The sequence below is a fragment of the Tursiops truncatus genome, chromosome 16, assembly GCF_011762595.2.
Source record: "Tursiops truncatus isolate mTurTru1 chromosome 16, mTurTru1.mat.Y, whole genome shotgun sequence".
Lineage (NCBI taxonomy): Eukaryota > Metazoa > Chordata > Mammalia > Artiodactyla > Delphinidae > Tursiops > Tursiops truncatus.
The window spans coordinates 74,730,434-74,874,612 of NC_047049.1; the positions used below are offsets into that span (position 1 = coordinate 74,730,434).

General features: G+C 36.7%; 1 long non-coding RNA gene across 1 annotated transcript; it reads left to right on the forward strand.

Moving 5' to 3' along the window:
* The first annotated feature begins 19,724 nt into the window (after window positions 1–19,724).
* On the forward strand, window positions 19,725–103,342 carry LOC141276759 (uncharacterized). The gene is made up of 3 exons (XR_012326751.1): window positions 19,725–19,828; window positions 78,155–78,223; window positions 103,238–103,342. It is a non-coding gene; the product is annotated as an uncharacterized lncRNA (long non-coding RNA).
* Window positions 103,343–144,179: the final 40,837 nt, after the last annotated feature.

Here is a 144,179-nt window from a genome sequence, read left to right on the forward strand (position 1 = left end):
ATTTCATTTATTGTATTGTTCATCATTGTTTGTTTGCTCTTTATTTCTTCTAGATCCTTGTTAAATGTTTGTTGTATTTTCTCCATCCTATTTCCAGGATTTTGAATCGTCTATACTCTGAATTCTTTTCCAGGTAGACTGCCTATTTCCTCTTCATTTGTTTGGTCTGGTTGGTTTTTATCTTGCTCCTTCATCTGCTGTGTATTTCTCTGTCTTCTCATTTTGCTTATCTTACTGTGTTTGGGGTCTCCTTTCGCAGGCTGCAGGTTTGTAGTTCCCATTTCTTTTGTTGTCTGCCCCCAGTGGCTAAAGTTGGTTCAGTGGTTTGTGTAGGCTTCCTAATGGAGGGGACTGTTGTCTGTGTTCTGGTGGTTGAGTCTGGGTCTTGTCTTTCGGATGGGCAGGACCACGTTTGGTGTTTCGGAGTGTCTGTGACCTTATTATGATTTTAGGCAGCTTCTCTGCTAATGGGTGGGATTGTGTTCTTGTCTTGCTACTTGGTTGGCATAGGGTGTCCAGCACTGTAGCTTGCTGGTCGTTGAGTGGAGCTGGGTCTTAGTGTTGAGATGGAGATCTCTTGGAGAGCTTTTGCCATTTGCTATTACGTGGAGCCAGGAGGTCTCTGGTTGTCGTCCAGTGTCCTGAACTCTGCTCTCCCCTGTCAGAGTCTCAGACCTGACACCTGGCTGGAGCACCAAGACCCTGGCAGCCGCATGGCTCAGAAGAAAAGGGAGGAAAAAAAAAGAAAGAAACAAATAAAATAAATAAAGTTATTAAAATTAAAATTAAAATTAAAACAATAATAAGGTAATTAAAAGAAGAAAGAAAGAAGAGAGCAACCAAACCAAAGAACCAATCCACCAATGATAACAAGTGCTACAAACTATAGTAAAAATAAACCCCAAAATATGGACAGACAGAACCCTAGGACAAATGGTAAAAGCAAAGCTATATAGACAAAATTATACAATGAAGCATACACATACACACTGACTAAAAGAGAAAAAGGAAAAAGAAATATATATACATATATATAAAAAAAAGGAAGAGAGCAACCAAAGCAATAAACAAATCTACCAATGACAGTAAGCTCTGAATATTAAACTAAGATGAACATAAAACCAGAAACAAATTAGATGCAGAAAGTAATCCCCAAGTCTACAGGTGCTCCCAAAGTCCACCGCCTCAATTTTTGGATGATTCGTTGTCTATTCAGGTATTCCAGAGATGCAGGGTGCATCAGGTTGATTGTGGAGATTTAATCCGCTGCTCCTGAGGCTGCACAGAGAAATTCCCTTTCTCTTCTTTGTTCACACAGCTGCTGGGATTCAGCTTTGGAATGGCCTCACCTCTGCGTGTAGGTCGCCTCAGGGCATGTGTTCTTTGCTCAGACAGGATGGGGTTAAAGGAGCAGCTGCTTCGGGGGCTCTGGCTCACTCAGGCAGGGGGAGGGAGGGGTACGGAATGCGGGGTGAGCCTGCAGTGGCAGAGGCCAGCGTGACATTGTACCAGCCTGAGGTGTGCCGTGTGTTCTCCCGGGGAAGTTGTCCCGGGATCACAGGACCCTGGCAGTGGCGGGCTACACAGGCCCCCGGGAGTGGAGGTGTGGAGAGTGACCTGTGCTCGCACACAGGTTTCTTGGTGGCTGCAGCAGCAGCCTTAGTGTTTCATGCCCACCTCTGGTGTCTGCACTGATAGCCACAGCTTGCGCCCGTCTCTGGAGCTTGTTTAGGTGGTGTTCTGAATCCCTCTCCTTGCTCACCCCAATACAATGGTCTCTTGCCTCTTAGGCCGTTCCAGACTTTTTCCCAGACTCCCTCCCAGCTAGCCGTGGTGCACTAGCCCCCTTCAGGCTGTGTTCACACAGCCAACCCCAGTCCTCTCCCTGGAATCTGACCTCCAAAGCGAGAGCCTCAGCTCCCAGCCTCCGCCTGCCCCGGCGGGTGAGCAGACAAGCCTCTGGGGCTGGTGAGCACTGGTCGGCACCGATCCTCTGTGCAGGAATCTCTCCGCTTTGCCCTCTGAACTCCTGTTGCTGCGTTCTCCTCCGTGGCTCCAAAGCTTCCCCCTCTGCCCACCCCCTGTCTCCACCAGTGAAGGGGCTTCCTAGTGTGTGGAAACATTTCCTCCTTCACAGCTCCCTCTCAGAGGTGCAGGTCCCGTCCCTATTCTTCTGTCTGTGTTTTTTTCTTTTTTCTTTTGCCCTACCCAGGTACATGGGGAGTTTCTTGCCTTTTGGGAAGTCTGAGGTCTTCTGCCAGCATTCAGTAGGTGTTCTGTAGGAGTTATTCCACATGTAGGTGTATTTTTGATGTATTTGTGGGGAAAAAGGTGATCTCCATGTCTTACTTCTCCTTCATCATGAAGGTCCCCCCAGTTGTGTACTTTTGAATATAAATTTCTTTGTCCAGTCAGCACAGTTTCAGAAATATTGATCACCAAGTCAGAAGTGAATTTACAAAGCCCTTTGACATGTTTGATAGGAATAGTCAAATTATTCACAAAGCATCATTTTTTAATTAATTAATTAATTTTTGGCTGTGTTGGGTTTTCATTTCTGTGAGAGGGCTTTCTCTAGTTGTGGCAAGTGGGGGCCACTCTTCATCGTGATGTGCAGGCCTCTCACTGTCGCAGCCTCTCTTGTTGCGGAGCACAGGCTCCAGATGCGCAGGCTCAGTAGTTGTGGCTCACGGGCCTAGTTGCTCAGCGGCATGTGGGATCTTCCTAGACCAGGGCTCAAACCCGTGTCCCCTGCATTGGCAGACAGATTCTCAACCACTACGCCACCAGGGAAGCCCAAAGCATCATTTTTAATGTTGTTATTTTTGAGTAGTTCAGTACTTTCAGAAATATTAGACATAAGGAATCAAATAAAATATTGTTTACAAGTTTTTTTCTCTATGAAAATCACTGATCACAGCACTATTTTACTTTTGGTTCAAGTGAAAGTATGCTGAGCATTCTTACTTTTCCTAAAACATTTGAAGTCTGGTAGTTTATTTAGAAAATTATAGTTTCTTGATCATTTCTGGGAAATATAGGGTTACTGTTAACAGATTATAATATATCATAAATATTACATCCAATTCTAAAATTTTTAAGGTACACACGTTGTTCAATTGTAGTGTTACCAAAGCAAATAAATATTTGACACAATTGTGTATGTTTACTTTGAGGACAGGAGGAATTTTTGGAGGGTTAATGAGTGAGTATAATAGAAAAGAGCTTGTCTTTGTTGCTTTCACAATATTTGAAAGCCAGTATAGAACCAGTTTATCATAGTTACAGATCATCTTCAACAAAAAGGATTATCTCAAGAGGGATGGTTAGGGGAAAGCCAATGCAGAGCAGAAACTCAGATCTCTGATGATAATTCAGGAGCTCAGAAGTGGAAACCTGTGGGCCTACTGATAGGGTGTTGCCCATCTTCTGGTACATCTGAGACTGGTTCTGGAAGTGCTCGGTGTAAGAATCTAACTGGAACCAATCTCTCCTACTGGGACAAGCTCGCAGAACCAGATGGCAAATACGGAGGAGCAAGTCCTTTCTTCCCTCTCCTGTTTTCTAGTCTCCCACTGGTGCTCTACTGGCACTACCTATGAGAAGCACACCTGGCAAAGGTAGAAATATAGTTTGCAGATTATGACTCCCAGACTACAGAGCACAGTCAAAAGGTAATCAGGTAAATAGGCCTCCAATGTGAGGCAGATTTATATTAATCGGGCTAGGTGTTTGGCTGTGTTTAATGTTATCATAGCTATAGGTGCCAGAGATTTCAGTTTTTTCTGAGGTCCTTGTTTTTGTCTCTCCTGTTGGTTTTATGGATTCCACTTTGACTGCTCTGCAAAGGAAGTCTGTACCATGTATATAATTCATCTTTAGTTCACTGTTTCTGTGCTGGAGGTGTGCTGGTGGGCTGGCAGCTTGTGGGGGCTGTAGGTGGCAGTGTCCTATATCCTAATTAAGTCAGTCTTCAGTGGGACTGTGTCTCTGGGATGTGGCCTTCACAAGTGTTTTTTTCCCTTCTCCTAGAGTATAGCTTTTTCCTGATTTCTACTCCCTTCATTAATATACTACACTCTAGATACTTTCATCACAGCCCCTGTAACACTTTGAGTTATTTTCATATTGTTCATACCTGTCTGTCACTTCAAGTCTCAGCTATGTCTAATTCATCCTTTTACCCCCTTGAGTTTTCCAATATCAGTCAATAACATGTGCTCACTAAATATTTTTGAGTTGGGAAGCTAAAGAATGTATTATTTTAAATGTGTTGCATTACTTGACTTTAAAATTATTTAGTCACACTTACCTGAGATTTACTGAATTAATGTTTTCATTTTACTTGTTTTACATTCTGAATTTAATAAACATGCTGTGAAAATATCATCAATGAGAGAAAAACATATATTTCACCACTGTGAGGAAGAGAGATGTGACATTTCTTTAAAAAATTTCTCACTCAGCAGCTAAAAATAAAAGGGACATTTGTATGGTTATAGGAAAATAACAAAAGAAAGAAAAGCATGCTTGTCTGCAGTAATGATTTGTTGTTGCTAGAAGATTACATTTATTGATGTTTCTAAAAATAACTTTAGAAACATTTGGATCAATATTTGGATCATTCTATCAAAAATCTGATAACAGTGAGTTTTACTCTTTTCAGATATTTTCATTTGAATAGAGGTCATAATGTGCTAGAAGAAAAACACTCTTTTTATTCTTAACCTTGAAGCAGCATGTTTGTAAAATTTTCACTACAACTATTTTATTAGCAAGGCATTTATCTAAACTAGAATTTTAGGCAACCTCTTGAGGTGTCACAATGGTTAGAATAGTAAAGTCAGATTCAGTACAGATTTGATTGTCTCCAAGGCTTATCATGCTTCCAGAACAAATACATGCATCTTTAAAAGAGGATAAAGGAAAAAGAATCAAACAAAAGAAGAAGAAGAAGAAAAGATAGAAACAAAGTTGTGATATTAACCTTTCTGCAGAGATAATTAAATTCAAATATTCCTTTGCCTTTGATAGATCCAAAAGGCAATACTTTCAGATGAAAGGAAAGGACATTTGATCTCCTTTTCTAAGATATTAACTCAGTAGTCTTTAAATAAATTTCTGTCACTTACAGTTTTGGGATAAACTGTTTGGTCAGGAGAACATATTAATAGAAGAAATAGATGATCTCTTAGTGATGTTGCAGTGAATTAAAGAACAATCTGACTGTTCGTAATTTAGAAGAAAAAACAAGGTTAAGAGCAGGTGATCAGCAGTCACTCCTTTCTCTCTTGCTCTTTCCTTGTTGTCTTTCTTATCTCCCTTGCCTTGGAAATCCAGAGGTGCTTTATATGCAGTAGGTCACGTAGGGAAATGCCATGTTAGATTCATTTACTACCAGCAGAAATATTCTCCTTCCACATAAATATGTATTTAACCTTGGGCTTCCCTGGTGGCACAGTGGTTAAGAATCCGCCTGCCAATGCAGGGGACACGGGTTCGAGCCCTGGTCCGGGAAGATCCCACATACCGTGGAGCAATTAAGCTCGTGCACCACAGCTACTGAGCCTGCGTGCTAGAGCCCCCAAACCACAACTACTGAGCCCACGTGCCTGAAGCCCGTGCTCTGCAACAAGAGAAGCCACCACAATGAGAAGCCCATGCACCGCAATGAAGAGTGGCCCCCGCTCTCTACAACTTGAGAGAGCCCGCGAGCAGCAACAAAGACCCAACGCAGCCAAAAATAAATAAATAAATAAAATAATGAAAAAAACCCTAAGACAATGTGTTTTTTAAAAAAACTCTTATATGCTTACTGAAAATTTTCGGGAGGGGTTGGAAATATCTGGAAAGAAGGCAGTTTTACAGAGCTATGGTTGATTTTACTTGGCCACTAAAATGCAAAAATAGTGAGTTTCTCAAATGAGTAGTATTGCATATATAGGCAGAAGATAAAAATGGAAGAATATAAATTAGTTTCTTTTCCCCAATATGAGAGAGAGAAATATCCATAGAGGTGATGGTACTTAATGGTAATATATAGGAAAGGCGTATTTAATGTCAGCCTGCCAATATTTCAAAATAGAGAGTGACAAAAAATATTGATGATCACCACCATGTTTCAAAAGATTAATAATACATTTCATGAAATATATATGTTATTTCTTGTGCATTAAAATGCATCAGCAGTGTATAGTTATATAATCCATGTTAATAAAAAAAATTGACGTTCTTATGCCTTGAGCTATGCAGGCAAACTCTATCTTCTCCAAAGTTGTACGGACTGAAATTGCATTATGTTTAATTATCATTAGTAACAGGAATAGTAAAAACAATATCTAATTTCCTGAGTGGTTACACAGTTGACAAAGACAAAACCAAAACTGAATCTCATTCCAAAGCCTAGTCTTGTATTTATGTGGCATAATAATAATTAACATTTGCTCTGATGAACTTAAGCAATTTCAAGGCATTTAATAGCTTTAAAAATCGAAAGCGTATCAAATTACATACTGTAGGGTTTTAGTGTTAAATGAATTGTTCTTTATTTCATGTATTGTTAAATACTGATTATTTTTTCCATGCTTAATCACCTTTGATTTGTGGTAGAATTTCTAATTTTTACTACTTTTAAATGAATCATTCTGTAGTGTATTGTTATCATTTGGGTACATTTTTCTCATCTTAGCCTGTAATGGCAAAGACCTTAAGAGTCATTATTTTATTCTGCATATTGCCAAACATAGTGCCTTACAAAAACAAATCCTCAATATTTATTTTAAAACAATGAATGAAGAATGGACTATTGGAGTAGGAAGTTCCTGGTTAAGTTTGTAGCTTAGTAGTTTCAGTGTACCTCTTGTTTTAAATAATTATTTGAATTATCAATGTTTGTGAAAATTAAACGATTTGAGGTTTTCTTGTGAGTACCTTTATAATGATAAAATAAAAACAATAAGAAAGCATGATTTGTTTAAAAATTGGATGGTGTTTAATTGGTTTAAAGATATTCTTAATGGCAAATTTAAAAATAATATTGAAAACATATAATTATGGTTGCTATTTATAGCCATTCATTATGTACATTTTTTCTACCTAGGAATATTTAGATTTAATAAGATTAGACACACAAATAAATAAAAATTGTATTGATTGATTTTGGCATACTTGAAAATAATTGTCTGATAAGCCTTACATTTTAACATGAAAATAGGTATTAAAAGGAAAGTATAACATGTATGTAAAAAAGCAAAAAATCTAGTGATGCTGAAGAAGTAATGCAGCTTTTTGTTGTTGTTGTTGTTGTTGTTGTTGTTGTTTTTGCGGTACGCGGGCCTCTCACCATTGTGGCCTCTCCTGTTGCAGAGCACAGGCTCCGGACGCGCAGGCTCAGCGGCCATGGCTCAGAGGCCCAGCCGCTCCGCGGCATGTGGGATCTTCCCGGACCGGGGCACGAACCCGTGTCCCCCGCATTGGCAGGGGGACTCTCAACCACTGCGCCACCAGGGAAGCCCCCCATCCAATTTTTTGCACATGGCAGAATTTCATTATTTTTATAGCTGAGTAATATCCCATTATATGTTGGTATATATATACTATGTATATATATATATACCACATCTTCTTTATCCATTCATCTGTTGATGGATACTTGGATTGCTTACATTATTGGCTATTGTAAATAACACTGCTGTGAATATTGGAGTGCAAGATCTTCTTTTGTTTTTTCAAATTTTATTTATTTAGCTCATGCCTTGCAGCATGCGGGATTTTAGTTCCCTGACCAGGGATCAAACCTGTGTCCCCTGCATTGGGAGCACAGAGTCTTAACTACAGGATTGTCAGCTAAGTCCCAGGATCTTCTTATTTTTAGTTCTGAAGCAGCTACCAGAACTGCATCTTATTTTATATTTAACTCCATAAATATGGATTCATCTAAAAGTAAAGAAAATGCATCACCTTATTTTAAAAGCTGATTACTTCCTCTTGATTCTAAACTTAACTCAGATGAATCTGTTTTGGTCTATCCTGTTTTTTTCTCATTTTTCCATAAAATTCTATGTACTTTGCTTTTAACAGTCCTATCCTCAATTTGTTAACTTGCTTTCTGAGCACTTCTAAATTATCCAAATACCATTTTACATTTAAATTTAATGCGGAAATGGAGTTTGTAACAATTAACATTCAATTATAAATTTCTCATTCTTTCATGAAGAATTCAAATGTTTAAACATTCTCTTGAGATTCTCAACTCTTCTCAAAAGATAGTCAATGAGGCACTATTATAATCAATGCATAGTTGTGTTTATAAATGTATATATCCCATTCTACATGTTATACTCCCTTTTTTCACTTCATAAAATATCTCAGAGATGGAGACCTTGTACTGTTACTGCAAACACATCTTTTACCATAGGACCATAAAGAAGGACCAACATAGGAGATGAATTAATTAATTTATTTTGAATTGTTGTAACCATTTCAAATAATCTTTCCACCATGATTTAATTCCACAACCTTAAACAATGTTTTAGATCAGCTTGATAAATGGTTGCTGACAATCTATGTAAATCTTGAATAAAGTAAGAGATATTAGGAGACAAGTTGATAGGTGTCTAGAACTTCAAAATTAAGAAAATTTTGAAATTTTCTTACAACTGAAAATTGTTACTCCAATTCATAAGAAATATAATGATTTATTAGAAGTTTTATTCATGTATCTAGTTAAGTGAAGGTCCAAGGGTGCAGAATGTGTTCCTTAAGAATAAATACTCCAAAACATATTCAATTTTTAGTAATTGGACTTGGAAATCGTGGCTCCATTTTTAATGTAATGAATGCTGAATTTAGCTAGACCATTTGTTAGATTTCTCATTGGAAAAAATTCAAAGTATTGTTTCTCTTACAATGTGCTTAGCTAATTTAATAGACAGTTCCTATGAATAGGTTCTGTTCCTATGAATGTCTTTAGGATATTAATGAATAGATTGATATCAACATGAGGGCATCTAATAAAGAACTTTGTCTTTGACCTCATTCTCTTCAATGGCTTTTAATAAATTATTGATTAGACAGTCAGGGTAGGAAACATAGCAGTAAGTGGAATATTTCTCACGAAAGAAAAGAACAATGTAAAGGAGAAGAAATGTGCATGAAGGAGATCGCATAAGATCCTGGTCCACATAGCTTAGTATCCTTTAACCTTTTCAATTTCAGCATTTTTTTAACATCTTTATTGGAGTTTAATTGCTTTACAATGGTGTGTTAGTTTCTGCTTTATAACAAAGTGAATCAGCTATACATATACATATAGCACCATGTCTCCTCCCTCTTGCGGCTCCCTCCCTCCCACCCTCCCTATCCCACCCCTCTAGGTGGTCACAAACCACGTAGCTGATCTCCCTGTGCAGCTGCTTCCCACTAGCTATCTATTTTACATTTGGTAGTATTTGTAAGTCCATGTCACTCTCTCACTTCGTCCTAGCATGTTTTGAAGAAATTATTTTGTGGCTCTTTTCTTACTTTGATAACAGATTATCATGTCAGTTAAGTATTATTCAAAAGAAGCCTTCCTACCATAAAAGAGTCCCCATTTTCTTAAAAGTGTAGAGTGATGGCTTATAATGTTGTGTCATTCCTGTGGGCATTTTCCCCTAAATTTTATATACATTATTATACTTATTTTGAAATACAGAAATAGCAAAACTGAAGCACTCTTGGTTTAACCATCAGCAGCTGATAATGGATAACACTCTGTATGAAAGCTCAAAACCAATATTCACTGAACATTGGCCTCGCCAAAGGCCTAGCAATTACACATTACACTTCTAGATTTATATCAAGTAGGAAGCCTTGCAGAGTGTACTAAGATATACAGAACCACTCTGCATAAGTGCGAAAAACTTGAAAACTGTTCTCGTAACTGCAAAATATAACGAAAACAGCAAGATGTTGTGTAGTCATATGATTTAATATTATACAGCAAGGAAAATGTAATAACTAAAATTACATTTAACCAATATAGAAGAACCTTAGAGATGTATAATTCATGAAAGTAAAGTGCCAGAATATTTCACATAGTTAGATGGTTTTGTATAAAGTTAAAGCAAAAGTAAACAATATTTTTGGCACATACGTGCGTAAGTGATGAAACTACAAGCCATGGTATACAAATTACAAAAAATAAGTTAAAAAAAAAAAGTAATTCTATTAGGCCTATAAGAAAGAATAGTCAGGACAATTGTTTCAGTATTTGCAGATATATACGTAGAAGTGAGTTTCTCTTTTAACTCTAGAGGGCAGAACTAACATCAATGAGTAGGGATTATAGGAACTTAAATTTTTACTCAGTACAGTAGAATCTTCTAAAATGTAGAGCTTTCTGAAGAAGTAATGTACTGCCCATTTGAGCCTTGATTTTTCTGTCTCTGAATATGTTTAGGTAGAATTTGGATTGCCACTTATCTGAGACAATATAGAATTTTCACACCACGTTTGAGACTGAATTAGATACTTTCTAAGCATCAGCTGATATCTTTTCAAAAAATGAAATTTCAAGAATTTGATTACTTTTAAATTAAAAAACACTTCAGTTGTCAAAATACACTGCAATCTCAAAATTTTCCTTGTAACGTATAAAAATGATGTGAACTATTTACTCAAATTTACCTGAACCTGGAAAATAGTAAAATATGGCTAAACATTACACTTCTTTAGAAAAAAATTAAATGACCTTGAAATAAGAATTTTCTAAAATATTAGAAATAGAATTCTCAAAGACATTGAATAAGACTACTGATGGCAGATGCATTAGGTAAAAGTGGCAGGAGGCTGACTGCAGTAAAGTTTCTAATCCTTTTCACTGCGGTAGTTTTCTCTGCTGTGTTCTCGAGTAATCCTTGTTAACAATCAGATTGACAGAAATGAGTACCACGGTTCCAAATGCTCATCTGTCTCTCTCTCTTTCCAGGGTTCCACTTATCTCAGCACCAGGTATCCCTGCTCAGCCAGCCCCTGCAGGCCTTCTCCAGATTTTAATCAGGTATTGGCACTTGGCGCTTAGTGATTTGGCTTCAGAGGAACTTTCCGTGCAATGCTGGAGAGTTCATTTAACCTTGATCACAGTTTATCATCATGTTTTGTTGTTCGCTTAGTTTATCCCTGGGGAAAGAGTTGTTACTGATAACTCTATTCACAATCATCAATAGATTATACCAAACAAAAAATACATGTGGAGTGACACTAGCCATCCTCTGCAATTCCTAACCAAGTTCAGTGAAAACTCAGAAAAGACTGCACAACCTACCCTTGCATTTGTTCATAGCAATATCTGCAAACAAAAATAGGCTTTCTTGATGGCATAGATTATTAATATTAAAGGTTTTGATCCATATTTTCTTTCCATATTTAGATATATTTTTTGCACTGGGACAATTCCCTCATAAGAGTCTTATTTCAAAACAAAAAAAGTATATCTTAAACATGTAGTTTAAGGTAAAAAAATAATATTTCAGATTTTAAATGTTTAGTGTGCTTTTTTCTTTCATTCTTTTCAAAAAATGTTTAAAGGAGGATGGTTGAGGTATATATTAACAATTTAATCCTAATTAGTATATTTAGTTTGGAAGATCTTGGTTTCCATATAGAGCTAAGAATTATCCTGACTTTTAATGACCTTTCTCAAGGCTACAAAATCCATTTGATAAATACGATATGAAGGAGCTTTAAAATATGGTAACTGTATAAACCTCACATATTTCAAACTGAAATAATAAACTAGTACTGAAAAGCACATCCAAATTAGCAGCAATAGATCCGCAATGTATCCACAATGTCAGGTAACTAATATTAGAATGAGCATTAGGTTTCATTTTTATTTTTTGTGTCCCAGGACTTTATACAATTCCTGAAAGACTATTTTAATAATGAAGTAAATAAATTATAATTTATTCTGTCTAAGAAATGGAAAATACTAGAAATATTTAACAAATCAAACTAAGAAATAATTCCTAACTCATGTATAGTAGTAAATGTATTGATTAATAAAGTATCCTGTCTGTATATATATGTGTGCATGTGTGTGTGTATAAATGATATATATGATTGCATATATACATACATATTCTTTAATTTTATTACAAATTCAATAGTACTATGAGAAATTATAAATATTTTGGTTTATATAAACATTTATTAATAATAAAAATAGATTTATTTCAGTGCTTAAAATTAATTTAAATATTCTATAATACATTATTAAATATGCCCCATATTTTACAAAACTGTGAATATATAATTTTAAGAATTAGATACTTTTTAAATGAAGATATAATTTTATTATTTACAGTGATAGACTGATTATTTTTAAAATGTATTCTAAGATTTTAAAAACTAAGTAAATATAATCAGATCACCTATAATTTTAGACAATAATACATTTTTATTTAAGTCAAAAAGCAAAATTCATTGGGATTGACATATATACACTAATATGTATAAAATGGATAACTAGTAAGAACTTGCTGTATAAAAAAATAAATAAAACTAAATTTTAAAAAAAGCAAAATTCAGGGCAGAGCTAATTCCTTCTGTAATGAGGTAAGCTCAGTTTTAAAGGATTTTAATCCAACATTTAAGAATAATAAAATTTTGATTAAAAGTTATTAAAGTTTTTGCTACAATGACTCCAAAAGACAAATTCAGACTTCTAAAACTTACTTAAAAGAAAAATCTGACTTTCTTTCTTTTTTTTTTTTTTTGCGGTACGCGGGCCTCTCACTGCTGTGGCCTCTCCCGTTGCAGAGCACAGGCTCCGGATGCGCAGGCTCAGTGGCCATGGCTTACAGGCCTAGCCGCTCCTCAGCATGTGGGATCTTCCCGGACCGGGGCACGAACCCGTGTCCCCTGCATCGGCAGGTGGACTCTCAACCACTGCGCCACCAGGGAAGCCCTGAGTTACTTTCTTAATGCTTTAGAGTGTACTAGGAGAAAAATAATTATTTATTTTATAAAATTATAAAATAACAAAAATATTTCTGATTGATTATTATTTCCTTACTTTTGAAAGGCATATATACACATTAGGTAGTTGATTATTACTCATACAACCAGGACAGCATAAGCACATGATCAGTTTTTTTAAAGAGCAGGTACTGTTTTGAAACCTGGAGAGCAATGGAAGTAACTAGATAAAAAACAGTGGTAGAGATTGACTTTGAAGTTAAGGAGTACAGCCAGTTCTCCAAGATTAAAAAGAAAGAAGGGGAGTGTCTGTGGTTAACTTATATAGGAAATAAGGAAAATGGTGGAGGTTCATATTTTATAGCTTTCATTTTTTAAATAAACTTGACAACTATATTTCCGAAAGAGCATAATACATTTTTGTAGTCCACCAGGCCTAATCAGGAACATTTCCTTACTGCTCCTATCCATAGCCATTTATGGATAAATAGTGTGTGTATCATATAAGGGAAAAGGCAAGTGGTGGACAGGGAAGGGGGTAAATTAAAAGCTCACAAATAGCCCTCCACTTAAAAACAAACAAACAAAAAACGGAGCAAAGTGCAGGAAAAGATCCTCTCAATCACTTCCATTTCTTACCAGCAACAGAAAAAAGTAAATAAAATTTTACTTTGTTTTCATTTCCACAAACAAGAGATGAAAAAGAAAAAATGTGTTTTCTGAATTAAAAGTCTACAGGGTAGGTGACATCATAGAAAATAGCAGACTAGGTAGCTCCATGGGCCTATCCTTCCATAAAAAGATTAAAAAAATCCAGCAAACATTCTATGAATAAACTTTGTCAGAACTCTGGAAAGCAGTCAGAGGTTTACAGGAACCAAGATAGTGCTGAATCAACACAAAGGCAACTTCAGATAGTAGGGAAGCTTTGTGACCTTTGTGCTTGCTTCTACCCCAACCCCACCCCTGGCTCAGTGGTGATCTTGAGGATGGAGGCCTGTGTTCCTAGTATGGGATGCTGGTCACTGGTTCTGAAGGGAGAAGAGCCGACTTTACGTTCAATGAATTGTGTTTGTCTGTTCTACTATGTCTGGGGACACTACTTAAAAGGGTGATACAAGGAGCTTGTCTTTGTTTCAGCTAACTCAGAACCCATGAAAGTTGAAAAAGTGGTGAGAATTCCTTGAGAACAAAATAATAGGAAAAAACAGTATGTAGCCACCTGGGGCAAAATATTGCAGTTGAGGAAAATAAGAGCACTGAAAACCTGGGGGGAATGTTGGGGAGAAAGTGTCTGTGAAATTAAGGCACTCAAAAGCACTTGTGTATGCAGGGGGATTTAAAAAGCCACATGCATGCCCAAAGTAGTACACATGTTCAGAAAAGGCCAGAAAGACACTAAGTTTTCACCCATGGATGGCTGATCTATGGACTCAGTGAAAGTAAGAATTGAAAGCTAAGGCAGATTTGTAAATAGAAAATAGACTGGCTAAGTGTTGAAGTGGCCGAGCACAGAGCCAATTTTCAGGGACTATAGAGGTTTCTTTTTTCTTTTCCATATATCTATCTTCATCTTTTTTTGGCTCCTGGAATTGATGAAAATCTTTGTCAAAACTCTAGCTGACAAGCTAAGGAACCGAGAATTCAGAGGCCACACATGACACAGAATATAGACTTTACAAGAATAGTTTAGAAACAAACAGCCACAGAGCAAAGCAAGACACAAACAAACCCTGAGGAGGGGAAATAATCTGACTAGAGTTACTGCATTATAATATCCAAAAGCTCAAGTTTTCAACAAAACATTAGGAAGCATACAAAGAAACAAAAAATAAGGGCTATCAGAGAAAAAATAACTTAAATGTCCCTGTGGAAATACACATGGGATTTAAATCAACTATCTTATATATGTTCAAAGACTAACAGAAACCACGGACAAAGAGTTAAAGGAAACCAGGAGAATAATGTGTGAACAAATCGGGAATTTCAATAAAGAGATATTAAATATAAAAAGAAACTAAATAAAAAATCTGGGGCTGAACAAGTACAATAATTGAAGTGAAAAACTCACTAGAGGGTATCAAGAGCAGGTTTGCATAGGTAGAAGAAAAAATCTGTGAATTTGAAGATAGGTAAGTTGAAATTATTTACTCTGAAGAGCAGTAAGAAAAAAGAATGAAGTAAAATGAACCGAGCCTAAGAGACCTCTGTGACACCATCTAGCATAACAACATACACATAAAACGAATCTTAGAAGTAAAGGAGAGAGAGAAAAGCTCACAAAGATTTGAGAAATAATGGCAGAAAACTTCTCAAGTTTGATAAAAGACACAAATGTCTATATTCAAGCAGCTTACAACTTTCAAGAATAATAAATGCGAAGAGAACCATGCTGAGACATATTATAATCAAATTATCAAAAGACAGAGCCCCTCAAAAAATCTTGAAAGCGGCAAGAGAGAAGCAATTCATCAGTATAAGGGACCCTCAAAAGATTAAAGTCTGATTTCTGAACAGAAACTATAAGGGCCAGAAGGGAGTGTGATGATGTGCTTCAAGTGCTAAAGAAGAAAAAAAAAAATACAACTGTCAAGCAAGAATTCTACATCTGGCTATACTATCCTTTACAATGAGGGATCAATTAAGACATTCTCAGATAAACCAAGCTGAGGGAGTTTGTGACTAGCAGACCTGCCCAACAAGAAATGCTGCAGGGATTCCTTCGGTATGAAATAAAAGGACAAGAGACACTAATTTGAAGCCAGAAGAAGAAATAAGGAATTCTGGTACAGTTAACAACAAAAGGCAAAGATAAAGCCAGTATTATTGTGTTTTGGGCTTGTAAATTCTCTTTTTATTTCCTGTGTATCTCTGGAAGACGAAGAATGATTAAGTGGTAATTGTATGATCACTAGAAGGCAGGATCCTTTATGGGAAGAAGAGGAGCATCAGAATTATGGGAAGAACTACTTCTAAGTTCAGATTACTGGACCTTGATTCATGAGACTTCTTCACCTGATTTTGAGTGGAGCCTAAGAATTTGAAAACCTTTAGTTTTTGAAAGCTTATACGATTCTTTTGTGCAGATAGTTTCTCTTAGAGACGGCTTCATCAAGAATTAATTTTGATGGGAAAGTCTGGGCTTGGCTTTGTTTATGCCTTGCTCACAAGTTTAAAAAATGTCAATTCTATGTATTCTAGTTATTGAAATAAAAACTAATTGAGTGATTTTCATCCCAACATTCCACATTATTATGAGTGATAAAGAGATTTAGATAAAATTCTTTGAGCAAGCCAGAGGGATCTAATTCATAAATGAAAAAATATATATATATAAATCAAAGGAGAGAGATTTTCCTGCCCCCTTTATAGCGAAAAACACAAAAATGAAGATCTGTGTATCCATATAATTTCACAGCTTGATTTTATATTTTAGAAACCCACAGAAATGTATTGGAAGAAAAAAGAATTACAGGCATTGTTATTTAACACAGCGGAAGTGACTTGTTAGGAGTTCTTCTGAGATCAAGGAGTTGCTTACTACAAAGTACATTTTACTGTGCCTGCATTGTAAAATCTATTGAGCCAGACAAAAGCAAAGTGGTATGAATCACGCTGTCAAAATGAGGCAACTGTCAAAGCTGATAGGTTGAGCAGTTCTAGTAAATACTATTTGGACGTAATGGATCTAGTTAACTTTTTCTTTTCTATTATACTTAATAAGCGTAATAAAGGAAAAATTAGTGTCCCATATTTGTATTTGTATCTGTTTTTTATGTTAGATTTCAATTTACCCGTGAAGGTGATCCTTAAGGATATACTATATGAAAGTCATTATAAGAAATAGTTTCTGTTTAGCAAGCCTGCATACATGGAAATTATTTGAAAGGCCAGTGTATATATGGTACAGTTTTGGCTGACTAGAACTCATGTTACCTGGAAGAGACAAAGAAATTGTATTCACATAAGGAAAAACTGATCCTTTGAATATTATTTTTTGATTGACTTAGTCTCTTATCTACTACAGAACTCACTAACTGAACACAAATTATTGGTCAAGAACCAGCTTCCAACATATAGTTATTTAACTAAAGGTAAAAAGCAGCAATTCATAAATGATACTGATTGACTGGAAAAATAGATACTTTTTATAGAAAAAATTGTAGAAAATTTTAAAATAAGTTTAAAAAGTAGCACATACATATAAGTTAAATCCTGAATTGACTGATTTTTATTTCTAGATTTATTTTCATATTTAAATATACAGCATTCAGAACTTTTATATGCAGATTGCAAGAACCACCACAGATTTGTATTAGAACACTTTTGTCATTAATATACACAGTCCCATAACTTGGGTTTTAATGAGAAACATTTAAAATTACTTTGATGGTAATATGAAGATTCAGTGGCAAAATGAGCTCATTTTTCTAGGGGCAATATTGTCCTTATAATTTTATCACTTTTTATTCCCATATTCAATGAAAACATGTAGCATTGGAAGACAAGGCATTTTCACTACCACTCGGTACCGTGTGCTCTGGATCTATCTATAGAAAGGAGAAGCTTATTCTAAAAATACTTTCTGAAGATTAAAATAATTTTTCCTGTTTTCCTGTTCCAGTAGGGTTTGTGGATCACAATGATTCATGAATGGCTTTAAAGATTTCTAAAAACTTCCTGAAATTACATGTAGAAATGTTGTCTGAAAATGCTCTTTTGTTTGAGAGCTCCTGTTATCACATTTTCAAAGAGGTTGTGACTACTAAATACTGACAAAAACAATTGGCAAAAAAAAATCTGATCTAGATATTACAACAATACTATTCAATATCTCTCTGTAGTAGATATTTAGAAACAGGCATAACTGAATTCGTCACTCATACCACACACAAAAGAATTACTCCAAATGTATCAGAAATCTAAATCTAAATACTAAAGCCCTGCAAGTCTTGGAAGAAAATAAATGTAAAAATAATGTTGATTCTCTTATAACATAGCTATGATGGCAAGTATTTTAACTATGACTTAAAAATCTAGATGCAATAAAAAATTAAGTTCAACCACTTAGAAAGGAGGAAAATTTTTAGAATAGAAAGAAAAAATAATGTAAGCAAAACAAAAATCAAATGACAGATAGGAGAAACTATTTGCAGGTTTTATCATAAAAAGGATTAATATCTGGAAATACTAAGAATCTAAAAGCAGGATATAAAGGAACAGAAATCCAGTAAAAACAAAAATGGGAAAATATGAAGAAACAATTTACAAAAATATATAAATATGACACTTAAACCCGGGAAACTATTCTCACCTTAATTCCTAATAAGTAAAGCAAACAATACTACTATGTTATGATTTTTCACCTATTATTTTATCAAAAAAAATAAAATAAAAAACCCAGGTGAATACTCCCTGAGTATTTTTTGAGAAAATTTGGAAAGGAAGTTAACTTCTGACTTTGTATATGGCAATGTCTGTTTTGCCTGATTTGATTTGTTTTGCAATCATGTGTTCATAATTACATGCCCTGAGCAATCAATATATAGATCCTTTTGCATTCGGTATTGTTAATGTGATGTTTGATTCTAATAAGATTCCAACATATTGTTAGTATCCTATTCTTAGTCTTGTGAGGCCTTTACTATCCTCTTGTTTTCATTACCTCTCACACTGAAGTTTCAATTCAGTAATCTTTTCCTGTGAATTCAGAATAGTTACCACTCTGTTTTGTAGTGGGTAAGTGAAATTTCCAGCTTGAAATAGTATATGATAAAATGACAGTTGTGGAAGTCATTCTTTACTGTTACCATAAATATACTTGCTTTGTCCTTCTTTGCACCAGAAGCCAAAACGTGCTAAATAGTTATATTTGAAGAACTATGTGTTCAGGTTGTCAGACTTCAGGGTTTTTAGTATAAGTGGAATCAGAGTTCATTTTTACTTCAATACATATTTTATGTAAGCATTTGCATATGTTTTATACCAAATGTCTCGGTATAATTGATTAATGCTTTTTAAAAAATATTTATTTATTTATTTATGGCTGTGTTGGGTCTTCGTTGCTGCGCACGGGCTTTCTCCAGTTGGAGCGAGCAGGGGCTACTCTTTGTTGCAGTGCATGGGCTTCTAATTGCAGTGACTCCTCGTGTTGTGGAGCACAGGCTCTAGGTGCGTGGGCTTCAGTAGTTGTGGCTTGCGGGCTCTAGAGCACAGGCTCAGTAGTTGTGGCACATGGGCTTAGTTGCTCCACAGCATGTGGGATCTTCCAGGACCAGAGCTCAAACCCATGTCCCCTGCATTAGCAGGCGGATTCTTAACCACTGCACCACCGGGGAAGCCCTTGATTAATGCTTTTATATTCCTCATTGAAATTTTTGGAAGTTACATCAGGAATTAGTCCATGTCTGTCCTAAACTTTATTATTCTGTATCTTCTTTATATTCTAAATTATCCTGTGTGTTTTATCTGGCTTTAAGCTTATGCTTTAAATTTATGCTTTTAAGATGTTTGTGGAACAGAATAAACTACAAACCAAAAGTAGTGAATTATCAAACTGAAGACATGAAGAATTTTGATTAATTTATTTATGTCCATGTGTGACAAAGTGTTTTGAGAGCACAAAAATTCAAAATGCTTTTTCTAAATATTTGAGTGAAATTAATTTTCCCAGGAGAATATCCATATTCAATATTTATTCTCTGGTTTTCTGTACAGGGATGTAGTTCCAGGACCCTTCTTTTGAGAAGCAAGGAAGCGTATGAATCAGAGGGTGCATGACCCAAAAGCAATCCGGTTACCATGCACACCTTTGTCTGATATGGGGATCAGAGAGACATTTCTCTGCGGATCTGTCACAGGAAAAGTGGTATGTAACGTCAAAGCAACAAATAACTTAGGGATGTTTCTTTTACTGTCCCTCACTGTATGATGATGGCATTTCGCCAAAAGGCAATTCTGTAAATGCTGTTGTACTAGGAGGTGGTAAAATTACGTGGTCTAAGCTGCTAGTGCACTTATACTGTGGAATAATTTATGGGTAGCTATTAGAGCATTTAGAGATATGAGTCTGCTGCTTACCATTCAGAAATTTTCCCATAAATATTGTGTTCTCTCAACTGTGCTTTTCATAAATATTGAGCAATAGCAGATTTGAGGTTATATTCCCTGACAAGTAATTGGATTGCAACCATTCCATACTGATGATTCAGTACAGAGTGGCATTCATTGACAGTCAGCTAATCTGGGAAAAGAATGAAAATGACTTGTGAAAGCCAGGGTACTAGAGGGGGAAACAAACAAAAAACAAAAACAAACAAACAAAAAGCAAAAACAAACAAACAAAAAAACTTCCCTAATACTGTCCAGAGGTTGTCTAAGCAAATACAAAAGGGCAGGTATAAATTTCTTCCAGAAACAATTATAAAAGAAAGAGATCTATTTTCAGGATTTTAATGATTGTACCAAGGTCACAAGGAGCATAAAACATTTGCCCCTGTATAAAACTTATTTCATATTTCTTGTGCTGACATACTGTTTGGGAGTATAAACAGACTCTTTCACAAAAAATATATATAAGATTTATAACTTCTTTAATGTATTAGAAAATATGGCTATGCTGGATTCAAAATCCTTCATGACAGCATTTGTCTGGATCTGCACACAGGATGTCGAATCTAGATGGTACATGTTATTTCACCAGCCTTTAGAGATATTTGCTTTCATTGCCCCTATGAAAAACGTGGCTTAGTGAATACAAACCAGGAAAACTTTGTAATATTTTCTTTGATGTATAACATACATATAATAAATTGCACATATTATAAATCTACAGCCCAGTAATTTTTTACAAGGTAAACAAAGCCATACAACCATATAAAATATTTTCAATACCCAGAGGCTACTCTAATGCTCATCACAGTTAACTTGTCTGCAAACATAAACAATATTATGAACACTAAAGTCATAAAATAGTTATACTTGTTGAACTTTATATAAATTGGATTATAAAGCACATACTAAATATTATCATGCAGTAGACAAAGTATTACCTCATTCCTTTTCATTGATGTTTAGCATTTGATTTAATGAGTATACTAAAACGTATTTATCCATTTTACTGTTGATATACATTTTAATTGATTCCCGGTTTTGTCTCTAAACAATGAAGCCACTATAAACATTAATGTAAATGTCTGTTGATGAGTTATGGCCTCATTTGTGTTTGGTAGAGTCATAGAAGTGAATTTGATATTGTATATGTCAGGATTTATTTCTGAACTGTATTCTATTCCATTAGTCTAAATGTCTGTCTTGATGCCAGTACCACAATCTTTGGATTACTGTAGTTTTGTAGTAAGTTTTGAAATCAGTAAGTGTGAGTCCCCCAGCTCTGTTCTTCTTTTTCAGGATTGTTTAGGCCACTCAGGGTTCTGTAAGATTCCATATGAGTTTTATGATGAGTTTTCCTATATCTGCAAAAATATCATTGGGATTTTGATAGGGATTGAATTGAATCTATATATTGTTTTGGGTAGTATTGACATCTTAACAATATTAAGACTTCTAATCCCTGAACACTGGTTGTGTTTCTATTTATTTATGTCTTCTTCTATTTCTTTTAGCAATGTTTGTAGTTTTCAATCGTGCAAATCATTTACCTTGTAAGTTAATTCCTTAGTATATTTTTTCTTGTTGATGATATTGTAAATGGAATTGTTTTCTTAATTTACTTTTTGGTGTTCTCTCTCTTCAGTTTTCTGGAAAAGTTTAGGAAAGACTGATATTACTTCTTCTTGAAATGTTAGTAGAATTTACCATCAGGTCCAAGACTTTTTTTGTTGGGAAGTTTTTGATTATTGATTCAGTCACCTAACTAGTAATAGGTCTGTGCAGATTTTCTGTTTTTTCACACATTCATATTGGTTGGTTTTGTGTTTTTAGGAGTTTGTCTATTTCATCTGGGTTATCCAATTTATTGGCTTAGAGTGTTCACAGTACTCTTTTGTAATCCTTTTATTTCTGTAGCATCAGTAGCAAAATCCACAACTTGATTTCTGATTTTAGTAATTTGAATATTTTCTCCTTTCTTTTTAGTCCATTTAGCTAAAGGTATGTTACTTTTGTTGATCTTTTCAGAGAACCAACTTTTGGTTTTCTTCATTTTTCTCTATGATTTTTCTATTCTCTATTTTGTTTATACATATGCTAATCTTTATTATTTCCTTCTTTCTAAGGACTTTGGGTATAGTTTGTTATTCTTTTTTAATTCTTCAAGCTACAAAGTTAGGTTGTTGATTCGAGGTTTTAGTTTTTTTTTTTATTGTAATTGTTTAAACCTATAATTTCCCCCTTAGCACTGCTTACTCTCTGTCTGTAAGTTTTGGTATGTTATATTTTGATTTTCATTCATCTCTAAGTATTTTCTAATTTCCCTTTAATGTGATTGGACATGCGAACACACGTTCACAACTTTGAAAGTTTGCAACCTGAAGGTATGTAGGGGACTTACTGTATTATTTAGCTATTTTCTTTGTGGATACCATGGGGATTGTATTTAGTATCATAAAGTTATAACACTCTAATTTGCATTTATACCAACTTAACTTCAATAACATATGAAAGCTCTGCTCCTTTGACAGCTCCATCCCCACCCCTTTCAGTCTTGATGTCACAAAATTACATGTTTATAACTTGTTTCTCAAAAATATAAACTAATAATTTTAATGCATCAATCTCTTATATTATGTAGAAAATAAAATGAGAAGTTACAAACCAAAGTTATGAAAATACTTTTAGACTAATATATCATTTACTTTTTAATGTATTAGTCTCTCAATTCATGTAAAAAACAAAAAGTGGAGTTACATATCATTGTTACAATAATACTAGCTTTTATAATTTCCCATTTATTTACCTTTACTGAAATCTTTATTTCTTCATATGGCTTCAAGTTACTGTCTGGCGTCCTTTCATCCTGAAGGAGCTCCCTTAGCATTCTTGCAGGGCAGATCTAATCTTAGTGATCTCCCTCAGCTCTTGTTTACCTGGGAGTACCCTCACTTTTGAAGGACAGTTTTGCTGGATATAGGATTCATGGTTAATAGTTCTTTTCTTTTCTTTTAGCATTTTGAATATATATAATTCCACTTCCTGCTCTCCTACAAAGATTTTAATGAGAACCTATTGATAATCTTACTGATTGTATGGGATAATTCACTTCTCTCTTGCTCCTTCCAAAATTCTTTTTGTCCTTGTCTTTCAGCAGTTTCATTACCATGTGTCATTGTGGGTCTCTTTGAGTTCGTCCTACGTGGAGTTCATTAAGCTTCTTGGATGCTTATAGTCACATCTTTCTTCAAATATGGGAAGATTTCAGCCATTATTTTTTCAAATATTCTGTTTTTTCTCTCTTACATCCCAATCTGGGACTCCCACGACACATATGTTGGTTCACTTGATGGAGTCCTACAGGTCCCTTAGGCTCTATTCACTTTTGTTCAGTCTTTTTGTTTGCTGTTCCTCAGACCTGATAATTTTCATCATCTTGACTTCAAGTTCACTGATTCTTTTTTCTGCCTGCTCAAATATGACTTTGAATCCCTCTAGTGAATTTTTTTATATCAGTCATTACACTTTTCAGTTCCAAATTTCTTTTTGGTTCATTATGTTTTCTGTCTCTTTATTGATATTTCTGTCTGTTCATACATCATTTTCTTGACTTTCTCCTTGTTGTGCTTTAGTTCTTCAGCTGTCTTTAAGGTAGTTGTTTTAACATCTTTGTCTAGAAGATTCATGGTCAAGTATTTTTCAGGGACAATTTTTGTTGGTTTATTTTTTCTTCCTTTGAATGAACCATATTTTCCTGTTTCTTTGTATGCCTTGAATTTTTTTTGTTTAAAACTGAATATCTGAATTGAATAATGTGGTAAACCTGGAAATCAGATTCACCCCCTTCCTCAGAGTTTGTTGTCGGGTATTTTGTTTGTTTGCTTGTTTGTCTTATTGTTGTAGACTGTCTCGGTGCTGAAGAGTGGCCTTAAGTGTAAACTTAAGGTCTTCTCAGGTTTTTTCTGAGTCTGTGCTTTCCCATAGTCACGCACAGTGTCTTTCTAATTTCCTCTACTAATGCAGTCAGCTTTAAATATCTTGGTCTTTAATGTCTGGCTCCCAAAAGGGAAAAAGAGAAAAATGAAGATAGAGGAAATGTGCTGCCCCTTAAATCCCCTAGAAGTCACTTCAGTCAGAGGGGAAAGGGCTTGCAACAATGGGTGCAGGTGCAAAAACAATGGCTGTCCCCTCTTTGTCTGAATCTCGTGATCAGAAACAACAATCAGTCATCAGAGAGTCCTAGTATTTAAAGAACAGAGTTCTTTTTGCCCACCCTGGTTCCCACAAGGTGTGTGCAAGCTGCTCCAGGAACATGTACACATTTGCCTGGGATAGGAATTAAATAGCTGCTACTGTGTTAAGAGTTAAAATTGACCAAATTTAACTGTGACTCACTGTCCAAGTCTTCCCTTGGAAACTTCAATAAAATCCAGAGTTCTAAAATAGTTGCACCAGGCAGATTCTGTCAGTGCAATTGTTGTCTCAGTGGGAAGACAGATTTCTGATGCTTCCTACTCCATCTTCCTGGATTCCCTCAAATGATTTTTGTTTAATTTCTTTTTTTCTCCTCTCAGTTACTGAAAAAAATGTGCTAAAATCACCTATCTTAAGTCCACATTTATCTACTTCACTTTTTAGTGTTGTCATTTTCACCCTTCTTTCCTAGGCACGTAGAATGAGGAACTGATTGCCTTAATTCAGTCATGTATTGACTAAACTGTGGGTAAGCTTGCATGCCTGTTAGGGCTCTGTTTACTTCTAAGTAATTCCACTACTTGAGTTTAGTCAACTGAGAATGTCATCCAACTTGGAGACTGGGTATCCAGTAACACCAGTAATATCCAATAATACCCTATCAGCAGGGTATTACCTGCTGGTTTCAGGTCCAACAAGTAAAGACCTTAGAAGTCATCATACATATCCCTAGAACAAGTAAAAGTTGAACAAATTAATTATCAATGATTTTTCTTGAAATCAACAGAGAATTAAAGTAGCAAAGTAAACTACCACCTAAAATTCTAGAGAGTCAGGCAAATACACAGAACATAGACAATATCATCTAACCTTGATCAGAAGCCACTGGAGCAATAAACTGGTAAGAACACTTACATGATCATTTTGACAAATTCCTGTTGACCTTGTATGAAGGAAACTCTTGTAGTCTTAGGAGACCTCCACACTTCTGTGGTTTTTACCTCCAGGTAGAACATAATTTCTCACTGTAAAGAGCAGAGAGAAAAAAATCCCCTACTGGCTCTGGCAGGAGGAGGGAAAAGTGGAGTGTTATCATGAACAAAAGCCTACTCTCCATGGAGAAAACTTTACCAGAGCCTTGTCTCACATAGCGGAAAGGGCATTTACCCATCTCCAGTCCCCTTCAGGCTTCCTGACTCACACTTGTGAAGGTTATAACCTAGGGACATAGGACTTCAAAAGACTAAGACCCATATAGAAGATTATAGAATGCTTCACCTCCCACATACCTTAGCATCACAACCACAGATTTCTACCATAACAATACTGGATTACAGATAGAAGGAAGATTATGCCAGATGGAAATATTCATCTATACAAAGGATTGGAGAACATCAGAAATGATAACTACATACAAGATTTTTTTCTTTTCATTTAAATTTACTCTTTGTTTAAAAATAATAACCATGGAGTGTGCAATGAATAACATATATAAAAAATAAAACAAAAGGCAATAATAGTGCAGATATCTGGATGGGAGAAGAAAAGTAGTATTTAGGAAAATATTTTTAATGACTGGTTTAAAGTCTTTCACTCTCAATTCCAACATCTGTGCCAATTCTGACTCTGTTAAACTGATTATTTTTTCTCTTTATTCTTGATCTTATTTTCCTTCTTTCTTGTAGGCCTGGTAATCTTTTGCTGGACACCAGATACTGTAAATTTTACCTTGTCAGTGTCCTGGATGTTTTGTATTTCTAAAAATATTGAGCTTTTTTCTGGGATATAGTTAAGTTACTTGGAAACAGCTTGATTCTGATATTGGTTTTATGATTTGTTAGGTGAAACTAAAGCAGTGTCAGTCTAAAGGTAACTATTCTTGCCTACTGAGGTAAGACTCTTCTGTACAATCGTCCCCAATGTCTTGTACATCAAGAAGTTTTCCAGTCTGGCTAATGGGAGCACACACTGTTCCTGGTCCTGTCTTAGGATCAGGCACTGTCACCTCTTATTCTTTCAGGTCATTCTTTCCCAAGCCATTTACTAGCTAGATAAACTTTATTTCACCAACCTGGCTATTAGATTCTTAATCCTTACTATTTGGATAATAATATTAATGTTTTAGAATAGTTTTAATTAAATGATATAATACATAACAAGAAACTAATGTAAAACCTGCCACAGGAAAAACTAATAGATGGATATTTTTATTGTAACATTAGCCTAAGTCATGTGACAGCTGATTTTTACAACAATAAAAAAAGTACTATTAGGAGCCAAAAAGAAAAGGATTATTTGAAGGCTGAGAAAGTCACATAAAGTTTGTAGAACTGGAAAATATACTGAAGATAAAAGAAATAGTAAATCTAAAGGATAACCCTAAAAGAAAAGTCCAGAGATGAAGAGAAGGGAAGCAGCCTAAACAAGAAGGGGTTTAGTGATTTCAAGGAGTATATATTATATAGATCTTGATTCCTGAAAACACCGTCCTCACTGAAGCAATGACTATTTCTCTCTCATTATTCTGATTGGGGTTAGAGAAGTAATGAATGATGTTCTGTGATTTAAGCTATACACACACACACACACACACACACACACACACACACACACAGCCTTGCTAATATTACACATATAATTCCACTGGCTGCTAAGGAAAAAAATGTCTAACTGAAAGCTGCTCTATAAGTAGTAAGATATAACTATGCTAATGGCTATGGGACAGGGCATAAATCTACAGGTAATACCTATTCAGAGACATTTACCTAACGTTTGCTAGCTCTGGCTACTGTTCCTTTTGCTTATCAGCAAGAGGAATTATTTTCTCAGACAGTAGGGAAAATTCAGAGGTACTGTGCAAATAAATCATCATAGGGATATAAACGTTTTGGTAGACAACAAGTGTTGTTGACAATAGGGAGAAAAGGAAGCCATTGTCCACTGTTGGTGGGAATGTAAATTGGTGCAGCCACCATAGAAAACAGTATGGAGGTTCCTCAAAAAATTGAAAATAGAGCTACCTTATGATCCAGCAATTCCACTTATGGGTATTTAACTGAAGAAAACATTAATTTGAAAAGATATATGCACCTCTGTTTTCATTATAGCATTATTTATAATAGCCAAGATATGGAAACAACCTAAGTGTCAATGGATGGACGAATGGATAAAGAAGTGACACACACACACACACGCACACACACACATATATATATATATATATATACACACACACATACACACACACACACACACACAAAATGGAACACTATTCAGCTCTAAAAAGAATGAAATCTTGCCATTTGCGACAACATGGATGAGCCTTGAGTGTTATGCTAAATGGAATAATCAGACTGAGAAGACAAATACCATATGATTCCATTCGTATGTCAAATCTAAAAAACAAATGAACAAATAAAACTTATAGATACAGAGAACAGATTGGTGGTTGCCAAAAAGGAGGGTGGTTGAGGGGTGGGCAAAATGGGTGAAGAGGATTAAGAGGTATAAATTTCCAGACATAAAATAAATAAGTCATGTAAAGAGAAGTGAGAAATAATCTTTTTCTGTAATGTTTTACAGCAGTACTTTTGCTGTTTTTATTAAAAAAGCAATTGATCATATTCCAATAGTGCCAGAAGACTAACATAATTATTCTGAATTCTTCATACTGTATAGAAAAAGGGACTGTGTTTTTTTAATTTATTTTTGGCTACATTGGGTCTTCGTTGCTGCGCGTGGGCTTTCTCTAGTTGCGGCGAGCGGGGGCTACTCTTCGTTGTGTTGCGCAGGCTTCTCATTGCGGTGGCTTCTCGTTGCGGAGCACAGACTCTAGGCGCGCGGGCTTCAGTAGTTGTGGAACGTGGGCTCAGTAGTTGTGGCTCACGGGCTCCAGAGCTCAGGCTCAGTAGTTCTGGCACACGGGCTTAGTTGCTCTGAGGCATGTGGGATCTTCCTGGACCAGGGCTCGAACCCGTGTCCCCTGCATTGACAGGCGGATTCTTAGCCACTGCACCACCAGGGAAGTCCAGAACTGTGTTTTTTACACATTTTGGTGGATATGACAGACTTCATAGACTAAAAAGATGCAAAGTGCTCAGTGCTTATTTAGGGGATTTGTTAGGACAATGTTTATCTAAGTTATGAACTTTACCTTTGAAATGCTTGCTGCAAGAACGTTTGCCTCCAGAGACCATACCTTAACTTTTTCTGCATATTGGCAAGGACAGCAGTAACACTTGCAATAAAATATGTAGGTCATTTTAAGGAAGGTTATATCTAGAGAGTGAGTAGAGAAATATGAAAGAGGTTATAGAATATTGATATAAACAACAACCTCAAATGTCTTGAAAGAGCAATTCTGTAAAATTAGAGCTGTCAAATTAAATGAATTGTTCAACAAATGAAAAACAGTTGCATGTGAAACATGAACTAGCAAATAAATTTCACCAATACATTTGACAGTTTTAATAGAGCTATCAATTTACATTTGTGACATAATATTGTACAAAGTAAGTAAAGCAGACATGACCGTATATTTGATGCACGATATGAGAGAGAAAATTCTCTTTTCTATATAATTTCTCTGGGTATAATATTTATGTTTTCACATTTATTCTGGAATCATCAGAGTATATAGGATATTTTATTCATCTGAGGTTTCAAATATGTTTCTAATACATTTTGATTTGCAGGTAGATATTGATGGTTGGCATTTTTATAAGCAAGTCTCATTCATCTTTGCAAAGTATACCATTCTACTTTAAGAACTTTCTCAAGCACGTTTTTCCTTAGGATGGCAGAATGATAAAACTGAGTCAAGGGCTTCCCTGGTGGTGCAGTGGTTAAGAATCTGCCTGCTAGTGCAGGGGACATGGGTTCGAGCCCTGGGCTGGGAGGATCCCACATGCCGCGGAGCAAATAGGCCCGTGAGCCACAACTACTGAGCCTGCGCGTCTGGAGCCTGTGCTCCACAACAAGAGAGGCCGCTATAGTGAGAGGTCCGCGCACCACGATGAAGAGTGGCCCCCACTTGCCACAACTAGAGAAAGTCCTCGCACAGAAATGAAGACCCAACACAGCAAAAATAAATTAATTAATAAAACCTCCTACTCCCAACATTTAAAAAAAAAAAAAAAAACTGAGTCAAAACAGACATGTTAGGAGAGTGGCCTAAAACTTTTAATATACAAAATTAAATTAAAAGTCATAATTTGGTTTGGCCCAACCCTAAAAAAAAATTTATATATAACCCCAGTTTCTCCTCTCATAATACATATATTTTGCTTTTTCATAAGTGTACCTACTCTTTTTGAACAACTTTAGACTATGCAGAGTCATACCATCAGATCCTGCACTTAGAAATGTTGTTATCAATTATTCACTAAATGGATATTTAATTAAATATGCTACTTTTCAACGAGATTACAGTTTGGCTCCTATTAAATGCAAAACCCTATAGTAAAAGAACGTGGAAAACTAGTAAAGACACAGAAGGCGATGATAGGAGTATCATTATTTTGTAAAGACAAATCAAATTGTCAGAACTTTTTTGTTTTTTTATAATTTCTAACGACCAGTCCTAGTTCCCTGTGTTAGAGCCATATGTTAGTCAAATAAATTTCAGGTTATCCTCTATATCAGCAGTCCCCAACATTTTTGGCATCAGGGACTGATTTCGTGGAAGACAATTTTTCTACGGACGGGGGGTGGGGGATGGTTTTGGGATGATTCAAGCGCACCACTTTTATTGTGTACTTTATTTCTATTATTATTACGTTGTAATATATAATGAAATAACTATACAACTCATCATAATGCTGACAGGAGGTGGAGCTCAGGCAGTAATGCGAGCGATGGGGAGTGGCTGTAAATGCAGATGAAGCTTCACTCGCTCACCCGCCACTCACCTCCTGCTGTGTGGCCCAGTTCCCAACAGGCCACAGACCAGTATCGGTCCGTGGCCCAGGGGTTGGGGACCCCTGCTCTATATGATATCAAACAAAAAAAAAACCCTGCCTTTACTAAAATAAATAAGTTGACTTGTGTTACAGAGACAATTAGCTAAAGATCCAAAATGACAAAGAAATATAAAAGCAAAACTACAAGGTAAGGTGAGGGATAACAATCAGTGCTTTCAATCTAACTTTGATAGCTCACTCTATAACTTCCTTCATGCATTTTTACCACCTTTTCTCATTGCCTGTGCTAATAGTACAAAAATAGGGGAAACATACTTCCTATCATTGCTACTTTTGGCTTCTGTGATTCCTTCTTGATTTCTGACTGATCCAAGAGTGCAGCTACATCTCCCAAAAGACCTTTGAATCATAATGTTTTAAATATTTCTGATCATTAATAAACTTCTAAATCCCATCCTTCACACACACACACACACACACACACACACACACACACACACACACAAAACTGAGCCTTGCAAAGAAACTGTGGACTTGCTGGGTTAGGATACTGTTTGGTTTGGCACCTAATTTAATAGGGTCCCACTGGGATTAACTTTGTATAGGAAATACCTAATTTCTGCAAGAGAGAAATCAAAAGGAGGCAAAACAAAGCAAAGCTATTAACCTGGAGCCAACTTTCCAGCTTAATAACTGGTGTTATATACTTTTAGTTCAATCTAATAGTAAAGGTCTAAATACATAAATACATACATATGTGTATGTATATGTGCATGTACACATATATACATACTTTAATAAAAGGAATTTAGGTTTTCTACCCTTTGTCTCCCTGATTGAGAATGTGAGCTATCCCTCACAGCCTAAAGCAGAGTGGGAATAAATCAGTCACCAGACCATAAACTTAATCTCTTGGCAGCCAAATAGGAGCTAAGGGAATGAAGTGCATCCTTGCATAGAAACGTCTTCAAATGAGCAATGGACCAAAGCAATTCACACAGAGTGAATATAAATTTTCTTTTCCATTAGCATGTGAAGCTGTTTTTCCCACCACCCATACAAACCACAAATCTCGATTGATTTCTCACAATTGCCCATATGACATTTAATCCAGTTTTCTTACTACTGGGCAATTTGTCTAAAGACCTACATAGTAATAGTCATAAATTTCAGAACTCATTGTGGATTTTAAATTTAGCTTTGATATAAGATACATAACATTAGAAGACCAGCCTTCTTCTCTATTTCTTCTCTACTCTGAATACTAGACTTCTATTGATAAAATATGCATAGGTTAACCTTTTGTCAGGTAAGTCAGCTTTGTTTGACTCATTGCTTTACTTGACTAAATCATAGCTACGCTTTGCACATGTTGGTAGATGAATTCCTTCTATGATTCAATAGTTTGTTAAGCCTAACTGCAAAAATGTATTTGTATCCCCTCAAAATATCATGGTCATATTTAGCCCTTTCCTGTAGATTACTGGGATTTTAAAAAAATGAAGTATAGTCTAAATAAATAGAAAATAAAAATAAAACACCAAATACAGGAGAGGCAGCAACTTAAAAGAGAAGAAAATCATCAATATAGGTAGTAACTGAGGTATTTTTTAGGAATAAGGAAAGGACATATTCTTCATTAAATGAATAAAATAGTTGACTACTCATTAAGAAAGAAATACAGCAATAGTCCTAGCTCAAAATGTACCATATACATTTCAGAAAGATTAAATGTGTAAACACTAAGAAAATTTAAAAGCTCATTTTTATAATCTTACAGTAGTGAAATAATTAACTTTTTTAAGCCTTTGTGATTACTTACTTATGAGTTACTGAGAGAACGCTGGCATGCGGCTCGGGCGCCGTGAGGACATGTCTCAATCTATCTGGCTTTAGTTTCCTCCTCTGTAAAGTGAGATGTAGACTAATAATCCACAAGCCCCCTTCCAGGAGAGTGCCTGGCATAATTTATATAGAGTTTTCTAACCTGGCCTGACAAGTCTCACGGTCATTCCACTGCATTCTAAATATTTGTTCAAGGGAAATTAGTAATGCTAGACCATATTAAAGAGGACTGGATTAGATACCACCTCTGTCCAGTTTTTAATTGGATTGTTTAGGGTTTTTTTGTTTTGTTTGCTGTTGAGGTGTATGAATTCTTTATATATTTTGGATATTAACCCCTTATCAGATATAAGATTTGCAAATAATTTTCACAATCAGTAGGTTATTTTTAAATTTTTTGGTGATCTCCTTTGCTCTACACAAGCTTTGTAGTTTGATGTAGCCCTACTTGTTTATTTTTGCTTTTGTTGCCTTTGCTTTTGGAGTCAGATCCAAAAAATCATTGATAAGACCTATGTCAAGGAGCTCACTGCCTATTCTTTCTTCTAGGCATTTTATGTTTTAGGTCTTACATTCAAGTATTTAAACCATTTTGAGTTAATTTTTGTATATGGTGTAAGATAGTAGGTCTAGTTTCATTCTTTTGCATGTGTATGTGACACATGTATATTTTCTGGGGGAAAGAGTTTATAATACCCAACAGATTCTCATATTTTTATTGCAAGAAGAGATAGTCACAGCTTTAGAATTTTGAGGACATTTTGAAATTCTGAATTGTATGATATAACTACAGACTGTGGCATTGGAAGAGTAAGGTGGCAACACATTTTGCACAAACCTGTGTCTTAATTTGTGGCATTTGGAGGCTGTACTCTGAGTCAATATCAGCAAAACCAAATGTCGCTTCTATTACGCTTAATTTTGTGTCATTTTGACTGGCTAAGGGATACCCTGATAGCTAGTAAAACATTTCTGATGTGTGTATGAGGGTATTTCTGGAAAAGCTTAACATTTGAATCAGTAGACTAAGTAAAGAAGATTGCCCTCACCCATGCTTGTGGGCATTATCCAAACTGTTGAGAGTCCAAATAGAACAAAAAGGTGAAGAAGTATGAATTTTCTTTTTGGCATGAGCTGGGATATCCATCTCTTGTCTTGGATATTGGTGCTCCTGGTTTTTGAACCTTTAGACCAAGACCAGGACTTACATCATTGGCCCCCAGATTCTCAGATTATCAAGTCTTTGGACTCAAATTTATACCATTGGCTTCATTGGTTCTCCACCTTCAGACTTGGACTAAATTATACCATTAGCTTTCCAGGTTCTCTTGCTTCCAAACAGCAGATCATGTATACTGCTGCTTTTGGATGACAATTTTATATCTATTAAGTTTACCTGGTCTAATGTATAATTTAATAATTTCCTATTGATTTTCTGTCTGATGTGTCCATTGATGTAACTGGGGTGTTAAAGTCCCCTACTATTATCATTATCTCCATTTATGTTTGTTTGCATTTTCTTTATGTGTTGAGGTGGTCCTATGGTGGGTGCATGTATATTTACAACTGTTATGTCTTCTTTTTGGATTGATCTCTCTATAATTATGTATCGTCCTTCTTTGTCTCTTCTTAGAGGCATTGTTTTAAAGTATATTTTATTTGATATATGTATTGTTACCCAGCTTTCTTTTTGTTTCCATATGCATGGAATACTTTTTCCACCCCCTCACCTGAAGTGAGTTTCTTGTAGGCAGCATATATAAGGGTCCTGTTTTTGTATTCATTCAGCCACTCTGTGTCTTTTGATTGGAACATTTAGTCCATTTACATTTAAAGTAATTATTGATAGATATGTACTTATTGCCATTTTGTATTTTACTTTCTGGTTGTTTTTGCAGTTCTTTTTTGTTCCTTTTTTCTTCTTTTGCTCTCTTCCCTTGTGATTTGATGACTATCTTTAGTGTTATGTTTGGATTCCTTTCTCTTTTGTGTGTGTGTGTATCTATATAGATTTTTGGTTTTTGGTTACCATGAGGTAGGTTTATATACAGCATTCTATATACGTACATGATTATTTTAAGTTGATGACTTCTTAAGTTCGAACACATTTTAAAAACCCTGTGTTTTTATTCTCCCATCCACAGTTTTAATGTTTTTGAGATCATACTTCACATCTTTCTGTTTGTGTATTCCTTAACTACTTATTGTAGATATAGATGGTTTTACTACTTTTGTCAGTTAGTCATTCTATTGATACTAGCTTTATAAGTGGTTGATGCACTACCTTTACTGTATATTTGCCTTTACCAATGAGATTATTTTCCTTTCATAATTATCATATTTCTAATCGTGGTCCTTTCTTTCCCCCTTAAAGAAGTCCCTTTAATACTTCTTGTAAAGCTGGTTCATTGGTACTGAACTCTTTTACCCTTTGCTTATCTGTAAAACTCTTTATCTCTCCTTCAAATCTGAATGATAGCCTTGCCAGATAGAACTTTATTGGGTTTTGGTTCATTTCTTTCATTACTTTAGACATATGCCACTCCCTTCTGGCCTATAGAGTTTCTGCTGAAGAGTCAGCTGATAGCCTCATATGTAGTTAGGTACCTTTCCCTTACTGCTTTTAATATTATCTCTTTATATTTAATTTTTGCCATTTTAATTACAACGTGTCTTGGTCTGAGCCACTTTGGATTGATCTTGTTTGGGACTCCTTGTGCTTTCCGGACTTGGATGTCTGTTTCCTTTCCCAGCTTAGGGAAGTTTTCAGCTCTTATATCTTGAAATATGTTATCTGCCCCTTTCCCTCTCTCTTTTCATTTGGATCCCTATAATGCAAAGGTTAGTACATTTGATGGTGTCCCATAAGTCTCTTAAACTGTCCTCATTTTTTAAAATTCCTTTTTCTGTTCTGGTCGAGTGATTTCCATGACTTTGTCTTCCAGTTTTCTGATCCCATTCCTCTGTATCATCTAATCTAGTTTTGATTTCTTCTGGTGTGTTTTTTATATCAATTATTGTGTTCTGTAACTCTGGTTCTTTTTTGTATTTTTTAACTCTTTGTTAAGCTTCTCACTGTGTTCATACATTCTTATCTTGAGTTCGTTGAGCATCTTTTTTTGTGTGTGTGTGTGGTACACGGACCTCTCACTGTTGTGGCCTCTCCCGTTGTGGAGCACGGGCTCCGGACGCGTAGGCTCAGCAGCCATGGCTCATGGGCCCAGCCGCTCCGCGGCATGTGCCCCGGACCAGGGCACAAACCCACGTCCCCTGCGTCGGCAGGCGGACTCTCAACCACTGTGCCACCAGGGAAGCCCTGTTGAGCATCTTTAGGATCATTACCTTGAACTGTTTATTGGGTAGATTGCTTATCTCCATTTTGCTTAGCTCTCCTTGGTTCTTATCTTGTTCCTTCATTTAAAAAATATTACTTTGTCACCTCATTTTGCCTGATTCTCTGTTTTTATTTCTATATATTAGGTAAGTCAGTTACATTTCCTGACCTTGAAGAAGTGGCCTTATTTAGGAGATGACCTGTGGGGCCCAGCCAGCCGTACACTCCCCTCTGTTCACCAGATCTATATGCTTTAGGGGTGCCCCCTATGTGGGCTGTGTGGGCCCTTCTTTTATGGTGGGGAATGACTACTCTGGGTATGCTGGTAGGCATGGCTGGACCCTGGACAGGTTGGTTGCCAAGTTCTGCCTAGTGCCTAGGTTCCAGTGGCTGGGGCCAGGTTCTGACATGGCTGGCTGCATCAGCTGGGGAGTCCCAGCCCTGGAGCCAGCAACATTGTCCATGTTTTATTTTATGGTCGCATATTTAAAATGGAATACATCTTACTTAAGGAATAGACTTTACACTTTTATCTGCTTCTAGCCCTAGGATAGTTCATACACATAGTACATTTTCAGTAAATGGCTGTTTGGTTGCTTAATTGACATCTTATCAAAAGTTGTAGTTTTTCTCATTAATCCTGATGAGCTTTCAAATTGATTTTGCTGAGCAACAATACATCAGATTGTTTAATTCTTTTGTCCTACAAAAAAAGATCAATCAACTTGGAAAATTGAAGATTCAACTGTTCAAACATGAAATTATGAAATATTTCAAGAAGTGTTTGGAAATAGTTCAAAATTGAAAGGAACATTGTTAATACATTACTGGCCTCAAATCACTGAATATTTTCAATGCTATTATCTCCAGATTTGACCTAAAAGTTCCAATTTTATCTTGGTGCTTAATTGATTGTTTGAGTATTCAGATTACTAGCATAAACATATTTTAGAATTATTTGAACTTCGTATTACTAGCATAAACAAATTGCTTCTAGAGTAATATCATTAAAGTAATAATGCAAATGTGACTACTATCTGGTTAGCTGTACTTTTGTGACTGAAGGTGGTAATTAGTCATCAACAGGTATGGGACTTAAAAGGATTCATGGCCAGCTGGCGTCTATCTCAGTAATTATTTTAAATCACTATTCTGTCTGCCACTAATTTTTCTTCTCCTACTCGCCTAATGTTATTCCTTTTCCTGTCATCTTAGATACCAGCCACAGCAGAAGAAATGAATTATAAGTGCACAATTCCTTTTGAAATAGAATAATGTTGTATCTAAATCACCTTGAGCTCTGTTTCTGAGTAATGAGAGATACTTTATTCCTGAGGAGATAAACACCATTCACATATACTAGGAACAAACAAACTGAAAATAAAAATGATTTACAAGGATATGAAGTCCTTGGATACTATAGTTCCTTTACTGTACTAGACTTTATTTATCAATTCTGGCACATTTTAAAGTTATAAAATGAGTCAAATATTATTTTGATCCAATCTAGGAACAGATATATTTCTTTCAATTCTTCTTTATAGATCAACTAATATAACGCTAAGAACAGTGAAGGTCATTACTCTGTCCTGTGTTCCTTTTGCCTTCCAGAACAGATTCTGAGGCCCTCCAGGGGAAAATGTTACCATAATAACATTTCCTGAAAGAGAAAGCTGAACTTGGTTGAATTCTGTTCTTTCAAAACAATGAATTTTGGTCTAATGTTAGGTGCTAAGACAAATTAAATATACTGTAGCTGTAAATAATTTTTACTCTAGTAGCTTGCTTATAGGATTAATGTATACAGTTGTATCCAATGGTTTGTCACAATAACTGTATAAAGCTCTTCTAATTTATAAATCAACAAAATCTTTAGAGCATACCTAGATAAGTGCAAGTTAAAGGACAAAAGTTCTGGTGTCAGAAGACTCAGATTAGATCACCAAAACTGCCTCATGACCACATTTATCCCCCGCATTACTACCCCTAGCCTATTATTGATACTTCTTCTATAAAATAAGTGTAGTTATTAGTAAAGAATAAATGAGATCATATATATAATGCATTCAATATGGTTTTGATACTTACAAAGTAGTAACTCAATATTAACTATTATTTCTCCAGAAGGCATCATTATTGTTTTATTCATTCTGCAAATATTTATTGAATGCCTACAGTGAAAAACTCACTGCTCCAGCGGCTGAGGTTTCAGCAGGCTGGAAGATAAATACTAGCCATTGCTTTCATGGAGCTTGCATTTTCCAGTATGGGAAATAGCAACAAAGAAAACAGTAATAAATAGTGTAGGCCAGAAAGTGAATAGAATTAAACACACACACACACACACACACAGAAAAAAAAAGCAAAGAAGAAGAATAAAAGTGTGTATGTATGGGTGGGTGTGAAGATTTTTGGTAAGAGAGAAAAAAAGTCCACATTGGATAAATGTCTGGAAGATGTGAGTGAGTGAGTCATACAGACACAGAAGAACATTTAGGGTAGAGGGAACAAGTCCAAAGCCGTGATGTAGGCATCTATTTTGTGTGTCCAGGAAAGAGTGAAGGCCCCCAGGACTGGAGTGGAATAAGAGGGGAGCAAAGGAAGAATTGAACTGAGGTCACTTTCAGGACTCCTGATCTTGAGAGGCTTTAGTAAGAGGAAGGATCTTGACTTGATGGTGAGCATTGGAGCAATGTGCAGTGTATGGTCTGACTTGAGCTTTTGTGGATTCCCCTTGGCTGCTGTGTAGATAATAGACTGACAGCAATTAAGGTCTGAAGATGGGTCAGCAATGAGGAGGCAATTGCTGTATACTCCCAGTGAAGACCAGGTCTAAAAGCCCATGATGGTAGTAGCAGTGTGCTTTATCATGGTCATAACATGGATGCATTTTGAAGATAAAGCTGATGGGATTTACTGACAAGAGATGGGAGGTGTGAGAGATATTAAGGTGATGCCAAAGTTTCGTCCTGAGCAACAGAAAGATGTGTTAGTTTATGTTTTAGGCATATTAAATTTGAGGTACTTATTATACACCAAAGTGAAGATGCATATGTTGTGTCTGCAGCTTCTTTTTTTAAATATTTATTTATCTATCTATTTATTTATGTATGTATTTATTTATTTACTTAGGCTGCTCCGGGTCTTAGTTGTGGCACGTGGGATCTTTTAGTTGCAGCATGCGGACTTCTTAGTTGCGGCACGCAGACTCTTAGTTGCCACATGCGAACTCTTAGTTCCCGACCAGTGATCAAACCTGGGCCCCCTGCATTGGGAGCGTGGAGTCTTATCCACTGGACCACCAGGGAAGTCCCTGATGTGTCTGCAACTTCTAAGAACAACCCAGACATTCTGATTGATCACATGCAACTCGTTTTCTGGTATCGTTTACCCAACTAGTGACTATAGTGACTTATTTTAGATCTTGTCATATTTTGCTATTTACACATAAATCTAAAGCTGTTATTTTGAATAAATCTGGAAATTTTAATAATATAGGAATATATACATATATATGTGTGTAAACATGAATGCATGTGTATATGTGTGTGTACTCACACGTACACATATGTATTTCTTTGTCCTCTGAGTTTTAACAGGTTCCTGAGACTTAATTGCATCTACAGCCACCACATCTCTGATACTAATGAAAGACAGTGATTAGTATTATTGGTTTTAAATTCAGAAAACTGGTTTGAAACCTTGTGTCTGATGCATACTGATTATTTGTGTGGTCTTACATAATTATGAATTTCAGTTTGATCATTTGTAGGAAAGGTAAATATAGTTTGTTATAGGTGTTTTATTAGGATTACATAGGATAGGTTAAGAAAAGTGCCTATTATACAGCAACTGGCACATAGTAGTTAAATTGTAGTCATTACAATATCATTATTATTGTCACTTATATTATTTTAACATCTTTATTTTGAACCTGTAGTACACCTTTTTAAGCTGTACTGCCTGTGTTTCTCTTCATAACTGAACATTTTATCTTGGCTAACATACTTTTATCACCCTTTCTATAGATAGGTCTCAAATGATGCAGTCAAAATAATATTTTCAGTCAAATGTCCTTGAAATGCTTCATTTTATTTGCATGGATTTTCTGAATCAGTACCCCTCTCCCCATCCCACCCCTGCTTCTATTCATGAAGTCTTCAGTGGAACCTTTATTCCTTGCCTTTACTGTTCTTCCACACACTCTCTTCTTATTACACTCCCCATCAGGGAATCTTTTAGCTCTCTTCACTTGTCTTTTTTGCTCCTTTGGAAGTTCCATCCGGCCAGAACCATAGTTTAAAAATCAGAGTTCCCGAATAGAGCACCTTTAAGGGCAAAAGAAAACAAACTGAATCTCCATGTCTGGCTCTCTTCCTGACTGCTTCTTTGCTCTTTATCACTCACTGTCTGTCATCACAAATACATGAGCCATCGTATTAAACCTCCAGTTAACCTATAAGAGAATTCTTAGTGTAATACGTAGGAGATAAGGACTTAAAATTTTATATTTTATACTACATACCAATTATTCTTCAACCTATATTGCTAAAATGAAAAATGTAAACATTTAAGCAGAATAGAAACACAGATTCTGAATTTAGAAAGAATGGCATCTCTGGTAGCAGCATTGCTATTTTCAGTCCCCACATTTTGAGGAATTAAGGCCTTTCGGAAAGAATGTATGCTCCATAAATTTATTTTTTAATAAAAATGATTCTTTATACTTTAAATGAGTTAAATAAACCATCATATCATGCAACCACGGCCCACATTTGAATTTTGTTTTTCTTAAATTCTGGTTTCTAATGTTTTCCGGAAGTGTCCTTTTAATGACAGCTATTGAAAGCTGCTTGAATGTTCTAGTCGTAAGTTAATAGACCAAGGAAATTTAAACTGATAAAGAAAGATATGTAGCTATTTTGTTGACAGTTCAAAAATCCAATGACTTGAAGAGGCATAAATAAATAAAATATATATTTAAATGAGTTTTTTTTTTTTTTTTTTTTTTTTTTTTTTTTTTGCTGTACGCGGGCCTCTCACTGTTGTGGCCTCTCCCATTGCGGAGCACAGGCTTCCGGACGCGCAGGCTCAGCGGCCATGGCTCACGGGCCCAGCCGCTCCTCGGCATGTGGGATCTTCCCGGGCCGGGGCACGAACCCATGTCCCCTGCATCAGCAGGCGGACTCTCAACCACTGCGCCACCAGGGAAGCCCTAAATGGGACTTTTATTTGATATGCACTTCACATAGCATGGACTAGAGTTTGGAAAGTGAGACTGCTCTAACCTGGATTGTTTTGCAATCATGTTTTCGGGAGAGGCGTTTGCATTGTTAGAAATGTCCCCTAACCACACTTAAGGATGTCTTGAGCCTCACAGGGAGGCCTGACTGTGGTCACAGAAGCCGTGTGGCTGCTGTCACTATTGCTCTGTCTCCCCCCAGTGGTTAAGGAGACCCTGCCATCTGTATGCAATAACAGCATGAAATGAGAACATGAAAGGAAAATGGTAGCACTGGACATGGAAGGATAGGGAAATGTCTGTTACTCTCACTAATTCATTGTTGAGACAATTAGGTCTCCAAAACTTAGGGTTATATTTTATCATTTTATATCATAGAATGTTGTTCTTTACTTTGATGATAAAATCCTATGAACAATTGAGGAAAGCAACTGCCTTCTTTTTTCTAACTACTTCCTGACCCTCCAAACCCACTCTCCCCAGTCCTCTCCAAAAAAAAATATATATATATATATATTGATTTATATAGCATATTACACACAAATGATTAAGGGCAGAATACATCAATGTTAGAAAATTGTTCTTAATTTCAGGGTTACAAGTAAACAGTAGTTCCCCAGTCTTTCAGAGATTCCTGTATGGCAAACATTGATCTGGGTGGTTAGGCTGGTCAGGAAATTCTTGGAAGCTGAAGAACACTCAGGTCTAAGGAACCTTTATTATATACAGGGAACTCCAGAAACCATCTGCTGTAGCAGTGACTGCATATTAATATTACCTGATATAATGGTTTCCTATCCTGATGTAACAAATTATCAGAGGCAGAGTGTCTTGAAACTTATCATCTTAGCATGAAACCTGATAGGTGTCTCACATGGATAAAATGAGGGTGTCGGTAGAGCTGAATCCTTTTCTGGAGACTCCAGGAGAGAATCCACTTCCTTGTCTTTTCCAGCTTCTAGAGGCTGCCTTCATTCCTTGGCTTGTGGCCCCATCCATCCATTTTCAAAGCCTGCAAGGATGGGTGGGGAGAGTCCTTTTCACGTGCACTTCTGTCTCCCTTCTTCTGTCATCAAATCTCTCTGACCACAACTGGGAAGCATTCTCTGCTTTTACACGCTCTTGTGACTACCTTGGACCCACCTAGGTAATTCAGGATAAACTCCCCATCTCAAGACCATTTTGACATTAATCACATCTGCAAAGTCACTGTTACCATATAAGATAATCACAGGTTATAAGGATTAGGACATGAACATCTTTGAGAGGCCACTATTTGGGGAACTTTTGGAAAATATGTGGTTACTTGGGTTATACCCCACAATTACTAATGTGTTGGTTCCAGACTAAGACCAAATAATCAGATTTTATTCAAACTTTCTAGATGATTATAAAGTACAGCCAGAGTTGTGAATCACTGTAGATCATTGCCATCAGTGGTTCTCAAACTTTTACATGTGCCTAAGAATCACCCACGCATCTTGTTAAAAATACAGATTTAGGTTCCAGGGGTCTGCGTGGAGGTGCTTTACTATTCAAAGTGCGGGCAATGGACCAGCATTACCTAGGAGCTTGTTAGAAACACAGAAATGCGGACCTATTAAGTCAGAATCTGCATTTTTACAAATTCCCCAGGCGATGTGTAGGAACACTGACACTTGAGAAGCATTGCCTTATGTGTGAGATTCAGGTAACAGTAATAACAGGAAATAGCTAAGTATGATCATCTTAACAAGAAACATTCATCTTAAAGGCACCTTGTTCTTACATTGTTCTGATGTAGTAATTTACAAGCAATGTTTTTTTCAGGGAATATTAGAAGTTTGGTTATCCAATACGTTCTTTCCAATTAGAAGTAATCCCCACCGTGATGACAGAATTATAAAACACCTTGCTCTTAATAATTAAGGGCAATATTACCTACCCCCACCCCACACACAAATACCTCTAACACAAGACTAGATGAGAAGGAGCATTTGATGAACAAGCCCAAGATGTTCCTATTCTCAGAGCTCTAGAATTTCCCACACTGCCATTCAGCCCTCCTGCTGCGGTGACCACCACAGTCTCCCCACACCCTAGTGATGGACTCACAAGTGGAAATGCTCAGAACTGGTTTGGGAGAGCTTATGATTATGAATATCATTTCCTTAACCTCTCTTTCCCATGAAGCCCTGTGCATAATTTTGTTAGAAGGAAACTCTCCTGAGATGGAAATCTCTGGTAAAACAATCATAAAATTATCTAGCCACTTCCATAACGTTGATATTCTTCCTCCAGGAGAAATGATTTCAAATTACTTTGAGGGCAGAGGTTTTCAAAAGTTAGTGGGCATCAGAGAAACCAAGAAGGCTTGTTAATGCACAGATGGCTCAGCAGTACCTGCAGAATGTCTTTCTTAGTAGGCAGAACTTTAAGCATTAGGGCTTAATTTCCCACTCACATTTCTGTGTTTGTATTATTATCCAATCTTTATCTAAAAGCACTTACTCTTTATTATTTCATATCACAGTAATGTCGTTGATATAAAGGAAAAGAGGACCTTATAGGTTCTAGCTAGATCTTAGCACACTATATAGTAATAACTGCTGGACTTTTTTTTGACCTGTAGTGATACAATTAACTGTACATTTTGCAGTGAGGCAGATTAGGGTATGCATTGGTCAAATCGGATAGAAAATAAATTATTGATCAAATAAGTCCCTCAACACATTTATATATGCAAAACATTATTATGTTAACATGTAACTAATACAGTGTTATTAATGACATATTTTACATGCTTTTATCCTACTAAATTTTTGGATTCCAGTGCATTTTACTCTGAGAGCACATCTCAGTTCAGACCAGCCACATTTCAAGTGCTCAGTAGGGACAGTGGCTAATAGCTCCATAGTGGGCAGTGCAGGTTTATAAGATACTTTCAGGCACCACTTGTCATTAGTGTTCTTAACAGGCCCTGCCGGAGCACTAAATATCAAGTTAAGTGAAACACAGTTCATTTTTAAGTAAATATCGATGGGACAAAAAAATGTATCTGCTCCTCCTACCTTTCAATACTGTTTCAAGTTTGTGCTGCCTTGTGCTTCTGGCACTTTTATTAACCATTCTCCACATCCCTGGATGGCACACAGAATTGTAAGTCTGACAGAGACAGATCCTTGCCCCCACTATTATGAATGATCAATTAAAATCCTGTTATTTAATTATTTTTACTAGCCCATAAAGTCTTCCCTAAGGAGACCTAGCTTGTAAGTCTGCATATAGGAGGTATTGGTTGCTTCCCCTTGATATCAGCCATTTCCACAAATAAGGGATGTGGGTACCTAGGTACACCCTCAGTTATGTCTTATTGATGTTTTGTGAAAGTGGCTCTTCTCTAGACCTCTCTAGTCACTGACAAGACTTTGTGACTAGACCTGTGATTCTGTCTCTCCTCATGCACTTTCACCTTACTGGGCATTGTTTACTAATTGCCTTACAAATCAAATATATTCCGGGAATGAAAATGCAGCATAAATGGAGGTGTAAGCGGGCAATCTCATAACTACTATATTTGATTATATGCACGTCAGTTCATCCTCCTGTGGTCCAGATACTTCCTGCTGAACATCATCACACTCCGTAGTGAATTCATATATGCCCAGTAATGTTGATCTTTGAGCATACTATTCTCTGATCTATTCATTTAACAACTCATTTTAGGGGCTTCCCTGGTGGCGCAGTGGTTGAGAGTCCGCCTGCCGATGCAAGGGACGTGGGTTCGTGCCCCGGTCCGGGAAGATCCCATATGCCGCGGAGTGGCTAGGCCCGTGAGCCAGGGCCACTGAGCCTGCATGTCCGGAGCCTGTGCTCCGCAATGGGAGAGGCCACAACAGCAAAAACGAAAAACAAAAAACAAAAAAAACTCATTTTATTTCAAACCCTTCTGAAAAGTACAGAAGTAAAAAATATTTTTGAGTTCAAATTAAGATAGACACGGCATTGTTTACTAAGTTTCATTTCTAATATGAAATGCTCAAGTACAAGGAATATCTCTCTTTCCTGTCATTGGGAGAATCTAGTTAACAGTTTTATTATCTCATCAGTTACTGGATTCCGGGGGAATATATCTGTCCAGAGGCCTTCAATATCCCTAATAATTACCATACCTTTTCTTTAAAAACTATCAATTTATTCAAGGATACAACTGCTACCTTTTGAGAGAGATGATGATTCATTATTTGTCATGTAAATGAATAAACTTACTAACTAGTATGTCAACATTAGCTAACTAACAGGTTATTTATATTAGGAATATAGATATAGAAATGAAGTATTTCGCAGCTCTCCTGAGCTCCCACAGTGCCTTGGTAATCTACTACTCCACCAGTACTCTCCAATAGAGAGAGTTATTTCTTTCTGAGATAAAGAAAACATTCTGTACCTACAGTGCCCAGTATGGAAGCCACTAGTCACATGTGGCTCTTGAGCACTTAAAATATACCTAGTTGGGTTGAGGAATGGGATTTTTATTTCATTAATTGTAATATGAATTTTAATTTGAATAGCCACACATGGCTGGTGGCCATCATAATACTAGACTGTGCACTAAGATCTGAACCACATTAGCTAATCCCAAAGTCTACAATTAATGGGAGCATGTGGAGCTCTCAGCAGAGCTGAGAAAACCCAGGATTCAGTCATCAACTTCCTCCTATATTCCATGAGATATATGGTACCTATCAATTAACAAAACTAGGACATTCCTGGACACATTTAGCTTAATCCAAGAAACTTCATTTATAGAAATTATGTTTTACATTTAGATAATTCCTGGAGCTAAGGGGTTTAGAATCTGAGCATCCACTCCACATGAATCATTTCTATTCCAGACTGCACATGTGTTGACAAGAACACATTTTTTTCTTCCCTTATTCTGAACATAATCTCCTCGCCATCAAACTCTTAGTGTTTTCCTACAAAGTAGATTCAACCTTGCTGAGACTCATCTGTTTCCTCGAAGCTGTCAATCTCATCCTGTCTTCAGTTTTATTGACTTAGAGTCAATGATTCATCTCTTGAACTTACCAATACACTTATTACCACCCCCAGGATTTTTGGTCTTCTCTTGTATAATTTGAAAAAAAGAAAAGAAAAAATGTGGCTCACTCTGCTTCGGTGCTCCCACACCTAACAAATTGAGTACAGCTGAAGAAAATTGCTTTCATTCATTTGTTTATCCACTCATAGAGATTTTTTTTTTAATATTGATTATCTACTAGATCAAGGCACTGCACTGGTGTTAAGGAAATGTTACTGAACAAAACAAAGACCCTTCTTTAATGGAGCCTATATTCTAGTAGAAGTGCATGGCAATTCACAAAGAAACGCCTAAATAAATAAATTTGTCAGTCCAAAATAACTGATAAAAAGAAAAAGAAAATAGAATAAAAGGCAAAGAATGTCAGTGGTGTGTGTACCATTTGATATATTGTGATAAAGGAAAGCCAAGTGGTATTTGAGTGGACAGCTGAATGCAGTGATGGAATGAGCCATAAGGATACCTGAAGTAGGGCATTCCTGGCAAGTGCACAGGTTCTGTGGCGGGAGCATCCTTGGTGTGTTTTAAGAGAAAAGAGCAGAGTGAATGAGGTGCATTTAGAATAGTAAAGGCTAAAGTCAGAGGGGAGAGATGTAGGCCAGGGTAGAGATGTTATATTTTATGCTGAGAGAGATGGGAGTTATTGGAGGCCTTGAGTGGATGAATGATGCGATATGACTTCTATCTGTGTGAAGAATATGGAAGGAGAGCAAGAGTGAAAGTCTGTTACAGTAACATACACGGGAGTCATAAACGTGAACTCATCCGGTGGCTGTGGAAATTATAAAACTTAGTCAAATTGTAAACATATTTTACATTGACAACCAGTAAAATTTGCTGATGGATTCTGAAATGTGACAAGAGTCCAGGATAACTCCAAGGTTTTGAATGTAAGAATTATAAAATCTTGAAGATTCTTTTGTATATTAGAATGTATTCACAGTCTCCACTCTTAAACAAGCAGAAATTCTTCATAGCTCAAGTCCATTATCTTTCCTATTTTCTAACCATGACTATTTCAAAATTCTATGGCTCTGCCAAAACTTCCTTATATTGAGAAGACAAGCTTTGCTACTTCGGAGTATTTCTAAGCTACAGTATCCTCATCTGAGAAATGAATTTAATAACAACAACAGTAATAGTGAGCACACTGAATGTTACGCTCAGAATGTAAACTACATGGTCAGAAGTCTGTATGTTTCTGTTTGTTTAAAAATGTAACTTAAGTGCTTAGAAGAGTATGTGACATATATTAGGTACTCTACGATTATTTTTTTAACATCTTTATTGGAGTATAATTGCTTTACAATAGTGTGTTAGTTTCTGATTTATAACAAAGTGAATCAGTTATACATATACGTGTGTTCCCATAATTCTTCCCTCTTGCGTCTGCCTCCCTCCCAACCTCCCTATCCCACCCGTCAAGGTGGTCACAAACCACCTAGCTGATCTCCCTGTGCTATGCGGCTACTTCCCACTAGCTATCAATTTTACTTTTGGTAGTATATATATGTCCATGCCACTCTCTCACTTTGTAACAGTTTACCCTTCCCCCTCCCGATATCCTCAAGTCCATGCTCTAGTAGGTCTGTGTCTTTCTTCCCATCTTACCCTAGGTTCTTCATGACCATTTTTTTTCTTTCTTAGATTCCATATATATGTGTTAGCATACGGTATTTGTTTTTCTCTTTCTGACTTAACTTCACTCTGGATGACAGACTCTAGGTCCATCTACCTCACTACAAATAACTCAATTTTGTTTCTTTTTATGGCTGAGTAATATTCCATTGTATATACGTGCCACATCTTCTTTATCCATTCATCTGTTGATGAACACTTAGGTTGCTTCCATGTCCTGGCTAATATAAATAGAGCTGCAATGAACATTGTGGTACATGACTCTTTTTGAATTATGGTTTTCTCAGGGTATATGCCCAGTAGTGGGATTGCTGGGTTGTATCGTAGTTCTATTTTTATTTTTTATTTTTTATTATTTTGGCGGTACGTGGGCCTCTCACTGTTGTGGCCTCTCCCGTTGCGGAGCACAGGCTCCGGACGCGCAGGCCCAGCAGCCATGGCTCATGGGCCCAGCCGCTCCGCAGCACGTGGGATCCTCCCAGACCGGGGCACGAACCCACGTCGCCTGCATCGGCAGGCAGACTCTCAACTACTGTGCCGCCAGGGAAGCCCCTATTTTTAGTTTTTTAAGGAACCTCCATACTGTTCTCCATAGTGTCTGTATCAATTTACATTCCCACCAACAGTGCAAGAGGGTTCCCTTTTCTCCACACCCTCTCCAACATTTATTGTTTGTAGATTTTTTGATGATGGCCATTCTGACTGGTGTGAGATGATATCTCATTGTAGTTTTGATTTGCATTTCTCTAATGATTAATGATGTTGAGCATTCTTTCATGTGCTTGTTGGCAATCTGTATATCTTCTTTGGAGAAATGTCTATTTAGGTCTTCTGCCCATTTTTGGATTGGGTTGTTTGTTTTTTTGTTATTGAGCTGCATGAGCTGCTTGTAAATTTTGGATATTAATTCTTTGTCACTTGCTTCATTTGCAAATATTTTCTCCCATTCTGAGGGTTGTCTTTTCGTCTTGTTTATGGTTTCCTTTGCTGTGCAAAAGCTTTGAATTTTCATTAGGTCCCATTTGTTTATTTTTGGTTTTATTTCCATTTCTCTAGGAGGTGGGTCAAAAAGGATCTTGCTGTGATTTATGTCATAGAGTGTTCTGCCTATGTTTTCCTCTAAGAGTTTGATGCTCTCTGCCCTTACATTTAGGTCTTCAATCCATTTTGAGTTTATTTTTGTGTATGGTGTTAGGGAGTGTCCTAATTTCATACTTCTACTTGAAGATGTCCAGTTTTTCCAGCACCACTTATTGAAGAGGATGTCTTTTCTCCATTGGATATTCTTGCCTAGTTTATCAAAGATAAGGTGACCATATGTGCATGGGTTTATCTCTGGGCTTTCTATCCTGTTCCATTGATCTATATTTCTGTTTTTGTGCCAGTACCATACTGACTTGATTACTATAGCTTTATAGTATACTCTGAAGTCAGGGAGCCTGATTCCTCCTGCTCCATTTTTCGTTCTCAAGATTGCTTTGGATATTCGGGGTCCTTTGTGTTTCCATACAAATTGTGAAACTTTCTTTTCTAGTTCTGTGAAAAATGCCAGTGGTATTTTGATACAGATTGCATTGAATCTTTAGATTGCTTTGGGTTATAGAGTCATTTTCACAATGTTGATTCTTCCAATCCAAGAACATGGTATATCTCTCCATCTATTTGTATCATCTTTAATTTCTTTCATCAGTGTCTTATAACTTTCTGCAATCAGGTCTTTTGTCTCCCTAGGTAGGTTTATTCCTAGATATTTTATTCTTTTTGTTGCAATGGTAAATAGGAGTGTTTTCTTAATTTCACTTTCAGATTTTCCATCACTAGTGTATAAGAATACCAGAGATTTCTGTGCATTAATTTTGTATCCTGCAACTTTACCAAATTCACTGATTAGCTCTAGTAGTTTTCTGGTGGCATCTTTAGGATTCTCTATGTATAGTATCATGTCATCTGCAAACAGTGACAGTTTTACTTCTTCTTTTCCAATTTGTATTCCTTTTATTTCATTTTTTTCTGTGATTGCTGTGGCTAAAACTTCCAAAACTATGTTGAGTAAGAGGGTGAGAGTGGGCAACCTTGTCTTGTTCCTGATCTTAGTGGAAATGCTTTCAGTTTTTCACCATTGAGGATGACGTTGGCTGTGCGTTTCTCATATATGGCCTTTACGATGTTGAGGAAAGTTCCCTCTATGCCTACTTTCTGCACGGTTTTTATCATAAATGGGTGTTGAATTTTTTTGAAAGCTTTCTCTGCATCTATTGAGATAATCATATGGTTTTTCTCCTTCAATTTATTAATACGATGTATCACATTGATTGAGTTACATATGTTGAAGAATCCTTGCATTCCTGGGATAAACCCCACTTGATCATGGTGTATGATCCTTATAAGGTGCTGTTGGATTCTGTTTGCTAGTATTTCGTTGACGATTTTTGCATCTATTTTCATCAGTGATATTGGCCTGTAGTTTTCTTTCTTTGTGACATCCTTCTCTGGTTTTGGTATCAGGTGATGGTGGCCTCGTAGAATGAGTTTGGGAGTATTCCTCCCTCTGGTATATTTTGGAAGAGTTTGAGAAGGATAGGTGTTAGCTCTTCTCTAACTGTTTGATAGAATTTGCCTGTGGATCCATCTGGTCCTGGGCTTTTGTTTGTTGGAAGATTTTTAATCACAGTTTCAATTTCAGTGCTTGTGATTGGTCTGTTCATATTTTCTATTTCTTCCTGGTTCAGTCTCGTCAGGTTGTGCGTTTGTAAGAATTTGTCCATTTCTTCCAGGTTGTCCATTTTATTGGCATAGAATGCTTGTAGTAATCTCTCATGATTGTTTGTATTTGTGCAGTGTCAGTTCTTACTTCTCCTTTTTCATTTCTAATTCTGTTGATTTGAGTCTTCTCTCTTTTTTTTTGATGAATCTGGCTAATGGTTTATCAATTTTGTTTATCTTCTCAAAGAACCAGCTTTTGGTTTATTGATCTTTGCTATTGTTTCCTTCATTTCTTTTTCATTTATTTCTGATCGGATCTTTAAGATTTCTTTCATTCTGCTAATTTTGGGGGTTTTTTGTTCTTCTTTCTCTAATTGCTTTAGGTGCAAGGTTAGGTTGTTTACTTGAGATGTTTCCTGTTTCTTAAGGTAGGATTGTATTGCTATAAACTTCCATCTTAGAACTGGTTTTGCTGTATCCCATAGATTTTGGGTTGTCATGTCTCCATTGTCATTTGTTTCTAGGTATTTTTAATTTCCTCTTTGACTTTTTCAGTGATTACTTCGTTATTAAGTAGTGTATTGTTTAGCCTCCATGTGTTTGTATTTTTTACAGATCTTTTCCCGTAATTGATATCTAGTCTCATAGCGTTGTGGTCAGAAAAGATACTTGATTATGATTTCAATTTTCTTAAATTTACCAAGGCTAGATTTGTGACCCAAGATATGATCTATCCTGGAGAATGTTCCATGAGCATTTGAGAAAAATGTGTATTCTGTTGTTGTTGGATGGAGTGTCCTATAAATATCAATTAAGTCCATCTTGTTTAATGTATCATTTAAAGCTTGTGTTTCCTTATTTATTTTCATTTTGGATGATCTGTCCATTGGTGAAAGTGGGGTGTTAAAGTCCCCTACTATGGTTGTGTTACTGTCGATTTCCCCATTATTGGCTGTTAGTATTTGCCTTATGTATTGAGGTGCTCCTATGTGGGGTGCATAAATATTTACAATTGTTATATCTTCTTCTTGGATCAATCCCTTGATCATTATGTAGTGTCCTTCTTTGTCTCTTCTAATAGTCTTTATTTTAAAGTCTATTTTGTCTGATAAGAGAATTGCTACTCCAGCTTTCTTCTGATTTCCTTTTGCATGGAATATCTTTTTCCATCCCCTCACTTTCAGTCTGTATGTGTCCCTAGGTCTGAAGTGCGTCTCTTGTAGACAGCATATATACGGGTCATGTTTTGTATCCATTCAGCCAGTCTGTGTCTTTTGGTGGGAACATTTAATCCATTTACATTTAAAGTAATTATCGATATGTATGTTCCTATTACCATTTTCTTAATTGTTTGGGGTTTCTTTTTGTAGGTCTTTTCCTTCTCTTTTTATTCTTGCCTAGAGAAGTTCCTTTAACATTTGTTGTAAAGCTGGTTTGGTGGTGCTGAACTCTCTCAGCTTTTGCTTGTTGTAAAGGTTTTAATTTCTCCATGAAATATGAATGAGATCCTTGCTGGGTGGAGTAATCTTAGTTGTAGGTTTTTCTCGTTCATCACTTTAAATATGTCCTGCCACTCCCTTCTGGCTTGCAGAGTTTCTTCTGAAAGATCAGCTCTTAACCTTATGGAGATTCCCTTGTGTGTGATTTGTTGCCTTTCCCTTGCTGCTTTTAATATGTTTTCTTTGTACTTAATTTTTGATAGTTTGATTAATATGTGTCTTGGTGTGTTTCTCCTTGGATTTATCCTGTATGGGACTCTCTGTGCTTCCTGGACTTGATTAACTATTTCCTTTCCTATATTAGGGAAGTTTTCAACTGTAATTTCTTCAAATATTTTCTCAGTCACTTTCTTTTTCTCTTCTTCTTCTGGAACCCCTATAATTTGAATGTTGGTGCGTTTAATGTTGTCCCAGAGTTCTCTGAGACTGTCGTCATTTCTTTTCATTCTTTTGTCTTTATTCTGCTCTGCAGTAGTTATTTCCACTATTTATCTTCCAGGTCACTTATCCGTTCTTCTGCCTCAGTTATTCTGCTATTGATCCCTTCTAGAGTATTTTTAATTTCATTTTTTGTGTTGTTCATCATTGCTTGTTTCCTCTTTAGTTCTTCTAGGTCCTTGTTAAATGTTTCTTGCATTTTCTCTATTCTATTTCCAAGATTTTGTATCATCTTTACTGTCATTATTCTGAATTCTTTTTCAGGTAGACTGCCTATTTCCTCTTCATTTGTTAGGTCTTGTGGGTTTTTATCTTGCTCCTTCATCTGCTGTGTGGTTTTCTATCTTTTCATTTTGCTTATCTTACTGTGTTTGGGGTCTCCTTTTCACAGGCTGTAGGTTCGTAGTTCCTGTTGTTGTTTTTTTTTTTTTTTTTTTTTTTTTTTGCGGTACACAGGCCTCTCACTGTTGTGGCCTCTCCCATTGCAGAGCACAGGCTCCGGATGCGCAGGCTCGGCAGCCATGGCTCACGGGCCCAGCCGCTCTGCGGCATGTGGGATCTTCCCGGACCGGGGCACGAACCCGTGTCCCCTGCATCGGCAGGCGGACTCTCAACCACTGCGCCACCAGGGAAGCCCGTTCCCGTTGTTTTTGATGTCTGTCCCCAGTGGCTAAGGTTCGTTCAGTGGGTTGTGTAGGCTTCCTGGTGGAGGGGACTAGTGCCTGTGTTCTGGTGGATGAGGCTGGATCTTGTCCTTCTGGTGGGCAGGTTGACGTCTGGTGGTGTGTTTTGGGGTGCTTGTGGAATTATTATGACTTTAGGCAGCCTCTCTGCTAATGGATGGGGCTATGTTTCTGTCTTGCTGGTTGTTTGGAATAGGGTGTCCAGCACTGTAGCTTGCTGGTCGTTGAGTGAAGCTAGGTGTTGGTGTTGAGATGGAGATCTGTGGGAGATTTTCACCGTTTGATATTACATGGAGCTGGGAGGTCTCTTGTGGACCAGTGTCCTGAAGTTGGCTCTCCCACCTCAGTGACAAAGCCCTGACGCCTGGCTTGAACACCAAGAGACTGTTTCCACACGGCTCAGAATAAAAGGGAGAAAAATTAGAAAGAAGGAAAGAAAGAAAGAAAGAGGATAAAATAAAATGAAGTTATTAAAATAAAAAATAATTATTAAGAAAAAATTTTTTAAAGTAAAGAAAAAATTTTTTAAAGTAAAAAAAAAACAGACAGAACCCTAGGACAAATGGTGAAAGCAAAGCTGTACAGACAAAATCTCACACAGAAGCATACACATACACAGTCACCAAAAGAGGAAAAGGGGAAAAAATAGTGTATCTTGCTCCGAAAGTCCACCTCCTCAATTTGGGATGATTCGTTGTCTATTCATGTATTCCACAGATGCAGGGTACATCAAGTTGATTGTGGAGCTTTAATCCATTGCTCCTGAGGCTGCTGGGAGAGATTTCCCTTTCTCTTCTTTGTTCGAACAGCTCTTGGGGTTCAAGCTTTGGATTTGGCCCCGCCTCTGTGTGTAGTTCCCCTGAGGGCGTCTGTTCTTTGCAGAACCGGGTTAAAGGAGCTGCTGATTCGGGGGCTCTGGCTCACTCAGGCCGGGGGGGAGGGAGGGATACGGATGCGGGGCAAGCCTGCGGCGGCAGAGGCCAGCGTGACATTGCACCAGCGTGAGGCGCGCTGTGCGTTCTCCCGGGGAAGTTGTCCCTGGATCCCGGGACCCTAGCAGTGGCGGGCTGCACAGGCTCCCCGGAAGGGCGGTGTGGATAGTGACCTGTGCTCGCACACAGGCTTCTTGGTGGCGGCAGCAGCAGCCTGAGCATCTCATGCCCGTCTCTGGGGTCCGCGCTGTTAGCCGCGGCTCGCGCCCGTCTCTGGAGCTCCTTTAAGCAGCGCTCTTAATCCCCTCTCCTCGCGCACCAGGAAACAAAGAGGGAAGAAAAAGTCTTTTGCCTCTTCGGCAGGTCCAGACTTTTCCCCGGACTCCCTCCCAGCTAGCCGTGGCGCTAGCCCTCTGCAGGCTGTGTTCACTCCGCCAACCCCAGTCCTCTCCCTGGGATCCAACCGAAGCCTGAGACTCAGCTCCCAGCCCCGCCTGCCCGAGCGGGTGAGCAGACAAACCTCTCGGGCTGGTGAGTGCTGGTCGGCACCGATCCTCTGTGCCAGCATCTCCCCACTTTGCCCTCTGCATCCCTGTGGCTGTGCTCTCCTCCGTGGCTCCGAAGCTTCCTCCCTCTGCCACCCGCAGTCTCCGCCTGTGAAGGGGCTTCTAGTGTGTGGAAACCTTTCCTCCTTCACAGCTCCGTCCCACTGGTGCAGGTCCTGTCCCTATTCTTTTGTCTGTTTTTTTCTTTTTTCTTTTGCCTTACCCAGGTTCATGGGGAGTTTCTTGCCTTTGGGGTGGCCTGAAGTCTTCTGCCAGTGTTCAGTGTATGTTCTATAGGAGCAGTGCCACTGTACATGTATTTCTGAGGTATCTGTGGGGAGAAAGGTGATCTCCGCGTCCTACTCTTCCACAATCTTTTCCTGTCTATTTTTTTTTGTTTTAATGAGGTTTTATTTTGTAACAGTTGACTAACTGTATATTAATTCATTTAACCTTCATTACAAATTTATGAGTAGGCTAAAGATTTACAGCTGAGAAAACTGAGGTAAATAGGGATTAAAAAATAGCCCAAGGTCACATAATCAGTAAGTAGTAAAGCTAGGATTGGACCCAGGTAACTTGGTTCCTGAACTCATGGTTTTTCTGTGTAGTACTACCTTTCATGTGCTGTATAACGTTTGAATGCAATGATACGATTATGTTGCTTAGCACAGTGCTTGGCAAATATTAAGCACCAGCACATGCTAGCGATCTATTGTTATTATTACTAATAATACAAATAATTGCTCCCTTACCCCATCCACACATCATATCTGTCTTAGATATGTGCTTTCTTCTTTAGCTTCACTAGTTGTATCAGTTGGGACCACTTTCAGATCCCCTACAGAACAACCCATCACACTTTCACTGATCTATGTTTGCTGTCTCCAAATAAGCAGCATCCCACAATTCATGTTTTAAGCATCATCTCTCTACCTCAGTTTCCAGGGTATGAAGATGATGGGTTATGGCTCATGAATAAATTGGGTGGAGTCAGGGATGGCTTGAGAAGGGAGGGTCAGGAAACTGGAAAACTGTTAAGTACAGAATAAAGCTCATGGGTAGGGTTGGCATTAGAGTTGAGATATGAATCCTGGATTGGATGGGGATAAAAATTTTAAGTATCATTTGATAACAGTGAAGGTGAAACATTTAATTGTGTGTGTGTGTGTGTGTGTGTGTGTGTGTGTGTGTGTGTTTATATGGGTATGCACGCATATACCATACAGTCTCTCTAGCCTCAAAACAATTCTGTTTTATCCCAGAAAGGGATGTCTTTATAATTTATATTAATGATGAAAATTATATATATATATTAAAAAAGCTATTTGCTTGGTAGTATTAGCAATAGTGGCAGCGAAAATAGAAAACTCTAAATTTTAACTTTAAAAAAAAGTGTCCTCTTACACAGCAGCATTTTGGTCAATTTCCATAAGAATACTTACTTTAGCATTAATGAATGTTAACTAAACATATCGTGATGATCATTCCACAGTACATACAAATATCAAATCATTATACTGCATACATGAAACAAATATAATGGAGTATGCCAATTATATCTCAATTAAAAAATAATAAAAAAGAATTTAATTGACAATTTTATGAGCATATTTCTACTGGTTAATATACGATCTTACTACAAAAATTATTAATATAAGTTATTTTTCACCTAAATATTCTCCCAACTTAAGCGTTAGCATTTTAGATCTATGAGAATTTTGTCATAGTTCAAATATACAAGTGGAATACCTTTTTAATTAATTTGTTAAAAAAAACTTTTTTTTTTTTGGCTGCACTGAGTCTTTGTTGTTGCACATGGGCTTTCTCTAGTTGTGGCAAGCAGGGGCCACTCTTCATTGCGGTGTGCAGGCTTCTCATTGCAGTGGCTTCTCTTGTTGTGGATCACGGGCTGTAGGCACGCGAGCTTCAGTAGTTGTGGCATACAGGCTTAATTGCTCCAAGGCATGTGGGATCTTCCCAGACCAGGGCTGTGTGGGATCTTCCCGGACCAGGGCTCGAACCCATGTCCCCTGCATTGGCAGGCGGATTCTTAACAACTGCACCACCAGGGAAACCCCCAAGTGGAATACCTTTAATTCTGATTCTAAACAGTCTGAGATGAGCACATTCTCAGTTTATGGTAATAGAAAAGTGACTTGCAATTTAACATAACATCATCAGTATGCAAATATGCATCAACAACAGCTTTGTGTATCAAAAGTCAATCAATATTGGGTCATTTCAGTATCAGGATGTCAGAAAGATTGCTGTTTCAGTAGAATAACACTTCATCTGGTCTTATGCAGATATATATGTAAATATTGCATTAAAATGTAATTTGGGACTTAAAAGCTTTTGCACAGCAAAGGAAACCATAAACAAGACAAAAAGACAGCCCTCAGAATGGGAGAAAATATTTGCAAATGAAACAGTGGACAAAGGATTAATCTCCAAAATATACAAACAGCTCATGGAGCTCAATATCAAAAAAACAATCCAGTTAAAAAATGGGCAGAAGAGGGGCTTCCCTGGTGGCACAGTGGTTGAGAGTCCGCCTGCTGATGCAGGGGACGTGGGTTCGTGCCCCGGTCCGGGAAGATCCCACATGCAGTGGAGCGGCTAGGCCCGTGAGCCATGGCCGCTAAGCCTGCGTGTCTGGAGCCTGTGCTCTGCAATGGGAGAGGCCACAGCAGTGAGAGGCCCACGTACCGCAAAAAAAAAAAAAAAAAAAATGAGCAGAAGACCTAAATAGACATTTCACCAAGGAAGACATACAGATGGCCAAGAGGCACATGAAAAGATGCACAACATCACTAAGTATTAGAGACATGCAAATCATAACTACAATGATGTATCACCTCACGCCAGTCAGAATGGCCATTATAAAAATATCTAGAAACAATAAATGCTGGAAAGGGTGTGGTGAAAAGGGAACCCTCCTACACTGTTGGTGGGAATGTAAATTGATACAACCACTATGGAGAACAGTATGGAGGTTCCTTAAAAACAAAAAAATAGAACTACCATATGACCCAGCAACCCCACTGCTGAGCATTTATCCTGAGAATACCATAATTCAAAAAGAGACATGCACCACAATATTCATTGCAGCATTATTTGCAATAGCCAGGACATGGAACCAACCTAGATGTCCATCGACAGATGAATGGATGAAGAAAACGTGGCACATATATACAATGGAATATTACTCAGCCATAAAAGGAAATGAAATTGAACTATTTGTAGTGAGGTAGATGGACCTAGAGTCTGTCATACAGAGTGAAGTAAGTCAGAAAGAGAAAAACAAATAGCGTATGCTAACGCAAATATATGGAATTTAAAAAAATGGTACTGATGAACCTAGTTGCAGGGCAGGAATAAAGAGGTAGACATAGAGAATGGACTTGATGACATGGGGTGGGAGGGTGAAGCTGGGGCTAAGTGAGAGTAGCATTGACATATATACACTACCGAAAGTAAAATAATCCGCTGGTGGGAAGCAGCAGCACAGGGAGATTGATCGGCTCGGTGCTTTGCGATGACCTAGACGGGTGGGATAGAGAGGATGGGATGGAGGCTCAAGAGGGAGGGGACATGGGGACATGTGTATGCATATGGCTGATTCACTTTGTTGTGCAACAGAAACTAACACAGTATTGTGAAGCAGTTATACTCCAATAAAGATCTATTTAAAAAATGTAATTAGATTTCTTCCCCCTCTAGTAGGAGACAAACAACAAAAAATATATCTGATTAAAATTAATGATGATATATTGAATAAGTAAAAGTTACATAATTACCACTCTAGTTTAAACAACATCTAAGCTACATAGTCAAATATTTAATGCCTCTTCCTTAAGAGACAAATGCTATTGAATTGCTGCTTTACCCACTCTGCTGTCTCAGTGATAGTCATTTTTAAAGTTCAACCAATTGAGAGAGTGCTTTTGTTCTGACAAATAAAATTGAAGTGAAGTTAAACCGTTCAGATGATTTGAATCATGATATGTCATAGAGAATCAATTTATGTCCATCTCCCTCCCTCTCCTAGCTTGGACCACAATTAATTTGTAGATTTATAAAAGTAATTCATAAACTTTCTCCCATGACTTTTCCTTATAGTGGAAGAATATAAGTTGGAGTAGGAGGTGAAGGACAGAGACTAAGGGAAAAAAATCACAGACTTCTCAGGTTCTCATTATAAGCCTTAAAAGAGTTGTAATTTGCATAAATAGAAGGAAGCTAGCACTTTTTCTGGGAGAGCATCAGTGGAGGTCTGCCTTTGGGATGTTATTATAAGTCGGAGATGAGTTTGCTTTTATTTGTGCACTCAGAATGGAAAAAACAATGGAGGATAAATTACTATTAAATGATGAGTCAGTGTTTTATTTTATTTATTTACACTAAGTTATAACTGCCAAGGAGCAGTGAAGCGAGCTAGTCAGCCTAATCACCATCTCATAGAAAAATCTATTTGGGAGACCACCTTACTGTGAGAAACCCCCTTAGTTAATATAAAATATGAATAACGAGACTTGGATGCTCTTAAGGAGTGGTGTTAAAAATTATAGTAATTTGATCCATATCTGGCAGAAAGACTGAAGTGCCAAACATGCACAACTTGTGCTGTTAGCAATCATAGTTTCAACTCCCTTTGGTCCTTAGAAACACAATTAGCTGACTTTGCTAATCGTATGTAAAAGTGTATACAAAAATATTGATGAAGCTTTTTAGCTTATTAGTAATCAAAAGTTTTTGTTCTCATAATGTTACTTCACATTACCCATGTTAAAATTAAAGTGATTCCAACATTTAAAAATAATATTATGCATTTATCTTTCTAAATACTAAATCTAAAAAAATCATTATCTTCAGGTACATTCGTGACTCACCACTTTACTTTGTTGTCTGATTGGAAGCAATCTGCAAAGAGTTATATTTCTTCCATTTTCTATTTACTTTATTCAATTTCAGAACATGGCATTTCTGGCCTATCTCTAAATTTGGGTGTTTCACCCTTGTGGGGCACTGCTCTTTTCAAAGCATTGCTTTTCCTTATCTGACAATATGACAACCAAGAAATTCAGAGAGAACTTAACCCAGAGATAGGTAACAATCTGAGTTGAAAGTACCTTCTAAGTTTGGGCCATTTTTCCCATCGAGGCAAACAAAAAGGGTTTTTATTGAATTAACACATAGAAAATATATAAAAACATTAAGTTCTTTTTTTTTTTTTTTTTTTTTTTTTTGCGGTACGTGGGCCTCTCACCGTTGTGGCCTCTCCCATTGCGGAGCACAGGCTCCGGACGCGCAGGCTCAGCAGCCATGGCTCACAGGCCCAGCTGCTCCGCGGCATGTGGGATCCTCCCGGACCGGGGCACGAACCTGCGTCCCCTGCATGGGCAGGCAGACTCTCAACCACTGCGCCACCAGGGAAGCCCAACATTAAGTTCTTGAATATTTTTCAAAAAATATTCAAATTAGCTTGTAAGTTTACTTCACTAAGTAATCATAGATAAGTCTAGTAAATTGTAGATAAGAACTCAGAATTTTAGGGCAGGAAGTTACTTCAGAAACCTAAATGCCACAGGGATCTAATAAGTTGGACAACGTCCTGAAGCTAGTGGTGTAGGCAAGACTGTGATTTTTCTATCCTGATTCCAAGACAATTGCTTTTGCATTGTGGATTTTTTCTGACTATTCTTTGGTTATATTTTTAAAACATCTCTAGCTAACTCAGAGTATGAGTAATTATAATGGCGAAATAAAACTCCAAATAGTTTGACAGATCACTCTATATGCTGTTAGTGAACTTCATTTATTATCTTTTGGCAATATGACAAACAGTTATTCACTGACAGTGGAGGCAGCACTTTGTAAAGGAAAGAAGAGGTGATGTGGAGTCATTCAAACCTAGCCCCTGAGGCCTATTTCCCCACTTACTAGCTGCATGTTCTGTGCTAAGTATTTACTTTTTTGAGCCTCAGTTCCCTGATCCTACAACAGTTGTCTTATGGCACTTAACTTTAAACATTTTATGTCTTGCACAATACTTGACACACAGTAGGTCTGCAAATGATAGGATTTTCTTCTCCCCAAGATCATGGCTCAGGATAAGAGTGAGGACCATATGTCCTCATATTTTTACAATGAATAATTACAGATATTTAGCAATACTGCGAACTCTGTGAAACATTTCATCTCTGTGAATTTAGAGGTAAAAGAAGCACAATGAAGAATACCAAGGGTTTTAAAAATTAATTAATGAGGGTAGTAAGTAATTAAATTTGAGATGTATTGATATTACATTGTACACTTTATTAACAATATGACCCCTTTACAACATGGGAAATAGAATTAGAAAATAAGAAATTTTAAGTTTTTATTTCTTTGGTGGTGAAAGATCGAAGAGGTAACTATTAAGAAGTCTCATGCCATTTCTTAATTATTAGCACGAGCCTTAGGGATAGTTAGCCCTAATATTTAGACCTCTCCAGGCTGAAATCATGTCCTCTACTATGAGATTCCAAACTACATTAAAGCATGACAACATTAAGATATCCTACAAGTACATCACTGCCATGTTTTCCTTAAATATGTCAAGTAACGAAATGCACTATTTAATGGGCTTTAGTTTGTGTGTCTCTTCATAGGTTACTAATTGTATTGGATTTGTCCATCTATTCCATGTATTACCCCCAATTTAATTATTTTCCTATGCTTTCTCTTCACCCCATTCTACCTTTAAAACAACAATGATGTGGGGCACGTGAAATATTAAAACTGTCCTTATTTTATGGCTATAAATAAACTCCCAGATGAGTAGTATAGATCCATTTAATGTCAAACACATTTTTACAAATGGGAAAATTAGATAATATGCCTGAACATAGATTAAAATAAGGTGTACAGAAATCAAGACCAATAATATAAAACCCACCCATTATATAGACCTACTAAAGGAAGGCACCGTTTTTCCCACTATCTTCCCATTGAATAGCCCAATGTTGCCAATGATCAAGCCTAACAAAAATGAATTGTACCTAACAGTGGATTATCATACCCTTAATACCTTGGTTTCCCCAATTAAAGCTCTCATATCCACTATGATTGAAATTACTGGTTCCATACGGTCATCAACTGGAAAATATACTTTGCTGTTAAAGCTATGACTAGCATGTTTCACTCAGTCCCTATTTCAATAGCGTCTCACTAGCAGTTTGCATTTACATTCAAATGACACAGTACGCCTTTACCTGGCCACCCAGGTGGTATCTCAACAACACTTTCATCTCAATCTTCGCAGGCAAGATTTTAATCACACCCAGCTTTCTCCAGGATCATGGGAATGACATTACACTGATGACATCCTTCTCTGAGGAGTTTCATTTGACACACTCAAGACATACAAATATTCACAAAGCAGCTCACAAAGGGGAGGGACCATCACCCTCCTATGCGTAGTACAAGGCTCTACCATCTCAGTTAAATCCTGGGCATCATTTGGTCAGTCAAGTATGGCTTCATCCCTGATACTGTCAAGAAATAACTATTACCCCGGCAAAATCCACAATATTAAAATAAGCCCAATGTCTTTTAGGCCTTTTTGGCTTCTAGAGGCAACGTATTCCTTATTTCTAAATTTTACTTAAGTGAATTTATACTGTTACTCTCAAATTGGCCCACTTTAAATGGGATCCCCAAATAACAAAGCATCTAGAATCTTTACAAAATGAACAATTAAAAGAAAAAAAGAACTCCCATTAGCACTCCTCAGACACTCCTTCACTGTAGAGGATTTGGTGACTTTCTCTCATGCATCCTGGGGTCTCTGGATTACTCATGATGGCCATAAGTTGCTCGTAGGCTTCTGGAGCAAAACACCCTCTTCTTTGGCCCCAGATATACTTCATTAGCCCAAGCAGTGAAGGTTGCATATTGGACTTTTGGGGAGACTTAAGCTAACTGGTCCTGACTGATGAGCTGTAGGACCCAAGTGCCTATTATGCTTTGGTACATATGGAGGCAGAACCCCACAGATTCAGCACAGTCACAAAAGCCTTCTTATTGAAATGAAAATGGTACTTACAGGAAAAAGTCTCTGGCATATCTTACTTACAGAAAGAAGTGGCTTCCTTTGTCCTCAGTCTCTTGTTAGATGCAATGGTGTTGGAGGAGTTGGAGGAGGTCACCTCTCTCCTGGACTAACTGGCTACCTGGAGAGCCCCTTGGGATCCACTGAGCAACCAGGAAAAGTGATTTGTATCCTTTACTGAATAGCATCACCATTGCATGTGGTGGAGTCACAAGAGGTTTGCTCTTGTCCATCCCTAAAAGGATGTCCCTGACCAAGGAAAGTACCCCATGATCAGTTAGCCAAGTTTCAAGCAGTCTTCTTAGCACTAGAAAAGCCCTGGCCAAAAATCGGTCCCATCTGCACATTTTTCAGACTCCTCAGCCATTGCCTATGGTCTGGCTGTCTGGTCCAACCAATCACAACAATTCCTTATCCAAAGTCACCCTATTCAGGATAAAAAGTTCTGAGAATACTCTCACAGATACCAAAAATAAAAATCAAAGTCACATATGTCCCTGCAGATACCAAAGCTACAATTCAAGTCTTCACCAGATACTTCTTAATCTTTTTGAGGTTCTGGACATTACTGATAGTGACCAAGGAACTCATTTTACTTCTCAAAATACTCAAGGCACAATATGGACTTTAGAACGGGGCATTGAATAGAGTTTTCACTTCCCTTATCAGCTTTAGACACTGGGCTTCTTAGAGTACCATAATGGCTTGCTTAAATGAGTTCAAATACAGTTAAATTAAACATTACACATTGTACTCATCACTCAAATATCAGGGGTGAATTTTAATAGATTTTGACTCTATATTTGATGTTTGACCTCTCAAACCTTTCAGACTCCAACCTTCCTTCCTCTTTTTTGCTCCACATCTGGGGAAGCCAATAAGAAAGTCCATGTGCTCCTTCTCTGGACACTGGGAAAGTTGAAACTATGAGAAACCAGTCCCCTGTGGTGGGGGGAACCTTCACACCAACTGCACCCCTTAACTGCAATCAAAAGTAGTCACTCTCTTCCCTTCACTCAAACCATTTTCTACCAGCTTGGGTGCTTTCCCTGCTCTAACTAGAAAGTCTCAAGCATGTGAGTAATCTTTTCTGACTCTTGGTATGGGTATAGGGTCATCAACTTTAACACTGGAACCAATTTTGGGCTGGGGATTATTAATCCTCCCTTCTGTGGGGCAACTGTAAGACAATTTATTATTTGGAATATAATTAGAATATAAGCTCCTTAAGATTAGAGGTTTGGGCATGTTGTGCAATCCTGTATCTTTGGGACATAGAACAGTGCTAACTTAAAACATTCAAAAAAAATTTGTTGAATGAATTAATGAATCCACATCAAAGCCTCCTGACACTTAACCTAGTCAATCTTCCTTCCAAATCGGAAAACCACCAGTGATTGAGTGATAAATTGTTAGCTAAAATTAGGCAAGAGATTTATGAACTAAGCTAGAGATGATTTTTTTTCATTAATCAGAAGAAAATAAATTGGTTTCTTCCTACCCATTTCTACCAGTAGTTGTAAGGGGAATATATTGAACTTGTCAAAAAAGAAGTGAGAGAAAAAGCAATGATAAATTTGTTTCATAGTTTAAAATATTTTCAGAGGCTTTGTAATGCCTCTAGGTATTCACATATTTTTTTTTTAGGTATTCACATTTATTTCTTAATAAGTCATGCAAAAAATCCTACACAAAGCTACCTGAGCTCACAAACCATATGCCAGTATTCTTAGCTTGGTTGTATTGAAATACTGCCAGATTATTACTGATTTAGTCTCATCCTATTTCTACAACATACAGAGTGATATAAGATGAAAATTAGCTGTGGAAGGGTGTTCTAAGATGATGATTTCTTTATTTTTAAATATTTATTTATTTAGTTGCACTGGGTCTTAGTTGTGGCAGGCAGGCTCCTCAGTTGTGGCATGCAAACTCTTAGTTGCAGCATGCATGTGGGATCTAGTTCCCTGACCAGGGATCAAACCCAGGCCCCATGCATTGGGAGCACAGAGTCTTATCCACGGCACCACCAGGGAAGTCCCAAATATGATTATTTCTTGAAATTTAACATTTCATAGGCAGATGTGTTTTACTATCTATGCAAAATCAATTTGCACATTCCAGTATCAAGTTAAATTTGAAGCATGAAACAAATCAGTAAGAATCCATGGTGTGATTCTACAAAATTAAAAGTGTTTAAGTGGGAGAAAAAGAGGGTTTAAAAATCATTTATTTGGGCTTCCCTGGTGGCGCAGTGGTTAAGAATCCGCCTGCCAATGCAGGGGACACGGGTTCAATCCCTGCTCCGGGAAGATCCCACATGCCGTGGAGCAACTAAGTCCATGTGCCACAACTACTGAGACTGTGCGCCACAACTACTGGACCTGTGTGCCACAACTACTGAAGCCCGCGTGCCTAGAGCCCATGCTCCACAACAAGAGAAGCCACCGCAACGCGAAGCCCCAGAACCGCAATGAGAAGCCCAGGCACTGCAAAGAAGAGTAGCCCCCGCTTGCCACCGCTAAAGAAAGCCTGCACAGCAACAAAGTCCCAATGCAGCCCAATAAATAAATTAATTAATTAAAATAAAGTTCCCTTTAAAAAAAGTCATTTATTCATTTAGAGATAAAAAGGCTCTTAGCTAAAGTGACACAGTGAGAGATACACAGGATTTGTGCTCCATGGATTCTTAGATTAGTATCCCTTATAACTCATTACCTGATCCTGAATTATCCCTGAGTTTATTAGGCTGTGTATGACTCAGGCTTTTTGTCTTATTGCTACTTATACTATGTCTTCTCTTTCCCAACATATGTGCCTCAAATCTCTATCCCGTTACGTGCCAGAAAAGGAAATGAGCTGTATAGTTGGACTATCCAGCTAGAGCAATTGATGTGAAAGATAGAAATTTAAGTTAGAAGAAAACTGTGTGTCTACACAAGTTATCTATTTAGGTGCAACAAACCACTCTAAAATTTACTGACTTTTAAGTAACACTCATTTATTTGCTCATGATTTTGAAGACTTAGATTGGGCTTAGCGAGGCAATTCTTTAATTCTTCTCATCTAGACTTATACTCAACTGGGGCTGGCTTTTGTTCCTGACTATGGGACCAAGCACCTCAGTTCTCCTTGTAATCTCTTATATTCCAGAAGGTTAGATTGGACTTCTTTAAATAGTTGTCTTATGGCAGTATTTTAAGAGGTTAAGACCAGTGCATAAACCCTAATCGAGTTTCTACTTGTATCATAACTTATCATTTGCCATTTGCTCAAAGGTGGTCCCACTGGAAAACCCAAAGTCAATGGAGATATGGACTATACTTGGGCTTGGAAAATAATTAATTTTGACCAAGTCATGCTTCTCAAAAGATCATATAACCTTGATGAATCCAATAAATGCATTAAGAAATGTATCCTAAGTTGAAATACACAGAACAAGGCTTTGTTTGTTTATGATTGTTTGTTTTTGAAATAAGAATATTAAGAAGTCATATTACCATTATATACAAGTAGTCTATGTGTATACCACATATAATTCAGGAATTATAACCAAAGACTAAGATAAAGGTGAAAAACTTTCAATACTTGTAGGAATTGAATACACTTGATGCTTATGAGAGATGTGTCCTAGCATTCTAACCGAGACAAAACTGAACTTTTTTTTATCTAACTGAAATTTAAACATCATCAAAAGATAATTCAATTCATGATATTCTCCCCTTAGAGACCTTTGTGCATATAGAACAATAATCTTTCTTTAATCTGAATTCAAATCAAGGCACTTTAACATCCCTCAATTCTCATTTCTTTCTGCCTATTAAATGTTAAATTTATTTAATTGACTACTTAAATTCTTTTGGAGCTAACCTCAATAGTATTCATTTGCCTTGAAAAAAGTCATGTTTTTATGAATTACTATCACTTGCTCCTTTTTAATTATTGTAGTTTCCACTGTGGATTTTGTCCAAAGGGAGGGCAACCAAGGATCTTGCCAATTATTGGAGATCATGGAAAGTTAAATTCATTTTTATTTCTACTTTTACATGCTCTCCTAAACTATGAATTAATAGGTTTTCATACGTCGAAATAATCTTATAGAATGACATGATTGCACCAAGATTAGGAAATGCTAACACTCAAGTCCAGCTCTTTTCATAATTTCCTAGACTTGTAGCCAACCATTGATCCTTTAAACATCACAAGATCTCAAATTTAGACTGAGAAAAGATGCTTATTTTTTACCAATGGAATTTTATGAAAATTATTTAGTGTTGGAATAAGAATCTTTGCTCCTAGTGTGAAAGGCACCATCTCAATTCAGTTTACCAGTAAGGGTTAGAGTAAGACTGAATTTCTTCCAAGTTCAGAGAGCAAATTCACATATACATTTTAAGCCATTTTAAGGGATTTTATGAAAGAAGATTAAAATTAAAGGAGGAAACTCCCAGTTACGTCCAATACTTGATATAATTCTTGTATCACACAGACTTAAATTGTGGCAAAAGTAGGTGAAGATGATGTTTCAAATATGCTAGTCTGTATCTCTAAAGACAGGTTCTTAATTGCACAGAGTGGAAGGCTGTCGCCCCTGTGAACATGCACACACACACACACACACACACATACACACACATCCTACATGGAATATTTGAAGACATCCTGGCATTCCATTCACTGTTCCACATGAGTCTCACAGTTCTTTTTTGTTCATAGCTGATTTACTCTCCATTTAAATGATCACTAGATGTTTGAAATGAAAATAATTTACCAACTCTTCAACTGAACATCACAGAGAAAGTTCTGACAGTTTCTAGAATTGAGAGAAGGTGAGGAAGAAGTAAAACAGCTAACTTGAAATCAAAGGAACATGCAGCTACCAAGTGATTTATATTGGTTGAGTCTTCTGCTGATTCTTATTCCAAGTATAGTTAAACATTTTCAATTACTTTTTAGGAGTATATATCACATTTTGCTTTTCAAAATGCTTGATTGTATTATTTTCTCCAGAAGTTTTAAATAGATTTTAAAATTAATCGGATCTTTGTAGAATCTACTGAATCCTAGAGATACCTGAGTTATACATAATTTTAAAAAATGAAACAGGCACTTGTTTTAAATTAAAATGTTATCTTTCCTATATGTTGTACTTTTAATTATAACTAAAAAGGATTAAAATATTTGATTTGCCAGACTTTGAAAGAACATGGAAAGTTTTTAAAATATCCTATTGACAATTTTTAGTAAATATTTAAACAAACTTATCGATGATATTTCCACGTAGTACATTTTATGTGACAACCAATGAAATTAAAGTCAATTAAAAAGGTACCAGTGTTGTTGTAAATGGTGGAATTACCCTTAAACTCAGTATTAAATTCCAGTGTGGTGAAACATAGTTGAAATTCACTTGAATCTTATTGATTTATAAGTTTTCTCTGTAAAGACGTTTCCCAACTTTCAGACACTTAGCTTTCTAGTTACCTATTGATTTATTAATTCTTACTTCTCCTTCTCTATCTCCTCTGCTTCCAAAGAGACTTTGCTGAGGCTATTACGAAAAATTTGTCAAGTAAGTATGGAATGTAATGAACATTTTGTTGATTGTTTCCTTTGCTGTGCAGAGGCTTTTTAGTTTGATAGTCCCAATTGTTTATTTTTGCTTTTGTTGCTTGTAATTTTGGTGTCAAATCCAAAAATTTCTTTGCAAGGCCAATGTCAAGGACCTTTTCACCTATGTTTTTTTTCTAGGGTTTTTATGGTTTCATATCTCATGTGAAATTATTTAATCCATTTTGAGTTGATTTTTCTGTATATATAAGATAAAGGTCCAATTTCATTCCTTTGCATATGGATATCCAGTTTTCCCAGTACCATTTATTGAAGGGACTATGTTTTCTTCTCAAAAGAGTATTTTCTTATACCACAAGACATCTCTTTACTTTGTTTTATTATGCCTAAATTCTAATATCTAGGAGATCATAAAAACATATAATATTTTAAAGTTAATTATTGAAATAATAAAAGGTTCCAGTCATGTGTATAGTACTGAATTAATTACAGCATATTCTTTTTTCTCCTGATTGAGATAAACTGCACTGAACAGCTGATATTGGAACTTAAATCATATTGGAATATTGAACAATTCAAATCTGGATTCTTAGTAGGACATAAGGATAATTAGGATTTTGGTAATTGAGAAGAAAAATTATGGAAATTATGCATCCACAAATATATACACATATACACATCCCCTTATGTGTGTGTGTGTGTGTGTGTGTATATGTGTGTGTGTGTATATATATATATATATATATATATATATATATATATATATATAAAATTTTTTTTTCTCAATACAAAATTTTACCTGGAGTTAACTGTTTAAAAATATGCCTAGAGTTAACTGTGCCCAGAAGAAAGCACAATTTCTTTCTTCTTTATTCTTGCCTTTCTTTAAATTTTCAGGGCCTCAATTCCTAGGTGGATATTATTATGCAAATTATATTTATACTTGGGGGTCATGTAATATGCAAAATGCTAATGGAAGAAATTAACTTCCTCCCAAAAAAACTTTACAAGATCACACTCTAATCAATAAGAATTTTTTTTCTATAAATAGTTGCCATATGGGATTTTAGATACGTACTTTTTAATCTTTACCAAGTTGATAGATGTTATCTGTGTTTATGTTCAATTTGCTGCTGGAGAGGTTCATCCTTTTCTTATTGATTTGAAAGGGCATTTATATAATATGTTTATTAATAATCAATTTTTGTTATACTTATTTTCGGATGTGCTTAACAAACTGAAATTTTCAATGTTTATAAAATCTATCTTTAATCTTGTTATCTTTATATTTGAGCCATACTTCGAAAATCATCATCTACTGAAACATTATCAGCATGATCATCTATATCTTCTTGTATTAATTATTATTGATCCAGTTCTGGATACACACACACACACACACACAGACACACACACAGTTTGTGAAGTACTTTCTGGAGATAATTTCTGTAATAATTCAGAAAGGTTTAAAAAAAAGACATTTGAAATAAATTTTAGTGCATTTAAATTTATACTGTCTCTAAAATTTTTAAATGCCAAGATTTGAAAACAATCTCTAATGCAAAATAATTCCGAAATGTACACCATATCTAAATAAAGAACAAAGGAACAATATATTTTTGTTTCATGCTCTTTGCAATGTAGATATATCTTATATATAAATTTCATGAAATAACAAGTAATAGTACTTTAAGTCTGCTATATGTCAAAATATACAATATGAAAGGAAAAAAGATACAACCATGCAAACCAAAAATACCTAGATATCTAGTTTATACTATGTCAAACATTTACATATATTTTTGTCAATATACTCATATTTTCTGCATGGTACATTTTCATAAAAGCAAACAATGAAGCCTCTGGTATAATCTATTTGCCCTCTTCTTTATTTCATTTCATTCATTAATCACACATTTATTAATATACTAATCATTAGATTATTTGCAAACTGCTGGGGTAACTTTGAGCCTACAAAGACCATACAAGCCTAGATATCAAGCAATTCACAGCTTATCATTATGCTTTGAGTTAAACTCTTTGTCAGGCATTTAATCTCTGTGTGATTCCTTTTTCCATTCCAAGAAAGTACCGAGTTGCTTTATGCTCCCTCCTTCCACTCAGAGGAAGTTTGCTATGCAAAGCTAAAATCAGACTCTGATTGCAGACAACAAATCTTCATATCTTGATTTTTCAAATTAATCTTGAGCTATTTGACTAGATTATAGTGTAGGGGAGGGAAGGGAGGCTCATTTCTTTGAAGTCAGCAATGAAGAAATTTTCCATTGTCTAGAAGGGGAATAGAGGATGCACAGAGGGAGTTTGGATTCTGCGTCTGACTGCTTCCAGCCCTGGCAAAGAATTCTGTGCCTCACGTAGAATAGAGGCAACAGAATCACCAACTGTAAAATGACTTCCAGCTTTGGACAAAGGGTATTTCAGGAAACCAGTATATTCAGATGATCAGATACCATGTTGCTATACAAGATCTCTAAGAGCATTGTATGACTTTTCCAGGTGGGGGGTACAGAGTCTAAATAATGACTGTGATTGAATTTCCTGCTGACTCACTGGGATAGGGTCATGGAATCAGATTCAGCTTGATTTAGAAGAAATGATAGCATGTGCTATTTTTATGGAACCAAGTTAGTGAAGGAATAATCACAATCACCACAGGTAGATTCTGAATATCAATGACAGATGAGTTTGACTGCAGTCCAGGGCATGGTTCTAAATAGACTTTGTGAGTGTCAGGGCATTCACAAAAAAAGAAAATCATGTCCTAATGAAATCTGGAATATGCATATTACTTTATAAATTCTCTCATGAGAGCCTTGAAAATCAGATAGAAAAACATGCTAAAGGGACTTCCCTCATGGTGCAGTGGTTAAGAATCCACCTGCCAATGCAGGGGACACAGGTTCGAGCCCTGGCCTGGGAAGGTCCCTCATGCCACGGAACAACTAAGCCTGTGTGCCACAACTAATGCCACAACTAATGAGCCTGCGCTCTAGAGCCCGCATGCCACAACTACTGAAACCCACGTGCCTAGAGCCCATGCTCCACAACAAGAGAAGCCACTGCAATGAGAAGCCCGCACACTGCAAACAAGAGTAGCCCCCACTAGCTGCAACTGGAGAAAGCCCGCGTGCAGCAACGAAGACCCAACACAACCAAAAAATAAATAAATAAAATAAAATTTAAAAAAAGAAAAACGTGCTAGAATCTAGCAGCTGGATGATAAACCAATAGCTGGTTGAATCACCAGACCAAAAGATGATGGTTAGGGTTAGGGTTCATCTGTCATAGCATCCGTAGTGACATTCTTCATGGTTTTAATAGCATTGCTGAACATGCTGATGGTACTTTATTCATTCACTCAGTCATTCATTCAATAATATTCTTTAGTTCTTTCAACATGTCAAACACTCTTTGTAGGTCAGATCAAATCTTTGTTCTTATCATCAAGCCTTCAAAATACTTGAGGAAATAGATAACTAGATCAATAACACTGAACAGTGAGATCCGTAACGTATGCTAAAGTGAGGTATATCAGCTGGAATCATAGCAGGAAACAAATAGCATACTCAAAAGATTTAATTAAAATGAGTTAGTAAAGGTGCCATGTAAAGTGATGTGAGCAGATTTAAGGGATGGTGACATTCCCAGGAATTGGCAGCGGACAATTGTTAGGGACACTCAGTCTGAAATATCAAGGAGAGCCCACTGTGAGCTTGAGCTATCAAAGAAGAACCACTCAACAAAAACTACAGCCAGAAAGGGATGCAGGCATAACCCAGAAAATGGTGTGAGCCTAACTGTAATCTAAAGAGCAGTATAGTTAATCAAGGTAAATCAAATCCACCTCATAGAGCGAACATCAGGGCAACAAATGGCAAAAATGTTTCGGGAAACAAAGAGAGAACAACCAGCACAGCTTGCCAATTGTATCAATGCTTTTTGCCCTATCTGATTTCATCTATTCTTGCTCTCAATTGATTTCAGTTAAAAGAAGTTGTGTACTGAATATAGAAGAAATAAAGTTTCTTCACATACCTGGAAAGTGATGTCAGTTTAGTCTTTGCTCACACTTGAAATCTGAATTTAATATTAACCACCGTCAGACTTGTTCTTGTGAGACAAAGCGAGTCAGAGAGAGATGAAGAATGGATGGATCTGAAGGGTGAAAGAAGAATAACCAGCACAAATGGCATGGTCAAAATACCAAGGAGGATGCTATCAAATTAGATGGCCAGGGGGCTGGAGGGGTAATAGGGAGCGAATCAAGAAAGAGTTCACAGAACAGGAAATCCTTAACCAAAACCAGGAAAATGAGTTGTAGTCCATAAAGCAAATGAAGAAAGTTCACGCAAAATCAAAAAGGTCTGGGGCTTCCCTGGTGGCGCAGTAGTTGAGAGTCCGCTTGCCGATGCAGGGGACACGGGTTCGTGCCCCGGTCCGGGAGGATCCCACATGCCGCGGAGTGGCTGGGCCCATGAGCCATGGCCACTGAGCCTGCGCGTCCGGAGCCTGTGCTCCGCAACGGGAGAGGCCACAACAGTGAGAGGCCCGCGTACCGGAAAAAAAAAAAAAAAGTTAGCTCAGACTGAGGAAGTAAAGATCTGCTCAGTCATTCACTAGATGGGAATACCTAACAAAGATAAAGCCAGTTGATAGGAAACGTATTGCTCCCAAATACATGCCACATTTGTAAAGTGCGATGATAATCCCTTTTTTGATTAATCATTGCTTTCTTACTGTACAAATTTGTTCTCTAAAGTCATGGACCACTAGAAACTTTGGCATGACTAGAAGATCTAAGTCTGTTTGACACAGACAAGTGGTTCTATCTCCAGCCCAGATGCATAGCTTCAGATAATGGGGTTTCTGCACACACAATTCCATACCTATCTTAATTTTGTAGTTTCCAAGGAAACAGGAACCTGACTTCACTTTGCAGTCCAGATCTGGTGTTGATATCTTTACAATGCCTAACTTTATTCTGAGTCTTTCAAAATCAATGTTTTATTTAAAAAAAAAAAAAAAGAAAACTGATTTAGTTAAATGTTACCACTTCCCCAAATCCTACAAAACTTCTATCTGTTCCTTTGCTTGGTTCCTCTGGTGTTCTTACAATGGATCAATTAATCAGATTTTGCTGGGCTGCAGGTTTCCGCCTAGTGGTCATGGGCTGATTGGACCAGGGAAGTTGCTTAAGAAGATCAAAAACAAACCAAATTTTATGCTTCAGTTAAATACATTTCTAACTATTATGTGTAGAGCCTGTTTGAGCTTGAAGTCTCTTCAAAATTCCTCTCCTTTATCCTCAAACTGTGAATTCCTCTTTCCACTGTTTCCTCAATGGAATCTGCTTGAAAATCTACTAGAATATTTATCACATGGTTTCTCCTTTCCTCATATTTGTACACCACATGAAATTGTATTCCCTCATTTTAATATAAATCTTTGTCAGTCTGGAATTTTTTTCTTATGTAGCTTACCTATCCCAGCGATAAGAATAAAGTGCTATTCATCAGTATGCACAGAATGAGTGCATTCTAGCAAGAAAAATGTGGTCAAATCAATAAGATACATTTAATCATTTCAGTAGATCCATAATACCAACAATACAAATATACAATAGACACCAGTGCTTAACAGCCAAATGATTCCGTTTTCTTTGCCTGAAAAACAAAAATGAGTAAATTAATGTGATATAGCTACCAGGAAAATAAAAGAACTATTAGAACAATTTCAAAAAAAGTAAATAAAATTTTAAATACCTGTCTTAGACTGTCTTAACTGAAGTATAAATTCCAGATTAAATGATACAATAAACACAACTTTCTTTTTCTGATCAAGTATTTTCAGTAAGTCTTGCTTTAAGAGGAATATGAAAAACTGAAGTTCATACCAAGTGACTAAGTACATGCAGAATCTTAAGGTTATAATATGAAGAGATGAAAAAGATACTCATGTGTGCTTGGAGAAGCAAAAATCAACAGGGACAAATTTCTAAGGGAACATTTATAAAGCCATTACACCGGGGCTTCCCTGGTGGCACAGTGGTTAAGAATCCGCCTGCCAATGCAGGGGACATGGGTTAGAGCCCTGGTCCAGGAAGATCCCACATGCTGTGGAGCAACTAAGCCCATGCGCCACAACTACTGAACCTGCACTCTAGAGCCCGCGAGCCACAACTACTGAGCCACGTGCCACAACTGAAGCCCACACGCCTAGATCCAGTCAGTGCTCCGCAACGAGAAGCCACTGCAGCGAGAAGCCCATGCACCGCAATGAAGAGTAGCCCCCACTCGCTGCATTTAGAGAAAGCCTGCACGCAGCAACGAAGACCCAACACAGCCAAAAATAATAAATAAATAAAATAAATTTTTTAAAAAGATATTATATCAAATAAAGACTACATTTGTTTTATGTTGTTTTGGGGTTTAAAACGATCTGGTGTGTAGAAGCTAAAGGGAGGAAGACTGGAACTCAACACAGGGAATAACTTGGTAATAATTAGAGTCACTTGCAAATGGAAGAGATGACCTTAATGGTTGTGAAGATTTCATGAGTAGGCATATTAAAAACATTCAGAGAAGGTCAAACACTGGAATGAAAAATGAGCTGGATGACCACCTCGATTCTTTGTAGCATTTGAGGGTAACGGGGGAGGTTGTTGGTTTTATAATTGTTATTGTTAATTCTCCAGGTATCTTTATTTGGATTGGAGGACAACCCCAGGGGATGTGAAATATTCCACATTTTTGCTTTTTACAAAAATGTTGAAATATGGGTACTCACACAATTACTGGAGTAAGTTTGAGAATATTTCTGCAGTAAAGATTGATCTATACAATCAACTCACTTCTCAAAGAAACATGCCCAATCCTCCAATGTCCTACAATCAGATTAGTTTTGCTCTGAGGGCCAAAGAATAAGTGGGACCCTAAATTAAACTAGATGAATGCCACTGATTAGTAAAACATACCAGATAGGAATTTTTCTTTCTTTTTTTTTTTTTTTGCGGCACACGGGCCTCTCACAGTTGTGGCCCCTCCCACAGCGGAGCACAGGCTCCGGACGCGCAGGCCCAGTGGCCATGGCCCACGGGCCCAGCCGCTCCGCGGCATGTGGGATCTTCCCGGACCAGGGCATGAACCCGCGTCCCCTGCATCGGCAGGCGGACTCTCAACCACTGCGCCACCAGGGAAGCCCCCAGATAGGAATTTGATTAAATTGAACCTATTTTCATAAATCTTTCAAGTTCATAAAACTTTAACACCTAGATTCTGTCTTTAAGTACAGTCACTCAAATTCACTCTTCAGAAAACCATGTTGGATGTTTGTTAAAACTCACCTCTGAGTTTCAGCCCCAGGAGTTCTAATATTGTAGGATGGGATAACTGAGATAGGGTCCAGGAATCTGTACAATCAACAAGCATCTCAGATTAATCTGGTCCATGCTGTTCTTTAAGACACAATGATCCAGAAATGCAGCAACAAGGAGAAGGAAACAAAGCCAGAAAACCCAAGCTAGGTATAAACTACAAGTTGAAATATGTGCTAATGGCAAATTTCTGAGTTTTTCCAACGTATTAATGAAAGAACATCATACTGCTACTAACATAAGACAACACTCATTATTTATCTATTCCATATATAGAGTTGAAAGCATATAGTGACAAAAAGAGCTATTTATAAGTAGAATATCATTACTTAAAAACTGCACATTCTTATTTGTGTCTTTTTCTTTTAAAAGTATTAGTTGTTCAAACCAGCTCCCTACAGAATCTATTTCAGATATCTTTTAGTGTTAAGAAAAAAATAGTTTCATTCCCAGCTTATATTCCAAAAAGAGTTGTTATTTCAATTCAAATCTGAAAAAATATATAACTTCCTGAAAATATCATCTCTCTGATGTCTTATTTTATTTCACTTGAAAATGTTTGTGTTCATTTAGATAATTCCTGGTGTTGCTTAAAAGAAAATTGGATTTGTGCATTAAAAGAAAGCTATGATGGGGTGTATTACAAAAGGAATTAACTGAAGGAAAAAACAGCAGTGTATTGGGAGCTGGCATTATCAACTGGAATTGAAAACCAATCCTTTGAACATTGCTAAAAAAGCCACTTCATCTTGATAATACTTCAAACTTACTTGTTAAGAGTGAGAAAGAAACAAAGTAATGAGGACATACTGAAAGAAGGTCACAGGCGTTTCAGCACCTATTCATTTGCTTTACAAATTCAGAATGAAATAGGCCATTTTTAATTAAAGGATTACCTTGATTCTGAAATCAGCACTTCTCCCATTGTTCAAGATGATGTCTTGGACATCAGCATTCGTGTGCACACACACAAGTATACCACATCTATCGGCTTTCTCTCCATGAAACTTAATTAATTTAACTTTATTAATTGAATCCATTAAATTATATATTTACATTTTTATTTATTAGCTGTCAGCTTCAACCAAGTGAAAAGGTGAAATTAAATCAAGGAAGATTTTTTGAGATCCTCCTTCCACTAATATCAGATTGTCTTCTGAAAAATTATATTTCTGGATCACTGTTTTTTCCTTGATGCATGTGCCTGATGCACTCATATATAATTCTCCTTCTTCCACATAAAAGGAGGACTTCTTGCTTGAGGGTGGAAGACTGGTGTACATACCCAAATATCCATCACGTAGGGCATCGACTATTATTGTCTTCAGACCCCTTTTGCCCTTTTCTGTAGACTGTGTCATCACTTTCTGGGATCCTGTCTCCTACCCACTTCCCAGTGTTTCAGTAGAAGTAGTCATACCATGTATGATGAACCTACTAACTGGGCACAAGTGATGGATCCAGGGATGGGCACCTAAATCAAATACTCCCCAAATTTGAGATTAAACTATTATATGCTAGTCTTGGTCTGTCTGCTCTCTTCAACAAAGTTGTCAACATCAGAGCTGTGTGATAAAGCCACCTTCTACCATATGGACTGAGAAACATAGAAATCAAGTTTGCTCCTCATAGCCTTAAACTTATCATTTAAACACTTTTTATTTTGTTATTTTTTTAGTTGTCTTCTAGACAAGTAATGTCCATTCAGAAATGTACAATGTGTAAATACCAGTATAAATGTCAGTTGGAATTAGTCCTCTTCAGTGAGCAGTTTTGCATTGCCCTACTGGATTTTGTAGAATAAATGAAAGAGGTTATATTCTAATAGTGACCACTTGGCATGGCTCTGACATCGCTGGGTCCCAAAGGACTGACTGTAAAGTTCCAGTGCCCTCACACCTATACATGCCAGCTGGACATCAGCCCCCATGAGCTGCGTAGTTTACCACCTTTACTGAAAAGGGAACAAAAGAGTGAGCAGCATTAATCGGGCTCAGAGGCTCTGCTTAGAGGATCTGCAAGTTATTCAGTGTGAGGTGGTGGGTTTTGTTTCTTTATTTTTAGTTTCACTCCTTTTAAAAGGTTGGTTCAATGTGGCATTTAGTGTGTAAAGCAGTGATCAAGATACTGAAGGAATTTTTTAAAATGAGAGAGATGTGCTCTTATCCTCAAGGAGTTTACACCTTAATGAGGGAAATAAGTAATTAATTCAATCATAAATCAGAACAGAATAAATGCTAAGGCTATACAAGTGAACCTCACACATTTGGTTATATTAAATAATTTAAATTAATTATGCCATTTTTATGGCACTGATGAAATTAACCAACCATGCTTGATTTGTTGAACTGTGCAAGAGGTAAAATGTAGAACAAATATACGATAAGGCAAACTGTAGCTTTCTGATTTCTGCCTTTGTGAATCATGCATACTCTATGAAGATAAACCTTCTAGACCATCAAAGTACACTGTTGAAAGATTTCAATAAGATAAGAGTATATTAGACTACTCAAAATTTAGTCTGTTTGGTTAGGAAACTCTAAACAGACATTTACTGCAAAGAATCAGCCACCTAGGAAGCCTGCTGCAATGAAATTTAGGCCTGTGCGCAGGAAGCCTAATTAGAGTTAATGAGGCTTGATTTCCATTCTTCGAGAATCTACAATTTTGAACTTTCTAGTTCTGCAAGCTTGGCACATTTTGTCCCTGCTTTGTTTTGTTTTTTTTAACACATAATACATTTTAGAATTTGAGAGTAATAGACAAGGCCATTTTTTATAGTTAATGTCATTATGTCAGAGTTATGCAGAAAACTGAATTTGTCTACAAATTAATGTTTGTTCTTATAACCAATGTATTATTTTTAATCAGTGGAAGATGTGCCATTCAGTTTTTTCCACAAATTAATAACAGTTGCTATTCAGTTATAAGGATATAAGACTGAATTTATCCTATTTCCTATTAGGGAATCTGGAGAATGAGAAATTCTAGGAAAATGTTCAAGAATAATGAAACCTCTACAACATCCTGAAATGTAAGTTTCTGAACAAACAGAGGTAGTGCTTTTCATTCCTCTTTCGAAGGCCAATCCTAGTTTTATTTTTCTGGCTCTGTATGTTAGTTAGAAATAGTTTTGGCTAGAAATGACTGAAATTTTCAAATAGTATGTCTTATGTGAGATACAAACATAGTTATCACTCTTATAAAAGTCTGGTTGGACAAAACAAGGCTGGTTTGGATGTTGGTGATTTCAAAGGCACAGGGTCTTTTAATTTTTGTCTTTAGTTTTCATAAGTTTAATTATGATGTATCTTGGTAAGATTTCTTGGAGTTACTCTTAATTGGGTGGAGATCACTTAGTTTTTTGTATGTGTACGTGTGTTTCTTTCATCAAGTAGAAAAACTTTCAGCCATTATTTCTTCAAATACTTTTTCAGCTCCATTTTCTTTCTTCCCTCCTTCTGGAATGCTAATTTTAACAATATTGGATATTTTGTTACTGTCCAAAAGGTGCCTGAAGCTCTATTTATTTTTTTAAGTCTCTTTTTGAAGTTTTGATACAACTTTTTTTTTTTTTTTACTTGTATGGAACAATCTGAGGGATTTGAAGAGCCTGACATTTTAATTCCTATTAGTCTCTGAAAAATACTGTCAGTAAATTAGGCTTTGAATTTTTCTTCCCATTGATTGTTAATGGTTATATGAAACAACATTATAACTAAATGGCCACATATGTTAAAATTCTAAATCACATTCAAGAGGTAATTCCTTAACTAAAGAAGTAACTCCAATGTTATTATGTTTGGCTTTTTCTAATGTTACTATGTTTGGTCAGAGCATGAAATACAGTTTCTAATGTATAAAACACCAAGTATCTTGCTTAACTTATGTTTTTGAAAAATAAATCAGTTTTCACACATTTCAGTTTGCAAGAAATGCTCATTCTCAAGACAATAGTGCCACTTCCTCTGAGGTTTATTTCATGACTGGGATGTCTTCCATAAAATCATTTGTAATCAGTCTTGTTTATTGGGGATGATTAAATCAACTACCAAGAGATTGGAAACTTTATGCCTTACAGTAAGAAAAATATAAGTTATATCTCACTAATTCAACAACTACTAACAACTATTAATTTTTCCTGAATCACTTAACATATATGTATATATTTTTGTTCCACTTAACTTTTTAACAAACTTATTTTATTTTGAAATAATTTTAGCTTTATAGAAAAGTGCCAAAGATAGTTCAGATAGTTCTCACCCAGTTCTGATCATCCATCTAGTTTCCCTTAATTGTTTATACCTCACATATCCTTGTTATGCTTGTCAAACTAAGAACTTAATATTGGTATATTAGCTAAACTACAGACTTTATTTGGATTTTGTCAGCTTTTCTACTAACGCCTTTTTTTCTATTCTAGGCCCAGTAAGAATACCATATTCCGTTTAATTGCTATGCTTTCTGTGGTCTATGACAGTTTCTCAGTCTTTTCTTATTTTTCATGACCTTGAAAGTACTGGTCAGGTGTTTTGCAGAAATTCATTTAATATGAGTTTTTCTAATACTGCCTCATGATTAGACTGAGATTTTTGAAAAACATTAACAGAGAGGCTGTTATGTTATCATCATAATCATATCCAAGGTATGTAATGTCAACATGACATCACTTTTGATGTTGACTTTACTTGGTTATAGCAGTGCTTGTCAAGTTTCTCCACTTTAAAGTTACTATGTTTTTACCTTTCTATATTTAATTGTTTAGAAGTAAGCAGCTGAATTCAGCATGTACTTGAAGGGTGTGAGGGAGTAGATTAAGCTGTACCTCTCAGAGGGAGGTATCTGCATATATTATCTGGAATTCTACTTTAAGGAAAATTTGTTCCTTCTCTCTCATGTATTTATTTATTTAGTCATTTATATCAGTATGGACTCGTGTATTTTACATTTTGAGTTATAGCATTTTGTTACTCAAATTGTTCTAGCTTTGATTATTGGAACCTCTTTTAGTTTGGCTTCTGTGGCCTTTCCAAGATTTCTTTTATTGGACAATGGTATTTAGAAACCAAGACCTGGATGCTAGTTGTGCTTATTATTGAGGTATAACTGCTTCTAGACACTCTCAATGGAAGATTTCTGACACTATTTCTTTAAATATTTCTTCTGCCCTAGTCTCTTTTTTTCTTATTCTGGGATTCCAATTATGTCTCTGTTAGAATATTTAATATCACCCACAGGTCTTAGATACTCTGGTCTGTTTCCTTACCCCCCACCCCACCTTTTCTCTCTTTGTAATTTCTATTGACCTATCTTCAAGTTCATTCATTCTTTTTTTTTTAACAGATCTTTATTGGAGTATAATTGCTTCACAATACTGTGTTAGTTTCTGTTGTATACCAAAGTTAATCAGCCATATGCATACATATGTCCCCATATCCCCTCTCTCTTGAACCTCCCTCACATCCTCCCTATCCCACCCCTCTAGGTCATCACAAAGCACCGAGCTGAACTCCCTATGCTGTGCCGCTGCTTCCCACTAGCTAACTGTTTAACATTCGGGAGTGTACATATGTCAGTGGTACTCTCACTTGGCCCCAGCTTCCCCCTCCCACCCTGTGTCCTCAAGTCCATTCTCTATATCTGTGTCTTTATTCCTGCCGTGCAACTAAATTCATCAGTACCAGTTTTTTGTTTTTTTTTTAGATTCCATATGGTATTTGTTTTTCTCTTTCTGACTGACTTCACTCTGTATAACACACTCTAGGTCCATCCACCTCACTACAATGAACTCAATTTTGTTTCTTTTTATGGCTGAGTAATATTCCATCATATATATGTACCCCATCTTCTTTATCCATTCACCTGTCGATGGACACTTAGGTTGCTTCCATGTCCTGGCTATTGTAAATAGAGCTGCAATGAACATTGTGGTACGTGACTCTTTTTTTTTTTGCGGTACGCAGGCCTCTCACTGTTGTGACCTCTCCCATTGTGGAGCACAGGCTCCAGACGCGCAGGCTCAGTGGCCATGGCTCATGGCCCCAGCCGCTCCACAGCATGTGAGATCATCCCGGACCAGGGCACGAACCCGTGTCTCCTGCATCGGCAGGCGGACTCTCAACCACTGCACCACCAGGGAAGCCCCCTTCTTCCCATTTTTTAATTGTATTTTTTTTTTGATATTGAGCTCTGTGAGCTCTTTGTATATTTTGGAGATTAATCCTTTGTCTTTTTTTGGTTTGTTTTTTTGATATTGAGCTCTGTGAGCTGTTTGTATATTTTGGAGATTAATCCTTTGTCCATTGTTTCATTTGCAAATATTTTCTCCCATTCTGGTTGTCCTTTTCTTTTGTTTATGGTTTCTTTTACTGTGCAAACACTTTTAAGTTTAATTAAGTCTCATTTGTTTATTTTTGTTTTTATTTCCATTTCTCTAGGAGGTGGGTCAAAAAAGATCTTGCTGTGGTTTACATCAAAGTGTGTTTTTCCTATGTTTTCCTTTAAGAGTTTTATAGTGTCTGGCTTTACATTTAGGTCTTTAATCCATTTGGAGTTTAGTTTTGTGTATGGTGTTAGGTACTGTTTTAATTTCATTCTTTTACAAGTAGCTGTCCAGTTTTCCCAGCACCACTTATTGAAGAGGCTCTCTTTTCTCCATTGTATGTTCTTGCCTCCTTTGTTGTAAATTAGGTGACCATATGTGCATGGGTTTATCTCTGGGCATTCTATCCTGTACCATTTATCTATATTTCTGTTTTTGTGCCAGTACCATACTGTCTTGATTACTGTAGCTTTGTGGTATAGTTTGAAGTCGGGGAGCCTGATTCCTCCAGCTCTGTTTTTCTTTCTCAAGATTCCTTTGGCTATTCAGGGTCTTTTGTGTTTCCGTATGAATTGTAAAATTTTTTGTCCTAATTCTATTAAGAATGCCATTGGTAGTTTGATAGGGGTTGCAATGAATCTGTAAATTGCTTTGGGTAATATAGTCATTTTCACAATATTGATTCTTCCAATCCAAGAACATGGTGTATTTCTCTACCTGTTTATGTCATTTTTGATATCTGTCATCAGTGTTTTATAGTTCTCTGAGTATAAGCCTTTCGCCTCCTTAGGCAGGTTTATGCTGAGGTATTTTATTTTTTTTTGTTGCGATGGTAAATGGGATTGTTTCCTTAATTTCTCTTTCTAATTTTTCATTGTTGATGTATAGGAATGCCAGAGATTTCTGTGCATTAATTTTGTATCCTGTAATCTTACCAAATTCACTGATTAGTTTTAGTGGTTTTCTGGTGGCGTCTTAAGGATTTCCTATGTATAGTATCCTGTCATCTGTAAACAGTGACAGTTTTACTTCTTCTTTTCCAATTTGTATTCTTTTTATTTATTTTTCTTCTCTGATTGCCATGGCTAGGACTTCTAAAACTATGTTGAATAAGAGTGGCAAGAGTGGACATCCTTATCTTCTTCCTGATCTTGGAGGAAATGCTTTCAGTATTTCACCATTGAGTATGGTGTTTGCTGTGGGTTTGTCATATATGGCCTTTATTATGCTGAGTAGGTTCCCTCTATGCCCATTTTATGGAGAGTTTTTATCATAAATGGGTGTCAAATTTTGTCAAAAGCTTTTTCTGTATCTATTGAGATGATCATATGGTTTTTATTCCTTAATTTGTTAATGTGGTGTATCACATTGATTGATTTGCATATATTGAAGAATCCTTGCATCCCTGGGATAAATCCCACTTGATCATGGTGTATGATCCTTTTAATATGTTGTTGGATTCTGTTTGCTAATATTTTGTTCAGGATTTTTGCATCTATGTCCATCATGATATTGGTCTATAATTTTCTTTTTTTGTGATATCTTTTTCTGGTTTTGGTATCAGGGTGATGGTGGCTTCGTAGAATGAATTTGGGAGTGTTTCTCCCTCTGCAATTTTTTGGAAGAGTTTAAGAAGGATGGGTGTTAGCTCTTCTCTAAATATTTGATAGAATTCTCCTGTGAAGCCGTCTGTTCCTGGACTTCTGTTTGTTGGAAGATTTTAAATTATGGTTTCAATTTCATTACTTGTGATAGGCTTGTTTATATTTTCTAATTCTTTCTGGTTCAGTCTTGGAAAATTGTCGCATTCCAAGAATTTGTCCATTTCTTCGTGGTTGTCCATTTTTTGGCATATAATTGTTTGTAGTAGTCTTTTATAATCCTTTGCGTTTCTGCTGTGTCAGTTGTGATTTCTCCTTTTTCATTTCTAATTTTATTGATTTGCATCCTCTCCCTTTTTTTCTTGATGAGTCTGGCTAAGGGTTTATCAATTTTATTTATGAGATTCTGGATCATCTTTACTGTCATTACTCTGAATTCTTTTTCAGGTAGATTATCTATTTCCTCTTCATTTATTTGGTCTTGTAGTTTTTACCTTGCTCCTTCATCTGTGACTATTTTTTTGCCATCTCATTTATTTATTTATTTTTTAATAAGTGGGATTGTATTCCTGTCTTACTGTTTGTTTGGCCTGAGGCTTCCAACACTGGCGTTTGTAGGCTGTTGGGTAGAGCTGAGTCTTGGTGCTGAGATGAGGACCTCCGTGAGACCTCACTCTGATGAATATTCCCTGGGGTCTGAGGTTCTTTACTAGTCCAGTGGTTCAGACTCGGACCTCCCACCCCAGGAGCTTTGGCCTGACCCCCGGCTCATGAACCAAGATCCTGCAAGCCACGTGGGGTGGCCAAAAAAAAAAAAAGAGAGAACAATAACAAAGTAAAAAATAAAATTAGACTAGGAAACTAGCAGATATGTTAGAAAGAATATACAAATAAAAATATAGAGGAAAGGACAACCAGAAGGTACCACAATAGTCCACTCATTCTTTCCTTGGCAGTATCTACTGATGAGCTTGTCAAGGGCATTCTTCATTTTTTGTTACTGTGTTTTAATTTCAATATTTCTGTTTGACTCTTTCTTACAATTTCTAACTTTCTACTAAATTTACCTATCTAATATTGCATGCTACCTACCTTTTCCATTAAATTCTTTAGCATATTAATCATAATTATAAATTACTTATTTAAAAGTGTCAAGTCATTATCTTTATTATATCTGAGTGTAGTTCCAGTGATTGTTTATTTCTTTTAGCTACACTGTATCTTGTTTTTTGCCATGCTATGCTTGGATTTTTCTTGTCAAAATTTGTATATAATGTTTATGACAGTGGATACTGAGGTAAGTGTATTTTAGTTTTGGAGATGAGTACCAGAGACTTCAAACCCCTGAAGTGATATTTCATGTTTGTCTTCTTGCTTGATTTGGGGCTTTCCTCAGAGTCTTTCTTTGCCTCTGTTCAACTGTATTCCTTTGTCATTTGCGGGGAGGCTTGTTAGCATGATGTTGAAGGTGAGGGGAGGATAAGCATTCCCTGATGTTCTGATTAACTTCAGTCACAGACAAATAATGTGGACTTGTATCTCAGAGGTGTGGCCTTCACAAGTGTTTCTGTCCCTCCTCCAGGGCTGGAGCTTCTATATTTTCCCCTTGCTCCCCTCCCCTTGCTGCAGTAGGTATCCACCAGTATCCTTAGGCTACAGTTTCGATGCCCTTTTTCCTGCAGATTAAGCTGCTTTTTGTTTGTGTATGTATTTGTTTTTACTTAGGAAAAGTGGAGATTATGGCCTCTGTTCCCCACCCCCACATGCAATGGAATTGTATCCTGAAGGTTAAGTCTACTTTCTGTAGTAGAGATGAGGGGAGGGGGAGGGAGGGGACAGTTTGATTATACTGTGGCAGTGTCTGCTGTTTCCCTCCACCATGGGAGAAGCTTTCTCTAGATTCTCACCAAACATCCCCACAAAAGTCTAGTGGGTTTCCTGGAAGAAAGCACTGCACAAGGGTGAGAAACCATCTATGCCTGCGTTTCCCAGGGGGTTCACACTCTCATGAAAACCCACACTCTACCTTTCCAGTTTAATCTTTCAACGGACTTAGGTAGCATTCGAGTCATCTTTCCTGTCTGTTTCTCCTTTCTGATGCCTGACTTTCTTGAGATGTCTGATTAATGGTCTGCCCTGTAACCTCAGATCTTCTATGGGTTTACTAAAAGGCCTTCATTTGAAGTTTGTTAACATTTTCTTTTATTGTGTTATTGGACCAAAGCTCTTTCCAGCTCTCTACATCTTAGTGCTGATACCAAGAGTCCTCAAAACTTCCCAGCCTACTAAAACTAGTAAAAATATTCATATACATATATATCATTAAAATATAAATATTAGGGACTTCCCTGGTGGTCCAGTGGTTGGGACTTCACCTTCCAATTCCAGGGGTGCAGGTTCGACCCCTGGTCAGGGAGCTAGGATCCCACATGCTTTGTGGCCAAAAAACCAAAACATAAAACAGAAACAATATTGTAACAAAAAAAATTCAATAAAGACTTTAAAAATGGTCCATATCAAAAAAAAATCTAAAAAAATAAAATACAAATATTAATATTAATAATAGTTTCACATAAATGTTCTGAAAGTTCTGAGAGAATCAGGACTATTTCTAATTGGACCAAATTAGGACATAGCTTCATTTGAAATTTAAGTACTTGATAAAAGCTGAAGATAAATGTTTTACATAAACAAATATTTATCATAATTTTACTTAATTATTTTCTCTCAGCATGTTGTAGCTATTTATGATCTTCTCTTCTAGTTACACTTACCTTATTGTCCTAAAATCATTATTTAATAAACCAATATAAACAATGATGGGAGGAATAAAATAGAGGGTGTGTTTTGTAATTGTAATGCAATCAGTAAAAGACTCACTTTTTTATTGAAGTAGTTGATTTACAATGTTGTGTCAATTTCTGCTGTACAGCAAAGGGATTCAGTTATACATATATGTACAATCTTTTTCATATTATTTTTCATTATGGTTTATCACAGGATAGTGAATATAGTTTCCTGTGCTAAATAGTAGGACCTTGTTGTTTATCCATCCTATATATATAATACTTTGCATCCACTAAGCCCAAACTCCCAATCCATCCCTCCCACCCCCACCCCACCACTTGGCAACCACAAGTCTGTTCTCTATGTCTGTGAGCCTGTTTCTGTTTCATAAATAAGTTCATTTGTGTCATGTTTTGCATTCCACATGTAAATGATATCATATGGTATTTTTCTTTCTCTGTCTGACTTACTTCACTTAGTATGATAATCTCTAGTTGCATCCCTGTTGCTGAAAATGGCATTATTTCATTCTTTTTTATGGCTGAGTAATATTCCATTGTATATATGTACCACATCTTCTTTATCCATTCATCTGTCATTGGACATTTAGGATGTTTCTGTGTCTTGGCTATTGTGAACAGTGCCGCTATGAACATAGGGGTGCACGTATCTTGAATTATAGTTTTGTCTGTGTATATGCCCAGGGGTGGTATTGCTGGATCACACGGTAACTCTATATTTAGTTTTCTGATGAATCTCCATACTGTTTTCCATAGTGGCGACACCAACTTACATTCCTGCCAACAGTGTAGGAGGGTTCCCTTTTCTCCGCACCCTTTCCAGCATTTGTTATTTGCTGACTTTTTAATAATGGCCATTCTGACCGGTGTGAAGTGGTACCTCATTGTAGTTTTGATTTGCATTTCTCTAATAATTCGTGATGCAGAGCATCTTTTCATGTGCCTGTTGGCCATATGTATGAAAATACTCACTCTTAAAATTTATTTAATTTACATCTGAATCAAGAGTTGATGGACATTTCAATGAAAGATAATGGTCAAATCGAATTTTCAGTTAAATCAAAGTTCGCTCCAACATACACACACACACACACACACACACACACACACACTCACAGTCATGCTATGACTTGCAAAATGAAAATAAATGCCTAAAAGTTGTCGTTTTATTTGAAAAAAGTTTTAATTTTTAAGTTTACAATTTATTACAGTAATAGGCTTGGAATGGCCAACCCAACACACATTCTGTTGGACTAACTGTTCCTTTTCATTGCTGAACATGCCCAATTTGGTTTCAAGATAAATTTTTTCCAGAGAAAATAATGTCTGCATAATTTTATTAAAATATTTTTATTATAAAATACATACTTTTGAAAATTCTTCAGGAAATGAGGAAATGTCAAGCAGATAATAAAAATTACCTACAATCCTACAACTCAGTGGCATACATGTGGAGAACTATCTGATTTCCTGCTCCTCTAAATTTACACTGACACCCTTGCTTCCTGTTTTTAAGGACCAGCCCTCTCCCTCCAGATTTCTTCTTTGAATCAATAATTCTGAAAAAACAGAACATAACTGACTGAAATGGGTAAAATCACAAAGAAAAAGTCCTTTGTGATGCCTCTCTGACCTGCCAACCAAATTTACTGTTGATAATATGTACTTTTATTTCTTTCTCCTATAAATCCCCTTTAATGCCTCATATTTGATTGTCTGCCCTATCACAGCTACCTGAATAAAATATCTATTCTCTTGCAGTTTTAATCTTGGAAAAATTTTGAAAGTTCAGCACAACAATAATACATAATAATATGTTGTTTTCTAGTCTTCATTATATGTGCATATATACTGACAGGTATATAGATGTACTCTATATATTTATTTGTGTATATATTTATATATGTAAATGTTATATAAATATAATATACTTTAAACAATAGTGTAATATAGATAGAGTTTTGTAATCTGTTCTTTTATATTAACCCTACAGACTGGACATCTATGTGTGTGTGTGTGTGTGTGTGTGTATTCATATATGTCCATATCACAAATTTTAAAGCAAACTATTTGCATATCATTTGTATGTACCATAACTTTTAAAGTTAAAATTTATTTTTATATTCATCAACATTTGGATTGTTTTCTTCATGACAGAAGATGGAAAGGTGGAAGAAGCTAATCATAAACCACTTACTAACGAACATGCTCAAATTTGCTTGATTATTTTCTTAGAATGTATTTTAAGAAATCACATTATAATGGGGCTTCCCTGGTGGCGCAGTGGTTGGGAGTCCGCCTGCTGATGCAGGGGGCGCGGGTTCGTGCCCCGGTGCGAGAGGATCCCACGTGCCACGGAGCGGCTGGGCCCGTGGGCCGTGGCCGCTGGGCCTGCGCGTCCGGAGCCTGTGCCCCGTGGCGGGAGAGACAGCAGCAGTGGGGGGCCCGTGCGCCGCAAAAAAGAAAAAAAAAAAATAGAAATCACATTATTAAGGTAATACATGTGCTCTCTTTTGGAGTATTTGTTATGTAGTGCCAATATGTCCTCAAAATTTATTATACTTATTAAGAATCAAATTAAAAAATGAGGGAGGAAAGAGGAGCTAGTTGAAAAAGAATAAACATTTCCTAATATTAGCTAATTTCTAGTAATTTACTAAATGGGTGATTAGAAGCATAGATACTAGGAGTGAATATGGGAGAAAAGAAGGAAGGCAAGTTTCTGTGAGCAATTTTTTAAGTAGAATACAAAACGAAAGAAAGATTATAACAGTGTTTGCTGAACCATTTTGTCTGCTGTTATTCCACCACAATTTTGGATTCTTTCTTGAAAAGCATTTTTTACTTTGGCGGTTTTATTTTTGTGAGCAGCAATTTACTAAACTGCGAATCAGGGAACACTCACTGTGAAGCCAAGAAGCATAAGTGGCAAAGGGAAGCAGTGAGCAAAAAGACAGAGTTATAAGATATTTCAATCCACAGGAGGAAAATGTTTCCAGTAAAAATCAACAAGAAACTATTGCATTGCAGCAAAAAGCAATATTGATTCCAGAAAACTGCTAAAGGCACAAATGTTATGATTACTAAAACAGAATTTGAAAGGTGGGGAATAATGTTACAAACACAGGTAAGTTGTTATACAAAAATACAGGAAACATTTGTGAGGATATGAATATATTATTTTGAGACAGAATTATTTATAGATATAACATATTTCTTTATAAATCCCAAAGACCAAGCTGGGTATCTTTTGAAAAAGCAAATGCTAGGCTTCCTGTACCCATAGGACTAGTCAATTCACTTCCTTGGATCATTATTATTAATCATTTTGTTTTCTTTATCTAAATAGTTAGGATGAAGTTTTCATGAATGTGGACATAACATGATTAAACAATAAATTTCTGATAAGTGCTGTTCAGTAATGTTCACAGGAATAGCATAGAATTCAGTGGGAGAGCTGAATTTGAGTTACAAACCAAGAACTGCTTCCTCCTTCCCAAGGTTAGAGTGAAGAATAATTTTATTTCACTTGGAGCACAGAGTGTGCTAGAAAAACAGAATTCTGCATGGCTGTCCTGCACAAACACAAAGATGCTCATCCTGTAGGCACAAATAACTGCAAATAGCATCAAGGAAAAGCAACCTTTTTCTAAGCAGATCCGATGGTGTTACAATAAAAGTGTGATAGTTGGAAAATTGTAGGAGGAACATTGTGATGCATTTGCATTTATTCACTAAATGATTCTGAACAGGACTCTGTGGTACAGGCAAGGTCCTTAATTATAGCAGGATGATAAAACGAGAAAAGATGTGGTATAATCTTGAACATAAATATTTTCCTTACACCATTTTGGAAAGCTAATGAGTATTTATATGGTTTCATATTAATTTTACTAATTTACTAGGTTATTATTTAATTATAGGATAACCATATAGATCATATACAGTTACATTAATTAGTGTGTAAGTTTTTCTACTACTTCTGTTTTATTTTTAAATTCCTACCACAAATATCTCATAATATTATAAGTAGAAGTAGCACTGTGTTCACACATAGGTTTGTCAAACTTGATAGGTGCAACTTCAGCCTTTCAGTTGAAATTGCTTGGGTGGCATTTTGGGAGGCTCTGAGGAATTCCGGTTCTTTATGTCTCAGCACGGAAAGAATTCAGCAAGAGGCAACGTGATAGATAGGAAGTGATTTATTAGAGTAGGACGCTTGTGAGGCTTATAAGCAGGCGGGCAAGAGGCTGCTGCCCTGAGAACTTAGTGCGCTACAGTTTTATAATCAAAGGAAAAGTGGGGAGGGGGAGAAGACCACCTTCTTCCTCATTCTTGAGTGCATGTTACCCTTCCATCATTGGTTCCTCCTCCATGTCGGGTGGGGGAGTTTTCTTGTCCCTACATGGTCTGGCTGGGACTGTCATGGCACAGTGGAAATGAGCAAAAAGCTGGTAACATATACTAAAAATGGTAAATCATCTCAGGTTTCGGTATAATGTCACCTTTTCTTTTTCTTTTTGTTTCTAGTGTGCACAGAGGAGCATGTGCTAGGAATCATTAACTTACTGAGCTCACTGGGCAGGATATGGGTCTCCTGCCACCATTGTTTTGTTGTTTGGGGGCGTGTCTCATGCTTCTGTTGCTTGTTTTTGTTTCTAAGCAAGCCTGCTTGGTTTTGTGGTTAAGCAAATCTGCTTTCTTGAGTGATCATTAACTTACAGGGCTTTCCCATACTTTCTTCTTTACTTACAATCCCCTAGTGGGATTAATTATTTAATTACCTGCTTTGTCCCTTTACTCTGTCCTTATCACAGTTACTCTGGAGGGTCAAAACTTTGTAGTCACCTTGACTCCTGTCCCTCACACACCACATCCAATCTCAGGAAAACTCTTCCTCCAAAATATATACTGATTATATTAGGAAAAGGAGGAAGGAAATTTTCCTCTACATGTCTAGGTTCTTCTGGCTGGTCTAAGAATTAAATTGACATAAGACAGATTAACAGGAGAAAACGCAAACAAACGTTTAATAACATGTGTACATGGGAGAGACCCAGGAGAAATGAGTAACTCACCAAAAAGGCTGAAACCCTCACCTTAAATATTATCTTCAGCAAAAGTCAAAGGAGGAGGTTGAGAATAGTAGTTTCGGGCTTCATAGAGGTGGAAGGTAATTCACATGGAGATGGAAGGGAAGTGTTTGGTAAATGTCAAATGTTTGCTGTGTTACGCGGAGACTGGAACACAGAGTGGACTGTCACCTCTAGGCCCTGCAGAGTTTCTCTCACCACACCTAGCCTAAATTCTAAATTCTATGCAGATATCTCTGGTGATAGCTCTATTCTGGGAACATGCCCTCTATCCAAATTCTTTTAGGTATTTAGAGGAAAGGTCAGAGTTTCTTCCTGAGTCTTTTGAGCCTTGATTGTTTTGACCTCGAAATAATCCACATGCCAAAGAGACATTCTCCCCTACATGACCCTTGCTCATCAGTGCCCCTGCTTCCACCCTCTTGCAAACCACCAACAGATCTCCTTTGGATCATTACATCACCCCAGCTGGTCTCTTTGTTTCCTCTCTGGTCCTGTACAATCTTTCTCAAAATCACAACGAGAATGGGAAAAAAATTCCAGATGGCAACATTCCTCTGCTTGAAATCTTCTAAGACGCCTCATTCCCTTCAGAGTAAAAAACAAAGTCCCCACGATGCCCGGTTCTCCCCAGTGTGATTTGGCTCCTCCATCACCTCTTGGATCTCATGGCCAACAAGTCCTCCCATTGTTTACTCAGTTCTACCCCTACCAACCTACCGTGCGTCATATGTGCCAAATAGTCATCCCTGGGGTTTGCACTGTGTAGTTCCCGTCTCAGGGAAATACTCCCCAAAGATTGCTTCTGAACTACTCCCTCAAATCTTCAATGAAATGGTACCTCCTCAGTGACACCTATGCAAAATTGCGAACAGCATCACCTTCCCATTCTGAAGCTCCTTTTTCCCTTGTCTAGTTTTCCACATTGCACCATCTGATATGTTGTGATATTTATTGAGATGAGTTTTAACTGTCTCTTCCTGCATTGGAGTTTAAGTTGGTGAGGGCACTGATATTTGCATTGTTTCCTGATGTATACGTGTTGAGCTGAAAACACTGCCTGGAACATGGCAGAGACTCAATAAATATTTCCTGTATTAATGTAGTTTTAAAGATCACTTATAAATCAAAGAGAAAATTACAAATAACCTGAAAAATGGGCAAAATTAGTTAGCTGGTATGTTACAAAATGACAGTTTATCATATGAATCTATAGGCGATTTCATTAGGAATTAAGGAAGCACAATGTAAAAATCACAATGAAATAACACTTCATACCCACCAGATTGGCAGAAACAAAAAACGTGACAATATCAAGTATCAGTCTGAGTAAAGTAGACATACGTATTTTATAAACTGTCATTTGTATTGATTATATTTCACAAATTATTATTTTGGGTCTGAAAAAAATGGGCTTCAATTGTTCATGACATTTGATGAAATACTTTAATGTTTTTCTGGAATTTTGCTACTTATGGTGTTAACATCAAATTAACTTAAATTGTATCAAGACTCCATGTGAGAATTACTATGGACAAAGGGAAATGAGTAAAATTAATTTGGTGTAGTAAAATAAATGCTAACAAATTCTCGATGGTTAAAATACTAAATATGAACAGGTTAATTATACAAACTCACAACAGAAATAAATCTATCAAAACTTTTAACCAATGAGGATAGCTAATTCATTCACTAATGGGCTTTTATAAAGTGAAAACATTATAAAAGAGATGGGTCCGTTCATTGTTTTTTTTGTTGTTGTTTTGTTTTGTTTTGTTTTGTTTGTGGTACACGGGCCTCTCACTGCTGTGGCCTCTCCCATTGTGGAGCACAGGCTCCGAACGCACAGGCTCAGCGGCCGTGGCTCACGGGCCCAGCCGCTCCGTGGCATTTGGGATCTTCCCGGACTCTCAACCACTGCGCCACCAGGGAAGCCCAGTTCATTGTTTTTTTCCTCTTTGATGGGTAAAGATGTAACATAAGGGCTAACTTCCATTATTTGACATAATCTGCATAAATATGTTATTATTTTTATGAATAGTCACGTTTTGCATTTTTAATCCTGTATATATTTATTTCTGATTTCTGTTTTTGTTTTGGCACCAATTGGGGTCACTTGCATGCTTAATATAAAAACAATTAAGGTTAAATTTATGAGGTTAATTAGCCTAGAATAGCTGAGGAAGAAATCCTAAATCAAGTAAATGTTGCTTATTCACCACTCCTCCTCAAGTTAGTTTTGAAATATTATCTTCACATGTACACTTGAATAATATTTGAATTAGCTTCACATGTACATTTGAAAATAGTTTTCAGACTAGTTTGGCTAGGACCCCATTCCACATCCGCTGTCTCAGCCCCATGACTGAGCTTCTTCCCCAAGGCCTGGGATTTGATTCTAGTTTATCTCCTTCAATTACAGCTGTATTGCACACATTTGTGGCTCTGTTCTCCCTTCTACTTTTCTCTCCCAACTCTAAATTTACCCCTTCTGCACCACAAAGGAAACCATCAACAAAAGACAACCTACTGAATGGGAGAAGATACTTACAAATCATGTATTTCATAAGGGGTTAATATAAAAAACGACTAAAGAATTCATACAACTCAACAACAAAAAAACATACAACCTGAGTAAGAAATGGGCAGAGGAGCCATTTTACCTGAGTAAAACATGGGCAGAGGAGCTGAACAGACATACAGATGGCCAAAAGGCATGTGAAAAGATGCTCAACATTACTAATCATCAGAGAAATGCAAATCAAAACCACAATGATGTATCATCTCATGCCTGTTAGAATGGCTGTTATCAAAAAGACAACAAATAACAAGTGGTGGCGAGGATGTGGAGAAAAGGGAAACCTCATGCACTGTCAGGGGGAATGTACATTGATGCAGTCACTGTGGACAAAAATATGCAGATCCCTCAAAAAATTAAGAATAAAACTACCATATGATCCAGCTAGTCCACTTCTGGGTATTGATTTGAAGAGAGCTCTTCAATTTTAATAAACAATTAGGAAAATGTTCATTTCATTATTTTTATTTCCTATCCAATTTAATGACCCCAAAGCTATAAAACATCAGTGGAAATACACATCATTCCTAACTGCAATTTACATGAAATGAAAAATTCTCTTTCACCTCACATGCATTTTTTAGTATGACAGCTCAACTCCCCTCATGAGAAGTGGCTACCCAGAGGAAGACAGTCCCTTAGTGATTCTGCTAGGTAGTACTTCCTTTCCCAGTCAGATACAAAAGCCCAACCTCAAAACAAATCAGTTTCTTAATAGAAAAAATTGTTTAGTTGAAAATCCCTTTCAGATGATAATCCTTGAAGAATTTCAGAAAAAGTATATTTTTTCTGACTTAATGCAGAATATAAATATATTTTTAAATCAATACAATTTTTCTCTATGTTAAATGAGGTCAGCTGATTCATAAAATATTTTTTTTGCAAGTGTCAGCTGAGATCTTGAAGTAAGTATACCAAACATATATTATACCAGGGTGGAAAATTATTGGGTAGTATTAAAAAGAACAGATTGCAAATACTTGTTTCTGCCAACAGACTTGCTTTGTTACTTGGAGAACTCATATACATTCCCCATCTTTTGGTTATCCCAAGAATAAGAAAAAGCATATCCAAATTTTGTACGTTATGCTAAAACTAGGTTCTATTTTTTTTAAATAAGAGTAATTGGCACAACTATGGAGACAACTAAAAGATCAGTAGTTTCCAGGAGTTAGGAGGAATAGAGGGATGAATAGGCAGAGCACAGAGGATTTTTAGGGCAATGGAAATACTCTGAATGGTACTATATTGGTGAATACATGCCATTATATGTTTGTTTGAACCCAGAGAATATACAAAACCAAGGGGGCCCCCTAATGTAAACTATGATTTTGGGTGATAACGATGTGTCAACGTAGGTTCATCAGTTGTAACAAATGTACCACTCTGGAGGGGATGTTGCATGTACAGAGGCAAGGGGTGTATGGAAAAGCTTCTTACCTTCCTCTCAAGTTCGCTGTGAATCCAAAGCTGTTCTAAAAAAAAATTGCCTGAAAAAAAGTTTAAAAAAAAACTTTAAAAATTTAAGATTAATTGAATAATTATTTTTCTGTATATTTATATTATGCTATTGATGCTATTTTTGAAATGATGCTTTCCCTATTTAAGACAAAAATATAATTTGGAAATTTCTTTTATAATATAATCCATTTCAAGAAAGTCTCTATATATAAAAATGAAATTTCTATAAGCACAAAATGTAATCACAGGATTCATTATTATCAGAATAAAAGTGAAAGTCATATATCTGTTTAGGTAGCAGCCTTACATTTAATTAAGCAGTTTGAATTGTCCTCAGTATTGTCAGATTATTGTATTAGATTAGTTATTAATATTATCTGCATACTCTCAGTTACTCTTATTATAATGTAATGGGTAGATAATTTACAGGAAGAAAATAATTTGAGATCATAGACTGTCAAATATGAACTCTATTAGTATGAAAAATATCGTAAAACATATTAGTAAGTATGTCTATATGGCAAATCCATAATAATGATGGCAAATAATGGCAAAAACATGAGTATTAATTCCCAACTGCTGTCTCATAAACATGACTAACTTGGTTTTGTCTAACATTATCAGTCATTATCACAGTGGTTGAAAATCAATTGCAAAAGCACGGAGTGGTGGGCACCTGACTCTTCTGCATCTTTTTAGAGGAAAATTGTCTGAAATTATTCTATTAAAGTACACAGCTGCTTTCTGTTTTAGTATGTAATAATGTGACCCATCTGCAAAAATTGGCATTTGTCCTGATCTGTTTTGAGGACAGTGAAGCTTCTTGAAACTCAAAAATATCAGTTCTTTACCCAGGGAAATCAGCATGCTCAAGAGAATTTTCATTCTGAACTACAGCAGTGAGACTCACTAACAGGTGGTCCTTGCTTCTTTTTTTTTTTTTTTTTTTTTTTTTTGCAAACTGTCAAGTGTCATTGACTTACTCTGAAAACTTGACTGAGATCTTGTGACAATACCAAACCACAAACAAACAAACAAACAAAATCAACCTTGTAAATGTCAGGGTTGGAAATGATTTTGTAAGATTTTGTAAAGTATCAATCATTCACTTAAGAATTTTGTAGGTATAGTCTCCCATACCTGGAAGACCACTTAGATATTAGGCCAGTAAGGGAACAAGCCCCCAGGGGACAGTACTTGCCCAAGGCTGCTTACTTGGTGTCAGAGCAGGGTCACCATCCAGTCTAGTGCTTGTTTCAAAAGACCTCATCATCCATCATTTCTTGGAAATCCAACAGTGCATGTGAATATCGCACTATCTGTTAAAACACTTAACCAGTGGTCCAAGTTGACTGAAGAATTAAATTTTTATTTGGATCACAAGGAAATATTGTGATTCTTGGTTGTGTTTTGACAAGATTTAATGGATGTTTAATTTATTTGGGACCATTTGTCCAGTATACACTTACGAAGGGAATAGTAAAAATATAATCATACAAAATATGATTGTACCATGTGGATATTTTCTGTTTCTTTGTATGCTTTTTTACTTTTCAAATTAAATAATGTATATAATGCTTAGAGCTTAGAAAATGGTCTGGCACATAAAAAACACTCAGTATTTTAGCTGCTTCTGTTTCTTCTTTTTCTTCTTTTCAAGCCATGTTTATCTGCTAAACCATTATTATAATGATTGTGCTTACCATTATTGATTGCTATTTATTTATTTTTATTAAAAAATTTTTTAATTAAAGTCCAATTGATTTACAATGTCATGTTAGTTTCAGGTGTACAGCACAGTGATTCAGTTTACATGTATATATATTCTTTTTCAGAATCTTTTCCCACACAACATCTAGTTCCCTGTGCTATACAGTAGGTCATTACACAACATCGAGTATAGGTTATTACACAATGTCGAGTATAGTTTCCTGTGCTATACAGTAGGTCATTGTTGGCCGTATGTTTGATATATATATATATATACACACATACACACACACACACACACACACACACACACACACATATATATGACTGTGTATATGCCAATCCCAACCTCCCAATTTATCCCTCCACTCTTTTCCCCTTGGTAACCATAAGATTGTTTTTTATGTCTGTGAGTCTCTTTCTGTATTGTAAATAAGCTCATTTGTTTCTCTCTTTTTTTTTTTTTTTTAGATTTCACATGTAAGTGCTGTCATATGATATTTGTCTTTCTCTGTGTGGCTGACTTCACTTAGCATGATAATCTCTAGGTCCATCCATGCTGCTGCTAATGGTACTAGTTCATTCTTTTTTATGGCTAGTAATATTCCATTGTGTGTGTGTGTGTGTGTGTGTGTGTGTGTGTGTATGTAAATAAATAAATAAATATATATATACCACATCTTCCTAATCCATTCCTCTGTCTATGAACATTTAGGTTGCTTCTGTATCTTGGCTATTGTGCTTAGTGCTGCTATAAACATTGGGGTGCATGTACGTTTATGAATTATAGTTTTTTCCAGATATATGCTCAGGAGTGGGATTGCAGAATCATATGGTAACTCAATTTTTAGTTTTTTAAGGAACCTCCCTACTGTTCTCCATAGTGGCTGCACCAATTTACATTCCCAGCAACAGTGCAGGAGGGTTCCCTTTTCTCCACACCCTCTCCAGCATTTGTAGACTTGCTCTCTTCCCAGGAGTCCACACATCCCACCACAGTTGCTCAACATCCTCACATGTTTCAGAAACATTTAAAAATAAAAATGTTGACTATTTCCCTACCAAAAACAAATTTGCATACTACGAATTCAAAATTATTGATCTAAAATATAACGACCTGGTCAAAAATCATTAGAATTTTTTCCACAATTTTAAGCACATGTTTTCTGTGACTCTGTGCGTTTGTATGTCTTATCTATTTATGAAAGCCTCACTTTTACTTCTCAATGATAGTCTGTTATTTTGAAAGCACTACAAGACCAATTATATTAAATCATTCCCTAATTCAATAGTTTTTTATTATTTCAGGCTGGCTTAATGTCACTTTGTTCAAGAAAGCAGCAAAAAATTAGTATGTCATTATTAAAATTACACATTTACCTCATAATAAAAGCATAAAATATAAAAGAATAAATTTAAGTAGTACCACATTACTTATGTATTTTGAATATGGAATGAATCTGTTATTGAGGTTCTCGAATGCAAGACAGTTGGTTTTCAGTAAGTTGTTCTCCCTCAGATTATATCTTAATTTGAATTTAGAATAAGTCCATTTAAAGAATATAATTACTATTATTTCCTTAAAAACTTGCCATTATCAGCTAATTGAAAATTTTAAATAAATTGGATCAGTCTTCAGGAGCTGTTGTTACAAAAATAGACATACCCATACAAACAATTAATGTGCATGAAATAATACATTTTTAGAAAAGGGTAATGTGATACTGTGATTTATAATAAGAAATATACATTCAGTCTTCATCCTCTTCTGGCATAGAACTCTAAAAACCCTTGAAATTTCCTAAGTGATAAGAGCCATAAAGTTCTCTTTTGTTATTCATAAAAAGCCCCTTTCAACTACACCTGAATTTATGTTAATGAGGTGACTTTTGGAAATTCCCTAAAGACGGGGGCTAGGTGCCAGGGGAACCAACTGTATTAGAGGGTTGGAACTTCCAGCCCCACCTCCTGACCTCTAGGGAGGAGAGAGGCACTAGAGATTGAGTCACTTTGGCCATTGAGTCACATGGCCAAAGATTAAATCAATCATGCCTATGTAATGAAGCCTCCATAAAACCCCACAAGGATGGTGTTCAGAGAACCTTTGAGTTTGTGGACACTTGGAGGTGCTGGGAGAGTGGAGAACTCAGAAAGTGTATAGAGCTCTCTGCCCCTTCCCACATATCTTGCCCTATACATCTCTTCCATCAGCAGTTTTGTGAGCTACTCTAACAAAAGGTCCATGATTGGAGGTGGGTGTGGGAGCCTCCAACTTATAGTTGGTGGATCAGAAATATAGGTAGCAAACTGGACTTGGCTACTGGCCACTGGCTAAAATAATGAACACGCAGTTCGTTATTTTGTGGTTTTATTTTATTTTACTTTGTACTTGTGTTTGCTTAAACGAAGTGACTGGTTTATAAACACATTGAATGTGCTTTATTGCCCGTGGGATATGTGGTGTATATCCTTCAGAAAAATTTTAAAAAGGAGGTGGTAGGGGGAGAGGGATTGGATGAGTGTTGAGGAGGTAGTAGTCTGTAGGACTAAGCCTTTTACCTATAGGATCTGATATTATCTCCAGGTAGATCGAGTCAGAACTGAATTGAATTGTAGGACACCCAGCTGGTATTGCAGAATTGCTTGGTACAGGAAAAATTCCCACAAATTTGGTGATCAGAAGTGAATTAGAGTATTGGGAGTAGAGGAAACACCCAGAAGGAGAGTTTTTCCTTTAGAGATGTTAAACAATTATATATTTTTTAACATCTTTGTTGGAGTATGTTTACAATGTTGTGTTAGTTTCTACTATATAATAAAGTGAATCAGTTATATGTATACATATATCCCCGTATCCCCTCCCTCTTGCATCTCCCTCCCACCCTCCCTACCCCACCCCTCTAGGTGGTCACAAAACAATTATATTTTTGAAGAGTCTATTTGAGCAAACATCAGTTTGACTCGAGCAGAACCAATTCAAGTGGTTGGGATGCTCCATGGGCAGGAGTTACAGAAAGACCTTTTTAATAAAGCAGACTGGAAAGCAAAGCAAGGAAATTATCTGATTGGCTCTAGCTTAAGCAACTGCCTTATTTGGGAAAGTGTAGTTGGCTGTTTATGATTAGTTCTTCTTAAGTTTTGATTTCTTAACCTTGAGGCACGTAGAAAAATTGACTCTGGCTTAGGTTTCATTTAGCTTAAGTAGCCTCCTTGTTTAATTATTTTAACACAGATAAATAAATGTATATAATATTGCTGAAAATTTGTTCATGTTCCAGAAACATCTAAAAACAAAGTGATGTTTTGTCTTATTTTTTCAGCATCATATACCATTTTTTAAAGGCAATATATGAAGGTATACAAATAGAGGTATATGGATTCATGCCATGATTTGTGTATTAATGTTTAATGACATGTTTCTATGAAATTACAAAAAAATATTCCACATGCCTTTGGCATTCTAGCTTCTTCTGGAATCTGTCCAAATTTTGTATATGTTGAATACACACACAAATACATAAACTATATGCTTGGATTTGGATGTTAGGAATTAATTTTTATATAGTTAAATATGGCAGATTTGTCAAAGACAAACAACCTGGGCCATTTGGATGGTTTTTCCCAAGCAGTAGGTCTTAGGAGATTTAATTTGTCCCTTCTAGTGTAAAAGCATATCATCTACTCTTGTTAACACAGTGTAGATGATCTCTTTTTGGGAAGATGCCCAATCATGCTGCAGCAGAATTACCTTAAACTGTGACCTAGCAAGGTAAATAAAAGGGGGTTTCTGAGCACACTGCCAGACTGGTATCAGATATTCAAGAGTCAGTGCTTGCTGATGCCAGGGTACCCAACAGACCATGTACATGGCTGATCTCATGAGAGCATCCATGAAGGTCCCTTAGAGCAAACGACCTCCTGACTTTCCCAGGGGACTCAACAGACCATGTACAAGGATGATGTGTAGGAAGCTGTGGCCAGGTCATTGACAAATAAGACTTTACCCACATTCGATCACTAGGGATCTGATCTGAGCCCTGGTGAGAGATCTTACATTGTCCTGACCTGTAAATTTGAATCGGGAGAAACGGATCACTGTCAAGTGTACCCTACAGTTATTGTTCAGGCAAGCTATACACAGGCAACAATAACAACTACAACAACAACACAACTACAACTTTTCCAATCAAAATTGTTCTTTTGTTCCTATAGAAATTTAAAAATTGCTTTTGCAGTGGGCACTTATCAGCCAAATCAAGAAAGATGTTCAGCTACTACCATACATATCAGCGAATGGTGTGCAGGTGGGCTAGCACTTATGTCCCCTATTTGCTTAATTATGGTGGCTCATATTTCTCCTTATACGTTTCTCTGTATACTATTTCTGATACCACAAGCATCTAGCAGGAGAAGCTTCCTTTGCTGAGCAAAATTGGACCAGGGGAAGGTAGGAATAGAAGTGGAGTATCACCTAGAGTTGAGCGCATGGTCACACGACATTACACGGTACATTTACCTCACCCACTAGGGAAATACTTAACAAAATTTAAAATCCCATGCCCTAGGGAACAATTCATGTAAACTTATGTCTTTTAAGGGGATTCTCTGTTTGTTGACTCTCCAAAATGAAAGTGCCCTCTCATTCATCTATCTTCTTTATTGTTCACATCCTATTCATCACCAAATTCTGTTATTCTGCCTTTTAAATATTTATTACTCAGTCTCCTACTGGCCATTTTCACTGCCACTGCCTTAGCTGAGACAGTTGTTTCTAATGTGGATTACTACAGTGTTCCAGGCGTTGTACAAAACCCTGGAGATTAACACAAATGGTTAAAGCTATTGTTGTCCTCCCTCAAGAAGATCACCATAGAATTCATATTATAGGGTCTCCACCTTGCCCAAGAGCCTTTACTCTTAAAATTAGTCTCTCATGTGAAGAGGGGTAAGTGTATAGCCATATTTGTACTATGTATAACCCTCCTTCTCTGGGCAAGGAAGAGGGCTCAGGGCTGAATCCTTACCTCACTGGGAACAAAATCCTCAGTCCCAGGAGCCCAGATTTAGGACAGAGTGATTTCATTTAATGTCTGTTGGAACATGGACCAAGGCAACTATTTTATACCATGTATGAACACAGAGTATCTGATACATCAGTTTGCAGAAAATATCATAGTACAACATAGGCAAGGAAAGAGAAGCAAACCTGTGGGGCTAGAGGTAGATTTGTTTTGGTTCATGGACTCCCAGCCCTGGTCCCAGTGCCTCAAGAGGCCCAGAGGCCTTATTCTCTATGGAAGTCTGGACGTCATAGAAAATAAAAGCAATACAAGTGTAAAGTATTTTTCAATATTAAGTAAAAGAATTCTGGAACTAAAATATTTCTGGTTCATTTTTGAATGTTTGTATATATATTTTTTAATTATTATTACTTTAATCTTCTTGGATGATCTATGGCATAGGCTTTCAAAGAGTGACCTCTGGAACCCAAGGGTTCCTCAGGGTGTGATGCCATGTTAGAAATGTGAAGGCCATCTTGCATGGTTTCCACCAGTTTCTCCAGCTTAAACCAGAGTGCTCTGCATTCAGGTCCCAGATATTGAGAGTTTGTATGGAATTTTCTTTGGAAAAATGTCTTGCATGCTAAAAAATATTGTCATTTAAAGTTATGGGATTTGTGAACTATGTATCCCTCAGGGCTGTATAAGATTTATGATAGTGATAAGCCAGTTAGCCAGACAGTTACAAACTCAGACAAATGTCAACCTGATCCCTTCTAGAACCACATATATAAAGGTATGTTTGATATAATATTTTCAATTTGTTGTCTCCATGTAAGTACCCCAACTATGTTTTTTAATTAAAAGTAGATTTTCTAGGTATAGTCTGTAAACTGAGTTTATGTTGTCTCTCACCCCATCCAAAAAGTAATAAATTAAACATACGCACGCACACAACACACACAACACTCCTAAACAAGCTGGGGAATGAGAACATAAGCATGAGTAATGAGAAATTTTGAGATATGCCTGGAAAATTGAAATCAGAAGAGATTAACTTAAGGAATGGAGCCCTAACCTATTTTCCCATAGGAAAATATTGGTGGAAAACAGGGAATAGCAGCAAGTGCTTTATTATGTGCTTCACATACCCAGAAGTACCAGAGAGGAAGGAAAGAGGGAAGAATGGAAGCAAAGGGCAGATGATTAGCTGAGGGGCAAGAGATGATGCAAAAAAGTCATCACACTATCTACAAAGCTCACACCGTACTTCTGGATCCAACCTGTACTAGCAGGGCATTCTACCTCCAGGCAGGTAGAGGGGGTGAGGATGTGAGCTTTAGTCAGAGAAACAGGGCAGTTCTCCTTATACTTGGTGTAACACCCAGGAGAAAGAGATAGAGGTCTAGCAACCAAGGTACCCAGCCAGCTGTTAAGCAAAAACTTTCAGATAAATGCTCATTCTCATTAAAACAGGATGGAATAGAAGCACCAGAGATGTATATGGCACCTTCCCTACATGGTTGTACAGTTCTCCAAATTACTTTGTAAGAAGAATAAGAACATAAGAAAAGATACCCCAGTAAACGAGTAGATGACACTACATCCTAGGAAAATATTAACAGGGTAAGCAGAATCAGTATGATTTCATCAAACAGTATCAGTATGATTTCATGAAAATTAAAGTTATGGTCATTGGATTAAAAAGATCTCAATACATGGACTGATTTTCCAAATGTACAAAAAGAAATACAAGTTAGCATTAGGAAGACTGGGTGGAGGAATTCTTCCTGAATAGAAAACAATAAAATATAAATAAGAATAGCAAAAATAAACTTTAAAATTTGGAAGTTAGACCCCAGAACTTAGCCAGATTTCTTTTAGGTATTCTAGAAGAAATGAGTGAATAGAGGAGAAACGTACATTCATGAAAACTCAATAAATTAGATTGATTATCTAACAAGTAATTAGCAAATTTTTTTTTTTTTTTTTTTACATATGTTCCCTTATCTCTTCCCGCTTGCATCTCCCTCCCTCCCACCATCCCTATCCCACCCCTCGAGGCGGTCACAAAGCACCGAGCTGATCTCCCTGTGCTATGCGGCTGCTTCCCACTAGCTATCTACCTTACGTTTGGTAGTGTATATATGTCCATGCCTCTCTCTCGCTTTGTCACCGTTTACCCTTCCCCCTCCCCATAGCCTCAAGTCCATTCTCTAGTAAGTCTGTGTCTTTATTCCTGTTTGACCCGTAGGTTTTTCATGACAATTTTTTTTCTTAAATTCCATATATATGTGTTAGCATATGGTATTTGTCTCTCTCTTTCTGACTTACTTCACTCTGTATGACAGACTCTAGGTCTATCCACCTCATTACAAATACCTCAATTTTGTTTCTTTTTATGGCTGAGTAATATTCCATTGTATATATGTGCCACATCGTCTTTATCCATTCATCCGATGATGGACACGTAGGTTGTTTCCATCTCTGGGCTATTGTAAATAGAGCTAAAATGAACATTTTGGTACATGACTCTTTTTGAATTATGGTTTTCTCAGGGTATATGCCCAGTAGTGGGATTGCTGGGTCATATGGTAGTTCTATTTGTAGTTTTTTAAGGAAGCTCCATACTGTTCTCCACAGTGGCTGTATCAATTTACATTCCCACCAACAGTGTAAGAGGGTTCCCTTTTCTCCACACCCTCTCCAGCATTTATTGTTTCTAGATTTTTTGATGATGGCCATTCTGACTGGTGTGAGATGATATCTCATTGTAGTTTTGATTTGCATTTCTCTAATGATTAGTGATGTTGAGCATTCTTTCATTTGTTTGTTGGCACTCTGTATATCTTCTTTGGAGAAATGTCTATTTAGGTCTTCTGCCCATTTTTGGATTGGGTTGTTTGTTTTTTTATTATTAAGCTGCATGAGCTGCTTATAAACTTTGGAGATTAATCCTTTGTCAGTTGCTTCATTTGCAAATATTTTCTCCCATTCTGGGGTTGTCTTTTGGTCTTCTTTATGGTTTCCTTTGCTACGCAAAAGCTTTTAAGTTTCATTAGGTCCCATTTGTTTACTTTTGTTTTTATTTCCATTTATCTAGGAGATGGGTCAAAAAGAACCTTGCTGTGATTTATGTCATAGAGTGTCCTGCCTTTGTTTTCCTCTAAGAGTTTGATAGTTTCTGGCCTTACATTTAGGTCTTTAATCCATTTGGGCCTTATTTTTGTGTATGGTGTTAGGGAGTGATCTAATCTCATACTTTTACATGTAGCTGTCCAGTTTTCCCAGCACCACTTATTGAAGAGGCTGTCCTTTCTCCACTGTACATTCCTGCCTCCTTTATCAAAGATAAGGTGACCATATGTGCGTGGGTTTATCTCTGGGCTTTCTATCCTGTTCCATTGATCTATCTTTCTGTTTTTGTGCCAGTACCATACTGTCTTGATTACTGTAGCTTTGTAGTATAGTCTGAAGTCAGGAAGCCTGATTCCTCCAGCTCCGTTTTTCGTTCTCAAGATTGCTTTGGCTATTCGGGGTCTTTTGTGTTTCCACAGAAATTGTGAAATTTTTTGTTCTAGTTCTGTGAAAAATGCCAGTGGTAGTTTGATAGGGATTGCATTGAATCTGTAGATTGCTTTGGGTAGTAGAGTCACTTTCACTATGTTGATTCTTCCAATCCAAGAACATGGTAAATCTCTCCATCTATTTGTATCATCTTTAATTTCTTTAATCAGTTTCTTACAATTTTCTGCATACAGGTCTTTTGTCTCCTTAGGTAGGTTTATTCCTAGGTATTTTATTCTTTTTGTTGCAATGGTAAATGGGAGTGTTTTCTTGATTTCACTTTCAGATTTTTCATCCTTAGTGTATAGGGATGCCAGAGATTTCTGTGCATTAATTTTGTATCCTGCTACTTTACCAAATTCATTGATTAGCTCTAGTAGTTTTCTGGTGGCATCTTTAGAATTCTCTATGTATAGTATCATGTCATCTGCAAAGAGTGACAGCTTTACTTCTTCCTTTCTGATTTGGATTCCTTTTATTTCCTTTTCTTCTCTGATTGCTGTGGCTAAAACTTCCAAAACTATGTTGAATAAGAGTGGTGAGAGTGGGCAACCTTGTCTTGTTCCTGATCTTAGTGGAAATGCTTTCAGTTTTTCACCATTGAGGACGATGTTGGCTGTGGGTTTGTCATATATGGCCTTTATGATGTTGAGGAAAGTTCCCTCTATGCCTACTTTCTGCAGGGTTTTTATCATAAATGGGTGTTGAATTTTGTCAAAAGCTTTCTCTGCATCTATTGAGATGATCATATGGTTTTTCTCCTTCAATTTGTTAATATGGTGTATCACGTTGATTGATTTGCGTATATTGAAGAATCCTTGCATTCCTGGAATAAACCCCACTTGATCATGGTGTATGATCCTTTTAATGTGCTGTTGGATTCTGTTTGCTAGTATTTTGTTGACGATTTTTGCATCTATGTTCATCAGTGATATTGGCCTGTAGTTTTCTTTCTTTGTGACATCCTTGTCTGGTTTTGGTATCAGGGTGATGGTGGCCTCGTAGAATGAGTTGGGGAGTGTTCCTCCCTCTGCTATATTTTGGAAGAGTTTGAGAAGGATAGGTGATAGCTCTTCTCTAAATGTTTGATAGAATCCGCCTGTGAAGCCATCTGGTCCTGGGCTTTTGCTTGTTGGAAGATTTTTAATCACAGTTTCAGTTTCACTGCTTGTGATTGGTCTGTTCATATTTTCTATTTCTTCCTGATTCAGTCTTGGCAGGTTGTGCCTTTCTAAGAATTTGTCCATTTCTTCCAGGTTGTCCATTTTATTGGCATAGAGTTGCTTGTAGTAATCTCTCATGATCTTTTGTATTTCTGCAGTGTCAGTTGTTACTTCTCCTTTTTCATTTCTAATTCTATTGATTTGAGTCTTCTTCCTTTTTTTCTTGATGAGTCTGGCTAATGGTTTATCAATTTTGTTTATCCTTTCAAAGAACCAGCTTTTAGTTTTATTGATCTTTGCTATTGTTTCCTTCATTTTTTTTTCATTTATTTCTGATCTGATTTTTATGATTTCTTTCCTTCTGCTAACTTTGGGTTTTTTTTGTTCTTCTTTCTCTAATTGCTTTAGGTGCAAGGTTAGGTTGTTTATTCGAGATGTTTCCTGTTACTTAAGGTAGGATTGTATTGCTATAAACTTCCCTCTTAGAACTGCTTTTGCTGCATCCCATAGATTTTGAGTCATCGTGTCTCCATTGTCATTTGTTTCTAGGTATTTTTTGATTTCCTCTTTGATTTCTTCAGTGATCACTTCGTTATTAAGTAGTGTATTGTTTAGCCTCCATGTGTTTGTATTTTTTACAGATCTTTTCCTGTAATTGATATCTAGTCTCATAGCGTTGTGGTCGGAAAAGATACTTGATAAAATTTCAATTTTCTTAAATTTACCAAGGCTTGATTTGTGACCCAAGATATGATCTGTCCTGGAGAATGTTCCATGAGCACTTGAGAAAAATGTGTATTCTGTTGTTTTTGGATGGAATGTCCTATAAATATCAATTAAGTCCATCTTGTTTAATGTATCATTTAAAGCTTGTGTTTCCTTTATTTTCATTTTGGATGATCTGTCCGTGGGTGAAAGTGGGGTGTTAAAGTCCCCTACTATGAATGTGTTACTGTCGATTTCCCTTTTTATGGTTGTCAGTATTTGCCTTATGTATTGAGGTGCTCCTATGTTGGGTGCATAAATATTTACAATTGTTATATCTTCTTCTTGGATCGATCCCTTGATCATTATGTAGTGTCCTTCTTTGTCTCTTCTAATAGTCTTTGTTTTAAAGTCTATTTTGTCTGATATGAGAATTGCTACTCCAGCTTTCTTTTGGTTTCCATTTGCATGAAATGCCTTTTTCCATCCCCTTACTTTCAGTCTGTACGTGTCTCTAGGTATGAAGTGGGTCTCTTGTAGACAGCAAATATATGTGTCTTGTTTTTGTATCCATTCAGCCAATCTGTGTCTTTTGGTGGGAGCATTTAGTCCATTTACATTTAAGGTAATTATCGATATGTGTGTTCCCATTTTCTTAATTGTTTTGGGTTCGTTATTGTAGGTATTTTCCTTTTTTTGTGTTTCTTGCCTAGAGAAGTTCCTTTAGCAGTTGTTGTAGAGCTGGTTTGGTGGTGCTGAACTCTCTCAGCTTTTGCTTGTCTGTAAAGGTTTTAATTTCTCCATCAAATCTGAATGAGATCCTTGCTGGGTAGAGTAATCTTGGTTGCAGGTTTTTCTCCTTCAACACTTTCAATATGTCCTGCCACTCCCTTCTGGCTTGCAGAGTTTCTGCTGAAAGATCAGCTGTTAACCTTATGGGGATTCCCTTGTGTGTTATTTGTTGTTTTTCCCTTGCTGCTTTTAATATGTTTTCTTTGTATTTATTTTTTGACAGTTTGATTAATATGTGTCTTGGTGTATTTCTCCTGGATTTATCCTGTATGGGACTCTCTGTGCTTCCTGGACTTGATTAACTATTTCCTTTCCCATATTAGGGAAGTTTTCATCTAAAATCTCTTCAAATATTTTCTCAGTCCCTTTCTCTTTCTCTTCTTCTTCTGGAACCCCTATAATTCGAATGTTGGTGCGTTTAATGTTGTCCCAGAGGTCTCTGAGACTGTCCTCAGTTCTTTTCATTCTTTTTTCTTTATTCTGCTCTGCAGTAGTTATTTCCACTATTTTATCTTCCAGGTCACTTATCCGTTCTTCTGCCTCAGTTATTCTGCTATTGATCCCATCTAGAGTATTTTTCATTTCATTTATTGTGTTGTTCATCATTGTTTGTTTCATCTTTAGTTCTTCTAGGTCCTTGTTAACTGATTCTTGCATTTTGTCTATTCTATTTCCAAGATTTTGATTCATCTTTACTATCATTCTGAATTCTTTTTCAGGTAGACTGCCTATTTCCTCTTCATTTGTTAGGTCTGATGGGTTTTTATCTTGCTCCTTCATCTGCTGTGTGTTTTTCTGTCTTTTCATTTTGCTTACCTTACTGTGTTTGGGGTCTCCTTTTTGCAGGCTGAAGGTTCGTAGTTCCTGTTGTTTTTTGTGTCTGTCCCCAGTGGCTAAGGTTGGTTCAGTGGGTTGTGTAGGCTTCCTGGTGGAGGGTACTCTTGCCTGTGTTCTGGTGGATGAGGCTGGATCTTGTCTTTCTGGTGGGCAGGTTCACGTCTGGTGGTGTGTTTTGGGGTGTCTGTAGACTTATTATGATTTTGGGCAGCCTCTCTGCTAATGGGTGGGGTTGTGTTCCTGTCTTGCTAGTTGTTTGGCATGGGATGTCCAGCACTGTAGCTTGCTGATCGTTGAGTGAAGCTGCGTGCTGGCCTTGAGATGGAGATCTCTGGGAGATTTTTGCCGTTTGATATTATGTGCAGCTGGGAGGCCTCTTGTGGACCAGTGTCCTGAAGTTGGCTCTCCCACCTCAGAGGCACAGCACTAACTCCTGGCTGCAGTACCAAGAGCCTTTCATACACACCGCTCCTTAATTTGGGATGATTCGTTGTCTATTCATGTATTCCGCAGATGCAGGGTACATCAAGTTGATTGTGGAGCTTTAATCCGCTGCTTCTGAGGCTGCTGGGAGAGATTTCCCTTTCTCTTCTTTGTTCTCACAGCTCCCAGGGGCTCAGCTTTGGATTTGGCCCCGCCTGTGCGTGTAGGTCGCCGGAGGGCGTCTGTTCTTTGCTCAGACAGGACGGGGTTAAAGGAGCCGCTGATTCGGAGGCTCTGGCTCACTCAGGCCGGGGGTAGGGAGGGTCACGGAGTGTGGGGCGGGCCTGCAGCGGCAGAGACCAGCGTGACGTTGCTAGCCTGAGGCGCGCCCTGCGTTCTCCTGGGGGAGTTGTCCCTGGATCCCGGGACCCTGGCGGGCTGCACAGGCTCCCCGGAATGGGGTGTGGATAGTGACCTGTGTTCGCACACAGGCTTCTTGGTGGCGGCAGCAGCGGCCTTAGCGTCTCATGTCTGTCTCTGGGCTCCGCACTTTTAGCCGCGGCTCGCACCCGTCTCTGGAGCTCTCTTAAGCAGCGTTCTTAATCCCCTCTCCTCATGCACCAGGAAACAAAGAGGGACGAAAAAGTCTCTTGCCTCTTTGGCAGGTCCAGACTTTTCCCCGGACTCCCTCCTGGCTAGCCGTGGTGCACTAACGCCCTGCAGGCTGTGTTCAGGCCGCCAACCTCAGTCCTCTCCGGAGCCTCAGCTCCCAGCCCCGCCCGCCCCGGTGGGCGAGCAGACAAGCCTCTCGGCTGGTGAGTGCCAGTCGGCCCCGATCCTCTGCGCTGGAATCTCTCCGCTTTGCCCTCCGCACCCCTGTGGCTGCGCTCTCCTCCGCGGCTCCGAAGCTCCCCCACTCCGCCACCTGCAGTCTCCGCCCGCGAGGGGCTTCCTAGTGTGTGGACACTTTTCCTCCTTCACAGCTTCCTCTCACTGGTGCGGGTGCCGTCCCTATCCTTTTGTCTCTGTTTATTTTTTTTCTTTTGCCCTAACCAGGTACGTGGGGGGTTCCTTGCCTTTTGGGAGGTCTGAGGTCTTCTGCCAGCGTTCAGTAGGTGCTCCGTAGGAGTTGTTCCACGCGTAGATGTATTTCTGGTGTATCTGTGGGGAGGAAGGTGATCTCCGTGTCTTACTCTTCCGCCATCTTCCCGGAAGTCTCTTCAGCAATTTTTTTAATAAAAATGATCTGTATGTCTAGATGCATTGTAATATTATTTAGGGACATTAAGGATAAAAAGTCATTCTGAGAGCTTCTAAGAACAAAAGAACAGATTCAATAAAACAGTGATTTTAAAAATGAGTACCTACTTAGAATTCTCAATATATCATAAATGACTATAAGGAGAAATCCAGTAGATGATGCTGCTAAGAACTTTTTTCCTGAAACAATCATGTAAAACAGTTACATTTTGATTACTGCTATGGGCTGAATTGTGCCCCTCCAAATTCAGTTAAAGTCCTAACCCCAGTAAGTCACACTGTGACTTGTATTTGGAGATAGGGTTTTTAAAGAGATAATTAAGGTTAAATGAGGTCATTAGGGTGGGTCCTAATCCAGTATGACTGATGTCCTTATAAGACAGGAGCACACATAGAGGGAAGACCTTTGTGTGGGGAAATAGTGAGAAGGTGGCCAATGCAAGGAAGGAGAGAAGCCTCAGAAAACAACAAACCTGCCCACATCTTGATCTTAATTTTCTAGCCTTCAGAATATGAGCAAATATATTTTTGTTGTTTAAGCCACCCAGTCTGTGGTCTTTTATTATGGCAGCCCTAGCAAATTAACACAGTACCTAATTTAAAAATTAAATTAAAATAATTTTCAAATAAAAATCCATATTTGCTAAAAAAGACAACTTTAATAATAATAATAAAATCTAAAGGAATATGCAGTTAAGTTAATTATATAAAAATTTAAAAGTATGTGTCATGAAAGAAAAATACAAATGAGTGCTGGAACAAACCACTGAACTTTATACTACATTTAAGCAAAAAAGTATCAGTATTCTATGCATGACTAAGAATTTTCATTTTTCCCCTCTAAAATGCAAATCAACATTTAAAACTTTTCCTCTTGGGCGGTGGGGCCTAAGTAGGGTGACATTCAAGCATGGGGTGGAGCCTCTACTTAGGCACAGAAGGGGAGTGGCAGCACATGTGGAAAGGAGGGCCTCTGGAGTGTGGAGTTCTGGAGTTTGGAGGATCATATGTTCCAGCAGAATATGCTTCCTTTAGAATTGCTGAAAAGATTTTTACAAGAATAAGTACTGATGATGATATTGAAAAAATTCATCAACATTTATGAAGGAAATGAAAGAGCCATCATCTATTAGATGAGAAAATGAGTCACCATAATAATGATGAATGAAAATACTGCTCGTTATAAAGTCAGGGAAGCTACCCTGTAAACCTGGGCTATCATTTGGCAGTGTTGTTGAGTTTTCCCTTCTAAATTCAGCCTGAACCAAGATGGCGGAGTAGAAGGATGTGCTCTCACTCCCTCTTGCGAGAACACCAGAATCACAACTAACTGCTGAACAATCATCGACAGGAAGACACTGGAACGCACCAAAAAAGATACCCCACATCCAAAGACAAAGGAGAAGCCACAATGAGATGGTAGGAGGGGTGCAATCACAATAAAATCAAATCCCATAACTGCTGGGTGGGTGACTCACAAACTGGAGAACACTTATACCACAGAAGTCCACCCACTGGAGTGAAGGTTCTGAGTCCCACATCAGGCTTCTGAACCTGGGGGTCTGGCAACGGAGGAGGAATTCCTAGAGAATCAGACTTTGAAGCCTAGTGGGATTTGATTGCAGGACTCTGACAGGACTGGGGGGAACAGAGACTCCACTCTTGGAGGGCACACACAAAGTAGTGTGCGCATCAGGACCCAGAGGAAGGAACAGTGACCCCAGGGGAGACTGAACCAGACCTACCTGCTAGTGTTGGAGGGTCTCCTGCAGAGGTGGTGGGTGGCTGTGGCTCACCATGAGGACAAGGACACTGGAAGCAGAAGTTCTGGGAAGTACTCCTTGGCATGAGCCCTCCAGAGTCTGCCATTAGCCCCCCCAAAGAGCCTGCAGGCTCCAGTGTTGGGTCACCTCAGGCCAAACAACCAACAGGGAGGGAACCCAGCCCCACCCATCAGCAGTCAAATGGATTAAAGTTTTACTGAACTCTGCCCACCAGAGCAACAGCCAGCTCTACCCACCACCAGTCCCTCCCATCAGGAAACTTGCACAAGCCTCTTAGATAGCCTCATCCACCAGAGGGCAGACAGCAGAAGCAAGAAGAACTACAACCCTACAGCCTGTGGAAAAAGACCACACTCACAGAAAGATAGATAAGATGAAAAGGCACCTCAGTACATAAGACAACTGCTAACAGCTATAAAAGAGGAGATCGACAGTAACACAATAATAGTGGGGGTTTTTAACACCTCACTTACACCAATGGACAGATCATCCAAAATGAAAATAAATAAGGAAACAGAAGCTTTAAATGATACAATAGACCAGGTAGATTTAATTGATATTTATAGTATATTCCATCCAAAAATAGCAGATTACACTTTCTTCTCAAGTGTGCACGGAACATTCTCCAGGGTAGATCACATCTTGGGTCACAAATCAAGCCTCAGTACATTTAAGAAAATTGAAATCATATCAAGCATCTTTTCTGACCACAACGCTATGAGATTAGCAATGAATTACAGGGAGAAAAACGTAAAAAACACAAAGACATGGAGGCTAAACAATACGTTACTAAATAACCAAGAGATCACTGAAGAAATCAAAGAGAAAATCAAAAAATACCTAGAGACAAATGACAATGAAAGCATGATGATCCAAAACCTATGGGATGCAGCAAAAGCAGTTCTAAGATAGAAGTTTATAGCTATACAAGCCTACCTCAAGAAACAAGAAAAATCTCAAATAAACAATATAACCTTATACCTAAAGGAACTAGTGAAAGAACAAACAAAACCCAAAGTTAGCAGAAGGAAAGAAATCATAAAAATCAGAGCAGAGATAAATGAAATAGAAACAAAGAAAACAATAGCAAAGATCAATAAAACTAAAAGCTGGTTCTTTGAGAAGATAAACAAAATTGATAAACTACTAGCCAGACTCATCAAGAGGGAGAGGACTCAAATCAATAAAATTAGAAATGAAAAAGGAGAAGTTACAACAGACACCACAGAAATACAAAGCATCTTAAGAGACTACTACAAGCAACTCTATGCCAATAAAATGGACAACCTGGAAGAAATGGACAAATTCTTACAAAGGTACAATCTCCCAAGACTGAATCAGGAAGAAATAGAAAATATGAACAGACCAGTCACAAGTAATGAAATTGAAACTGTGATTAAAAATCTTCCAACAAACAAAAGTCTAGGACCAGATGGCTTCACAGGTGAATTCTATCAAACATTTAGAAAAGAGCTAACACCCATCCTTCTCAAACTCTTCCAAAAAATAGCAGAGGAACACTCCCAAACTCATTCTATGAGGCCACCATCACCCTGATACCAAAACGAGACAGAGATGTCACAAAAAAGGAAAACTACAGAGCAATATCACTGATGAACATAGATGCAAATATCCCCAACCAAATACTAGCAAAGAGAATCCAACAGCACGTTAAAAGGATCATACACCATGATCAAGTGGGATTTAACCCAGGGATGCACAGATTCTTCAATATACTCAAATCAATGTGATAGACCATATTAACAAATTGAAGAAGAAAGACCATATGCTCATCTCAATAGATGCAGAAAAAGCTTTTGACAAAATTCAACACCCATTTGTAATAAAAACTCGCCAGAAAGTGGGCATAAGGGAACCTACCTCAACATAATAAAGGCCATATACGACAAACCCACAGCAAACATCATTCTCAATGGTGAAAACCTGAAAGCATTTCCTCTAAGATCAGGAACAATACAAGGATGTCCACTCTCACCACTATTATTCAACATAGTTTTGGAAGTCCTAGCCATGGCAATCAGAGAAGAAAAAGAAATAAAAAGAATCCTAATTGGAAAAGAAGAAGTAAAACTGTCACTGTTTGCAGATGACATGATACAATACATAGAGAATCCTAAAGATGCCACCAGAAAACTACTAGAGCTAATCAATGAATTTGGTAAAGTTGCAGGATACAAAATTAATGCCCAGAAATCTCCTGCATTCCTATACACTGATGATGAAAAATCTGAAAAAGAAATTAAGGAAACACTCCCATTTACCTTTGCAACAAAAAGTATAAAATACCTAGGAATAAACCTACCTAGGGAGACAAAAGACCTGTATGCAGAAAACTATAAGACACTGATGAACGAAATTAAAGATGATACTGACAGATGGAGAGATTTACCATGTTCTTGGATTGGAAGAATCAATATTGTGAAAATGACTATACTACCCAAAGCAATCTACAGATTCAGTGCAATCCCTATGAAACTACCAATGCAATTCTTTACAGAACTAGAACAAAAAATCTTAAAATTTGTATGGTGACACAAAAGACCCTGAATAGCCAAAGCAGTATTGAGGGGAAAAAAGCGGAGCTGGAGGAATCAGACCCCCTGACTTCAGACTATACTCTAAAACTACAGTAATCAACACAATATGGTACTGGCACAAAAACAGAAATATAAATCAATGGAACAAGATAGAAAGCCCAGAGATAAACCCAGGCATCTATGGTCAGCTAATCTGTGACAAAGGAGGCAAGGATGTACAATGGAGAAAAGACAGTCTCTTCAATAAGTGGTGCTGGGAAAACTGGACCAGCTACATGTAAAAGAATGAAATTAGAACAGTCCCTAACACCATAAACAAAAATGGATTTGAGTCCTAAATGTAAGTTTGGACACTGTAAAACTGTTAGAGGAAGACATAGGAGGAACAGTCTTTGACATAAATCACAGCAAGATATTTTTTGATCCACCTCTTAGAGTAATGGAAATAAAAACAAAAATAAACAAATGGGACCTAATGAAACTTCAAAGCTTTTGCACAGCAAAGGAAACCGTAAACAAGACAAAAAGACAATCCTCAGAATAGGAGAAAATATTTGCAAATGAATCAGTGGACAAAGGATTAATCTCCAAAATATATAAACAGCTCATGCAGCTCAATATTAAAAAAACAACCCAATCCAAAAATGGGCAGAAGACCTAAATAGACATTTCTCCAAAGAAGACTTACAGATGGCCAAGAAATACATGAAAAGATACTCAACATCACTAATTATTAGAGAAATGTAAATCAAAAGTAAAATGAGGTATCACCTCACACCAGTTAGAATGGGCATCATCAGAAAATCTACAAAGAACAAATGCTGAGGGTGTGGAGAAAAGGGAACCCTCTTGCACTGTTGGTGGGAATGTAAATTGATACAGCCATTATGGAGAACAGTATGGAGGTTCCTTAAAAAACTAAAAATAGAATTACCATATGATCCAGCAATCCCACTACTGGGCATATACCCAGAGAAAACCATAATTCAGAAAGACACATGCACCGCAATGTTCGCTGCAGCACCATTTACGATAGCCAGGTCATGGAAGCAACTTAAATGCCCATTGACAGAGGAATGGATACAGAAGATGTTGTATATATATACAATGGAATATTACTCAGCCATAAAAAGGAACAAAATTGGGTCATTTGTTGAGACGTGGATGGATCTAGAGACTGTCATACAGAGTGAAGTAAGTCAGCAAGAAAAAAACAAGTATCGTATATTAACGCATATATGTGGAACCTAGAGAAATCGTACAGGAGAATGGGTTTGCAGGGCAGAAAAAGAGACACAGATGTAGAGAACAAACGTAAGGATATCAAGGGGGGAAAGCGGCTGCGGGGTGGGGGATGGTGGTGTGGTGAATTGGGAGATTGGGATTGACATGTATACACTGATGTGTATAAAACTGATGACTAATAAGAACATGCTGTATAAAAAAATAAATAAAATTGAAAAAAGAGAACTTTTCCTCTTTATCATGTATGCCAATGGTAATTAGTGAAATATAATAAATATAACATTTATTATATAACATAATAAATATAAATTTATAACAAATATATATTATATTATTATATAAGTATAATAATGTCTATTTCAAATGATATTTTATAGTGAAAAACAGTTTAGTTGTATATAATAATTACTAAAAGTATTCTCACATGCCGGTTATTTTCTGTATAATATATCCCTATTATTTATATTTTATTTTTTATATTTATTTATTTATATTTTATTTACTTAAGGATGAATTTAACACCAACCAGAGAGAATCATCAAATTCAAAATTATTTTTATTTAGTTAATCAATTAATTTGTTTATTAATTTTTGGCTGCGTTGGGTCTTCGTTGCTGCACAGGGGCTGTCTCTAGTTGCGGCGAGCGGGGCTACTCTGAGTGGGGGCTACTCTTCATTGTCGTGTGCAGGCCTCTCACTGTGGTGGCTTCTCCTGTTACGGAGCACTGGCTCTAGGTGCGCAGGCTCTAGAGCGCAGGCTGAGTAGTTGTGGCACACGGGCCCCGTTGCTCCATGGCATGTGGGATCTTCCCGGACCAGGGATCGAACATGTGTCCCCTGCATTGGCGGGTGGATTCTTAAGCACTGTGCCACCAGGGAAGTCCCCAATTCAAAATTCTTTACAGACATATTTTACTTTGGAATATTTTCAGATCTCAAGTTGGCATAAGCAGAAGCATATACTTAGAAATTCCAAATTCTCAACCATATGTAAGGTTAAAACAAAATAACAAAAGAAAACACCAACAAAGGGAGCAAAACGAAAACACATAAACCCAGAGATGGTCAAATTATTTATCTCATATTATTTGTATAAAGAGACTCCAACTCATCCCAAAAAAGGGTTTAGTTTTTTAAATTTAGGTCTAAACAGAAACATCTTAAACTTGCTTCCAAATATCTCATTGCTTCCACTATTACGATTGAGTTATCTTTTATATTATATGTTTAAATTAAAAACAGCATTTGATTCAGTATATTTAACAAGAAACAAATTGTTCTTAAGTAGATATATATATTATGTATATAAAATTGATTCTTTCTTAATACTATTTTCTTTAAATTTCTCTCTCCATGTTACAGAAAAACAAACCTTGTCATCATTTTCTAGGGCACATGATAAGGCTGTAATGTTGTGTTTGTGTTCATGCATATGTATAAAAAAAAATAGCATTAGCTACATACCTTTGTATACACAGCAGTTTATAACAGTGAACATGTTAAATTATAAGATACTTATTATGCAGATTATTTGTCCTTCTTTCCTTTTTGTTTCATATACTAATATAGCAAGGATCCAGATAGCAACAGGAAAATGCCTTATATATAATATTATATGTATTAAATAGGTATTTATATATATATAAATATATATATATATACATTTATATACATTTATATATGAAATATGTGCAATATGGTAAAAATGATGTGCAGATTGTATATCATATAATATCAATGGGAATGAAAATATTTGATACTTGGAGACATTATTATTATTAAGACTAAATGGACCTTTAGCTGGTCAACTAGACTGAGAAGGAGTTTGGAGAATTTATGATCAAAAATTTTAAATGACTCCTATGCCTTCAGCTTTTGCGATTGTTTACTTATTCCATTACAAGATCATGAATAGAGTAGGAGATGTAGGTTTGAGAGAAGACAGCCATTCTGCTGCTACACTCAAAATTGGGTAATTGCTTGACTCCCTGGGAACAAGCCATAATTAAAAAAAAAATTCTCCCTGAGATTCTTTAGAATTTGCTCCTTGCTATGCATGCATGCACGCATGCACACACGCTTACTCACTCACACCTCAGTTCACAAAATAAAAAGAAACATTCCATACTGGGGGGGAAAAGAAACCAAGAATTAAAAGCATAGTAACAACTGAGTGTGCCCTTAGGAAGATTAAATTTATTTCTTTTCCCAAAAGGATAAGTATTTTCTGTCTTGGGGGAGGTTGAGACTACCAGATGGAAGATAATTGAAATAATTATTTGATAGGTTTCTTCCCTCCCCTTTATCTCCCAGCATCCAAAGTCTTTAAATTCTGCATTGTCTATTTGTATTTATGGTTTTCCATAAAAATATAATATTTTAAGTCAACTATATGACAATAAATAAATATATATGCAGTATAAAATTTTATCTGTCAGATCCTAAGATTTAAAGTGACTTCTAAAATATATATGTCATGTCCTACAGTTGTTTACAAAAATGCCGGTTCTCCTCTCACAAGGAGAACAGACAAACCTTCCCAGTAAAAGCTTTAATAGAGTAAATGGGTTTACTTTCCCCAAAGTCATTTAAAGTTTGGAAAAAGAATGCTTCCTAATTAGCGTTTCAGTGGTTCTGTTTGAGCAGTTCATAGCAACTTTCATACTGAAAGCTTTAGGAATTCCTAATTTATATACAGACAGCTGAGACAAGTTTGTCATACCAGAGCAATCTCAGTGGAGTTTGTGAGTCACAGGGCTGTCACTTCTGCTTTACTAAATTTCAAAGTGCTATACCAGGTTACAAGAAAACTGTCATATGCAAGAGATATGCTCTCTGAGCCAGGGGAAAGAATAAAATAATCCCTCTACTCTCAGTCCAAAACACTTCTTTTTCTCTAGCTCATCTTTATATAACCAACACTTAGCCCCTCAAACCGATAAGAGATCAATAAATGAAAATTGAATTGCATGTGATTGGACTGAGTTGACTTATCTAGAAGACATGAAAAACCTATAGTTCCACTGGCACACAGAGACTGTAGAACTTTTTGCTGCACACAGTTTAAGTTGCTAAGGGGAAGTTACATTTAGCGACCTTTTATAAGGCAGTATGGCCCTGGAGTAAGAGTGACCTGGTTTTGAATCCCATCTCCACCACTCTTGTGACCTTTGGTAAATAATTTAAACTCTCTGAGCCTCACTTTTCTCACTGATGTAGGATGGGAAAAGAAGTTGATTTTCCAGTGGTATAATTCGGGGATGAGATCTTATTCCTAGACTCTGCTTATTGAAGTCATTCTTCTTGCCAGATCTTTGGAGAAATGAGGGGACTTGATTGACACTTAGCCTCAAAATTGTTAAAACATAATAACTATGGTAGAGGCTGCAAAATCTGTCACTTTGAAAATGCAAAAGTTGCCTTTGAATTATCGCTTTAGGACAGAGTATCACTATCACTGTGTTTTTTTTGAGGAATTATTCCCAAGTTCAGAAACCAAGACCTGGAAAACTACAGGAAGAATATGCAAATATTCATCTTGACCTAATAATGGACAAAAATTTATAAAAATGAAATTAAAAAATGAATATATATTTCTAAATAAGCTTGAAATTTGGAAAATCTACCAATATTAGTTTATTGTTTCCTACAGGATTACCTTATAGGGTTACATTGTGAGAGCTTGTAAGAGATGAAGTTTAACCCTAGAATAGAAAATGAGGATTGTGAAGGGATTCATGAGAGTGGGGGAGGCAGGATTATACTCATAGCAGATTGAGGGTCTTCCTGAATTGCGCGCACACACACACACACACACACACACACACGTGGTTAAGCTGCTCCTACATGGAGGAAGGATTATTAAAAGACTTCAAAGAAGTAAATTATGGCTGAGCACTGTGGGCTTTAAGATCAAATATTTATCTAGTTCTAAACTTATCTGGACTCTAATGCAATTCACAGGCCATCAGATACTAAAGAGGAGAGAGCATTAAAATCAGGTATACTAGGTATTTCCTTGTCTCGCTAAAACTTCTTGTACGAATTTCATACCACAAATAAGCATCGAGTTATGCTTGCCGACATTCATAGATTCTTTCCTGTAATTCCAAGGTAACTGTTTCTGCCGATACAGGGTGTCTGTTTCTTCAAATGCAGAATGAGAATGCCCAGTCATAGAAGCAGTATTTCTTAGCTTTCCATTCTGAAGTCTCTTAGAATTCTACTCAAGGGAAGTGCCCTGGTGGCCTAGTGGTTAGGATTCCAGGCTTGCACTGCCATGGCCTGGGTTTGATCCCTGGGCAGGGAACTGAGATCCTGCAAGCCATGCGGTGCAGCCAAAGAAAAAAAAACAGTGAATTAATTAAACTTGCAATTAAAAAAAGACAATTAAAAAAAGGGTTCTACTGAAAGTAAAACAGACATCGTTTAACAAAACTATTAACTGCTCATCCTCCCCCAAATTAAAACTTTAAATATTTTGTAAAAAACTAATGAAAATTTTTTTAAAAATAGATAAGGTTTTCCTCATGCCTGCACTATAACTCACGTAGTACTCACAAAAACTCTTCTGGAATCTAGTGTGTTAATATCTCAAAATTTTAGAATTCTTTTATCCAGGTTCTCATACCTCATATATTGTGTAGGTAGATTTTGAACCATAGTTTGTTGGAATCCTTTCAATCTTGTATGTTATATGTACTCATTCATCAATTAGTTGTGAGTATTTATGTTTTATTACATTTGGTAAAAATTGGGAAAGTGTATGGACACATTGAATGACTTCACTTTTAGCAGAACAACTACAGGATAGCTTAAGATAGTTGAGAGTAGTTGATCCATATAATATTTGTCTTTCTCTGTCTGACTTACTTCACTTAGTATGACAATCTCTAGATCCATCCATGTTGCTGCAGATGACATTATTTCATTCTTTTTTATGGCTGAGTATTCCATTATATATGTATACACACACCACATCTTCTTTATCCATTCATCTGTCAATGGACATTTAGGTTGCTTCCATGTCTTGGCTATTGTAAACAGTGCTGCAATGACAATTGGGATGCATGTATCCTTTTGAGCCATGTTTTTCTCTGGATATATGCCCAGGAGTGGGATTGCTGGATAATTTGGTAGCTCTATTTTTAGTTTTTTACTGTTCTCCATAGTGGCTATACCAATTTACATACCCACCAACAGTGTAGGAGTGTTCTGATTCAAGATAGTTCTCAAACTTTGGGAGAGAATTGGTAGTCCTTTTTTGTGTAAATACATCTTTGAAATCTGAAAATGAAATTTAATGTTGCATTTATGTGAAAGTTTTAAAATAATTCCATTAGAAATATATGAAGGAAATAATTAGCACACACATTTTTGTTACTAGTGAAAATAAAATATCTAATTAGAAAACTTGAAAAAAAAGAAATAAATTATGAATACCTCATAGTTTGAAGATGGGAATGTAAAATAATATAATCCCTTTGGAAAAAAATTAATTTAAATGTATACATACACTTACCCTATGTCCTAGTAATTCTACTTATAGGTATTTACTCCATATGTATGCATCAAGATGTAAATCCAATTGTTCAAAGCAGTTTTATTCACAGTAACAAAAAATTAGAAACAATTCAGACTTCCATTGGAAGACAAATGGAAAAAGTAAATTATGGTGTTGCAGTACTATTCAGCAATGAAAATGAATAAACTACTTATACCAACAACAACATGAATCTTTAAAAAATTATGCTGAGTGAAAGATTTCAGACATAAAATGCAACCTACCGTAGATACTTTGTATGAAATTCTAGAGGAGGCACAACTTATAATGGCAGAAAGCAAATTTTTGGTTGCCTACACCTGGGAAATTACAGGAATTGACTTCAAGGTGGCCAGAAAAAACTTTTTGAAGTGATGGAAATATTCTGTATCTTTTTTTTTTATGGTGGTTACATGAATTTATATATTTGTGTATACACTGAAAATGGGTACATTTTATTGTATGTAAATTATTTCCTAAAAATACATACAATTATCTGATTTTCAAAGAAATACCTGACATTTTTGTTTGAATTTTTTTTAGCATTTTTCAGTCATCATCTCTAATAAAGAAGTAAAAGAATCAGAAAACCAAGCATATGAATTCAACTTGAAGGCGAACCCATTTGTAATTGGAAAAAACCAACATTCTTAGGTGTCACTAATTTAGGACAACTTTAAACATGTATGAAAATATCATCTATAGGTTAACATGATTTGGTTTATAACATGTGTTCAAACTTGACATCAGAAATCAAGATGTCATTTTAACCTTAATTTTTTTTTTGTTTACTGTCCTTCATTTTGGTACCATGAGTAAATATAGCCAGTGATACAAAATATAATGGCAATAACAATCAATCACTTCAAAACTTGAACTCTTCTCCTACAGAGAGAAGAAATTAAAACTTCTTATTACAAAATTCTTATATAGGTGAACCTGGATTTCTCTTTTTATTATTCATTTTTTTCAAGTTATATATAATTTAAAATATTTAAAATTCACATACCTCTTAATAATCCCTAAGACTAGCCATTGCTTTTGATCTTCCTGAAGCTGTGTGTGTAGAGCTACATAACAACAGGTAATCTGTGAGGTTATGTATGATTGATAACTAGTACAAAGGACCCTAATCTGTTCAATAAGGTCAAATCTAATATAAATTTTTAAAATACTGGAGGTATCTCAACTCAGTGAATGTTCCATAGGGTCATATTGTTATTGCCACCTTTTGAACTTTGAACAAAATATACACATACATTTTGAAGCATGTAAACTGAGTTTTGAAGATTTTACTTCCAGCTTGGGTCATTGAAAAACATATATATTTTAGGGAAAGAGAAACCTCATGCCTTGGAGTGATCCTTACTAAGTGATGAAGAAACTGGAGTTTTAATCTACCAGCTCACCGTCTCTTTTCAGTTGAGACCCATTTCCAGAATTAAATCTCTGGCACTTACAGTTTACCCTGTGCTCAAGCGCAGTTTGTTCCTGAAAGCCAGAAAAAAACATCTTCAGTCAGATTTGCATGAAGCTGTTTTCAGTCAAGCCTTCAGCTTTGAAGATGTGTGCTGAGGGGCCAGAGGCCAAGCACCTATAGCATTTGCTACAGCCCACACTTTGTATTGCTCAGGTCCATTCATGACCCATGCTAAGTCCACTCACTTTCTCTCCAAAAGTCTTCCTATTAATGTCTGCTTATAGTTCCTGAAAAATGGCTTGTAATAGGAAGGATAGTAAATTCTAAAAATGTAATTGATAGCCATGATCTCCGTGTTCTACCAGCCATTCTAAGTTTCTTTTCCAGCTCTCAGCACTTATGTTCCTTAGCCTGCTTGCCATCCATGGACTCCAACTCTGCCCCGTAGTTACACCATTTATGGGCACAATACTGAAGCATGGAGCTGGCTGAAGATAGAGCCTGGATGACCTTCCATGCTCAACTCATTCTATCCACGTGGTTTTTCAGTGGCTCCACTGTGGAGGACACTTTCTGGTGGACATCGATGGGAAGCATGAAGATCCACACGCTTTGTGCCCACTCCCATGGCTCCTATGTACATGTCTCTCCCCCCAGTCTTCTTTGTCTCCAATCTTACAGTCTTGCTCTTTGAGACCCTGGTCAACTGAGCCAAAGCAATTTGCCCTTGCCCAAGAGTCAGTATATTTATTTCTTTTCCTCAAGCCATTTCTCCCTTTACACCATGTAAAGACCATGTGTCCATTTCAAATCTCTGCCCACTATAGGGGCATTTCTCTTTACTTCCTTCTTTAAGGGACACCTCTGAGTTGGGCTATTTTATAGGAACAACCATGTTCTGCTCACACCAATCTATAGAACTTATCTTTCTGCAAACTAGGTTTACTCCATCATCATCTGGTTGTAATCCTGCGAAAGGACTTAGATGTGACCTAGGGAAGAGATGTCTGTGCAATGGGATAGGTGACAGAGGGGCAAGGGCTGCCTGTTTGTGTTCTCATTAGTGCCTTTAAAGCCTATTGGAACCAATTCCAAATCTACCATTTCCATCATATGATGGATTGTTGCTGTGCCTACCCAAAGTCGCAAATTTGTTGATCTGATTCTACCATGCTCAAGATGAGCAGTTCTAGTTGCGTAATCATTTGACGGTCCATGATCAGAAATTGCTGTGTTTGATGCCCCCAAAGCTTGGAGTTGCTTCTTAAGGAGCTGTGCTGTAGATGACATGGCCTTAATTCAGACCCCTAGGTCCACACTGTGGCTCTCCTACCGTGGCTTACTAGAGAGTCCACACAGCATCCTTACCTATCCCTGATAGCTCTAGCGCTGTGGAATCTGCCCATTCACACGGTCCTAGTGGCAGGGATGGTTTTCTTTAAGCTGAACCTGCTGAAGAGCATTCTTTGGCCAAAGCTTACTAAAGCAGTATTCCTAAGCATTACATGTAATCCTCCAAAATCCAAAGCGGTGTAGTAAGCCTGTACCTCAGGAGCCCTTGGTTTCCATCCTGGTCTTGTTTCTGAGTACAGTAAAGGTACCTACTCTTCTTCTGTTATTTGCCGCTATTCTGGAATTCTCTCATTCCCATTGACCTTCGGAAGCCCAGTTTCATCAAAAACTCGCCTATCAACAGCCCAGCCTGTCGAGTATAGTTATCTCTGAGATTCTCAATATGACTGTGCCCTCCCACTAAGGTGTTCCTTAATGCTTTATGGAGTGAGCATCATCCGGGTCTCTGAGGAAAATAAGTAACTGCAGGGTTGGTTCTCTGATCGCACATAATCAGTCTATTCTCACATGCCTCAGTCTATGAGCATTTCCACCTCTTCCTCAGTACTCTGCTATGGCACTTCCAGAAATGCCATCTCACTTACTGTAGGCTATCTTCTTCCCAAGCTTTAAGAAACCATTCTAGCACTGTGTCACTAACTCCAGGTTTCCTTGTTTAGGAGTGAATTTCTGTGTCATGAAAGACCACCCCATTTCAATAAATACCCTTATCAAGTGTTATATTTCATCTCTAACCCTGAACCAGCACACACCAGATTTATTCCTAGGATCTCAGTTCCCTACTTATCAGCTAAATCCTGCAGTTATTTTGGTGAATATTTTTTTCTTTTGTAACAGGAATAGTACTTCTGCTATTGGATCATGCTGAGATCTAACTTTGGTTATTGGTCTACATGAAATGAAGGGAGATGGTAGCATTTCTTGAGGAGGGCCTTTACCTTAGATCAAACTTTTGCATGGTCTTCAGGCCAGTGGAGTTACCACTAGAAAAAGAAAGGAACACAGGAATTATCAAATAATCTGGGCATTAAATACTATCAAGCATATCTACCCTGTTGTCTCCATCTCAGGTACCAAGGTATTAACCTCTGCTATGCAAAATTTTGTGCTAACTACTCCTAAGGCATCCTTGTCATACATAAAATAGGTGGTATAGCACACTTCTGCAATTTCCAAAGTTAATATAGCTAACAATCAAAGAATCAGGATAATATTGTTCTAATTTTCCAGTAATTGAATACTAGTATTTGTTTGCTCATTTGAAACTATTACATGATAAATAGAACATATATAAATGCTACAGGCACCAAACTTATATTTGGTAACCCCACAAAAAGGGAGCTTTTCAAGTTTGTAGACAAATTGTACTATGAATAAGTATTTATTTAATCATTATCAATATAATGCTCTTCATATCCAGGAACTGCATATTAAAGATGCTAGAATTTTTCTGCTATTATTTGACCAGAGTCTGTGGTAAGACTGCAGAAAACTAAACCGCAAAAGGCTTAGTTATCCTTGAGTTCTTCTCTTCCGTAAGAGTTAGCTCTCTATAAAACCCTAAGACTACTTCCTTTGATAAAGAACGATTCTAGAAAAGACTCAAAATAGCCAATACGATATTGAAGGAAAAGAACAAAATTGGAGGACTGACACTCACTGACTTCAAGGCTTACTATAAAGCTACAGTAATCAAGCTAGTGTGGTATTGGCAAAAGAATAGAAAAATAGGTCAAAAGAATATAATAGAGAGCCCAGAAATAGACCCCCGTAAGTATAGTCAATTGCTCTTTGACAAAGGAGCAAAGGCAGTACAATGGTGAAAAGATAGTCTTTTCAACAAATGGTGTAAAATAATCATGCGAAGTAATGAATCTGGACACTTTATCTTTCACAAAAACTAACTCAAAATGGATCACAGACCTAAATGTAAAAATGCAAAATTATATAACTTCTGAATTATAACATAGGAGAAAACCTAGATGACTTTGGGTGTGGTAATGAATTTTAGGTATAACAACAAAGGCACAATTCATGAAGGAAAAAATTGATAAGCTGGACTTCATTAAATTTAAAATGTCTGCTTTGTGAAAGACAGCATCAAGAGAATGAGAAGATAAGCCACAGAATGGGAGAAAATATTTGTGACAGATACATCTGGTAAAGAACCATTTGGACTGTCATTCAAAATATACAAAGAAGTCTGAAAACTCACAATCAGAAAACAACTCAATTAAAAAATAAGCCAAAGATCCTAACAGACACATCACCAAAGTAGATATATGATGGCAAATAAGGATATGAAAAGATGCTTCATATCAGGGAAATGCAAATTAAAACAACAGTAGGATACCACTAGATACCTATTAGAATGGCCAAAATCTGCAACACTGACAACAACAAATGCTGACAAGGATGCAGAGCAACAGGAACTCTCACACATTGCTGGTGGGGATGCAAAATGGTACAGCCACATTGGAAGACAGTTTGGAAGTTTCTTACAAAATATTTCCTTACCATATGACATAGCAATCACACTCCTTGGTATTTACCCAAAGGAGTTGAAAACTTATGCCCTCATAAAGCCTACAAATGGATGTTTATAGCAGCTTTATTCATAATTTATAAAACTTGGAATCAATCAGATGTCCTTCAAAAAGATGAATGGATAAATAAACTGTGGAACACTCAGACAATGTCAGACAATATCTTTCAGCACTAAAAAGAGATGAGCTATCAAGCCATGAGAAGACATGGAGGAATCTCCAGTGCATATTAAGAAGTGAAAGAAACCAATCTGAAAAGGCTACATACTGTATGATTCCAACTATATGACATTCTGGAAATGGCAAAACTATGAAGATAATAAGATCAGGGCTTGCAGGGGGCAGAAGGAGATTAATAGACAGAACACAGGATTTTTAGGTCTGGCAATACTCTCCCTGGTATTATAATGGTGGATATATGTCATTATACTTTTGTCCAAGTCCATAGAAGGCAAAGCATCAAGAGGAACCTTAAGGGAGACTATAGACTTTGAGTGATTACGATGTGTCTGTGTAGGTTCACTCTTGTTAAAAGAATGGCTATAATTGTTCAAGGAGAGAGTCTTTGTCAGTATGTTTCAATAAAGTTATACAGGTTCACTATATATTTTTTATATTTATATTATAGTTAGTCTCTCTTCAGGATTAAATACCTTTTAAAATACTTTTAATGGTTTCTAAGACTTCTCTCAAAATCTATAGATTGGTGTTCTGTTATTTCACCCAAGATGTCGCTACATGCAGATTTCTTTATACTTGTCTTGTTTTGGATTTTATTTGTTTCTTTCCCTTTTTTTGTTTTTTTTTTCCCCCTTTTTAAATCAATTGGAAAGTTCTTAGTCATTTTCTGTAAAAATGACTCCTTCTCATCTGATTATATATACATCCATTTAGTAAGTTTATAATTTCAATTATGTCATTAAAACAAATTGTATCTCAAAATTCCAATAAGTGAAGTGCTTTGGTATCTTCTTCTGTTGTTTCTGCTGATTCTTGCTTAGAGTGTCTTTGGTGTTTTGAATCTCTGATTTTCATAAATTTCATTAGCTAGAAGGCTATTACATTTTTTTCAGAATGGTAAATTTTCCTTCAGAGATGTTGATGGATGCCTGTAATTAAAAGTGTAATGATTTCTACAAATATAAAATCCCTGAATACATGATATATACATGTGAATATGTGTATGTCTGTGTGTGTGTGTGTATAACAGAGCAGAGTGTAATCTGTGCATTACAGAGCTGCTTCCAAAAATAAAAGTACAACTTTGTCATTTAACTTCATTTGCATTATAAAAGTCAAGAACTCAAGAGAAAGCTCTCTTGCTTGGGAGTTGTATGACTTGCAAACTCCTCTACTCTGCTATTTTATTAAATTTTTAAAGTATTTATCACCATATTGTTGATGATAAAATTAAGGCTGATGGAGGTATAGTGTTTATCCATGCATAGTAATAGGAAGAGTCAGTCCTATCTATAGCTTCTTAGTAAACCAACTCGTCTATAAAAGAGAACTGTGTTGGTTGTATTAATGTAGCAACGATCGCCTAATTATTTCAGAGAGGCCTTCTCACCCTCTGTGATATTTGTAATTCTTTACAATTTTCAAAGATATAAGAAATTTTATTATTCCAAACCAGTCTTCTGTCTGTTGCTTAAACTGTGGTTGCTGACAAGCCCTGTGTGCTTGTAACGGGGATCACTTCCACAAAGCTTCTCCCTCAACCTCACTGCTTTGCTCTGATCTTCTTTCAATGCATCGTCTCAAGTTGCTCTGTCTCCTTGGAATTGCACCTAAGTCATTTTCCCCACATAGTTTCTCACTGTAATTGTTTTCTAACATTGGAATTGTCAGGAGTCATTGCAAGTGTCAGGGGAAGCACACGGAATGATAAATGTGTGAATTCTCCACTCTGTCACCCTGTCACCTGCAGCAGGATTATTACAAGTGAGACCTGCAGGCAGGTCAAATCCATTCACACAAGCAGAAACACATAGGTTAGTCAAACAGAGGCTAAAAAGCAAGTAATTCTGGTCATGAATAAGTGAGAGATGTTGTTTTTATGAACATATTAGTATTACCCTTGAGATGTAGTTTTTATTGTGGGCAGGATTTTAATAAGTCAGAGACTCAATTTTTTAAACTCATATTTGTTCACAGTAAAATATATCATACTGTCCTTGAATTTATAGCTTATTCACCATTTATTAGAACATTTTCTATAAAGGGCTTACAATTATGAATCCTTCCTTTGTCTCTTTGAGTTGTATCTCCTGCAACTCAAGAGTGTCTTACTCTAGGACGTGAAAGCCATTTCTTTGGAATATAATAATTAGGAAGGATGGTACCTCCACTTCTCAGTCTCTGTGGGAGAGTAGAATCCTAACTTAGGGATTTTCCAGCTGGTAAACCCAGCTGGCCTAATAGTCATTTACACTGACCAACCTCCTTGAACAATTAATTATAAAATATATATTTTTTTAAAAAGATTTATTTATTTAGTTAGTTAATTTATGTTTGGCTGCATTGGGTCTTAGTTGAGGCACACAGGATCTTTGTTGAGGCATGTGGAATATTTTGTTGCAGCGCACGGGCTTCTATCTAGTTGTGGCATGCAGGTTTTCTCTTCTCTAGTTGTGGCGCATGGGCTCCAAGGAATGTGGCCTCTGTTGTTGTGGTGCGAAGGTTCCAGAGCGCGTGGGCTCTGTGGTTTGCTGCACGCAGGGTCTCTAGTTGAGGTGCGTGGGCTTAGTTGCCCCGTGGCGTGTGGGATCTTAGTTCCCTGATCAGGGATCGAACCCGCGTCCCCTGCATTATAAGGTGGATTCTTTGCCGCTGACCCCCAGGGAAGTCCCTAGGAAAAAGAAAGCAAATACCAGTGATTACATTTCAAGGAATAAGAGAGTCTGAGAGACCAGAACAATAAATAAGTTTTTAAAAGTGAAACATTTTCTTTAAACTGTTATTGCAATAGATTAAACCTTTCCATATGTTGAGAACTAGAATAAAAGAGTTTGTAATGTAACCTTTTTTTTTAAGAAAAAGGAAATCAACAGGAATCATGTTAATTTAAAAGTAAATAACAAAAGTTAAGTTAGAGCAAAACCATATCACTTAGGAATTTATTAGCTCTTAATTTCATATTTAGAACTTGTCATACTTGCAAATAATTTAGGATTTTGCATGGGGCGTAACTTATCTCACTATTAATTTAGTAGGTGATTTTTCTTTTAACTGAGGATGGTTTTGCTCTGACTGGAAAAGGATTTGATTTACTTTTCTAGTTTATGTGACTTAATCATCACTGAATTTAAGCTTCCATAGGGGGAGTTGCTCGGCTTATTTTCTGTGAAACAAGTGGAGGGAATAAATAAGATTGTAGTGACTTCTGGGTATTTCAGGTCATAATGTGTCATCCCCCTTTTCACAGCCTTAGCTTGTTCCCCCAGGATATAATTTTGCATTGAGAACAGCGTTCAGGGTGTACATTTCTTTTTTTTTTATCAGTCTTTTTGTTTGTTTTCTTTCATTTTTTTAACATCTTTATTGGAGTATAATTGCTTTACAATGGTGTATTAGTTTCTGCTTTATCACAGGGTGTACATTTCAATTTAGTGGAGAAGAGTAGAGTGAACTTCTGATTTTCAGAAGTCATATTCTATCCCCTTCCACTGAACCAAACACTCTAAGAGTCAATATTACTACCATTCTTTTGACTGAAGCTATTTTCATTCCAGCTCAAGATAAGACAATAACTATTGTCTACCTACAAATTTGGTATCATTCTTGTATTTGTCGTCACAAATGGATTCATTAAGAACAAAGACATCCCACATAACATAGTTTGACATAGAAGTAGATGTAATTTGGACCTTTGTCCCAGAATATCTCCAAAGGACTTTCTCTATATTAGTCACTTGTGTGCAGTTACATTTCTGTCAATAGTCTTCTGTTTTCTGCATGTAGCCTAATACCAAAAGCAAATATGTTATTTAACTTTCCACAAACTTTGCTCTGATCGTAGTTGTTTGGATTTAAAAAGCAATTTTGTTCTTTCATTCTGTAGCATACATTGGTTTAATACACCAAACAGATCTGAATCACCACTGCTATTTTCAACTTATCCAGTGCTCCTTTGTCCTAGTTAAGAGTCACTCCTTTCTTAATTTTTTTTCTTTTTCTTGACTACTGTCTCCATTTCAGAAGAATTAACACTTACAAGATAACGAAGGAAAATGGTGGCAATCCTAAAGTGAGAATGCTGGAGGTCTACCTGGATTTTTCCTAAGTCACTCTCTAAATGTCTCAGTCCAATGCCCAGTCACTTTGATTTAAATCTTGACTCAGGAACATTACAAGTTACTATGGTCCTTGACCTTCTGGATTACTCACAAATAATAAAAACAACAAATTGTCAACTTACATAAGTTCATATAGCACATATATACCAGGGTAAAAAATACACCTAAAACCATAGCTGGGCTGGATGAAACATGATTATGACATCACCTACATGTACTTATTGGTTCCTTTTCTTGTAACCATATCCCTTTTCTCACCATCTCTTGATACCAAGTGCTTCTGTTTGCCCAGAGCCTTCCAGGTTTTGGCCAGTTTACCTGAGGGGCACATCTAAATCCAGAATTTTGATGACAAACTACAACCGACCACTGAAAGTTTTTTCTCCACTCTTCTTTGTGGTTCTGGGATTTATAACAAATGGACTTATTTTATAACATTTATTATCATATCTTTTGGAGATAATGATTTGCATATTCCCCACAAGAAATTTATTTATTTAATTTAAAGAAATTCCTTTATTTATTACATTTATAAATTTGTTTATTTTGAGCCTTCTCTTCCTTAAAAACCATGGAAAACAGCAAAACTAATGAAAAATAGAGGCTAATTCCATCTTCAATGAAACAAAGCTGAAGACACAACTTGAAACCATCAACTATGAAGCATTTCCCCCAAAAGCTGTCATCTCTGAACCAAAATGAAGCAAGAGGCTGAGACTCACCATAGACCTCAGACTCTAGGCAAAAGCAGATTTGCCTAAGAAGAAAGAGATAGTTCTTAAAACCCTGTCAACATCCCTTTGATTTTTAAAAGAGGAACACCCACAGGCTCTGGAAGATGTGAGGTACAGTCTGTTCAACCGTAAAGTCTAAGGGGCATTTAATAATCATATTGCAACATTAAAAAAAAATCTTCTACAATCTAAAGAGACAGATTAAAGGATGGATAATAAAGCAAAAATTGCCAAACTTAGGGAATTCTGGGAACTACACTGGAAGTTCAAATGTGAAAGAAAGTATGACTGGCGGTCAAAGAACATCAATTAAGAGAGAGATTTCAGCAGGGGTGGGGATGGGTAATTAGATTCAGGGCTGGAGCCTGCCTCAGGTTACTCCCCACCTACTCCGCAGTCCAGAATTTAGAAAGACCTATCCTGTTCCAAGATGAATGTTACTAAGAAAGGAACCAGTGGAGAAACTATACATAATTCAATCAAAGTGGAGGGAATGGTCTCAACAAATAGTTCTCCATAATTTCAAAACTTGTGCAAACAACAAACTGAATCTTTTTAAAAACAGAAAGAAAAAAGGTTGAAGGAAGAAATATAAGGCTTTAGAGAAGAAATTATAAAGCAATCCAAGGAGATTTTTTTAAATCTTGGGAAAGCTCAGGATAACACTGAAAGGCAAAATAAAAACATTGCAGAGATCAAACATATTTAAAGCAACAAAATAGAAAGAACACTGTTAATCTGGCAATGATAGACAGGCTTCAGGAAACTACACAGACACAATGGAAAAAAAAAAGATTAAAAAGTGATTAGAAGAAAATATACAAGACAAAGGAGGTCAAATATATACATAGTATATTTACGGAGAAGAGAGTAGAACAAATAGGTTAGAAAAGTATTAAAATGTAAGTGATCAATATTATGGTTTAAAGAAAAATCTTTATAAATTAGTTTGGCAAAAATTTTAATGGTTGCTAACCTCAAGTGTTTCAAGATTGTGAGGAAGAAGCTTCACAGAGTTTTGTATTTGGGTAGGAAAACAGTAAAAGTAAGTTGCAGGCAATTTGACAATATGTAGTACAAGTTAAAATGGGTAGTTCCTGTGATTCAGCAGTACTATATTAACTTATAAAGAAAGGCTCACAGAGAAGCTTAAGTTATACATTGAACTGTGTTTATTGTAACATTGTTTATAATAGAGAAACAGAATAAACAGCCCAGATAACCATTACAGGTATGGAACCAGTGTTATATGGTTCAACATATATGATATATATGGCATCAGTCATAGATTGAGCTCAAAACACAAGTTAATGATTAAAAAAAAATCATTAGAGGGATAGGTATAGTGTGATCACATGCATGTAAAGTTTAAAAAGACACACAGGGCTTCCCTGGTGGCGCAGTGGTTGAGAGTCCGCCTGCCAATGCAGGGAACATGGGTTCCTGCCCCGGTCCAGGAAGATCCCACATGCCGCCGAGAGGCTAGGCCCATGAGCCATGGCCGCTGAGCCTGCGCGTCCGGAGCCTGTGCTCCGCAACGGGAGAGGCCACAACAGTGAGAGGCCCGCGTACCGCAAAAAAAAAAAAATAAATAAATAAATAAAATAAAAAGACACACAAACATAATCAGAAACCAGTACTATGTATATAATTCTATAAACTTAAAGAATATACACAATAGTATAAAAGTGAAGTATATGTAATAAATGTATCATACAGACTGATTATAAATAAAGGAAGAGGGGATAATGGTTATATTTAATGTTCAAAAGGAGACATCAAAAATCTCTCTAATGTTTTAATTATTTAAAGGAATATTGTATTCATACAGCACATGAGATATATTTTAAAAGTTATTTAGCTTTAAATTAAAAGACAAATTACTGGCATTTTAAAGAATATAATTTGGAAAATATCATACAGATAAGAACAAACTCAAAGAAGAAAACACTTCTAAACAGTGAATGCCATCCAAAAAGCAATAACACCAAGTAAAAAAACTCAGAAGTGGAGAATGCTAATTTGCGGTAAACATAGAATCAATTTAAATATAGGAAGGGTAAGCTGGGACGAAGTGAGAGAGTGGCATGGACTTATAAATACTACCAAATGTAAAATAGATAGCTAGTGTGAAGCAGCCACATAGCACAGGGAGATCAGCTCGGTGCTTTGTGACCACCTAGAGGGGTGGGATAGGGAGGGTGGGAGAGAGACGCAAGAGGGAGAAGATATGGGGATATATGTATACATATAGCTGATTCACTTTGTTATACAGCAGAAACTAACACACCATTGTAAAGCAATTATACTCCAATAAAGATGTTAAAAAAATTTAATATAAACTTTAAAAGTGATAAAATTATATTACAAAACAAAGAATACATATTATAAACCCTAAAAATTTTAAACCAACTACGTATGTAATAACATAGAGATATGGGCGAATGAGAAAACGGGAATTAATAGATGTTGTTTAAAGTTGCAGTTAAAAACACCTAAGGAGTTCATATTCTTAGTGATTTCATAATTTCCTCATTAATAGTTCCAAAAATATAGTTGTTGGAATAATAATCTCTTTTGACGATTTTTTTCTGAAATTTAAAAACTCCCAGATTTTTGCTATAGGTCATTTTTTTTGTTCAAATTGAGTAAAAGGTATCCATACATTACTAAAATTGTGTTATAGTCATATGGTCCTACTATCTATCATAATAGATGGATAGATGATAGATAGTGCTCTCTCTATATGTGTATATATATATTTAGAAATATATTAATAATTATGTCAAATAAAAGTTAAAAGGTTTCTGCAAGGAGAATTTTCTTTTATTTTACTTTTTAAATTAATTTTTATTGGAGTATAGTTGCTTTATTGATACTATGTATCAAATAGACGACTAATGAGAACATACTGTATAGCACAGGGAACTGCACTGTGGTGCAATGCACTGTGGTGACCTAAATGGGAGGGAAATCCAAAAAGGAGGGGATGTATGTATGTGTGTGGCTGATTCATTTTGCTGTACAGTAGAAACTAATGCAAGGAGAATTTTGAGGATTGGGGAGGAGGGGTTTGCTTTCTTCTTTGCACCTTCTTATATAGCTTAATTTTAAAATATATAGTGAATACTTGTTATTTTTATAACAATGATAATGATAATTTTACCTTTAAAAGGTAAATTGGAATATATATATAAAATAAACATTCATATGTAAAATGTGTAGTGCCTAATTTGTTGGCAGTAAGGATGGAGACAAAGTACTAGGTACTGGAGATATTTTATGAAGAGAAATTAAGTAGTTCACAAGGATTTGGGTATTTGGGAGGATGAGAAGAATAACGCTGAGGAACCAAAAGGACTGAGAAAGACACGTAGGACGACTGAACAGTGATATTCTTTGGAGGAGGAAAAATATTCGTGGAGTTGTTAAAGTTTAGGTGTTCAGGAAGCAGCTGGATATGATATTTTAATGGAGGCCAGGCAAAAATCTAGGAGTTTGGGAGTCAGTAGGGAATTATTTCCTGAATCCTTTAGCTATAATACACTTAGTGATGGCAATACAATTTATTGCATTTCAAAGGTGCATATAAGTTACTATGTAGGTTTTAGACTACTTTGTGTTTTTTTAATACTTTTTATTATGAACTACATTTGATAATCACAAAATCCATAGAATAAGATGATGTTCATCAGTGACCCAAACCCAGAATTAAAATGTTAGTAACATTTTGCTTCATTTGCTTCAGGTGTCATTTAAGAGGTAAAACATTTCAAACAGTCAAAGCCAATTTTGCTCATACCCACCCAGCCCTTCATTCTCTCAAATGTAATCAATATCCCGACATTAGTATAGATCCTTTCTAACCATGCTTTTGTACAAGACTGCATATGTATGCCTCCATGAAATCTTAGAACAGGTGTGCCTACTGTTACCCTTAATATTAATGTCATTCTACAGTTTGAATCACTCAGCAATTTTTTTTATCACTTCAGTTATTCCAGAGGTTTATTCCTGTTTATACACGTACATCTAGTTCATTCATATTAATTATCACATAGTCTCTTGTATCATTATGTCACATTTTATCTATCTCCTATTAATGTATTTTCAGACTTTTTTCAAATATTGCTATTACAAATAGTTTTATTTTGAACATTCTTAAGCATATCTCCTTGGTTTTGCATAGAAATGGAGTTCCTGAATCAAAGGAAGGTATTATAAAATTGAGTCTAAGAAGTTTTACCAATTTATTTTTGTACCAGCAAGTTACAGTAGCTCTTTTCAACATCCTGGCTGAAGCTTGTTATTGTCAGACTTTTATATACTGGCTAATCTGATAAGATATAAATTATTTTTATTATTCTCTCATCTTTTAATTATTTCTTTCAGTTAATCTATTTCTGTACCAAATAATATTGATATAATGCCTGATGTAACTTTTGCAAACTTGGAATTCATCTTGCATGGTTATATATATATTTTACATACAGTGTGTTTTCAGCAAGCTAATATGTCATTAGGACTTCTGCATTTTTGTTCAAAGTGAAATTTGTCTAGTGATTTCTTATACTGTCATTTTCCAGGTTCGTTATATATGTTAAACTATATACTTAAAAAATGAGTTAGGCAGAACTCCCTATTTTCCTGTGTCTTAAAAAATTATATCAGGGGACTTCCCTGGTGGTCCAGTGGTTAAGACTCAGCACTTCCAATGTAGGGGGCTCAGGTTCAATCCCTGGTCGGGGAGCTAAGATCCCACATGCTATGCGGCACAGCAAAAAAAAGAAAAAAAAAAAAAGTCAAATTAGGACTAACTGTTCCTTAAAGGTCTGGTAAAATTCAGCTATTTCTGTATCTATCCTTATAGGCCTGGTACTTTTGGTGAAGTGTGAATTTTTAGACTACTCATTTACTTAAACAGGTAGTGATATATACAATTATCCTTCTCCTTCTGACTTAGGATGCACAATTCATCCTAGTTTTCCCCTTAACTTTCCCAGTTTTAGCACTGAAGTTTCCATATCCTTGGAAATCCATCAGTCTCATTCAAACCAGATAGTTGGTGGGGTGGAGTGGTATGAGTGGAGTCAATATTGGCCATTTGTGTTGTTTAGAAATGTACACAATTTAAGTAACTTGTAAAATTTACTGGAATGAATGTTTCCAATCTTGTCTTATGTCAGCATCTTCTGTACTGTAGTTAGATCCCCATTTGTTCATAGAACATGTTAATTGCATCTGCTCACTTACGCGTAAATTCAGACATGCTTGGAGTTTCACTGTTTTGTTATTCTTTATAAGGAATCAGCCTTGGGTTTATTGATTATTTCTGTTGTCTTCTTATTCTTGACTTCATTTATCTCTGCCCTACTATTTCCATTTCATTTCATCAACTTCTTCTGGATTCTTGTTCTGGATATTATTCATATGGATAGCTCTATTCACTTATCACCTAGCTGGGAGCCAGAACATAAAAGCAGAGGACACATGTCAATTGTAATTAAAAGGACAATAAAAATTAAACTCTTGCAAAAATCAGATGGAAAGGCACTGAATGATTGAAAAAGAAAGAATGATAAATTAAAAAATAATTTACCTAAGTTAACTACTCTTAACCTTTCTCTTAGGAAACAAAGTTTATATTTTTGCTCAGGGTACTCAGGTATGTATCCCCAACTATTTTGCCAATTAACTGTCCTCAATATTAAAACTGTTGGAACACTAGCCTTTGGTCAACAAAAGCTATTCAAAGACATTTAATGAACACAGTCCTTAGTCGTTGGACCTCAAGTCTTACTTTGAACTATCTCCATTCTTTACTTTTATGATAAATTATCTTTTTCTTAGTGTGCAGATCTCTCTTCAGTTGGAGCATAAGCAGTAGATTGATGAATGACACGTCTTTAGAGGTAGAAATACATGACAACTTGTTGACATAAATATTTATCATCTCACACTGAGGAAGAGTAAAATTAAAGGCAGCTAATGTAATAGAAATGTCAAAAGAAGGTTTGGACATTCATTCATTTTTGGTCACTCTTCAGATGTTCTGGCTTTCCACTGATTGCTTATATATTTGGTACTGTATCTCAGAGCGAAGTTTAGACACGTGTTGCTGTGATTTTTTTGGAAAGCTTTCCTCACCCTCACACCCCAGCAAATAAAGAAATGTGAGGGTTTGTGTGTGTATGTGTATGTGTGTGTGTGGTTTTTGTTTTTTTTTTGTTTTTGTTCATTTGTTGTTTTTGTTTGTTTGTTTGCTGATTTTAAGCAAGGGCAAACAGATAAGGAAGGAAAAAGATTTTATTAATGCATTTGTTAGAATATTTGCTGTATTTGCTATCTATTATACATTGTACCTTATTCTGATAATAACACACATGTTTTTCTTTAATTAAACCTTCCTTCCCATGCTTTGTCCCATGACATATGAGTTTAATATTTCCACCCATAGATTCAGAGCTGGACATTCATTAAAATTTCCAATCCCTTGGTCAAACTAATTGGTTCAGAGATGTATATTATCCAAAGTGGTTCATTTATCTGTCAGGAAAATATATTTTTGCTGAACTAGAACCCCCGTGGAGTTTGACAATACAATTTTTCAATTTTAAGATTTCCATAAAATTGTTACACCAGACTGTCTTGAATCAATGCAAAATTAACTTTATTGTTGGACAAAATTAATATCTTTGTGTTCAACGTAGAGTTGTTAAAATTCAAGTTTTGTAGTTTATTAAATATAACAAATTTGCTTATAATTGAAGAATAGTAAATAGTACGCTTATTTCCAGAAACAGGGAGGCGGAAAAAGGAAAGACACACTGCAATTAACGATTTACTTCACTTTTTAAAAAATTACTGATTTAACTCTTAAAAATTAAGTTCTTAAATAAAATTTTCTAACTTTTGTAAAACAAGTTTTTGTCTTTTTATATTTCAACATATTTGATATTTTTTCTGGGCTGAGGAAAAGTTATGTCACCAATGCATAAGCAACTATTTAAAATGCAAAGATAATTTCCAGGGAGACAGTTTCAGACTTTCAAGGAAGTCAGTCTTTCATATTTTCTTTATCCCTGGGTAAACAAATGTATAAAAAGAAAGTGACAAAATGTTCTTTTTCTCTTTTCCAAATCCTATTTGCTTACATGCATACATACAGTACACATGTGCAGGCACATAATTTCCCACAATATTTGCAGAAATAATTCTGCAAGTTATTTCTTGGTGACAAGTTAATGGAATTAGAATATACTGGCTGCTGGCTGAATATTAGAAATGATCCCAGGTGAATAATGACATAAAACTTCAAAACTAGATTTTATTTTTAACCTAACGTAATTTGTTTTTCAAAAACATGAAATATTTTTGCCAATATTAGGCTATTCCATCAGTTTTTTAGTGTACTTAACAGTAACCATATTTATTTTTTAAAAATTTTATTGAAATATAGTTGATTTACCATGTTGTGTTAGTTTCAGGTGTACAGCGATGTGATTCAGTTTACATACATATACATATATATATATACTTTTTAGATTCTTTGATTCTTTTCCATTATAGGCTATTATAAGATATGGAGTATAGGGTATAGTTCCCTGTGCTATACACTAGGTTCTTGTTGGCTATCCTATTTTATCCCTCCCCCCGCTTCCCCTTCAGTAACCATAAGTTTGTTTTCTATGTCTGTGGGTCTGTTTCTGTTTTGTAAATAAGTTCATTTGTATCATTTTTTAGATTCTACATATAAGTGATACGATATATGTCTTTCTCTATCTGATTTACTTCACTTAGGATGATAATCTCTAGGTCCATCCATGTTGCTGCAAATGGCATTATTTCATTCTTTTTTATGGCTGAGTAGTATTCCATTGTATATATGTACCACATCTTCTTTATCCATTCCTCTGCTGATGGACATTTAGGTTGCTTCCATGTCTTGGCTATTGTAAATAGTGCTGCTATGAACATTGGGGTACATGTATCTTTCTGAATTATAGTTTTCTTCAGTTATATGCCCAGGAGTCAGATTGCCAGGTCATATGGTAACTCTATTTTTCCATTTCTAAGGCAACAGTCACCATATTTAAACACAGAGCCCCTGAGACTAACTTCTTATCATCTTAGCATCTGATTAATCATCAGCAGGGCTTTCTTGACAGCTAAGAAAAAGCAAGGATATGTAGGGTTTTTCTCATCCTACTCCAGGCTTCATCTCAAGAGGATGTTAATCTGATTCTAAGTGATGGGCAGTGAGCTAAAGGCCATGAGTATGACTGTTGACTAACATCTTTTCTGCTTCATCTCTTCAAGCAGCTCCAACTCTAGTTACTCTCTCTATCGCTCTTTCTTATCATTCTGTCTTGGTCTCTGCTTCTGTCTCTCTCTGTGGCACTCTCTTTCTCTCTTCCTTTCCCCTCCTCTTTCTTCCTTCCTCTGTTTCTTATCTTTACCTATGTACCACAACAGTCTTCACTGTATCTCTTCCAACCATGGTCATAGATCTGGGTCTTTGGAGGTTAGGCATACCAGACAACAAATTGGAAAGGGAATTTCTCTTTGCTGTTGCTGCTTGCTCACTAATCTCTTTTGAAACATCAAAGAAATGGTAGTCATGGTTCACGTCAAGTTTCTTTTTTTAATAAATTTATTTATTTATTTACTTATTTGTCTTGGTAGCATTGGGTCTTTGTTGCTGCGCACGGGCTTTCTCTAGTTGCGGCGAGTGGGAGCTACTCTTCGTTGCGGTGTGCTGACTTCTTATTGCAGTGGTTGCTCTTGATGCAGAGCATGAGCTCTAGGTGCACGGGCTTCAGTAGTTGTGGCACGTGGGCTCAGTAGTTGTGGCTCATGGGCTCTAGAGCACAGGCTCAGTAGTTGTGGTGCACAGGCTTAGCTGCTATGCGGCATGTGGGATCTTCCCGCACCAGGGATCGAACCCGTGTCCCCTGCATTGGCAGGCAGATTCTTAACCACTGTGCCACTAGGGAAGTCCCTACATCAAGTTTTTATATTCTTAGATTTTCTGCGCATTGAACTCCACACAACTCCACAAAGATTACTAACTGAGGGTACCTGAAGTATGACAGAATAACACTTGAGGAATGGATAGGAGACTTAGAAGGAGAGAGTTCATTTGCTTCCCAATCTTGGGTAAAATTAGCCCCAGATAAAATTCTAATCGCAGAACCATTATCCCCAAAATACCAGCCTACACCTAGAAATGCATATCTGCTGTGACCTAAAAGGAATAAATACTCCAGAAGTATTTCTAATACAATATTAGAAAGGTGCTTAATACTGCTGTCAGCTAGAGAATCTCAAAAAAGATACCTAATGAAGCCCTCAGTCAATGCAGGAACCATAGGTTTCATAAGTGATATTTCAGCAAACACAGGGTATGCATCAACTTGTGATGTGTATTTCAAGGTTCAGGGCTAGTATTGAAAGACATTTAAAATTATATTCTTCATATTCTCTCCTGATTCTATTTTTATTAGTATCAATATTTGAGAGTATTTCCACAGATTAAATTAATTCCCCAAAGTAGTTACAGGGGGAATAAATCATGCACAGTGTACCTCACAGATATTCAAACTTTGGAAGGTATTTGCAAAGTAGGGAAGTTATGCAATGCTTGATGTGAAAATGGTTTAAACAACTCAGCATGAAATTGACTTACGTGGTCTCTTGGTCTTGGTAACTGTGCATTTGTTCACAGAATTATCTTCCTAAAGTGCCGAATCATCCACTCCCTATACACCCTGTCCTGAGATAAAGAGAAATGAACACTAAACACAGTTTAGAAATGAACACAGCAAGCCACACAGTTTAACAATATTTTATCCAAGCGATTTTGTTTATCCAGTTATAATTGACCATTTCACACTTCAGTATGTTTCATCCAGAGCTGAAAGTATTCAACAATAAAATACAGTAACAGCCCTGTAGAAAATGGTTTTAGAACTAAATCTAGTGACAGGGTGGACATTGCATGGGCATTAATGCAGTTTCTCACTTGCATACTGGTACAGTCAGTAACATTCTATTGCAGACACTTAGATCATTAAGGATTACACATTTTCCCCACTCCTACAGTGCCAGACTGAAGAATTTGGTTTCCCAGTGGCTCTTCTGCATTACTCTTCTGCCCTATACACCACAGCAAATGTCTGGTCCGGGTGAATAGGAAAACTTAAAGAGGAATCTACCTCCTTAGGAAAGAGATCTGAACTTGTAGCCTTCCACAGCATCTAAGTCCAAGCCTAAGGGGAGAGTATCTCAGCCTTCAGATCATGGTCATAAATCAGGAGCTTTCCAGGGCTTGAAATCAAATCTGGAGAAGGTTGTGATGGTTTGCTGTGGGGGGAAACAAGATGGATATCTGGACAAGAGAAGAGGAAGAGCTTCTGGAAAATGTGAGGGCAAGCAAGGAGGAGGGAATTATAATCTATTCCTGATTAACACCACCCTCCACCAAAAAGAAAAAAAGAACTGCGCTCTGCACCTGAAGGAACTGTTAATGGACTCTTTTAGTTTAAAAGTTATAGTTTTTTATTATGAAATAATTAAGATACAAAAATATATGAAGAGTTGTTTCAAACAAGGAAACCTGAGGGAAAGGAAGGTTTATCTTCATTAACCCGTGGATAGAGAAGAGAGGCTCTAGAAGAAACTGCTTTGAAACAATTAAGCAAGGGAGGATTTTTATAGGCTTTGGGGAGATGGGCACACTCTGAGGACAAGTAACAGAGGTTCTGGGGATGGAAACATGTTTCAAGAACTCATGACTGTTCAGCAAAACAGGATGTTGGTTGGCGTGAAGGGGAACAAAGTGATGCTTCCACTGTTCCCTTGAGAAAGACACAGTCATGTATATGACCTTTTCATCCTTGCGTTGGGTCTCTACCTGAAAAAGAGACCCAATGCAAGGGTCTCTCTTGGGATCCAGTACTCTTTTTGATATAATCATATGTAAAAAAGCATACCCACCACATCAGCTAGAGCTAAATATTTCCTCCCGAATGTCTATCTCCCTTCCTTTCTCTGTCTCTCTGTCTCTGTCTCTGCCTCTCTCTCTCTCTCTCTCTCTCTCAAAAGAGACCCAACGCAAGGGTCTCTTTTGGGATCCAGTACCCTTTTTGATATAATCATATGTAAAAAAGCATACCCACCACATCAGCTAGAGCTAAATATTTCCTCCCGAATGTCTATCTCCCTTCCTTTCTCTGTCTCTCTCTCTGTCTCTGCCTCTCTCTCTCTCTCTCTCTCTCTCTCTCACACACACACACACACACACACACACACACACACACACACACGCATGCACGCTATCAACCTGGAAATCTCTTAAGAGACTCTTGCTTGTTCATTCCTCCTCTCATACAGGAAGGAGAGGAGTTTGGATCTAGAATGCAGACCTTTATAAAAAATTAGTCCTAACTCCTACCTTTCCCCTAGTTTACAAATGAGAGTTAGAAGAAGACTCTTAACTTGCTTTGGGAAAACAACTTATGATTTCAAATTTACGTCCGAGATCAGAATTCAATTACAGTCAATAGATATTGTTTTCTATTTGTAATTTTTCACCTCCAATTCAGAAATTTAATGGAAGTTCAAACAAAATTTTAATGGTCGTGGAAGTAGGGGAAAAATGACCAATTTAGAATAGAAATTCATTTTAAATTTCTTGAGAAACAAAAAGTTATAAATATCTTAGGAAATTTTTTAAAAAGTAATCACAATTTTTTTTTTTTTTTTGCGGTACGCAGGCCTCTTACTGCTGTGGCCTCTCCCGTCGCGGAGCACAGGCTCCGGACGCACAGCCCCAGGGGCCATGGCTCACGGGCCCAGCCGCTCCACGGCACGTGGTGTCCTCCCGGACCGGGGCACGAACCCGTGTCCCCTGCATCGGCAGGCGGACTCCCAACCACTGCGCCACCAGGGAAGCCCAGTAATCACAATTTTTACTACTAGATATTAACTATTTTATTAAGGAACAACTATCCATACTGCAGAGCTGCAGCACAGATAGTGAAATGGAATAAGAAAAAAATCCCAGGAACAAACATAAGTATATAATAAGAGAAGATTTTATAATAGTGAGGGTCAACCTCTTATAAATAGTGCTGTAATAGCAACTTGATTAATGATTATATTATAATGATTTGGGGACAGTATTCTCT